Source organism: Bombina bombina, chromosome 4 (genome assembly GCF_027579735.1).
Source record: "Bombina bombina isolate aBomBom1 chromosome 4, aBomBom1.pri, whole genome shotgun sequence".
NCBI lineage: Eukaryota > Metazoa > Chordata > Amphibia > Anura > Bombinatoridae > Bombina > Bombina bombina.
In genome coordinates this window covers 19592828-19737006 of record NC_069502.1, presented here as the reverse complement: position 1 = coordinate 19737006, position 144179 = coordinate 19592828, and the positions used below count along the sequence as shown (strand labels likewise).

Below are 144179 nucleotides of genomic sequence, written 5' to 3'. Positions count from 1 at the left end.
TCCTGGTAGGAATGTATATTCCATACGTCACTAGCTCATGGACTCTTGCTAATATGAAAGAAATGAATTTATCAGGTAAGTTCTTACATAAATTATGTTTTTTTAATAATGCAAAACATTATCTGTTTTCTAAACTGTCCCTTTAACAAAATTACATATGCTAACATATAATATTTGCAGATTGTTGGTATATCTACATGTACTTGTTCAAACAATAAATATTGAAAACAGATTTATATTGACGTGTTAAATAAAGTCTATTTTCTTAAAGAGACATTATTGTGTTAATTTCTTTTTCGAAAGACATTTGTTTTAACAATGAATATGGTTTAAAGTCCTTTTAGGAGTGTGGGGGGGGGAATATGCTAACAATAATATATTTGGAGATTAACCAATGTGGAACTCATACATGATACAAAAATCAACATTTGCATTAAAGGGACAGTATACTATATTTTTAACAGAACTGCATGTAATAGACACTACTAGAAACAACAAGATTAACATATACTGATATCAATATTACAAAGCTTTAAACACTTTCTAAGAAAATCGGGTTAGCTCTATTGAAAATATAGATGAACCCCCATTACAACCGTAAAACAAGACAATACCCCATCATTAACATATGAAAAGACCCTTTACACAAACAGGAGAAAGCTGGAGATGGTACTCACATGAAACTTTGAGGCTTGGCGAGGAGTCTGAAAATTACTTACATTTTATTTGAACAGAAGCAAAATGAGACGTGTATTTGGTAAACAATGGACTATATAACTAGAGACCAAAAAAAAAATTTGGGTTTTTAATGTAAGTGTCTAATGAACCTTTAATAAAATATCATATCATATGCTAAAATATCATATCATATGCTAAATATAATATATATATTTAGCATATGATAAAGATAAATGCATATTGATTACTTTATTCTAACACAATAGCGCATATTTATGAATTAGATATCTTTAACATTAAACACAACAGTCATTTTTCATAAAAAGGAACATATTGTTGACAAACATATTAAACAACATGGACTATAGACATTTGCACTTGCCTCGAAATATCTTATGCATGAAAACATTTTGCTTTCGTTCGTTTATTCAACCAGACATCCAGCAAAAGAGAATGTGGTGGTCTTTATCAGCTATGGGTCAACAATGTAACATGATGCAAACAATCCATATTCGCCATGTTTTTAAACCTGTCTTCTCATTCACAAACGTGTTTAACGTGCACAAAAAAATATTGCGGGACTACGTAATACAATCAGACGTTTTTTTACCTTTGCATGTGACGTCTTAATTAACATGGCGCTTCCTTGATCACGTAAGAAAGCAAACCAAAAAAAGGCGCATCCTTGATCGCGTCAAAACGCCATCCAATAAAAGGTGCATCCTTGATCGCGTAAAAACGTCAGTCAATACAAGGAATCATTGGACAGCCTGGCAGGTGACGTCTTAAGCAACATGGCGCATCCGAGATCGCTGAAAAACCGCAGCCAATACAAGGACTCAGTTGACAGCTTGGCATATCAATAAGAAACGTATTTATATTTTAGTAACTAGTATGTGTCTAGATTGCTATCTAGGAATGTCACGAAATCATGAATCATCTTTTCGGACTTGACTGTCCCTTTAACTATAGCTATGGTGTATATCTTTAACATTTAAAAGATACACATGAGAAATACATATGCCATTGATGTTTTAAGATATGTTTAGATTGTTTTTGAATAACAATAATGACACATGTATTGATCAAACGTGTCATTTATTCAAGTTGAAATATGGTCAGCCTACCTATAGCCATATATGGGAGGAGAAGTAATTTGTTAAAATATTTATAAATAAATATTCCTCATCTAAAATATGCGCAATACACACAGAGATTGATTTGGTTACACTTTTACAATAAGATAGAATTGAAAAGGAAATACATGTGCTGTCAACATTACAATAAGATTGTTTATTAATAAGATTATATGTCCTTGTTCATGTAAAAAGGACAAAAACGCTTTAGAAATGGAAATCAATTCATTAACAATTGTGGTCATCATCACTTAAAGGGACATGAATTTTTTTTTAAAAAAAGAGGATACACAGAGAGAATACTATTTCAATAAAATGAACAGTTTACAGGGATTATCTCATTGTATCAATCCTCGGATCATTTGTTAAAGGTGCATCAATTCACGCAGAGTTTATAAATAAACACATGTATGTGACTTTTGCAATATACATATATATACAAAAATAACAATCTATATATACATATATAAAAGAATTACTATGCTAATCATAATCATGTAATGATAAAGCTTTAAAAAAAAATATATAAAGACAAATAATAAAATTAAATTGGAGATGTTAATCTTAAAGTCATTTACAATTGGATTACATATATGATTCAGGAAACACCATTATTTTTGCTAGGTCCCTTTAAGGATCAACCAGATAAACTAGAGATTTCAATCAATGACATGAATAAGGAGGACAAAGAATCGTGCAATGACATGTCTTTTATTATTATGTCAGAAAACATCAACAACGTTTATAAATAATCTGGTAAAGATCATGAAAATTGGAGCCATATGACAAGGTAACAGGGTGCATCACAGTCCATGAAGAGAGTTGCCAAGGGCCAGCATACCCCCATTGGAGACATATGACAAGGTAACAGAGTGCATCACAGTCCATGAAGAGAGTTGCCAAGAGCCAGCATAGCCCCATTGGAGACATATGACAAGGTAACAGAGTGCATCACAGTCCATGAAGAGAGTTGCCAAGGGCCAGCATAGCCCCATTGGAGACATATGACAAGGTAAAAGAGTGCAACAGGCACAACAATAAACAGAAAAAAAGGCCAAATGGCAACCATAAAAAAAACATCAACATGTGGACGGAGGATTCTTATCTGCGCCCTTGGAGCATCTCCAGATCCTCCACTTACTGGTCATCCCCTTCATCGTCCTGTGCATGTCCAGCTACAGATTCAAGCATTGAGTTCCAGCGCCTCATCTGATGTAGAGTCATATGCTGAACCTGTAGCTGGGCCTGCATGGTGTCGGCCATCCCTCTCAGGACAGCTGCGTTCCTCAACACGGCCTGCTCTATGCGTGCTAGACCTTCGAGCATGAGCCATGTTGAGTCACAGCCTAAAATAAAGAAAAAATCAAATATTAATGATAATTACACAACAGACAAAATAAAAAGCAAAGATACATTGTCATCATAAAGACAAATAATTCTTTAAATTAATTTGTTGACATTGATTATTTACACATGAAATATGTTATTCAGACAGACCTAAACCATTAAATGGACATTTTAATCCAACATGTTGTCCCCTTTAATTGTTTTTTGATGATCCACTTTTACAGCTTGAGTGTCTAAAATCTTGTTAAAGGATTTACATTGTACTTACATTAGCAATTTTAAGATTTTTGTTATACTGTGGTAGTAGGCACACCTATCCTTAAACATTTTGGCGTTGAGGACAAGCTGTGTAAACATAGCAACCAGAAGAAATTACATTCCCACTGGGTTATACAAGAGATAATGTATGAACATTTGTACATAAATGTTTGGATCCAAATAGTGGTGATTGGTATATGTAGTGATATCAAATTAAAGGGACAGTAAACCTAAATAATTTAGTTACTGATTCAGATAGAGCATGACATTAAAAAGAATGATTAATTTACTCGTATTCTTTAAATGTTTGAATTCTCAAGCTATATTTTAAATGCAAGAATGTAAGTTTATAGGGCAGGCCATTTTTGGTTATCAACTTTGGTTGTCCCTGCTGATTGATGGATACATTCATCCAACAATAAAGAAATGATGTACAGATTTTTCAGGAATAAAAAATAAAAAATAGGCATTTCTTTGTTTCAATAAAGATAGCAAGAGAATGAAGAATAATTGATAAGAGTAGTAAATTATAAATTTGATTAACATTGCATGCTCTATTTGAATCACAATAGAAACAATTTTCATTCAGTGTACCTTTAAGTATCTTATAATGTTGATTTTGAATGATACTTACAGTTGTGCCTGGGAAGGATAATCCGACACCCAGGACAATGAAGGTTGAGACAGGGGGAGGTATGGGATTGGGTTGGGGAGGGAAGGGATTGGGTTGGGGAGGGATGGGCTGCTGCTCTGGGATAGCCCGTACAGCTGGGGAGTGGTGAGTTGGGGGCTGGGCAGCTGGGGTAGCTGTACGGGCCAAAAGACGGGGAGAGCGGCGAAGGGGGATGAAGGGGTGTTTTTTGGGAGGGACAGGATAGGAAAAATGGGAAGGGCCGGGAGGGTCTGTGGAGGGGCAGGGGGCTGGGCAGGGGACTGGGCAGGGGACTGGGACTGGGCAGGGGAGGAACAATGATGACCAGAAGAGGAGGATCCATCTGAAATAAATATTATAAATAAATTAACATCTCATACATCATGAAATCCAATCAACGCATTTCAACTTGATTATGTTTGCAATATACTTAGAAGTGTGTTTTAATTTCTAAACAATGATAACATGAGGATATGGTATGCATATAGGCACTCAGATGAATATCAATGACTGTCTGTACAATTATAACATGATTATTGTGGTTTGGCCTAGAATATGCATGTGACATCATGATGGCATGAATTTCAAATCCAAAGATTTAAACAAATCCAAGCATATCTTCATGCTGCCTGATATATAAAGGGGGCAGTAGTGTATTTTAACAGACAAATAATATTCCTTTTTAAAGTGCAAAAGCTGTAGACTTTGAATGTCTTCAATAAAATGATTTCCAATAAAGCAACATGTTGGAAACATGTTAGATATATTTCACATACCATCAGACTTCAAGGGAGCCTCTTCCTCCTCCGTCCCACATGTTAAATCAATCTCTGTAAAACATAACATGTTGTGTAAACGTTAAGATCAGATATTATAACATATGTTACTGTTGCTCAAAGACACACATCAATGTTGCATTAAAGATATACACACCCAAAGTTATGATTTACATCATTTTGATGGAGCATACAAATGACATTAGATTTGTTATTCTCAATGAATCAGATTTTCAATTTATTGTTTGTATTAATTTTAGATTCCTAAAAGCATAGTACATTGAACATTTAAGATTTCTCATGTGTGTATCACTTGATGATTGTTGTCAAAAATGAACATTGAAACAAACATATGCTATACATCTTCTGAATAACAAAGGTGTAGACTAAGAAAGTTTTAATTATTAATCTTTCAATATTCAAATAAAATTAATATATAATCAGAGGAGTAAATTATATGTTTGTTTCAAATGTTATGCTTCATCAGAATCATGCTCATAATATTAATTAACAATACACCTTCAATGACATATAAATGAGTCAATGGACTTACCAGAAGCCCGCAAAGGCAGCTCTGTGTCGGTGCTGGATTCCTCTGGGCTCCCCACACCAACCCTCTCTATGAATGATATAGATATATATTAGTGAACACATTTGGGATAGCACTAAACCAAATCTGTATCAATTTCTCAGAATAATCAACTTGAAAATGTGAAGAATAGAGCAGTCATTATCAAAAAAATGCTTGATTGAATCAAGGGGATTCTGTTAAAAATGATGTATTGAACATATGTTTAATTTCTGACTATATTAGACATCAAAATCATCTCATACGATGCTATTGCATATCTAAATATACCCATTGATCAATGTTCTTAAAAGAATACACACAAACCACATTTTGAATAACAGCTGTTGACAAATATAAACAAAGACATGTGGCACATCGAGCCATTTGTGCAATGTACGGTAATCTTGTTTAGGACACAACACATATTAATCACAATACCAAACCAAATTGATTAGTACAAATATGTAATCATGGTGCTGTTAGAGTATGCTTATATCTATAAAGTAACTCCAACAGTGAATATGTGAATTATATATCAATATTGTCTAATCCAAAGAATGTAAGGATTAATGAATCTATTGTTTATTAAAGGGACACTGACATGATTTATTTCAATCAGTGATTTCAGTGTTCAAACTGTTCCAAATGATTTAACATTGACTCCTATTATAATTTTAATGTTGCTACATTTTAATCTTAAAGGCAGATAAGCAATATTGGATTCAATAAATATTGTTTGTTGAAGGTATCCACCAAAAATCAATAAAAACCCAGGTTTGTCAACCAAAATTGAGCTGCAGATAAACGTACATTCTTGATTTTAAAATACATTTAGCAATAGAATATTTCACATATGATTATAGTATTATATTTAAATGTTGATTAATATTGCATGCTCTCTCTGAATGACAACATTAATAATTTTAGCTCAGTGTCCCTTTAATATAAAAAGATATTGATTTGACAATGTTGGTGTTAATGAATTCTCTACTCCATATGTTGATGTAATGAATCGGATTGAGCATGCAATTCCAATCTAATATGTTATTTAAGGATATCCTAAGAATTATTTAATTTTCATCTATTAAAGGGACATGAAGCTCTAAATGTGTAATTGTATACTTTTTGAAACTATGTACTACTGTTATCTGAACACATGATTTTAACTTTGGACAAAATGCCAATTTATGCATAAAAAACAGCCGGATAATACCAGTAATGCATTGTTTAACCTAAACCAAAATCAATATGTTTTTAGAAGAACTAAAACAATAGACTGAACCAATGTAGCTCATAAAATGTTTAAACAAAACAATAAAATCACGTTTAAAAATCATTCAATGTAAAATTTAGTTGGCATGTCCCTTAAATGACATGATCAATTTCAAAAATGGAATCTATATTTTTAAAATCAAAACATATGCAAAAGTGTGTGAATTTTTTCAAAATGTATACAAATAAGATTAAGCAATACACAAGGGAAGAATATATATTGGACATTCAAAGAATCTTACATTTAAATTAAGACATCCAGAATAGATGGGATATCTTAAATTCGATAAAAATTCTGAGTAGTCTTACAATGTAATCCTATATTGTTTTTTTATTTGTAAATATTTTAATAATCCATTTTGCAGATACATATAAATATTGAACAATGTGGATTTAGTATGTAATGTTCTGTCCATGTGTCTAAGACAAATGTCAATTAAAATGAGACATACCATAGTGTGACAAGCCCTGGCTTGAGGATCCAGCACCAACATCAAGATCTGTAATATATTAAATGAGGATTGGATATCATTAATACAAATCATGCCATGTTTAAAATCTTTACATTATTCGCAAATCAATTAAAAACTATTAATCTTTTGGTAGTCCCATGAGTTAATTGTTTCCTCAATGAAAATCATGATAAATATATCCTGTACTCTTATTTTCAATCATGTGTGTTGTTTACTGTAGCTTTAATTATTTTTTGTGTTATTTCATTCTCATCAATTGATGGGCATATGTTATTATGTATTTGGATTCTGCTTTTTTTTTTTGATTATGTATAATATTGAAAATAAGAATACTGTATTCTTCACATATATAATAATTCACATTTCATTTTGACCAACATGTGTAAAGCGATGCCACTTACATCAAACCCATGTTCACGTGTATGCGCAATTCCATTTTCGCGATCATTGCGCAATGATTGCAAGCGGAATTACGCATCCGTCATTTGACCAACATGTATAAAGCAATGCCACTTACAGCAAACCCATGTTAAGGTGTATGCGCAATTCCATTTTCGCCATCATTGCGCAATGATTCCAAGCGGAATTACGCATCCGTCATTTGACCAACATGTATAAAGCAATGCCACTTACAGCAAACCCATGTTAAGGTGTATGCGCAATTCCATTTTCGCCATCATTGCGAAATGATTCCAAGCGGAATTACGCATCCGTCATTTGACCAACATGTATAAAGCAATGCCATTTACAGCAAACCCATGTTAACGTGTATGCGCAATTCCATTTTCGCCATCATTGCGCAATGATTCCAAGCGGAATTACGCATCCGTCATTTGACCAACATGTATAAAGCAATGCCACTTACAGCAAACCCATGTTAAGGTGTATGCGCAATTCCATTTTCGCCATCATTGCGCAATGATTCCAAGCGGAATTACGCATCCGTCATTTGACCAACATGTATAAAGCAATGCCACTTACAGCAAACCCATGTTAACGTGTATGCGCAATTCCATTTTCGCCATCATTGCGCAATAATTCCAAGCGGAATTACGTATCCGTCATTTGACCAACATGTATAAAGCAATGCCACTTACAGCAAACCCATGTTAAGGTGTATGCGCAATTCCATTTTTGCCATCATTGCGCAATGATTCCAAGCGGAATTACGCATCCGTCATTTGACCAACATGTATAAAGCAATGCCACTTACAGCAAACCCATGTTAACGTGTATGCACAATTCCATTTTCGCTCTGTGACGCATATTCTGTATAGCGCAAGAAACAGCATTCCTATTTCATGTGTCACTAATCTAAAATCATATATCTAAACATCATATGTAGTGTATGTTGTGAGATCTGTATATGTTTAGTATCTGACTATATACACATTTTTATAAAATCTAATCAAATATTAAGATATTATATGAAGTTGGATAGTTACCTGGTTCAGATTCTCTATCAGCTCCTCCCAGGCCACCGGACGGAGAAGCAGCTGCCCTGGCCCCCGGGTCAGGACTTTCTGATCCAGCAGCTGGGAGGGAAGAAGAGGAGGCCGAGGATGGCGAGGATCTGAATCTTTTGGGGACCCAGAGAGTGAGGAGCTCGCATAAAGTCACCTCATAAGGGAGTAGGTAGAGTTTCCGCTGGGCCTCTTTTTTGCCCCCTCTTTTACGGGCTTGTACCCACTACCTTATGAGGTTGACTTTTTTTGTCAATCGCAACCTCATATCTCCGAATCTCCTCATGATCTGATCCTGGCTCCTCTGGACGCCACACACCAATTGAACCGCATTGGTGATAGACTCCCAGAGGGCCTTCTTAACAATGCACATCTGTCGACCTCCTCTTGTTCCCAAACAGCTGGGGACAAAAGTCCTGGACGGCGTGGACCAGTGCATCGCTCTCCTGCTTAGTAAACCTGGGAGGTTTCATGCTTGCTGGGTTGTAGAATATATGTAGTGATAGAATATATACTGCCTGCAGGCATTAGAGAACTGACAAAGATGGCAACGTGTAATGGACTTTTATATGGTGAAGTAAACATGAGATGCACCATGGGACAAGTTATCTGTACATCTGATTGGATAAAAGTTTGAAATATTGTTAGAATGTCTGTGAGACTCAAGTTGTGTTTGTGTGATGAACTCTGATTGGCCGTTCCTTAATGTTTCCTATCTTAGCAACTTCCATACACATACCTCCTGGTGGTGCTGTTACTTCATTTTTCATGTAAAAAGTATTTGTAACTCATGGACCTGTCATGCGGATATGTGTGACGCAGATTTAATATCCGTGATCCGTTAAATATTAATGTTTAAATTCTCTTTAAAATCTAATACTGTCACATTATTAAATGTTGTAGACATTTTTTGGTTTCATAACGGTCTGTTTCTTTAATACAAATACACATTTAATATTGTATGTCTTTATTGTTCATAAAATCAATTTGTTGACTTATTGTGAAGTATTGACATTGCTCTATTAAATGTATTTATAATGCACATTGATTGTGTGCTATTGCGTGACATTAGACTCTAATGTTTAAAGATGCAAATCTGGTGTTTCAAGATCCGTTTCCCACACAACATTTCTGAATGTTCAAATTCAGGTTGTAATGTCAGTAACTTGGATAATCTGTTTATAGATGTTAAACTACAGGTTTGTTTGTTATTAGTAAATAAACCTTGAGCTTGTATTTGTCTGAACTGCTCATATATGTTATTGTGCAATGGCGTCTTTATTTTTAAATAGACATTACAAACAAACAATTGTATCAAATGATCTGTAGAGATAGAAATTTTTTTTGACCTTAAAATGTAACTCAATTTATCTTTGTATTTAGATATCCTCAACACCAGAAATTTAAATGCACATGGTTGAGCCAATCACATAAGGCATCTCTGTGCATCCACCAATCTTCATCTACTGAGCCTATCTCGATATGCTTTTCAAGCAAAGTATGTCAAGATAAGAAGAGAAGTAAATACACTCTTTAAATCTCTTAAAGGGACACTGTCCAAACAAATTTAGCGTTCGTGATTCAGATTGAGCATGACATGTTAAGCAACTTTATAATTTAATCCGATTCTCAAATGTTAAGAATTATCTTGTTATCTTTCTTTGCAAATCAATAATGATATTTTAGATTACAGACAATTTTGGCGAAAAACCTGGGTTGTCCTTGATGACTGTTGGATAAATTAATCCACCCAAAAAAAAAAGTTCTGTCCAGAGTACTGAAGCAAATAAATTATCAATTTAATGCCTTATTTTTAAAGTAATGATAGCAACATCACGAGGATCATTGATAATATGAGAAAATGTATAAAGTTGCTTAAAATAGAATACTCGTTCTGAATGTATAAATCATTATTTTTTTAACTGTCTCCCTTTAAGTATATTTTGAGTTCATGTCCCTTTAAGGAGACATTTCACAATAATGCTTGAAAAAACATAAACCTAGGCACCTTCCTTTGGCAAAATTAGTATAACATATGAGTAAAGCATATTTAGATTAACTTCTGGATTGTTTTACACACTGACTGAAATATATATTGTAATGGATGTATTTTGCAGTCTTCAGCTTAGAGGGACATTAAGCTATATGTTATTTATGCATTTAGGATAAGATTATAATATTTGAACAACTTAATATGTTTTGTTATTCAATCATTAGATTGTAATTATATATATTCTTGTATTAAATACATATCTACATAGGCTATTTTGATGCTGATTGTTTGTTGCACATAGATGCCTTATGTAATTGACTGAGATATGTGCATTGATGTATATTTTTCTAAGTATATTTAAAGACTGAATGTAATTCTATAGTACTTTCTAAATATGTTTAAATTCGTTTATGATTTTTTAAAATTCAATACACAATATACTTTGTGAATGTCCCTTTAAGGACCAAAACATTCGGAATGTTGATTTAACATTGTCGAAAGAAACTAAAGGGGAATGAAAATTATATATAGATATGTGATGTCTAACCCAAGAGGTAAGATTTTAAAAACTACATAATATTAATAACTATAGTTAAATGTCCCTTTAAATTACTCCACTAGAAAATAAAATCTATTAACATGGCATCCAATAACTAGCTTGTGCAAAATATGAAGTTAAATGACCTACCATTTTTAAATTTAAAATTTCTAAATTTAATAAAATAATGTTTTTAGATACCTAAGGAAGATACAAGATCTTATAAAAATAATTTTACATTCAACAACACTGTGACTTTAATGTAAGTGAACCACTTCCCCTTCTTAAAAGTGAAACAAAAAGATTTATGTCAAATTCTGACTACATATCCGAAATTATTTTAACATCTAAGAATTTCACAAGAAAAGCATCGATGGATCTCACTCCCCAATTAATTTAAAAAAGATAGTTTAATTCAATATTCTCTGAATCAGTGGATTTTCTAACATTAATGCCTTATTTGATCTTATGCATGTGCTTGTCAAATAGACAACTACCAGTCATGGGAGTCAAATTGTTTTTTTATTGACAGATTATATGGATATTTATTATAATCTGTTCAAAAGAGGGTATTTAAGAATAAAATGTTGATTATTACCATTTAAAAATAAAAAGTTTTTTTAACAAAAACAAATAAATATTCCTGGAAGTCATCAGATGACAATCTGAAATTAAAAAACAAAGTTTTACAAAGTTAATACACACGTTGTAAAATATTCATAAAATACATTTACAATCATCTTGTGTCTATGCTCTAACTTTGTAAATAATTTTATCAAGATATTTATGATTTAAATTTTTGGTTTAAAAACCAAACAAACCATACACCATTATATTGTGTAATAAAAATTAAATTGAAATATCAGAATTTCGAATTATACATAATAATGTATATCACATTTCAATAATAAATATATATGTATGCTGAACATAAATGTAATATTTCATGTCCATTCAAATACCTCTATATCAACTATAATATGTATTCCTTTTTCTGATTGTGATCCCTAAATATCTAATTATGAACTAAGTATGAGTAATGTATGTAAGCTACTAATATTCGACATTCTTGCTGTGATTCTTAACTAGCATGCATTGGTAAACCAACCTGGATAATGCATGGTCTTTGAAAGTCAATTCAGGGGTAAACAGTTGATCTTCAATAGGTGTCTTATTCATCAGTTCAAAAATTGAGGACTGTGAAATACCATCTAAAAATTAGAAAATAATCTAAGTGTCTGATTGTGATCCCTAAATATCTAATTATGAACTAAGTATGAGTAATGTATGTAAGCTACTAATATTCGAAATTCTTGCTGTGATTCTTAACTAGCATGCATTGGTAAACCAACCTGGATAATGCATGGTCTTTGAAAGTCAATTCAGGGGTAAACAATTGATCTTCAATAGGTGTCTTATTCATCAGTTCAAAAATTGAGGACTGTGAAATACCATCTAAAAATTAGAAAATAATCTAAGTGTCTGATTGTGATCCCTAAATATCTAATTATGAACTAAGTATGAGTAATGTATGTAAGCTACTAATATTCGACATTCTTGCTGTGATTCTTAACTAGCATGCATTGGTAAACCAACCTGGATAATGCATGGTCTTTGAAAGTCAATTCAGGGGTAAACAGTTGATCTTCAATAGGTGTCTTATTCATCAGTTCAAAAATAGAGGACTGTGAAATACCATCTAAAAATTAGAAAATAATCTAAGTGTCTCCAATAGGATGCCTCCACAGCCTTATTCTATCAAATAGTTTGCACTTACCATGTGAACATGTCTTTGTATGGTTTTCAAGGTCAGCAGATTTGAAAGATAATGCCAGACATGATCCCATTGGTATTCTTCAATTTCAATCTTGTCTTTTTCCATTGTCAGTCTGGGAATTCTTCACTGTCATTCTTCGAATTCTTCCCTTTCAGTCTTTACATGAAGTCATCTCCCTAATGGCATAAAATTGTTTTTTAAAATTACTACTACAAGTGTGTGAATCAGTTCTGTACCCCTCTCCCACCCCCCATTTCTGAATAAATTTCTGTCACTAGCTTACTAAGCGTGTGTAGCATCTTGTGTTATGTTCTATCAAGTGTGAAGATGAGTCATATTGAGCAGAACGAACCTCTAATGTGTGACATTGAACCATAGTCATGCTAGAGGATAGTTATGCTAGAGGATCCCTTTCTGAGTATTTAAATTGTAAGTAATGTGTAAACTAAATGCTAGTTTTGTAAAATGTATGCCATATGATGTATTTGTGTACAATTCATGCCAGCAACAGTCCATACATTTATACTTACCAGCTGATGTCCTCTTTAAAAAACAGGTGGCAAAGACTCGCTACAGGACCCAATGACCAGAGCATCACCTATATTAATAAATTAAACACATTTTTAGCATTTGATGAACAATCCTAACATGTTTGCACAATTCTCTACTTGTCATTTCCCTAGAGTTCACATCTATTGACAATACTCCAGTCTAACTTCTATTATTTACCGTCTAAAGTGGCGGTTGATGATGTCTGCTCTGACATTGAGCCCCTCGTCCCGGAATGGCCCCTCTAGAACAGGATCATCCTCCTCATCTCTGAGGAGGTTTCGGTGCACCTGGACGCCCTGCAGCATCCCATCCCGCTGTGCAATATTATGCAGGACACTACAGGCTATAACGATCTTAGCCACCTTCTTTGGGTTGTACTGGAGGGCTCCTCCCGACCTGTCAAGGCACCTGAACCTCATCTTCAGGAGCCCGAACATTCGTTCAACCACCGCCCTGGTTCTCTTATGAGCCCTATTGTAGCGCTCCTCAGACACATCAGTTGGGCTACGCAAGGGGGTAATAAGCCAAGGCCGGCTCATGTACCCAGAATCACCTATAAATGATGAACAGAACATAATTCAAACTGAATCCTCCAAATAGTATTTTGAGTCCAATAAAATATTTTGTACACGATAATCCATTTAAAAATGTTTTTTTTTTTTAAAGAATAATCTAGTTCAATATTATTCTCTATCTTCCCATTTCAGCTAAGACATGCTACATATGCGTATTTCTCCTAAACCAGACCTTGTGTAAAATGGCAACTAAATGGTTACATTGCATTCTCTATCTGAGCATTTAAGGTAAGACATGCTACATATCTGCATTGAACTAAAAGTAGACATTAGCGGAAAGAGACAATGACATGGTTAAATTGCATTAGCTAATATCTTCCCATTTCAGCTAAGACATGCTACATATGCGTATTTCTCCTAAACCAGACCTTGTGTAAAATGGCAACTAAATGGTTACATTGCATTCTCTATCTGAGCATTTAAGGTAAGACATGCTACATATCTGTATTGAACTAAAAGTAGACATTAGCTGAAAGAGACAATGACATGGTTAAATTGCATTAGCTAATATCTTCCCATTTCAGCTAAGACATGCTATATATGCGTATTTCTCTTAAACCAGACCTTGTGTAAAATGGCAACTAAATGGTTACATTGCATTCTCTATCTGAGCATTTAAGGTAAGACATGCTACATATCTGCATTGAACTAAAAGTAGACATTAGCGGAAAGAGACAATGACATGGTTAAATTGCATTAGCTAATATCTTCCCGTTTCAGCTAAGACATGCTACATATGCGTATTTCTCCTAAACTAGACCTTGTGTAAAATGGCAACTAAATGGTTACATTGCATTCTCTATCTGAGCATTTAAGGTAAGACATGCTACATATCTGCATTGAACTAAAACTAGACATTAGCGGAAAGAGACAATGACATGATTAAATTGCATTAGCTAATATCTTCCCATTTCAGCTAAGACATGCTACATATGCGTATTTCTCCTAAACCAGACCTTGTGTAAAATGGCAACTAAATGGTTACATTGCATTCTCTATCTGAGCATTTAAGGTAAGACATGCTACATATCTGCATTGAACTAAAAGTAGACATTAGCGGAAAGAGACAATGACATGGTTAAATTGCATTAGCTAATATCTTCCCATTTCAGCTAAGACATGCTACATATGCGTATTTCTCCTAAACCAGACCTTGTGTAAAATGGCAACTAAATGGTTACATTGCATTCTCTACCTGAGCATTTAAGGTAAGACATGCTACATATCTGCATTGAACTAAAACTAGACATTTGCGGAAATAAAAATAAATGGTTAAATTGCATCCTATAGCTGAACATTACGCTAACATTTTAAAACTACAGTGGCAATTGTCAAATTAATTAACCATTTTGTGCACAAATACTCACCAACGAGATAACCAGGGGGCATTTGTCTTTCCTCAAACGGTCTCCACAGGGACGACTGAGTGAGGATGCGGGCATCATGACAAGCTCCTCCAAAATTCGCACACACATGCATAATCCTCATCTGTGCGTCACAAACATACTGCACGTTGAGGCTATGAAAATGTTTGCGATTTCTGAAGGGCAAGTCATCAATTGGAGCACGCAGCGCAATGTGGGTACAATCAATGGCTCCCAAGACATTGGGCAATTGAGCAATATCAAAGAATTCCCGCTTCAGGCGCCTCCAATCACCATCATTCTGTGGGAATCCTATGTATTGCTTACTGATACGTACCATGGCGTCCCAGAGAATGTACCTTGAGACAGGCCATGCATGTACATCTCTCCTGATTGAAAACTCCCGGAGGCCAGGACGTATAGACAACTTAGCATCTTAGTCATGCCGGGGACAGCAGTCCTTATTGTTATACGTGGCTCCAAATGAGGTTTAAGAAGATCATAAAGGCCAATGAGCTGTTCGCGATTGAGCCGATACTTATCATAAACCTCGAAGTCGCTCATGTTTTCCAAGGTGGGTCTTACCCTGTAGACACGAGGACCTCTAACCAGACGACCCCTTCGTCTCAGTCTGAGCCGCCGAGGCTGCCTGATTCTATCAACCGCTAGTTCGCCAATAGCAGCACCAGCAGTGTCTACCATATCATCATCATCCTTATATATATAAGTGATTGCCGAGATGTCAATATTGTAGGCGTCCCATTCAAATCGCACTAATCCTGAAGAACTTCCGGCTGTCATCTGTAGTATTGTATATATAAGTGATTGCCGAGATGTCAATATTGTATGCGTCCCATTAAAATCGCACTAATACTGAAGAACTTCCGGCTGACATCTGTAGTATTGTATATATAAGTGATTGCCGAGATGTCAATATTGTAGGCGTCCCATTCAAATCGCACTAATACTGAAGAACTTCCGGCTGTCATCTGTAGTATTGTATAAATAAGTGATTGCCGAGATGTCAATATTGTATGCGTCCCATTAAAATCGCACTAATACTGAATAACTTCCGGCTGTCATCTGTAGTATTATATATATAAGTGATTGCCGAGATGTCAATATTGTATGCGTCCCATTAAAATCGCACTAATACTGAAGAACTTCCGGCTGTCATCTGTAGTATTATATATATAAGTGATTGCCGAGATGTCAATATTGTATGCGTCCCATTAAAATCGCACTAATACTGAATAACTTCCGGCTGTCATCTGTAGTATTATATATATAAGTGATTGCCAAGATGTCAATATTGTATGCGTCCCATTAAAATCGCCCTAATAATGATGTTCCAAACTGTCGTTTACGTATATGTTGTATTGTAGTATTGAGTGCTAAAGTTCTGAAAGGGGCGGTACAGTCGTAAAGCTGTAATGTATATGGTTGAATCTTCTAATGACGTTATCATATTATTAACCTGCCTATGTAGTCCTGAAATCCTTATTGTGTTGTTGTATTTGACTACATTGTTATTGTGTGCTATTTAAAATATAAATGTGTGCTTTGTGGTTGCGTGATGGGTGATGCGTGTTATGTACATGTACGTATATATTGTGATTGTGTCCCACATATGCTGACTTCTATATAGCGGTCTGTCATTGTTGTTCCTTCCCATAAAGTGACATCTGTAATCTGGTGTAATGATGTTCTTGTTGTACGTAATTCCTAATGGTTTATTGTGATGGAATCATGATGTTAAAAGTACATTGAAATCCATATGTTCTGTTTTGTGATTCCTAGAGAGAATGTAATGTGTTTTTCCCCCATCATATGAATGCACATGTATGAGTGAATGATAAAAGTAATGTATGTGCATCCATGAATGATCACGTGTTAAGCCTATGTAGATATGCAGTTGCTGCAAGCATATGAGTTGAATAAATGAAATGCAATAATAAAGGTAAACGAGAGGTGTTTCCCATTGTGTACTGTTTGTGACTCGTGAAATGTTTTTTTTTTTTTTTGTGTCTTTTTAAATGTGATGTAATTGTTGTAAATGTTTGTTACTAGTGATGGTGATTTGTAGTTGATGTAATGTAAAAGTATGAAACAATTTAATGTTGTTGTGAATTTGCCATAAGTAAACTCCATAAGTCCACCATAGGGAAATAGGCATTTCTTGATCTATTTGTCATAGCTGGGTCTAACGCAGAAAAGCATGTTTTTTTTCTGATTTCTAGCGCTGGTATTTGGAGTTTTTTTGTCTGCGCTTTTTGTGTGCGTTAGGGAAATCTGTCTGTCGCGTGCACGAGCGCGTCTTCCCCATAGAAGTCAATGGAGACTCAAAATTTGTGTGTAAATAAATTCCAAGACTGGTTTTCATCGTAAAGTGAGTCATGATCTTGTGTTAAAGCTAAATCGTGTTCATTTTGTAATAAAGAACTTGTTTGGGTATGTCATATGGTGTATATTGTTTGTATGCATCGATGAGTGTATGTTTGTGATAATCTTATTAGTTAGATGTAGCTATATGAGGGTCTTTTCCCGTGTGTCAATGTAAGTCAATGGCAAAATGGATTTGTGTTGTTTTTTTTCTAACACCCGAGATCTCGCAACTTTGATCCTTTGTATTTTGATGTAAAAAAAATAAAATAAATATAGTGTAGTGTTTGTATGAGTGTAAGTGTACTTTGTGTAATATTTGTTTTGTGATTCGTGGATGTTTTTTTTGTCGGTAGATGTTAACTCCTGGGTCTGAGCTGTCGGTAGAGATTTGTGCGTTCGGAGATTTTTGAGTGTCGGTAACTGAACTCTAAATACCAGCGGGCGGTAAAAACCAGCGTTATAAGCCCTATACGCTTGTTTTGACGGCTAACGCCAAACTCTAAATCTAGCCGTTAGGGTTTATTTTATAGGTAAGTATTTAGTTATTAAAGGGACACTCAGGTATTATTATATTTTCATTATTCAGATAGAGCAGCCATTTTAAACAACTTTCCAATTTACTTCCATTAACAAAATGTGCAGTCTTTTAATATTCACTACTGAGCATGTGCAAGAATAAGTGTTTATGCATTTGTGCAGTAATCTATTACTCATTTGAAGTTCAGACTAAGTGATATTACATTGTCTTGTTATCTTGCATTTGTTGATTATGCAAATCTACTGTGTTGACTGGTTCTTTAATAGTAAGTTTTATTTAGATTTATTTTAATTATATTTAGGTTAGGGGGGTTAGGGTTAGACTTAGGGCTAGGGGTTAATAACTTTAGTATAGTGGTGGTGACGTTGGGGGCGGCAGATTATGGGTTAATAAATGTAGGTATGTGGCGGCGGCGATGTTAGGGGCATCAGATTAGGGGTTAATAATATTTAACTAGTGTTTGCAATGTGAGAGTGTGGCGGTTTAGGGGTTAATATGTTTATTATAGTGGCAGCGATGTCCACAGTGGTAGATTAGGGGTTAATAAGTATAATGTAGGTGTCAGCGATGTCAGGGGTGGCAGATTAGGGGTTAATAAGTGTAAGATTAGGGGCTAGATTTATTAAAGCTGAGGCGTACAGGGGCGCATATACGTGCCCCTTTACGCCTCAGCTCGCCTGTGGCAGGGCGAAATTACCCACAGGTATTCGCCATTGCAAACGAGCACAATTTTGCGCTCGTGTGCAATCCCGCCTCCTGCCCACGCACAGCCAATCACGCGCGGGCAGGAGCTGTCAATCTGACTAAACCGAGGAGATTGAATTTCGCCACATTAGAGGTGGCGAAGAGGTTAGGGAAGCGGCGGTCTGGTGACCGCTGCTTGATAAATGACGGCGAGCAAGTTCTTGTGAGAACTTGCAGCTGTAGGGCTTTAATAAATCTAACCCTAGGGGTGTTTAGACTCAGGGTTCATGTTAGGGTGTTAGGTGTAAACATAAATTTTGTTTCCCCATAGGAATCAATGGGGCTGCGTTACGGAGCTTTACGCTGGTTTATTGCAGGTGTTAGACTTTTTTTCAGCTGGCTCTCCCCATTGATGTCTATGGGGAAATCGTGCACGAGCACGTACAACCAGCTCAATGCTGACTTAAGCAGCGCTGGTATTGGAGTGTGGTATGGAGCTCAATTTTGCTCTACGCTCACTTCTTGCCTTTTAACGCCGGGTTTATAAAAACCTGTAATACCAGCGCTGTAGGTAAGTGAGCGGTGACAATAACGTGCAAGTTTGCAACGCACCCCTCTTACCGCAAAATACGTAATCTGGCAGAATGTTTTCTTCCCATTGGCCGTAATGTTATTGAACAAAGTTCTTTCTGGAACATTCTGAAAAACTAAACGTTGCTATGTCTAAAATCCGCAGAAATTCTGAACCAAATTTTTTGAATAAAATGCATTTTTTGTCCATGTCTAATTAAAAGATCATTACACTGAGTCCAACCACAGTAGCCTGGTTACTACTCACTATGCTTTTGCTTTTACTCCTTTGTCTGTCTTTAGCACCCTCTCCTATTTAAATTCATTACAGACGCCAGATGATAAAGCTCTGCATCTTTACACTGGCTGCCACCATCTTGTAAAGAGCGTATTGCTACATCCTGTGACAGAAGCGTTTCACACATCAGTGACATGGCTGGCTTTTTTACAGCTGTACCTTGTGCTTTGGGTTGGTCCAATTATTAGAAAGCAGAAGAGTTAATTGTATGCAAATTAATATGACCCTGTGGAAGTCTCCCTATGGGTGATGGGGGAAACCAGACGTGGACTCCTTACCTAGTGTGCTTAGTGGAATGTGGCTGCACCTCACTGACGAGGCCCATAGGAAGCCGAAGCGATCATCTGGGGTTGTCCTTTTCCTTGTTCAGAGGAGAATTGCCTGGTATTTCAGGGCTGGACTTCCCTTAATTGGTGGGATCAGACTGATATACTTCAGGAAAGTTTTACTTTGTGAAAAGCACACTGGTCTAAAAGAGGCTGCTTCCGGGTGGTAAATCACAATAGAACTAGCCACTGAGCTGTTGTTCATTCCTGCTAGAGTGCTTCTCTCTTTGTATGCAAATTAATTGTATTTTACCCAGGTAAAAGTGACTTGCTTCAGTAGTTCTACCCATCGGTTCTTTTAATTGTAACTAGGTAGAGTTGATTTCTATGAATTTATTGGCTCAGGTTGCAAGTTGGAGTTAAAAGTGAGTAAGATGCATGTAGCCTTATTGTCCTCATTACTTTATGGCTAGAGGAACGGGAGAAAACAAAGGACGATCTGTTTTTGACGGAATCTATGACCACATTCTTGAATTAAGATGGAATTGTGCCAAGAGAGATTCAATATTCAAAATTTCATATTTTAACCAAAAAGTGCTTCATATTTTATCTACCAAACTATTGTTAAAGGGACAGTCTAGTCCAGAATAAACTTTCATGCTTCAGACAGGGCATGCCATTTTATCAACATTCCAATTTACTTTTATCACCAGTTTTGCTTTGTTCTCTTGGTATTCTTAGTTGAAAGCTAAACCATATGCTAATTTCTAAGACCTTGAAGGCCGCCTCTAAGCTAAATGCGTTTTGACAATTTTTCACCACTATAGGGCGTTAATTCATGTGAATCATATAGATAACACTGTGCTCACGCACGTGGAGTTACCTAGGAGCAAGAACTGATTGGCTAAAATGTCTGTCAAAAGAACTGAAATAAGGGGCAGTCTGCAGAGGCTTAGATACAAGGTAATCACAGAGGTAAAACGTGTATAATTATAACTTTGTTGATTATGCAAAACTAGGAAACTTTTAAAACAATACAAATTCTGGTGTAGACTGTCCCTTTAAATCAACACAAATGTTTCAGCTGTTTTTTTGTTTTTTTAATATTAACTGAATATTAAAGTGATTGTAAACTTGACACATCTGGAAAACAGTTTGTAATGAAGGGTTATAGATAACTAGGGTAATGTAATGAAGGGTTATAGATAACTAGGGTAATGTAATGAAGGGTTATAGATGACTAGGGTAATTTAATGAAGGGTTATAGATAACTAGGGTAATGTAATGAAGGGTTATATATAACTAGGGTAATGTAATGAAGGGTTATAGATAACTAGGGTAATGTAATTGTGACAGACCCTTCTGTCAGGACTGAAGGAGTTAATTGTGTTTAGCTAAGAAACTAATTTCTAAAGACAGAGTTGCTGGCTCCAGCTATAATCTAATTAGTGCTAAGCATTCTATTGTTTGATCACCTCCAGAGAGAAAACGCCTAAGTGATAAGAAGGGCCAAGAGTGTCTTGTGGTTGAAGTGTTTAAGTAATATAATTCTATTGTATCATGTCAAAGGGCTTGTTCCCTCCATGTAATGTACAACAGTCTTTCAACCCCCATCTGGGGGGGGGGGGGGGGGTGTCAAACCTGTATAAATACTAGGCATCTAGCCTTTAATAAAAGTCATTCTGTTTTAAACCTGAAACTGGCTGGGTTGTGAATTGCTGATTCCCTATGCAGGACGTTGTTCCCTGGTATTAACCCTTGGTACACTGTTGGTACCGTAACATTGGTGGCAGCGACGGAATGAACCTTATCGCCCAGAAGAGCAACTACACAAGCCAGTAACCTCAGGAAGAGGGGGATTATTACAATACTGACTAAGATGGAAAAGAGAAAAGTAAATTTTGCAGTTTTTAAAAACTTCCTGGAAACAGAAGGAGAGATTGATGGGTACCTTGCGGATTTTGAGAGGCAATGTGCACTACACAAGGTACCCGCAGAGGACTGGGTCACGATATTATCTGGAAAATTATCCGGCCGGGCCAGAGAGGCTTTTCGGGCCATTCCAGATGAGGAAGTCAGGGATTATAATACGGTAAAAGAGGCTCTGCTCTCCAGGTATGCGGTTACACCGGAGGCATACCGGAGGCGGTTCAGAGACACTGTTAAATTAGCTGGAGATTCCTACCTTGAGTGGGCATGTAAGGTGCACCGCACAGCAGCTCACTGGATAGCGGGGTGCCAAGCCATATCTGGGGAAGAGGTGCTGCAGCTATTCCTGTTGGAACATTGCTTCGACAAGTTACCCGCAGGAGTTCGAGAGTGGGTTCGGGACCGTAAACCCTCCACCCTGCAGGAAGCGGCTCGCTTGGCAGATGAGTATACGGATGCCCGCAAACTGGACACTGCTACCACTAAGCCCCCTGCTAGAGTGGAGTACAGACCCCCAGTCACCCCAGCAGCTGCCAGTTACCAAACCCCGGCGCACCGCTATACCACACGGCCTCCGGCCACGAACTACCCTCAGAGAGCCCTGTTCAATTTGCGGGGCTACTCACAACCGATTCGATGCTTTGGATGTAAGCAACTAGGGCACAAAAGACCAGAGTGTCCCCTAAACGCAGTGAACCAAGCGCAGTCCTGGAGAAGACCTGCCGGCGGAATCCCACGTAATCCTCAGCCTGCGGCCCGCTACGTAGAGGCGCAAGAATGCTGGAGCATCCTACATGAGGCAGACCTTGTGCAAGCTGCCCACCGGAATAACCGGCAACTGGTTAAAGTGAATGGGAAGAAGGTCAGTGGTCTACGGGATACTGGTGCTACCATGACCTTGCTTCAAAAGAACTTGGTGTCTGAGAAACAGTACACTGGAGACACTGTGGCTGTGAGGGTAGCAAGGGGCGATGTGTTCAGCCTACCTGTTGCCAGGGTACATTTGGATTGGGGAGTGGGCGCTAGACCTGTGAATGTGGGGGTCAAGAAGGACTTACCTGCTGATGTTCTTCTTGGAAATGACTTGGCTCCCCTTGTTTCTGCCTATGCTCCCATGGGTCCCGCTGATGTTAACCCTGTGACTACCCGTGCCCAGATCCGTGCAGCAGAGACTGACCCACCTGCTGCTAAGCCCCAGGACGCTGAGCTCAGTAAATCTCTATCCGCTATTGATATGTGGAGGTCCCGTTACAATGCGCTGATGAAGGAGAAGAGGAGCGCAGAGGAAAAAGCACGTTTAGAACGTGAATCTCTGCTAGACAAGCTGCACCGACAGACTGCAGAAAACACCAGCTTGAGAGTGGGACATGAAACCTTAAAGACAAACTTAGCGACACTTGAGGAGAAGCTGACGCTGGCTCATAGTGAGGTGCAGCAACTCAAGGGCACCCTATGTCAGTATGAAGGGATTGTGGATACCTATAAAGAGCAGGTACAGAAAACTCGTAAAGAAGCTGATGGGATTTTGAAGGACTGTTTAGCCCTAGTCTGGGCACTGAGGAAGTTGAACCCTTCTTTGTATGGACAGGAATTCTCTCTCATAACGGGAATACAGATGGATTGTCCTGGCAAACTGACATGCCTACCACCTCCTAGTCCGGTCATCCCCAGGTTGACCCGCCAAAGGGTCAAGCCGGGTCTGCCGGAGTGTTCCACAACGGGGGAGATATGTGACAGACCCTTCTGTCAGGACTGAAGGAGTTAATTGTGTTTAGCTAAGAAACTAATTTCTAAAGACAGAGTTGCTGGCTCCAGCTATAATCTAATTAGTGCTAAGCATTCTATTGTTTGATCACCTCCAGAGAGAAAACGCCTAAGTGATAAGAAGGGCCAAGAGTGTCTTGTGGTTGAAGTGTTTAAGTAATATAATTCTATTGTATCATGTCAAAGGGCTTGTTCCCTCCATGTAATGTACAACAGTCTTTCAACCCCCATCTGGGGGGGGGGGGGGGTGTCAAACCTGTATAAATACTAGGCATCTAGCCTTTAATAAAAGTCATTCTGTTTTAAACCTGAAACTGGCTGGGTTGTGAATTGCTGATTCCCTATGCAGGACGTTGTTCCCTGGTATTAACCCTTGGTACACTGTTGGTACCGTAACAGTAATGAAGGGTTATAGATAACCAGGGTAATGTAATGAAGGGTTATAGATAACTAGGTTAATGTAATGAAGGGTTATATATAACTAGGGTAATGTAATGAAGGGTTAAAGATAACTAGGGTAATGTAATGAAGGGTTATATATAACTAGGGTAATGTAATGAAGGGTTATAGATAACTAGGGTAATGTAATGAAGGGTTATATATAACTAGGGTAATGTAATGAAGGGTTATAGATAACTAGGGTAATGTAATGAAGGGCTATAGATAACTAGGGTAATGTAATGAAGGGTTAAAGATAACTAGGGTAATGTAATGAAGGGTTATAGATAACTAGGGTAATGTAATGAAGGGTTAAAGATAACTAGGGTAATGTAATGAAGGGTTATATATAACTAGGGTAATGTAATGAAGGGTTATAGATAACTAGGGTAATGTAATGAAGGGTTATATATAACTAGGGTAATATAATGAAGGGTTATAGATAACTAGGGTAATGTAATGAAGGGCTATAGATAACTAGGGTAATGTAATGAAGGGTTATAGATAACTAGGGTAATGTAATGAAGGGTTATATATAACTAGGGTAATATAATGAAGGGTTATATATAACTAGGGTAATATAATGAAGGGTTATAGATAACTAGGGTAATGTAATGAAGGGTTATAGATAACTAGGGTAATGTAATGAAGGGTTAAAAATAACTAGGGTAATGTAATGAAGGGTTATATATAACTAGGGTAATGTAATGAAGGGTTATAGATAACTAGGGTAATGTAATGAAGGGTTAAAGATAACTAGGGTAATGTAATGAAGGGCTATAGATAACTAGGGTAATGTAATGAAGGGTTATAGATAACTAGGGTAATGTAATGAAGGGCTATAGATAACTAGGGTAATTTAATGAAGGGCTATAGATAACTAGGATAATGTAATGAAGGGCTATAGATAACTAGGGTAATGTAATGAAGGGTTAAAAATAACTAGGGTAATGTAATGAAGGGTTATATATAACTAGGGTAATGTAATGAAGGGTTATAGATAACTAGGGTAATGTAATGAAGGGTTAAAAATAACTAGGGTAATGTAATGAAGGGTTATATATAACTAGGGTAATGTAATGAAGGGTTATAAATAACTAGGGTAATGTAATGAAGGGTTAAAGATAACTAGGGTAATGTAATGAAGGGCTATAGATAACTAGGGTAATGTAATGAAGGGTTATAGATAACTAGGGTAATGTAATGAAGGGCTATAGATAACTAGGGTAATGTAATGAAGGGTTATAGATAACTAGGGTAATGTAATGAAGGGCTATAGATAACTAGGGTAATTTAATGAAGGGCTATAGATAACTAGGATAATGTAATGAGGGGCTATAGATAACTAGGGTAATGTAATGAAGGGCTATAGATAATTAGGACTTTCATTCATCGGTTCTTGTTTTCTTCCTAATAGTCACCTAGATTACAAGATTTGCGCTATAGAGGGTGCGAAACGACTGCAACAAAAGTTATTATTTCACCCTCCATATCGCTGCCATTACAAGTTTATAAAAAGCCGCCTTGTGCGTGCGATATGGTGGCGATGAGCTCCATACCGCACAAAATCCAAGTGCTGTTTTGGCGTGCTTGTGCACACTTTCCCCATAGACATCAATGGGGAGAGAGAGTTAGAAAAAAAAACTAACACCTACGATTGCAGAATGAAAAGCTCCGTAATGCAGCCCCATTGATGTCTATGGGGACAAAAAGTTACGTTTAAACCTAACACCCTAAAATAAACCCCAAGTCTAAACACCCCTAATCTGCCACTCCCCCGACATCGCAGACACCTAAATAAAGTTATTAACTCCTAATCTGCCACTCCCTGACATCGCCGACACCTAAATAAAGTTATTAACCCCTAATCTGCCACTCCCTGACATCGCCGACACCTAAATAAAGTTATTAACTCCTAATCTGCCACTCCCTGACATCGCCGACACCTAAATAAAGTTATTAACTCCTAATCTGCCACTCCTGACATCGCTGCCACTATTAAAATTATTAACCCCTATTCACCCACACCCCGACATCGCCCACACTATAATAAAGATATTAACCCCTATTCCCCCGCACCCCAACATCGCCCACACTATAATAAAGATATTAACCCCTATTCTGCCGCTCTCTAACATTGCCGCCACTAAATAAAGTATTAAACCCTAAACCTCTGGCCTCCCACATCACTGCCACTAAATAAACCTATTAACCCCTAAACCAACAGCCCCCCACATCGCAAATAAATAAATTAAACTATTAACCCCTAAACCTACCAACCCCCTAAATTTAAATTACAATATCTTAAAATAAATAAAAACTTAACTTTAAACTATAAATTAAACTAACATTACTATTATACTAAAATTAAAATAACTATCAATTAAATAAATTAAATTATACATTAAAAAAACCTAACACTACTAAAAAAAATAAAATCTTCTATCTTCATCCCGGTGGCGCGGAGCAGGTCCTTCCTGAAGACATCCGGCGCGGAGCATCCTCGTTAATATGGTCACTGCCATATACTGAATCTTCAATGCAAAAAGTGTATGTAGTGAGACAGCAACCTCTTTGGTCTGCGCACGTAGGACAGGGACTCTGCAATAATCCCTAGAATCCACAACAATCAACAAATGTCCACAGCGCTTCTTAGATTTCCTCAAATTACTTTATTATTTCCACAGACATCCAAATAATAAGCGACGTTTCGGGTGACAACCCTTACTCATGCTTTACATATGTGCTTATTACCTTCAACCTTTTATACATTTTAAAACCATCACAATTCGCGCCAACCACCTTATTTTGCCGCTCTGCTGCCATCTTGTGGTAAAAAAATCATCATTACACCTTTATTATTGCAAAACACATAATAAAATTAAAACCATGTTGATTATTCACACAGTAATAATAAACATCCTACGTATGCCTATTTGTATCTAACCTTTTTCATTTCTTCACTGCTTTTTCTTATGTATTTATTTAAATATTCATCCAATATTAATAAATATTTATTTATTAATTAATTTTTAAAGGAAGACTGCCCAATCATATTCTCTGTTCATACCTTTTGGTACCAAACTCTCTAATTCCCTGATCCAGAACATTTCTTTTTGCTTTAACAATCTTTCTGTATTGCTACCGTTTGTCTGGGGGCCTACACTATCAATAATCTGCCATCTGAGTTGACTTATTTGATGTCCACAAAAGGACTGTCATTTTGTCCCTATACAGACACTAACTTTTTCGAATTAGAAAAGGACTTACAAAAATTTTACAGGAATTTGAAACTGAAACTATGGTTTAATCAAAAGGATGATATTAACACACAAGTTGGTAACGGAAGTCACACTAAGAACACGGGCTGGGCTTTAAAACAGTTTAACTTGAGAAATAAAAGCACATTTAACCCTGCTGTAATGAACCATAGTCTCAATACCTTTGTAGAATTGGTCAATAATGACATTAACACATTGAGAAAAAATGGCATGAGAAAACAAAATGTAACATACAATCTTAATAAAAAAGAGTATGAGGCCATTAAAACACTAAAAAACAAATCAGATAAATTCATAATAAAAAAAGCCGATAAGGGCGGAGCCACAGTGATCCTAAATTGGGATTACTATATCGAAGAACTATATGAACAACTGGGGGATAGTGAGACATATAGAAAAATAGGATTTAATCCTGTATCTAGGATACAAAAATAAATATCTAATATACTTGAGAAAGCACACAATGAGGGACTTATTGATAAGAAATTGAAAGATTTTTTATTTAATAAAGAACCAAGAAATCCGATCTTCTATACAGTCCCTAAAGTTCATAAAAATGTCACCAAGCCTTCAGGGAGGCCCATTGTGTCAAGTGTAGAATCAGCATTCTCTAATATATCTACATTCCTAGATAACATTTTACAAAATGAGGTAATACAGATACCATCATATATAAAGGACACAAGAGATTTTCTTGATAAAGTGGGTAATGTAGTGTTAGAATCAGACAAATTTATCCTCTTTACTATGGACGTAAAAAGTCTTTACACGGCCATAAAACATGAGACAGGGCTAGGTATAATTAGAAAAATACTCTCTTCCAACAAACAATATTCAAGAAAACAGGTAGATTTTGTTGAAAATCTGTTAAGGTTAATCCTCTATTGGAATCACTTTCTCTTTGAAGACAGTTGGTACATCCAAATTAAGGGAACAGCTATGGGGACCAATGTTGCCCCATCATATGCCAACTTATTCATGAGTGAAATAGAAGAAAAGATCATCTATGAGAACGATAAGTTCATTGAGTATGGAGCCACATGGTGGCGCTTCATAGATGATGTATTTGGCATATGGTGGGGCAGCATTGAGTCCCTGTTACAATTTACTAAAGATATTAACTCAGCAGTAAGAGGTCTAGAGTTCTCAGTAGAATACAGCGAGGAGTCTGTTACTTTTCTTGACACAAGAGTCATTAAAGAAGGTAATAAATTAATTTTTGACATACATAAAAAAAGTACTGACCGCAACACACTGCTGAGATATGACAGTTTCCACCCAAAGAGTCTAATAGAATCCCTTCCCAAAAGTCAATTGTTAAGGGTTGACAGAATAGTGAGTAAGGAAAATGTGAAAAAACATAGAATAGAGGAGATGAAAAATAAATTCAAGGAAAGGGGGTACCCAGAACCACCCATTAATAACCAAATTCAGGCTATACATGAAAGTAAGAAAGTATCTAAAGAAGGAAAACAGAATAGATTAGTGTTAGTGACACAGTACAACCCACTAAGTAACAAGATCAGTAATATAGTGAGGAAACATTGGCACATTCTAAAAGATTGTAACAAAGAGATTAATGAATTTAAAGAAGCACCCCTTATGGCGTACAAAAGAGTGAAGAATTTAGGGGATCATTTAATAAAAACTGATGTGGGATCTAAAAAGAAAGACAGAAAAACATTTCTAAGTAAGAAAAATTTGGGGTGCTTCCCATGCTTGGGATGCATGAGCTGCAGTTCCATGATAAAAGGCAATAGTTTTGTACATCCGAGAAAAGGTAAAAAGTATTTTATAAGAGATTACTATACATGTGAATCTACACATATAGTCTACTTAATAAAATGTCCATGTTCGCTTATTTATATAGGTGAATCTATACGCATGGCCCGAGATAGGATGTCACAGCATAGGTCTAATATTAGAAATACCAACATAGTAGCACCAGTATCACATCATTTTTTAAAATGTGGACATCAAATAAGTCAACTCAGATGGCAGATTATTGATAGTGTAGGCCCCCAGACAAACGGTAGCAATACAGAAAGATTGTTAAAGCAAAAAGAAATGTTCTGGATCAGGGAATTAGAGAGTTTGGTACCAAAAGGTATGAACAGAGAATATGATTGGGCAGTCTTCCTTTAAAAATTAATTAATAAATAAATATTTATTAATATTGGATGAATATTTAAATAAATACATAAGAAAAAGCAGTGAAGAAATGAAAAAGGTTAGATACAAATAGGCATACGTAGGATGTTTATTATTACTGTGTGAATAATCAACATGGTTTTAATTTTATTATGTGTTTTGCAATAATAAAGGTGTAATGATGATTTTTTACCACAAGAGGGCAGCAGAGCCGCAAAATAAGGTGGTTGGCGCGAATTGTGATGGTTTTAAAATGTATAAAAGGTTGAAGGTAATAAGCACATATGTAAAGCATGAGTAAGAGTTGTCACCCGAAACGTCGCTTATTATTTGGATGTCTGTGGAAATAATAAAGTAATTTGAGGAAATCTAAGAAGCGCTGTGAATCTTCAATGCAAGGGAGCCTTTTCAAAATGGTATCCCTTGCATTCCTATTAGCTGAATTGATTTTTGAAATTCAAATCAGCCAATAGGATGAGAGCTACTGAAATGCTATTGGCTGTTCAAACCAGCCAATATGAGAGCTACTGAAATTCTATTGGCTATTCAAATCAGCCAATAGAATTTCAGTAGCTCTCATCCTATTGGCTGATTTGAATAGCCAATAGGATTTTAGTAGATCTCATCCTATTGGCTGATTTGAATTTCAAAAATCAAATCAGCCAAAAGGGATGCAAGGGACGCCATTTTGAAAAGGCTCCCGTGCATTGAAGATTCAGTATATGGCAGTGACCGTATGAAGAGGATGTTTATCACCAGATGTCTTCAGGATGGAGTCACTCCGCGCCGCCTGGATGAAGATAGAAGACACCACAAGGATGGATGAAGACCTCGCCGCCTGGATGTCTGGACTTCAGAAACTGTAAGTGGATAATCGGGGGTTAGTGTTAGGTTTTTTTAAACTTTTTTGGGGTGGTTTTTTTTTTTAGATTAGGGTTTGGGCATTCTTAAAAGAGCTAAATGCCCTTTTCAGGGCAAGAAAAAGAGCTGAATGCCCATACAAATGCCCTTTTCAGGGCAATGGGTAGCTTAGGTTTTTGTTAGAGTAAGGTTTTTTATTTTAGGGGGTTGGTTGGGTGGTGGGTTTTACTGTTGAGGGGGTCTTTGTATTTTTTTTAAGGTAAAAGAGCTGATTTCTTTAGGGCAATGCTTACAAAAACATAATTTATGTAAGAATTTACCTGATAAATTAATTTATTTCATATTGGCAAGAGTCCATGAGCTAGTGACGTATGGGATATACATTCCTACCAGGAGGGGCAAAGTTTCCCAAACCTCAAAATGCCTATAAATACACCCCCCACCACACCCACAATTCAGTTTAATGAATAGCCAAGAAGTGGGTGATAAGAAAGGAGCGAAAGCATCAAGGAATTGGAATAATTGTGCTTTATACAAAAAAAATCATAACCACCATAAAAAAGGGTGGGCCTCATGGACTCTTGCCAATATGAAAGAAATGAATTTATCAGGTAAGTTCTTACATAAATTATGTTTTCTTTCATGTAATTAGCAAGAGTCCATGAGCTAGTGACGTATGGGATAGCAAATACCCAACATGTGGAACTCCACGCAAGAGTCACTAGAGAGGGAGGGATAAAAATAAAGACAGCCAATTCCGCTGAAAAATAAATCCACAACCCAAATCAAAAGTTTTAATCTTTATAATGAAAAAAACTGAAATTATAAGCAGAAGAATCAAACTGAAACAGCTGCCTGAAGTACTTTTCTACCAAAAACTGCTTCTGAAGAAGAGAAAACCTCAAAATGGTAGAATTTAGTAAAAGTATGCAAAGAAGACCAAGTTGCTGCTTTGCAAATCTGATCAACAGAAGCTTCATTCTTAAAAGCCCAGGAAGTAGAAACTGACCTATTAGAATGAGCCGTAATCCTCTGAGGCGGGGATTTACCCGACTCCAAATAAGCATGATGAATTAAAAGCTTTAACCAAGATGCCAAAGAAATGGCAGAAGCCTTCTGACCTTTCCTAGAAACAAAAAAAGAAAGCAAATAGACTAGAAGTCTTTCTGAAATCATTAGTAGCTTCAACATAATATTTCAAAGCTCTAACCACATCCAAAGAATGTAAAGATCTCTCCAGAGAATTCTTTGGATTAGGACACAATGAAGGGACAACAATTTCTCTACTAATGTTGTTGGAATTCACAACTTTAGGTAAAAATGTAAATGAAGTCCGCAAAACCGCCTTATCCTGATGAAAAATCAGAAAACGAGACTCACAAGAAAGAGCAGATAATTCAGAAACTCTTCTAGCAGAAGAAATGGCCAAAAGGAACAAAACTTTCCAAGAAAGTAATTTAATGTCCAGAGAATGCATAGGCTCAAACGGAGGAGCCTGTAAAGCCCTCAAAACCAAATTAAGACTCCAAGGAGGAGAGATTGGCTTAATGATAGGCTTGATACGAACCAAAGCCTGTACAAAACAATGAATATCAGGAAGATTAGCAATTTATCTGTGGAACAGAACAGAAAGAGCAGAGATTTGTCCTTTCAAGGAACTTGCAGACAAACCCTTATCCAAACCATCCTGAAGAAACTGTAAAATTCTGGGAATTCTAAAACCTAGCCTACAAAATTAAAACTAAATACCATCAGTTCCCTAAGGATTTGGCATTGACTGATGTTGAACACAACACAGCAGGAAAGGCAGAAACAGAATAGGCAGCAGCGTTACTGAAATAGGTCTATGATAATAGTTACACAAACCTCAAAAATATACTGCCAAAGGAGGACAAAGACGTGGCTAGAATCCCTTGGACACAGCAGCCAGCAGCTCCCTAAGGATTTGGAATTGACTGATGACCACCACAAAGCTGGAATAGCAGTAGCAGCAGATAGCAGCAGAGTTACTGAAGTAGGCCACTGGATTTTGGTGCACAAACCCCATAAATACACCTCCAAGGAAAGTGAGAAGTGAATTAAAAGTAGTATGGGTGAAAGGAAATCAAGTTCTCTCACATTCCTCACCTTCTCACGCACCTATTCCTTAAAAATGTTTACAGTGTACTTGGAGACTCAAGTCAGAGATCTGTTTACAAACTCTTTGTGAAAGTCCATTAACATGAGCAAGAGCAGTATCTCTCAGAAACCCAACTTAACCATAAGCGAGAGCTTTGAAAAGGATGCTTTGGTAAAGGAAGAGATGCACAATGGTGTAGAATGTGCATCAGTACTGAAGGGACCACAGTTTTGTCTGTTTCTTTTTCCTAACTTGTGTACTCCCCGTATTTGCAAAGCATCTTTATATGATTTTCAGGTGAGTCTCCAGCATAACGTTATCATGAACTCCTGTCTTTAGAACATAGGCCACCATTTATCAAAGTTTCAACACAGAAATCGCCAAAAGTTGGTGTCAAATTCTGCACATATTTTGCAATGCAAAGTCATGAAGCTGTCAGTTAATGAAAAATTCATGAAACAAGCTTAGTTTGAGAGTATTTTACACATAACTATTGGCAATCCGACAAATTTTGATGTTATCAATCTTTCAATTTTCTTATCCGTGGCGCAAACGCAGCAGCGGAGATTCCTTGAAATCTACGACCTAAAAGCTTGTGAAGACTACAGTATAGGAAACAATGCTGAGATACCTCCCCCAAAGTAAAGTGTAGCGTTAACTATCAAAGAATAGAATCACATCTTTATTGTCAGATCTACAGTAAAGTAGTCTTCAGCATTAATATTTTCATGTTTTTTTTTTTATTCATGGATAATTATGAGATGCACGACAAGGTGTCTGAAAAGAGACAATCAGAACAAGAAGATCTCTAAAATGAAAGTGTTTTATTAGTCATAAAAAATTTAAAAAAGGCATATATAGATAATTACCTTAAAACCATAATTTATGTAAGAACTTACCTGATAAATTAATTTCTTTCATATTGGCAAGAGTCCATGAGCTAGTGACTTATGGAATATACAATCCTACCAGGAAGGGCAAAGCTTCCCAAACCTCAAAATGCCTATAAATACACCCCTCACCACACCCACAATTCAGTTTAACGAATAGCCAAGCAGTGAGGTGATAAAGAAAGGAGTAGAAAGCATCAACAAAAGAAATTTGGAAATAATTGTGCTTTATACAAAAAATCATAACCACCATAAAAAGGGTGGGCCTCATGGACTCTTGCCAATATGAAAGAAATGAATTTATCAGGTAAATTCTTACATATATTATGTTTTCTTTCATGTAATTGGCAAGAGTCCATGAGCTAGTGATGTATGGGATAGCAAATACCCAAGATGTGGAACTCCACGCAAGAGTCACTAGAGAGGGAGGGATAAAAATAAAGACAGCCAATTCTGCTGAAAAATAAATCCACAACCCAAATCAAAAGTTTTAATCTTTATAATGAAAAAAACTGAAAATATAAGCAGAAGAATCAAACTGAAACAGCTGCCTGAAGTACTTTTCTAACAAAAACTGCTTCTGAAGAAGAGAAAACATCAAAATGGTAGAATTTAGTAAAAGTATGCAAAGAAGACCATGTTGCTGCTTTGCAAATCTAATCAACAGAAGCTTCATTCTTAAAAGCCCAGGAAGTAGAAACTGACCTAGTAGAATGAGCTGTAATCCTCTGAGGCAAGGATTTACCCGACTCCAAATAAGCATGATGAATTAAAAGCTTTAACCAAGCTGCCAAAGAAATGGCAGAAGCCTTCTGACCTTTCCTAGAACCAAAAAAGATAAGAAATGAAGTCAGCAAAACCGCCTTATCCTGATGAAAAATCAGAAAAGGAGACTCACAAGAAAGACTCACAAGAAAGAGCAGATAATTCGGAAACTCTTCTAGCAGAAGAAATGACCAAAAGGAACAATACTTTTCAAGAAAGTAATTTAATGTCCAGAGAATGCGTAGGCTCAAACTGAGGAGCCTGTAAAGCCCTCAAAACCAAATTAAGACTCCAAGGAGGAGAGATTGACTTAATGACAGGCTTGATACAAACCAAAGCCTGTACAAAACAATGAATATCAAGAAGATTAGCAATTTTTCTGTGGAACAGAACAGAAACAGCAGAGATTTGTCCTTTCAAGGAACTTGCAGACAAACCCTTATCTAAACCATCCTGAAGAAACTGTAAAATTCTAGGAATTCTAAAAGAATGCCAAGAGAATTTATGAGAAGAACACCATGTAAATGCAAGTCTTCCAAACGCTGTAATAAATCTTTCTAGATACAGATTTACGAGCCTGCAACATAGTATTAATCACTGAGTCAGAGAAACCTCTATGACTAAGCACTAAGCGTTCAATCTCCATACCTTCAAATTTAATGATTTGAGATCCTGATGGAAAAATGGGCCTTGAGATAGAAGGTCTAGCCTTAACGGAAGTAGCCAAGGTTGGCAACTGGACATCCGAACAAGATCTGCATACCAAAACCTGTGAGGCCATGCTGGAGCCACCAGCAGTACAAATGAATGCTCCATTATGATTTTGTAAATAACTCTTGGAAGAAGAACTAGAGGCAAAAAGATATAAGCAGGTTGAAAACCCCAAGGAAGTGTCAACGCCTGAGGATCCCTGGACCTGAACAGATACCTGGGAAGTTTCCTGTTTAGATGAGAAGCCATCAGATCTATTTCTGGAAGCCTCCACATCTGAACAATCTGAAAAAACACATCTGGATGAAGAGACCACTCTCCCAGATGTAAAGTCTGGCAGCTGAGATAATCCACTTCCCAATTGTCTATACCTGGGATATGGACCGCAGAAATTAGACAGGAGCTGGATTCTGCCCATGCAAGTATCCAAGATACTTCTTTCATAGCTTGAGGACTGTGAGTCCCACCTTGATGATTGACATATGCCATGGTTGTGACATTGTCTGTTTGAAAACAAATAAACGGTTCTTTCTTCAGAAGAGGCCAAAACTGAAGAGCTCTGAGAATCGCACTGAGTTCCAAAATATTGATTGGTAATCTCACCTCTTGAGACTTCCAAGCCCCCTGCGCTGTCAGAGATCCCCAGACAGCTCCCCAACCTGAAAGACTTGCATCTGTTGTGATCACAGTCCAAGCTGGACGAACAAAAGAAGCCCCTTGAACTAAACGATGGTGATCTAACCACCAAGTCAGAGATAGTCGAACATTGGGATTTAAGGATATTAATTGTGATATCTTTGTATAATCCCTGCACCATTGGCTCAGCATACAAAGCTGAAGAGGTCTCATGTGAAAACGAGCAAAGGGGATCGCGTCCGATGCTGCAGTCATGAGACCTAAAACCTCCATGCACATAGCTACTGAAGGGAATGATTGAAACTGAAGGTTTCGACAAGCTGAAATCAATTTCAGACGTCTTTTGTCTGTTAGAGACAAAGTCATGGATACTGAATCTATTTGGAATCCTAAAAATGTTACCCTTGTCTGAGGAATCAAGGAACTTTTTGGTAAATTGATCCTCCAACCATGTCTTTGAAGAAACAACACTATTGGATTTGTGTGAGATTCTGCAGAATGTAAAGACTGAGCAAGTACCAAGATATCATCCAAATAAGAAAACACTGCAATACCCCGCTCTCTGATTACAGAGAGTAGGGCACCAAGAACCTTTGAAAAGATCCTTGGAGCTGTTGTTAGGCCAAAAGGAAGAGCAACAAATTGGTAATGCTTGTCTAGAAAAGAGAATCTCAGGAACTGAGAGTGATCTGGATGAATCGGAATATGAAGATATGCATCCTGTAAGTCTATTGTGGACATATAATGCCTTTGCTGAACAAAAGGCAGAATAGTCCTTATAGTGACCATCTTGAATGTTGGTATTCTTACATAATGATTCAAATTTTTTTATCCAGAACTGGTCTGAAAGAATTATCTTTCTTTGGAACACTGAAAAGATTTGAATAAAACCCCAGACCTCATTCCTGAAAAGGAACTGGCACAATTACCCCCGATACCTCTAGGTCTGAAAAACACTTCAGGAAAGCCTGAGCCTCTACTGATTTCACTGGAATGCGTGAGAGAAAGAAAATTCTCACAGGCGGTCTTACTTTGAAACCTATTCTGTACCCTTGAGAAATAATGTTCTGAATCCAATGATTTTGGATTTAATTGATCCAAACATCCTTGTAAAATCTTAGTCTGCCCCCTACCAGATGCGCTGGAATGAGGGCCGCACCTTCATGTGAACTTGGGGGCTGATTTTGATTTTTTAAATGTCTTGGATTTATTCCAGATGGGAGAAGGCTTCCAATTGGAAACCGTTCCCTTAGGGGAAGGGTCAGATTTCTGTTCCTTATTTTGACGAAAGGAACGAAAACGGTTAGCAGCCCTAAATTTACCCTTAAATTTTTTATCCTGAGGCAAAAAAGCTCCCTTCCCCCCAGTGACAGTTGAAATAATAGAATCCAACTGAGAACCAAATAATTTATTACCTTGGAAAGAAAGAGATAGCAACGTTGATTTAGAAGTCATATCAGCATTCCAAGATATAAGCCATAAAGCTCTTCTAGCTAATATAGCTAAAGACATTCTAATGATATCAAAAATGGCATCACAAATGAAATTATTAGCATGTTGAATTAACTTAACAATGCTATACACATTATGATCTGGTACTTGTTGTGCTAATGTTTCTAACCAAAAGGTTGAAGCAGCAGCAACATCAGCCAAAGAAATAGCAGGCCTAAGAAGATGACCTGAACATAAATTAATCAGGAAGAATAGAGTTACAGTTCCACACTCCGTGTATAAAAACAAATTTTATTTGCACAATCTTTAAAAATAAACTTGAAAGATATTGTGACAGCCTGCCACATTCGTAGAGAGGAAGCGCAGCACACAGGCTTACGCGTTTCGGCAGTTTGCCGTAATCATAGCCTGATGTGTGTGTACTCTCCTTGCCTTTAAGAACACTTAAAACCATGCTGATAGGATAAGAAAGCGCTTGTCCCTCCCTCTAATTAGAAGCACCTAAGGAATACCTGAGATAGGGAATTAACTCTTTGTAGGATGCTGACTTATTCAAATGTGCCACACACAGTAATATTAACTCCTTATGTAAACAGAAGAATGTTTTCAATAAACTTCCCTTTATTGTTAGAATGTATTATATCAAGGGGTATCTTTATGTTTATCTCTTTTTACCTTCTTATCAATATCCCTGAGATTAGGGTTTGTCTAAAATGGAAACATGGGAGTTTATATTACTTTACTAGATAGAATTGTTGAGTTTGCAGAAGGGGTGATGATGATTTTAAAGCTGTAGGATTCTTCTATTCCCAATAATTGATTATGTCGTATCTGGAATTGAGACCCTCTGGAAATCTGGTTCTGAGTCTCAATATCCAGAATATTTCCCTTTTTGCCAAAAGTTTATCTAGATCACCTCCCCTTTTGGGAATTTTCACTTCCTTTATGGCACACCATTTTAGTGTAAAAATGTCAATATTATGGTTTTCAATAAAATGTCGCACCAGAGGTGTTTGTGATTTACCTCTCGTGATCGTAGATATATGCTCCCATATTCTTGTCTTAATGTCCCTTGAGGTGAGGCCTATGTATTGAACTCCACACATTTGACAGGTAAGCATGTATATCACACTACATGTCGTGCAGTTCATACATGTTTTAATCTGAAAGACCTCTGCTGTCACTTGGGACTTAAATGACTTAGTTTTGTCAAGGTATTCGCACGGCTTGCACTTTTTATGACCGCAGTTGTACATACCCCTGCTGGACATCCAAGTGCCCTGGGATTTGATCTCTGACTTTAGTACAGTGGGTGATAGCAGTGACACTAGAGTTGGACATTTCCTCGAACTACATCTCAGACCCTTCTTGACCACTTCGACGAGCTTATCATCTGCGGCCAGGATGGGAAAATGTTTCCGTACTATATTGGCAATTGGACTATAAGGGAGTGACATTTGTCACCAGTTACAGTGCACTGGTGACAAATGTCACTCCCTTATAATCCTCTTTTTGTTTTCTATTCCCCTCAAGGAAAGTCGCTCATTCTCTGGGTTCAACCTGCATATGGGCTTTTTTAATTATCTTGTTCGCATAAATCCTTTCTTTTAACCTCTGTTCTAAAGCAGCTGCCTCCTGATGGTAGTCTATTTCGCTTGAACAATTCCTCTTTAGGCGAATAAATTCACCCATGGCAACTGCTCCCACTGTATGTGTTGGATGGCAGCTTTTGCCATGTAATAATTTGTTACCACTGATTTTCTTATTATTACCACTGGTTTTCTAAATACTCTCGTAGTGACCCTACCTTCTCCAGTGCCTGTTAGTATTAGATCCAGATAGTTGATCACTGTGGGATTGTGTTCATAGGTAGAACTCATACCCACTTCATTTTTGTTCAAACTCTCCACAAATCCCACAATGTCTGATGGATCCCCTCTCCAGATAAACAGGAGATCGTCAATGTATCTTCCATAAATGACGATTCTATCCTTATAGATATTTCTATCTCCAAAGATGTGGAAAAATTCCCACCAACCTAAAAATAGGTTGGCGTAGGACGGTGCAAACTTAGCCCCCTTCGCAGTCCCACATCTTTGGAGATAGAAAAAACATCTTGAAACTGGAAGAAATTATGGGTCAACAAGTACCTGATCACCTTTATTACAAAGTCCTTAAATTCTCTCGAAAACTCAGAATGGTTTCTAAGAAAGAATTTGATAGCCTCTAGACCTTCCTCGTGAGGAATCGAGGAATATAGGGGCACAGCGTCCACCGTCAGCCAATGATAATCTAGATCCCAAACCTGGTTTTCCATCATATTAAGGACATGTTTAGTGCCCTTAATAAATGATGGTAGTGACTTTACAAATGGTTGAAGAATGGTATCCACCCACTGGCAATTGTGCTCTAAAAGAGACCCTATACCACTTACTATGGGGCGACCCTCTATATTACTCAGAGATTTATGGACCTTTGGTAGGTGATGGAACAGGGGTGTTCTGGGATTATCCACCATTAAAAACTCCATAGTTTTTGAGTCAATGCACCCTTGTTCCATCCCCTCATCCAACAGGTGGTGTAGTTCCCTCTTGAAGGGCTCTGTCGGGTCTCTCTGTAATGTGATGTAATTTTTTTCATTACCTAGTTGTCTCAATGCTTCCTCCACATAAACATCCCTATCCAAGACAACTACAGTCCCTCCCTTGTCCGCATTTTTAATGATGAGTTCAGTGTCTTCCTGCAATTGTTTTACAGCTATTTTGTCTTTTCCCTTCAAATTGTGTCTGGTCTGGACTGTGCTGTCTTTAAGGGCAATTAAATCTTTTTCAACTCTATTAAAGAAAGTTTCTTAAATAGTCCCCCTGCTCTGAATGGGATAAAATACAGACTTGGGTTTGAAACTTGTCCCTTTATTGATATGGCCATGTTCTGTGAATTCATCAAATTGTAAACTTTGTAATGTTACCTCATCACAGACCCCCTGGAAGGTTAATCTGATAGGTTCTGTCTCCAACTCTGTACTTATGTTTCCAGAGACCTCTGTGTCTTCCCCACCACTAAAGTGTTTTTTTAAAGTTATGTTTCTTACTAGTCTGTTAACATCAATGATGGTCTGGAAGACACTGAAGTCTGTGGTTGGCGAAAAGGATAGCCCATATTGTAACACATTGAATTGTTCTTTAGTTAGATGTTTCTTAGACAAATTGATCCCATTGCCTACTTGTATTTCATTTGTATTCTCTGCCCCCTCAATTGATATCTTTCCTGTGATGTGTTTGTATCTGGAACTGTCTTTAGTGCCGTGTCCAATGGAAAAACCTGCTCTATCTCAATAGCTTCTGACCTCTGTGTTTCTCTGTGGGAGTTTATCTATTCTCTCCCTGTTTTGTGGCAGATTTTTTCTGCTCCCTTTTCTCTTTAGGTCTTACTGTATGTGGAGAGTCTACCCTTGTGTTATCTGTTGTCTATTTCAGAATACCTGTGTATGCAACTGAAGATTCATCATTTTCTGATGATCTTTCATCTGAGGAGTACCCTCTCTCACTATCTGATACACTGTCGGAAAAGGAAATTGTCTTGGAGCTACTCTTACCTTTTTTCCCTTTGTTTTTATTTTTATTTTGTTTATTTGAGCTACCATGTCTGTTCTGAATACGTTGCTTCCTATTCCAAATGTACACTGTTTTATTCTCATAGTCAGATTTGTCTCTTAAATATTTGGTGTGTTTGTTTTCCATAACTACTTTTTTGTTATTTGCTAATGCTGTCAAATCTCAAGAAATCAATATCATCCCTTCTCTTATTCATTTCCAACTGTATGTCATCTATCTGTTTTCTAATATCAGTTAGCTGTTTTTGCTTATATTCCACCAACATCAGCATTAATCTTGATGAGCACTCTGAGAGCACCTTATTCCAAGATTCAATAAATTCAGAGTCATTAATGTCCACTTCAAAAGTTGGAAACTTAAAAATTCTGAGACCTCGGGGTATCATTTTCAACCTCATATATCTGTCGAATGTCCATAGGTCCCATTGCAATCTAGTTTCTTTTAACAATAATCTTTCCATGGCATCAAACAAGCTGCTAAGAGTTAGTATTCCCTTATCATTAGAAAAAATCATATCACAGTCTATTGTGTTGGTGAATAGAGTTACAGTTCCACACTCCGTGTATAAAAACAACTCATATCACAGTCTATTGTGTTGGTGTTCCTTGCTGCTAGTCGCATTAGAGCAAAAAACTGTTGCTGTTGGCTGCTGTCCATCACATCTGGATAAAGAGACCACTCTCCCAGATGTAAAGTCTGGCAGCTGAGATAATCCACTTCCCAATTGTCTATACCTGGGATATGGACCGCAGAATTTAGACAGGAGCTGGATTCTGCCCATGCAAGTATCCAAGATACTTCTTTCATAGCTTGAGGACTGTGAGTCCCACCTTGATGATTGACATATGCCATGGTTGTGACATTGTCTGTTTGAAAACAAATAAACGGTTCTTTCTTCAGAAGAGGCCAAAACTGAAGAGCTCTGAGAATCGCACTGAGTTCCAAAATATTGATTGGTAATCTCACCTCTTGAGACTTCCAAGCCCCCTGCGCTGTCAGAGATCCCCAGACAGCTCCCCAACCTGAAAGACTTGCATCTGTTGTGATCACAGTCCAAGCTGGACGAACAAAAGAAGCCCCTTGAACTAAACGATGGTGATCTAACCACCAAGTCAGAGATAGTCGAACATTGGGATTTAAGGATATTAATTGTGATATCTTTGTATAATCCCTGCACCATTGGCTCAGCATACAAAGCTGAAGAGGTCTCATGTAAAAACGAGCAAAGGGGATCGCGTCCGATGCTGCAGTCATGAGACCTAAAACCTCCATGCACATAGCTACTGAAGGGAATGATTGAAACTGAAGGTTTCGACAAGCTGAAATCAATTTCAGACGTCTTTTGTCTGTTAGAGACAAAGTCATGGATACTGAATCTATTTGGAATCCTAAAAATGTTACCCTTGTCTGAGGAATCAAGGAACTTTTTGGTAAATTGATCCTCCAACCATGTCTTTGAAGAAACAACACTATTGGATTTGTGTGAGATTCTGCAGAATGTAAAGACTGAGCAAGTACCAAGATATCATCCAAATAAGAAAACACTGCAATACCCCGCTCTCTGATTACAGAGAGTAGGGCACCAAGAACCTTTGAAAAGATCCTTGGAGCTGTTGTTAGGCCAAAAGGAAGAGCAACAAATTGGTAATGCTTGTCTAGAAAAGAGAATCTCAGGAACTGAGAGTGATCTGGATGAATTGGAATATGAAGATATGCATCCTGTAAGTCTATTGTGGACATATAATGCCTTTGCTGAACAAAAGGCAGAATAGTCCTTATAGTGACCATCTTGAATGTTGGTATTCTTACATAATGATTCAAATTTTTTTATCCAGAACTGGTCTGAAAGAATTATCTTTCTTTGGAACAATGAAAAGATTTGAATAAAACCTCAGACCTCATTCCTGAAAAGGAACTGGCACAATTACCCCCGATACCTCTAGGTCTGAAAAACACTTCAGGAAAGCCTGAGCCTCTACTGATTTCACTGGAATGCGTGAGAGAAAGAAAATTCTCACAGGCGGTCTTACTTTGAAACCTATTCTGTACCCTTGAGAAATAATGTTCTGAATCCAATGATTTTGGATTGAATTGATCCAAACGTCCTTGTAAAATCTTAGTCTGCCCCCTACCAGATGCGCTGGAATGAGGGCCGCACCTTCATGTGAACTTGGGGGCTGATTTTGATTTTTTAAATGGCTTGGATTTATTCCAGATGGGAGAAGGCTTCCAATTGGAAACCGTTCCCTTAGGGGAAGGGTCAGATTTCTGTTCCTTATTTTGACGAAAGGAACGAAAACGGTTAGCAGCCCTAAATTTACCCTTAAATTTTTTATCCTGAGGCAAAAAAGCTCCCTTTCCCCCCAGTGACAGTTGAAATAATAGAATCCAACTGAGAACCAAATAATTTATTACCTTGGAAAGAAAGAGATAGCAACGTTGATTTAGAAGTCTTATTCATTTCCAACTGTATGTCATCTATCTGTTTTCTAATATCAGTTAGCTGTTTTTGCTTATATTCCACCAACATCAGCATTAATCTTGATGAGCACTCTGAGAGCACCTTATTCCAAGATTCAATAAATTCAGAGTCATTAATGTCCACTTCAAAAGTTGGAAACTTAAAAATTCTGAGACCTCGGGGTATCATTTTCAACCTCATATATCTGTCGAATGTCCATAGGTCCCATTGCAATCTAGTTTCTTTTAACAATAATCTTTCCATGGCATCAAACAAGCTGCTAAGAGTTAGTATTCCCTTATCATTAGAAAAAATCATATCACAGTCTATTGTGTTGGTGAATAGAGTTACAGTTCCACACTCCGTGTATAAAAACAACTCATATCACAGTCTATTGTGTTGGTGTTCCTTGCTGCTAGTCGCATTAGAGCAAAAAACTGTTGCTGTTGGCTGCTGTCCATCACATCTGGATAAAGAGACCACTCTCCCAGATGTAAAGTCTGGCAGCTGAGATAATCCACTTCCCAATTGTCTATACCTGGGATATGGACCGCAGAATTTAGACAGGAGCTGGATTCTGCCCATGCAAGTATCCAAGATACTTCTTTCATAGCTTGAGGACTGTGAGTCCCACCTTGATGATTGACATATGCCATGGTTGTGACATTGTCTGTTTGAAAACAAATAAACGGTTCTTTCTTCAGAAGAGGCCAAAACTGAAGAGCTCTGAGAATCGCACTGAGTTCCAAAATATTGATTGGTAATCTCACCTCTTGAGACTTCCAAGCCCCCTGCGCTGTCAGAGATCCCCAGACAGCTCCCCAACCTGAAAGACTTGCATCTGTTGTGATCACAGTCCAAGCTGGACGAACAAAAGAAGCCCCTTGAACTAAACGATGGTGATCTAACCACCAAGTCAGAGATAGTCGAACATTGGGATTTAAGGATATTAATTGTGATATCTTTGTATAATCCCTGCACCATTGGCTCAGCATACAAAGCTGAAGAGGTCTCATGTAAAAACGAGCAAAGGGGATCGCGTCCGATGCTGCAGTCATGAGACCTAAAACCTCCATGCACATAGCTACTGAAGGGAATGATTGAAACTGAAGTTTTCGACAAGCTGAAATCAATTTCAGACGTCTTTTGTCTGTTAGAGACAAAGTCATGGATACTGAATCTATTTGGAATCCTAAAAATGTTACCCTTGTCTGAGGAATCAAGGAACTTTTTGGTAAATTGATCCTCCAACCATGTCTTTGAAGAAACAACACTATTGGATTTGTGTGAGATTCTGCAGAATGTAAAGACTGAGCAAGTACCAAGATATCATCCAAATAAGAAAACACTGCAATACCCCGCTCTCTGATTACAGAGAGTAGGGCACCAAGAACCTTTGAAAAGATCCTTGGAGCTGTTGTTAGGCCAAAAGGAAGAGCAACAAATTGGTAATGCTTGTCTAGAAAAGAGAATCTCAGGAACTGAGAGTGATCTGGATGAATCGGAATATGAAGATATGCATCCTGTAAGTCTATTGTGGACATATAATGCCTTTGCTGAACAAAAGGCAGAATAGTCCTTATAGTGACCATCTTGAATGTTGGTATTCTTACATAATGATTCAAATTTTTTTATCCAGAACTGGTCTGAAAGAATTATCTTTCTTTGGAACAATGAAAAGATTTGAATAAAACCTCAGACCTCATTCCTGAAAAGGAACTGGCACAATTACCCCCGATACCTCTAGGTCTGAAAAACACTTCAGGAAAGCCTGAGCCTCTACTGATTTCACTGGAATGCGTGAGAGAAAGAAAATTCTCACAGGCGGTCTTACTTTGAAACCTATTCTGTACCCTTGAGAAATAATGTTCTGAATCCAATGATTTTGGATTGAATTGATCCAAACGTCCTTGTAAAATCTTAGTCTGCCCCCTACCAGATGCGCTGGAATGAGGGCCGCACCTTCATGTGAACTTGGGGGCTGATTTTGATTTTTTAAATGGCTTGGATTTATTCCAGATGGGAGAAGGCTTCCAATTGGAAACCGTTCCCTTAGGGGAAGGGTCAGATTTCTGTTCCTTATTTTGACGAAAGGAACGAAAACGGTTAGCAGCCCTAAATTTACCCTTAAATTTTTTATCCTGAGGCAAAAAAGCTCCCTTTCCCCCCAGTGACAGTTGAAATAATAGAATCCAACTGAGAACCAAATAATTTATTACCTTGGAAAGAAAGAGATAGCAACGTTGATTTAGAAGTCTTATTCATTTCCAACTGTATGTCATCTATCTGTTTTCTAATATCAGTTAGCTGTTTTTGCTTATATTCCACCAACATCAGCATTAATCTTGATGAGCACTCTGAGAGCACCTTATTCCAAGATTCAATAAATTCAGAGTCATTAATGTCCACTTCAAAAGTTGGAAACTTAAAAATTCTGAGACCTCGGGGTATCATTTTCAACCTCATATATCTGTCGAATGTCCATAGGTCCCATTGCAATCTAGTTTCTTTTAACAATAATCTTTCCATGGCATCAAACAAGCTGCTAAGAGTTAGTATTCCCTTATCATTAGAAAAAATCATATCACAGTCTATTGTGTTGGTGAATAGAGTTACAGTTCCACACTCCGTGCATAAAAACAACTCATATCACAGTCTATTGTGTTGGTGTTCCTTGCTGCTAGTCGCATTAGAGCAAAAAACTGTTGCTGTTGGCTGCTGTCCATCTTTACTCTGTAAAAGAATCCTTCTTCTAAAACACTCTTTTATAGCTAATCACTGGTGCTTAACCGTGAGCACCTTAGTAAACTAATACACAGTCCAAAGAAAGTGTGATTAGCTATGGGGGACCCCTCTATTATTTAGACAATGTCCATTGGATGTGAAAATCAATTAATTAAGGTGTATTTTTTCTTTCTTATACACTTCTTTTTTTCTCTCATCTTTAAACACTTTCCCTCTTACACACTTTCACCAAAGCAGTATGGAGAGAGTCCGTCTTATACGTCAAATGGAGTTTTTGGCTTAAGTGGGATTAACTAATAGCTTTGTGTTCACATTCACTTTTTGGCTTAGTGACACGCTATTGTATACAATATAGAGATAATTCACTCACCCGCTCAGCCATACTTTCTCTGTCCTCTTCAATGATCCGTTTGGCTCTCGCCGTGTGTCGTTTCCGGTGCGGTGACGTCACCGCTGTGGGTGTGTGTCCTCACGTCAGCTGCTATTGGCTGAAAAGCCGGGTACTGTGTCTTTGGCCTTATCACCACCTTCACTTATGGAACTGGATTCGGATGCCGCTTACTCAGACCTCTGCTTACGGTCTCGGCTCCTGATTGTCCCAATCTGCTGTGGTTTGGCATCGAACACTCCCATCCGGCTGGCCTTCTTGATTTCCTGGTAAGATATAATCCACGTCCTAGGGAAAAGGTGAATGTAGATCTCCTATCACATCCAATGCGAGTAGAAGCAGGAGAAAACAATGGAGTGTGGTAACAAACAGCTTTAAGCCATCAGGAAGAAAAGAGTTACAGAGAGTAGAGAGGAAAGTGCAGCACACAGGCTTACACGTTTCGGCAGTTTGCCGTAATCATAGCCTGATGTGTGTGTACTCTCCTTGCCTTTAAGAACACTTAAAACCATGCTGATAGGATAAGAAAGCGCTTGTCCCTCCCTCTAATTAGAAGCACCTAAGGAATACCTGAGATAGGGAATTAACTCTTTGTAGGATGCTGACTTATTCAAATGTGCCACACACAGTAATATTAACTCCTTATGTAAACAGATGAATGTTTTCAATAAACTTCCCTTTATTGTTAGAATGTATTATATCAAGGGGTATATTTATGTTTATCTCTTTTTACCTTCTTATCAATATCCCTGAGATTAGGGTTTGTCTAAAATGGAAAAATGGGAGTTTATATTACTATACTAGATAGAATTGTTGAGTTTGCAGAAGGGGTGATGATGATTTTAAAGCTGTAGGAGGTTGGGTAAATCATGTATGCAATCAGCATAATAAATTCAAATGAATAGTTGCTAACCTACTGTATACAATATATAAACATATAAAACAACTCATTGTTACAAAATTCAGACATCCTATAAACATTGTGAATACTAAAGAAATTACGCCTGTTAAGGACTAGTTGGAAGGGATTCTTCTATTCCCAATAATTGATTATGTCGTATCTGGAATTGAGACCCTCTGGAAATCTGGTTCTGAGTCTCAATATCCAGAACATTTCCCTTTTTGCCAAAAGGGATCACCTCCCCTTTTGGGAATTTTCACATACTCTATGGCACACCATTTTAGTGTACAAATTTCACTATTATGGTTTTCAATAAAATGTCGCACCAGAGGTGTTTGTGATTTACCTCTCGTGATCGTAGATATATGCTCCAGTATTCTTGTCTTAATGTCCCTTGAGGTGAGGCCTATGTATTGAAGTCCACACATTTGACAGGTAAGCATATATATCACACTACATGTCGTGCAGTTCATACATGTTTTAATCTGAAAGACCTCTCCTGAACATAAATAAGCCTTCCTTAGAAAAGATTCAAGTTTCCTATCTAAAGGATCTTTAAAAGAAGTACTATCTGCTGTAGGAATTGTAGTACGTTTAGCAAGAGTAGAGATGGCCCCATCAACTTTGGGGATCTTTTCCCAAAACTCCAATCTATCAGTTGGCAAAGGATACAGTTTCTTAAACCTTGAAGAAGGAGTAAAAGAGGTACCCAGTCTATTCCATTCCCTAGAAATTACATCTGAAAAAGCATCAGGAACTGGTAAAACCTCTGGAATAACTACATGAGGTTTAAAATCCGAAATTAAACGTTTACTGGTTTTAATATCTAGAGGACTAGTCTCCTCCATATCTAATGCAATCAACACCTCTTTTAATAAGGAACGGAAATACTCCATTTTAAATAAATATGAGGATTTGTCAGTGTCAATATCTGAGGTAGAATCTTCTGAACCAGATAGATCGTCATCAGAGATAGATAAATCCGAATGCTGTTGGTCATTTAAAAATTCATCAAATTTATGAGAAGTTTTAAAAGACCTTTTACGTTTATTAGAAGGTGGTATGACAGACAAAGCCTTCTGAATGGTATTAGAAACAAATTATCTCACATTAACAGGAATATCCTGAACATTAGATGTTGAAGGAACAACAACAGGTAATGGATTATTACTTATGGAAATATTGTCTGCTTTTGAAAGTTTATCATGACAACTAACACAAACTACAGCCGGAGGAACAGTTACCACAAGTTTACAACAAATGCACTTAGCTTTGGTACAACCGACATCAGGCAGCAGGTTTCCAGTAGTAGATTCTGATACAGGATCAGCTTGAGACATCTTGCAATATGTAATAGAAAAAATAACATATAAAGCAAAATTATCAATTTCCCTATATGACAGTTTCATGAATGGGAAAAAATGCTAACAAAATAAGCCTCTGGAAACCAGAAGCAAAATGAAATAAGGACTTAAATAATGTCAAAAATCTGGTGTCAAGTATGACGCACAACTGACAAAATATTTTTTGGTGCCAAGAACATCTGCAACAAACACGAGCGTCATAGCTGACACAACTACGTGAAAACTCTCGGCGACAACTAAGATGCCGGAAATGACGAAATTGCATCAACAAACGTAATTCTCGCGCCAAAATAGTCTTGTGCCAAGAATGACGCAATAAATTGTAGCATTTTGCGCTCCCACAAGCCTAACAGCCCGCAATTTAGAAAAGAAAGTCAATTTGAAAAATTTTCAGGTAAGAAAAACTTTACTTTTTTTTAAATATATTTATAAATGCATTTCCCAAAAAATGAAACTGACAGTCTGTAAGAAGGAAATATACTGATTTACCTGAATCATGGCAAATATAAGTATAAAACATATATTTAGAACTTTACATATAAAGTGCCAAACCATAGCTGAGAGTGTCTAAATAAAGGAAAATCTACTTACCAAAAGACACCCATCCACATAGAGCAGATAGCCAAACCAGTACTGAAACAGTTATCAGTAGATGTAATGGAATATGAGAGTATATCGTCGATCTGAAAAGGGAGGTAGGAGATGAATCTCTACGACCGATAACAGAGAACCTATGAAATAGATCCCAGTTAGGATGACCATTGTATTCAATAGGTAATACTCCCTTCACATCCCTCTAACATTCACTGCACTCTGAGAGGAACCGGGCTTCAGCACGCTGAGAAGCGCATGTCAACGTAGAAATCTAGCACAAACTTATTTCACCACCTCCATAGGAGGCAAAGTTTGTAAAAACTGAATTGTGGGTGTGGTGGGGAGTGTATTTATAGGCATTTTGAGGTTTGGGAAACTCTGCCCCTCCTGGTAGGAATGTATATCCCATACGTCACTAGCTCATGGACTCTTGCCAATTACATGAAAGAAAGGCCTTTTTAAGGGCTGTTGGTAGTTTATTGTAGGCTAGGGTTTTTTTATTTTTGGGAGGGCTTTTGTATTTTTATAGGGTTATTAGATTAGGTGTAATTGTTTTTATTTTGGATAATTTCGTTTGTTATTTTTTGTAATTTAGTATTTTTTATTTTATGTAATTTAGTATTTTTTGTAATTGTAGATTTTAATTTTTTTAGTAGTGTTAGGTTTTTTTAATGTGTAATAAAATTTGTTTAATTGATAGTTATTTTAATTTTAGTATAATAGGTATAATAGTAATGTTAGTTTAATTTGTAGTTTCTTTTATTTCCCATGTAAGTTTTCATTTATTTTAAGATAGGGATCTTGTAATTTTAATTTTCAAATTTAGTGGGTTGTTAGGGGGTCGATCCGATAAACATCGTCGCCCGCAAAAGTCGGTGAAAGCCAATATTTGCGTGGGTTTGGTATCCTATATACGGCGTAACCTAGAAGTTACGCGCGTATATTTCTGCCGTCGCCCGTAGTTTTTTGGGCCATAGGCAGGTATACCAAACCCGCGCAATTTGGTATCCAATATACAGCGTAATCTTACTCCATTTTCACCTCGCCACAAAAAGCAGCCGTAAGAAGCCTTATGCTGACTATTGGAGCCCCGTAACTCCCTAAACTGGCTGCTAAAATAAACCTAACACCTAACGCATGCGCAATGTCTATCTCCCTGTCAACCGCGATCCCCTGCCGCAATCCCTAATAAAGTATTTAACCCCTAAACCGCCGCCATCTACATAAACTAACCCCCTACTGTGAGCCCCTAAAACCGCCACCATCTAACTGATCTATCCCCTAATGTGAACCCCTAAAACCGCCACCATCTAACTGATCTATCCCCTAATGTGAACCCCTTACACGGCCGCCATCTATATTAAAATTATTAACCCCTAATTTAATCTACCTACCCCGCCGCCAGCTATATTATCTATATTAACCCTAAGTATATTATAGTTAATATAGTTATTACATTATATATATTAACTATATTAACCCTAATTATATTAGGGTTAATATAGTTAATATAGTTACTATAGTATTTATATAAACTATATTAACTCTATCTAACCCTAACACCCCTAACTAAATTCTTATTAAATAAATCTAATTCATATTATAAACTAAAATATTCCTATTTAAATCTAAATACTTACCTATAAAATAAACCCTAAGATAGCTACAATGTAATTAATAATTACATTATAGCTATGTTAGGGTTTATATTTATTTTACAGGTAAATTGTTAATTATTTTAACTAGTTATAATAGCTATTAAATAGTTATGAACTATTTAATAGCTACCTAGTTAAAATAATTACCCAATTACTTGTAAAATAAATCCTAACCTAAGTTACAAATACACCTACACTATCAATAAATTAAATAAACTACAAATATCTATCTAAAAATACAATTAAATAAACTAAACTAAATTACAAAAAAAAACAAACACTAAATTACAAAAAATAAAAAAAAGATTACAAGATTTTTAAGCTAATTACACCTATTCTAAGCCCCCTAATAAAATAATAAAGCCCCCCAAAATAAAAAAATTCCCTACCCTATTCTAAATTAAAACAAGTTCAAAGCTCTTTTACCTTACCAGCCCTTAAAAGGGCCTTTTGTGGGGGCATGCCCCAAAGAAAACTGCTCTTTTGCCTGCAAAAAAACCCACAATACCACCCCCCAACATTACAACCCACCACCCACATACCCCTAATCTAACCCAAACCCCCCTTAAATAAACCTAACACTACCCCCCCCCCCCTGAAGATCTCCCTACCTTGTATTCACCCCGCCGGGCAGACTCCTCATCCGATCCGGGTGATGTGTTCCAGCAAGCGGCAGTGAAGTCTTCTTCCATCCGGGCGATGTCTTGAAGCAAGCGGCAGAGAGTCTTCTTCCATCGGCGACGTCTTCAAGCAAATCGGCATCTTCAATCTTCTTACTTCGCTCCTCCGCCGCGGAGCATCCTTCCGGCACGACGACTTCCCGACGAATGAGGTTCCTTTAAATGACGTCATCCAAGATGGCGTCCGTCGAATTCCGATTGGCTGATAGGATTCTATCAGCCAATCGGAATTAAGGTAGAAAAATCTGATTGGCTGATTGAATCAGCCAATCAGCTTTAAGTTCAATCTGATTGGCTGATTGGTTCAGCCAATCGGATTGAACTTGAATCTGATTGGCTGATTCAATCAGCCAATCAGATTTTTCTACCTTAATTCCGATTGGCTGATAGAATCCTATCGGCCAATCGGAATTCGACGGACGCCATCTTGGATGACGTCATTTAAAGGAACCTCATTCGTCGGGAAGTCGTCGTGCCGGAAGGATGCTCCGCGGCGGAGGAGCGAAGTAAGAAGATTGAAGATGCCGATTTGCATGAAGACGTCGCCGATGGAAGAAGACTCTCTGCCGCTTGCTTCAAGACATCGCCCGGATGGAAGAAGACTTCACTGCCGCTTGCTGGAACACATCACCCGGATCGGATGAGGAGTCTGCCCGGTGGGGTGAATACAAGGTAGGGAGATCTTCAGGGGGGGGGGGGTAGTGTTAGGTTTATTTAAGGGGGGTTTGGGTTAGATTAGGGGTATGTGGGTGGTGGGTTGTAATGTTGGGGGGTGGTATTGTGTTTTTTTTTTGCAGGCAAAAGAGCAGTTTTCTTTGGGGCATGCCCCCACAAAAGGCCCTTTTAAGGGCTGGTAAGGTAAAAGAGCTTTGAACTTGTTTTAATTTAGAATAGGGTAGGGAATTTTTTTATTTTGGGGGCTTTTATTATTTTATTAGGGGGCTTAGAATAGGTGTAATTAGCTTAAAAATCTTGTAATCTTTTTTTTATTTTTTGTAATTTAGTGTTTGTTTGTTTTTGTAATTTAGTTTATTTAATTGTATTTTTAGATAGATATTTGTAGTTTATTTAATTTATTGATAGTGTAGGTGTATTTGTAACTTAGGTTAGGATTTATTTTACAGGTAATTGGGTAATTATTTTAACTAGGTAGCTATTAAATAGTTCATAACTATTTAATAGCTATTATACCTAGTTAAAATAATTAACAATTTACCTGTAAAATAAATATAAACCCTAACATAGCTATAATGTAATTATTAATTACATTGTAGCTATCTTAGGCCTAGATTTAGAGTTCGGCGGTAGCCGTCAAAACCAGCGTTAGAGGCTCCTAACGCTGGTTTTGGCCGCCCGCTGGTATTTGGAGTCAGTGATTAAAGGGTCTAACGCTCACTTTACAGCCGCGACTTTTCCATACCGCAGATCCCCCTACGCCATTTGCGTAGCCTATCTTTTCAATGGGATCTTTCTAACGCCGGTATTTAGAGTCGTTTCTGCAGTGAGCGTTAGAGCTCTAACGACAAGATTCCAGCCGCCTGAAAATAGCAGGAGTTAAGAGCTTTCTGGCTAACGCCGGTTTATAAAGCTCTTAACTACTGTACCCTAAAGTACACTAACACCCATAAACTACCTATGTACCCCTAAACCGAGCTCCCCCCACATCGCCGCCACTCGATTAAAAATTTGAACCCCTAATCTGCCGACCGCCACCTACGTTATACTTATGTACCCCTAATCTGCTGCCCCTAACCCCGCCGACCCCTATATTACATTTATTAACCCCTAATCTGCCCCCCACAACATCGCCACCAGCTACTTACAATAATTAACCCCTAATCTTCCGACCGCAAAGCGCCGCCACCTACGTTATCCCTATGTACCCCTAATCTGCTGCCCCTAACACCGCCGACCCCTATATTATATTTATTAACCCCTAATCTGCCCCCCTCAACGTCGCCGACACCTACCTACACTTATTAACTCCTAATCTGCCGAGCGGACCTGAGCGCTACTATAATAAAGTTATTAGCCCCTAATCCGCCTCACTAACCCTATCATAAATAGTATTAACCCCCTAATCTGCCCTCCCTAACATCGCCGACACCTAACTTCAATTATTAACCCCTAATCTTCCGATCGGAGCTCACCGCTATTCTAATAAATGTATTAACCCCTAAAGCTAAGTCTAACCCTAACACTAACACCCCCCTAACTTAAATATAATTTTAATCTAACGAAATAAATTAACTCTTATTAAATAAATTAATCCTATTTAAAGCTAAATACTTACCTGTAAAATAAATCCTAATATAGCTACAATATAAATTATAATTATATTATAGCTATTTTAGGATTAATATTTATTTTACAGGCAACTTGGTATTTATTTTAACTAGGTACAATAGCTATTAAATAGTTAAGAACTATTTAATAGTTACCTAGTTAAAATAATAACAAATTTACCTGTAAAATAAATCCTAACCTAAGATATAATTAAACCTAACACTACCCTATCAATAAAATAATTAAATAAACTACCTACAATTACCTACAATTAACCTAACACTACACTATCAATAAATTAAATAAACACAATTGCTACAAATAAATACAATTAAATAAACTAGCTAAAGTACAAAAAATAAAAAAGAACTAAGTTACAGAAAATAAAAAAATATTTACAAACATAATAAAAATATTACAACAATTTTAAACTAATTACACCTACTCTAAGCCCCCTAATAAAATAACAAAGCCCCCCAAAATAATAAATTCCCTACCCTATTCTAAATTAAAAAAGTTACAAGCTCTTTTACCTTACCAGCCCTGAACAGGGCCCTTTGCGGGGCATGCCCCAAGAAGTTCAGCTCTTTTGCCTGTAAAAAAAAAACATACAATACCCCCCCCCCAACATTACAACCCACCACCCACATACCCCTAATCTAACCCAAACCCCCCTTAAATAAACCTAACACTAATCCCCTGAAGATCTTCCTACCTTGTCTTCACCATCCAGGTATCACCGATCCGTCCTGGCTCCAAGATCTTCATCCAACCCAAGCGGGGGTTGGCGATCCATAATCCGGTGCTGAAGAGGTCCAGAAGAGGCTCCAAAGTCTTCATCCTATCCGGCAAGAAGAGGACATCCGGACCGGCAAACATCTTCTCCAAGCCGCATCTTCGATCTTCTTCCATCCGGTGCGGAGCGGGTCCATCTTGAAGCAGGCGACGCGGATCCATCCTCTTCTTCCGATGTCTCCCGACTAATGACGGTTCCTTTAAGGGACGTCATCCAAGATGGCGTCCCTCGAATTCCGATTGGCTGATAGGATTCTATCAGCCAATCGGAATTAAGGTAGGAATTTTCTGATTGGCTGATGGAATCAGCCAATCAGAATCAAGTTCAATCCGATTGGCTGATCCAATCAGCCAATCAGATTGAGCTCGCATTCTATTGGCTGTTCCGATCAGCCAATAGAATGCGAGCTCAATCTGATTGGCTGATTGGATCAGCCAATCGGATTGAACTTGATTCTGATTGGCTGATTCCATCAGCCAATCAGAAAATTCCTACCTTAATTCCGATTGGCTGATAGAATCCTATCAGCCAATCGGAATTCGAGGGACGCCATCTTGGATGACGTCCCTTAAAGGAACCGTCATTAGTCGGGAGACATCGGAAGAAGAGGATGGATCCGCGTCGCCTGCTTCAAGATGGACCCGCTCCGCACCGGATGGAAGAAGATCGAAGATGCGGCTTGGAGAAGATGTTTGCCGGTCCGGATGTCCTCTTCTTGCCAGATAGGATGAAGACTTTGGAGCCTCTTCTGGACCTCTTCAGCACCGGATTATGGATCGCCAACCCCCGCTTGGGTTGGATGAAGATCTTGGAGCCAGGACGGATCGGTGATACCTGGATGGTGAAGACAAGGTAGGAAGATCTTCAGGGGATTAGTGTTAGGTTTATTTAAGGGGGGTTTGGGTTAGATTAGGGGTATGTGGGTGGTGGGTTGTAATGTTGGGGGGGGGGTATTGTATGTTTTTTTTTTACAGGCAAAAGAGCTGAACTTCTTGGGGCATGCCCCGCAAAGGGCCCTGTTCAGGGCTGGTAAGGTAAAAGAGCTTGTAACTTTTTTAATTTAGAATAGGGTAGGGAATTTATTATTTTGGGGGGCTTTGTTATTTTATTAGGGGGCTTAGAGTAGGTGTAATTAGTTTAAAATTGTTGTAATATTTTTCTTATGTTTGTAAATATTTTTTTATTTTCTGTAACTTAGTTCTTTTTTATTTTTTGTACTTTAGCTAGTTTATTTAATTGTATTTATTTGTAGCAATTGTGTTTATTTAATTTATTGATAGTGTAGTGTTAGGTTAATTGTAGGTAATTGTAGGTAGTTTATTTAATTATTTTATTGATAGGGTAGTGTTAGGTTTAATTATATCTTAGGTTAGGATTTATTTTACAGGTAAATTTGTTATTATTTTAACTAGGTAACTATTAAATAGTTCTTAACTATTTAATAGCTATTGTACCTAGTTAAAATAAATACCAAGTTGCCTGTAAAATAAATATTAATCCTAAAATAGCTATAATATAATTATAATTTATATTGTAGCTATATTAGGATTTATTTTACAGGTAAGTATTTAGCTTTAAATAGGATTAATTTATTTAATAAGAGTTAATTTATTTCGTTAGATTAAAATTATATTTAAGTTAGGGGGGTGTTAGTGTTAGGGTTAGACTTAGCTTTAGGGGTTAATCCATTTATTAGAATAGCGGTGAGCTCCGATCGGAAGATTAGGGGTTAATAATTGAAGGTAGGTGTCGGCGATGTTAGGGAGGGCAGATTAGGGGTTAATACTATTTATGATAGGGTTAGTGAGGCGGATTCGGGGTTAATAACTTTATTATAGTAGCGCTCAGGTCCGCTCGGCAGATTAGGGGTTAATAAGTGTAGGTAGGTGTCGGCGACGTTGTGGGGGGCAGATTAGGGGTTAATAAATATAACATAGGGGTCGGCGATGTTAGGGCAGCAGATTAGGGGTACATAGGGATAACGTAGGTTGCGGCGGTTTACGGAGCGGAAGATTAGGGGTTAAAAGTGTAATGCAGGGGTCAGCGATAGCGGGAGTGGCAGATTAGGGGTTAATAAGTGTAAGGTTAGGGGTGCTTAGACTCGGGGTACATGTTAGAGTGTTAGGTGCAGACGTAGGAAGTGTTTTCCCATAGGAAACAATGGGGCTGCGTTAGGAGCTGAACGCTGCTTTTTTGCAGGTGTTAGGTTTTTTTTCAGCTCAAACAGCCCCATTGTTTCCTATGGGGGAATCGTGCACGAGCACGTTTTTGATGCCGGCCGCGTCCGTAAGCAACTCTGGTATCGAGAGTTGCATTTGCGGTAAAAATGCCCTACGCTCCTTTTTTGGAGCCTAACGCAGCATTTGTTTTAACTCTCGATACCAGAGTTAAATTTATGGTGCGGCCAGAAAAAAGCCCGCGGAGCGTTAACAGCCCTTTTACCGCCGAACTCTAAATCTAGGCCTTAGGGTTTATTTTATAGGTAAGTATTTAGATTTAAATAGGAATATTTTAATTAATAATATTAATATTAGATTTATTTTAATAAGAGTTTAGTTAGGATGTTAGAGTTAGATAGGGTTATTATACTTAATATATATATAATATAATAACTATATTAACCATAATATAATTAGGGTTAATATAGTTAATATAGCTGGCGGCGGTGTAGGGGGATTAGATTAGGGGTTAATACATTTATTATAGGTGGCCGCGGTGTAGGGGGATGTAGATTGTAGGCAAAAGAGCAGTTTAAAATAAAAAATAAAATCAGAGGCGCCCTCTATATGGCTGTAAAAAAATGTGTCGAAGTGATGGGCACTGCAACTATGTGATGTCTGTGTATGATACAAAAATTCTGTGATTAGAGACAATGATAGGTTAATATGGGTCGTGACAATCTACATATATTGATATATACTGATAGACAATAAAAAAATGATAGATATGATCAGACCATCTCCTATTTTGTTATATCAAAGTTAGTCCACACTCAAAGAGATATTTCACAGATCTCCAGGCAGCAAACTCATTCCAGATCGATGTTGGCAGTCACAGGTTCTTTTGAAAAGAAGAAAAGAAGAGGCGCCAAATAGTGTGTATCTTTAGAGCTATAGATTGCCAAGCCCCCAAATGATTCTTACTTACAAGATGTCCAGCACTTGAGAAGTGCCACATGTGCCTTCTGAACTATTTGCAGCCGTCCAGCTAGCTGTGTTAGACCAGAATTGCTTCAGTGTTAAGCTGTGCGAGACAAAAATACAAAAGTGCCACAATAGTGTGTATCAGTGAGAACAGTATCAATAGCGCAAATGTTGAAATGTACTCACAAGATGTGGGGCACTTGATAAGTGCCACAAAGACCTCCTGGACACTTATCAGCTGTCCAGATCACTGTGTTCACCGGTATCCTCTAGGTCGTAGAGAAGGGTTCACACTGGCTCCAAGTAAGCACCATAAAAATCACTCTCAGATTCTTATGAAAATCAATGCATAAATGGCAGATGAATTGTATACCAAAAATGCCGTGCTACTAGTATAATATAAAAATGTTTATTAAAAACAATATAATATAACACAACGCGTTTCCCGGTTACTAAGACCGCTTCCTCAGGTGTATATTAAGATACAAAGTAGCACATTTTTATAGCCCATGTCGGCGTCTATCCCGACAAAGAGCGCATGCGTGAGCAACTTTTGGCCCGTATAACCAATCAGTATCCTTCGAAAAACCAGCTGAAAGTTGATAGGTTAATCTACTGGGGGCTTGGTTAGTCTCTCCTAAATTTTAGCCATCTAGCCGATGTTAAACTTCCATCGGATGTATAAACTGTTTTTAACCCAGGTGTAGGGTCTGTACATATACTATGCATGTGATTGCCTTTGGGGATACTAATTATGCATTACCCGGACTAAAATAACATGCAACCCAATTATCGATATGTTTTTCGATGTTGCTATGATAGGATATCGGATAGTTGTTCATACATTTACATCTGATAAATAAAATAAATAAAATAAAATAAAATAGATTCTCTATGTTCTAAATGACACATGTTTAAACAAATCTAAAACAAATCTAAATACAGACTATGATTGAATATCGATAAATACTATATGCAGTTCCATCTAACTAACAAAAATAAATTCTCAATGTCCTAGATAACATATGCATTAGAAATTCTAAATACATAAAATTATATTAAAATAGTTAAATATAAAAAATATATAAAATAGACAATAGGTATGACAGGTCTATTGTATTTGATACCAATAACTGTTTTTGTCGATGGAAGGTATCTAGCTGTCAAGTTGAGTGTGTTGTGTATTGTATTATTTTAATACTATCAGCTGACAGGTTAGTTAAAAGCGGCCATGTCTATATTTTCATTTAAGCCGTGTGGTACAAGAGTCTTAAGTTTCCAGATCCAAAATGTCTCTCTCTGTCTAAGGTGGATCAGCCTATTTCTACCCCATTTGGGAGCAATGTATTCCAAAGGATAGATACTAAAGATGTCTGTTTGTCTATCATGACAATTTACACTATGTCGTGGAACACTATAATTCATAATCCCTTTTTTTTATATTTCTGTTGTGCTCTCCCCATCTTTTCTTTAGGGGTCTTGAGGACCTCCCAATATATTGAATCCCACATTGACATTCAAGAAGATATACCACGTAACTGGAGTCACAAGTAAATCTGGAGTTAATCTCAAATTCTTCCTTTGTGGAAAAGGATTGAAATTTTACCCTGCTACCTGATGTATAACTGCAAAGGCCACAATTAGGTCGATTGCATTTGAAAAAGCCCCTTTTTCCAATAGGCCAGCTTTCCTTATTGGTCTTTATAATTTTCCCTTTAGTGTATTTATTCATTACCACCTTACTAGGGGCTAATTTATTTTTTAGAGTCGGAGCTCTCTTAAAAGTGCATATGGGGGCTTCATCCAGAATATTTTTAAGAATGCAATCATTGCGTAAAATATACCAATGTTTCCGTAAAATATGTTTAATTCTATTGTGGTTGCTGGTGAATTTAGTTATGAATCTCAAATTATTTGACTTGGAAACTACATTGCTATTTCCTTCATCTCCAATATTTTTATTTATAATTTTTTCATTCTTATTTTTAAAAAACTCCTCTCTGTCTTTGGTTCTAGCTTTTCTATACCCTTCTTCTACTATATCCGTGGGGTAACCTTTTTCTGAAAATCTCGACCTTAGGATATCAGCCTGATCATCAAAAGTGTTTAATGATGTACAGTTCCTTCGTACCCTAGAGAATTGGTTGTAGGGTATATTTTTAACCCATGCTTTGTAATGATTGCTTTTATAATTTAAATAACTATTAGTGTCCACAGATTTAAAAAATGTTTTTGTGGTCACTCGTCCACTATTATCCCAGCTTAAAACTAGATCCAGAAATTCTATGGTATTTCTATTAATATTAGATGTAAACTTTAGACCCATATTATTATTGTTTAAAGATGAAATAAATTCCTTTGCGGTTTCCTCTGTACCATTCCATATTAATAGCAGATCATCAATCTTTAGTATCTATCCTTTGGAATACATTGCTCCCAAATGGGGTAGAAATAGGCTGATCCACCTTAGACAGAGAGAGACATTTTGGATCTGGAAACTTAAGACTCTTGTACCACACGGCTTAAATGAAAATATAGACATGGCCGCTTTTAACTAACCTGTCAGCTGATAGTATTAAAATAATACAATACACAACACACTCAACTTGACAGCTAGATACCTTCCATCGACAAAAACAGTTATTGGTATCAAATACAATAGACCTGTCATACCTATTGTCTATTTTATATATTTTTTATATTTAACTATTTTAATATAATTTTATGTATTTAGAATTTCTAATGCATATGTTACCTAGGACATTGAGAATTTATTTTTGTTAGTTAGATGGAACTGCATATAGTATTTATCGATATTCAATCATAGCCTGTATTTAGATTTGTTTTAGATTTGTTTAAACATGTGTCATTTAGAACATAGAGAATCTATTTTATTTTATTTTATTTATTTTATTTATCAGATGTAAATGTATGAACAACTATCCGATATCCTATCATAGCAACATCGAAAAACATATCGATAATTGGGTTGCATGTTATTTTAGTCTGGGTAATGCATAATTAGTATCCCCAAAGGCAATCACATGCATAGTATATGTACAGACCCTACACCTGGGTTAAAAACAGTTTATACATCCGATGGAAGTTTAACATCGGCTAGATGGCTAAAATTTAGGAGAGACTAACCAAGCCCCCAGTAGATTAACCTATCAACTTTCAGCTGGTTTTTCGAAGGATACTGATTGGTTATACGGGCCAAAAGTTGCTCACGCATGCGCTCTTTGTCGGGATAGACGCCGACATGGGCTATAAAAATGTGCTACTTTGTATCTTAATATACACCTGAGGAAGCGGTCTTAGTAACTGGGAAACGCGTTGTGTTATATTATATTGTTTTTAATAAACATTTTTATATTATACTAGTAGCACGGCATTTTTGGTATACAATTCATCTGCCATTTATGCATTGATTTTCATAAGAATCTGAGAGTGATTTTTATGGTGCTTACTTGGAGCCAGTGTGAACCCTTCTCTACGACCTAGAGGATACCGGTGAACACAGTGATCTGGACAGCTGATAAGTGTCCAGGAGGTCTTTGTGGCACTTATCAAGTGCCCCACATCTTGTGAGTACATTTCAACATTTGCGCTATTGATACTGTTCTCACTGATACACATTATTGTGGCACTTTTGTATTTTTGTCTCGCACAGCTTAACACTGAAGCAATTCTGGTCTAACACAGCTAGCTGGACGGCTGCAAATAGTTCAGAAGGCCCATGTGGCACTTCTCAAGTGCTGGACATCTTGTAAGTAAGAATCATTTGGGGGCTTGGCAATCTATAGCTCTAAAGATACACACTATTTGGCGCCTCTTCTTTTCTTCTTTTCAAAAGAGCAGTTTACTTTGTGACAAAGCCCCGACAAAAGCCCTTTTAAGGGCTGGCAAAAGAGCTGTTACTTTGGGGCAATGCCACGCAAAAAGCCCTTTTCAGGGCTATTTGTAGGGTTAGACTTAGGTTTAGTGGTAGGGATAGTTTAGTATTTTAGGGGTTAAATAATTTAATATAGATGGCGGCGGGGTAGGGGGATTAGATTAGGGGTTAATAATTTTAAAATAGCGGCGGGGTAGGGGCTCACTTTAGGGGGTAGGTAAGGTAGATGGCGGCGGTGTTAGGGGCTCACTTTAGGGGGTTATAGATTTAATATAGCTGGCGGCGGTTTAGGGGTTAATAACTTTATTAGGTAGCGGCGGGCTCCGGGAGCGGCGGTTTAGGGGTTAATACATATTTTATTGTTAGGATAGTGAGGGGGGATAGCGGATAGAGGGTTAGACGTGTCGGGCTATGTTAGGGAGGCGTGTTAGACTTGTCGGGCTATGTTAGGGAGGCGTGTTAGACAGTGCGGGTGATTTAGACTTTAGTCAGGTTTTGTAGGCGCCAGCAGTTTCTAACATGCTGCAAGTCACTGGCGACGCCAGAAATTTGTACTTGCGCAGATTTCTGGACATCGCTGGTTTGTCAGACTTACGGCACGTTAGCATCTGATGGTGCCGTATATGGGATAGCTCGAGTTGCGAGCTGAAACTGCGGGCGACGCGGGTTCCTTCGCTTGCGCCGCAAACTACGATCTATATCGGATCGCGCCCTAGGTTTTGGGGCTGTTAATAGTTTAATTTAGTTTTTTGCGATGTGGGGGTGCTGTCGGTTTAGGGGTTAATAGGTTTATTTAGTGGCAGTGATGTGGGAAGCCAGAGGTTTAGGGATTAATAACTTTATTTAGTGGTGGCGATGTCGGGGTGTGGAGGAATAGTGGTTAATAACTTTATTATTATAGTGGTAACGATGTCGGGGAGCGGCGGAATAGGGGTTAATAACTTTATTATAGTGTGGGCGATGTCGGGGAGTGGCAGAATAGAGGTTAATAACTTTATTATAGTGGTGACGATGTCGGGGAGCGGTGGAATAGCAGTTAATAAATTTTATTAGTGGTGGTGATTTCGGGAGCGGCAGATTAGGGGTTAATAATTTTATTATAGTGTTTGTGATGCATGAGGGCCTCGGTTTAGGGGTTAATATGTAGTTTATGGGTGTTAGTGTACTTTTTAACACTTTAGTTATGAGTCTTGTGTAACACTTTTGTGACGTGAAACTTATAACTACTGCTTAAGATTGCGGAACGGATTGTGCCGGTATAGACTGTAAAGCAAGCTTTTTAGCCTCACCGCAAAACTTGTAATGGCAGTGCTATGGAAGTCCAACGCATAAAAGTCATTTGTTTGAGTGCGGGACTGACGTTGCGTTACAGGCTAAAATGTGTGGGGTATAGCTATACCGACAAGACTCGTAACGGCTGCGTTCCATTTTTTACACTGAAATAGCCATTTTTTCAGCGTTATAACCCGAACGCAAAACTTATAATCTAGGTGACTATTATTACCGCTTTTACGTGTAAATCCTAGTGTCTGGTAATCCGCCTGGCTCCATATCGGCTTTTTAAAAAAATTATTATTACGTTTTTGGTGAAAAACAGGCCGTTATGCACCATTAAGTGTAGCTAATATGCCCCCCAATCAATAGCGCATGCGCTAGTTAGTACCCAGCTTGGCGGAGTGGGAGCACTCTCTTTGTCACAGAAAGTGGAAACTGGGGGGGGGGGAGGAAGTAACGATACATTTTGAGATATAAAATATACGTTTAAAAAAGTTGGGAACACTTTTTTTAAATGAAGCAACTTTAATATACATTCTAAATGTAACATAATGAGCTATTACAGAAAGGTTTACAGTCTATTTTACTCAAACAATTCTGTCACGTAGATGAAAAAGAAGATGGTAAACACGTTAAATGTATTATTTGCATGAGATTGGTTAAATATACACTGTTTAAATGTGATGTGAAATTAACAGGAAAGATATGTTTGTGCACAATTAAACGGACAGCACACTGTAAAATTGTTTTCTTTTGTTGTTTTTTTAATATTATTTTATTGAGGAATGACAAACAAACACATAGCATACTGACAAGGAATACATGTTCATATTGTTACAGAAATCAGGCAAAACCCTAGTTGTTTACAGAGTAAGAGCAATTGTACTAAATGCTGTCTGTCTATGTTGTCTTGACTCCTCATTTTTATAGACAAATAATAGCTTAAGTTGATAGCAATTTATCTATCTATCCATCTATCTATCTATCTATCTATCTATCTATTGGGTACTTATAGAGCACAAACTAATCACCCGTGAGGTAACTGACCTTGAGGGGCGTCAGATGTAGGAAAAAACATATATACATAATAGCTGCTTTTTGAACCCAAGTGGACCTAAATCATAGAACAAAGGGAAAAAAAGAATTGGGACCCCATCATTAGGCCCCAGTATCTAAATGTAGTAGCAAGACACTATTTAGTATTCAGCGGGTGAGCACAGAGTATAATATAGTGCTGCATTGTAAATAATAACCACATGGGCTTTAATATATATTAGAGGTATATTGGATTAGTAAAGGGAATGGCTTAACTCCCATTTATACAGGTGTGATGTCAAACTAGAGCAAACTTCTTTGGAACCCTCTTAGATAAAATGGAGATCATTACTTAATCACAAATACGGGGTCCATATGTAAAGTTGTGCCATTATACATTTAGGTAACTAGCTAGAAAATATAATGTGATTTAATGAAATCCTTTAGTGGTCCCTACGGAGGGTCTGATTTTGCACAGCGCTTAGCTGAGAAAGGAATATATGTGTGAGATATACGTTTTAAAAGCACAAAGCCAGCAAACAAAAAATAACAAGCACCATCAGCCTTCTACCTCGGTACCACACAAAAGCACAACATAAATGTAACCACATTAGATATTTCCTGCTTGAGAGGAGAGTGTTCCTTCTGTCTAGTTGCAACTCGGCCCTAGCCCTGTGTCCCCCAACGACCAGCCGCATCGCCAAGGGAACCAGGGTATAGCTTCTCCAACCCCAAGACACAATTGGCGCTAGCTATTAATATTGAGTGGCTCTCTGACATCTTCTCTACTATGACTGGTGTTTCACTATTATCACGTAGCCCTTCAAGCACTGCTTGTGCCTCTGATTCAGCAGCAGAGCACTTATCTTCTTCTGCGGCATGTGGTCTGGAGTGTACTTGTGCTAGTTTACGATCCCTTTCCTCTTCAGGGTTACAGTTTCGCTTCTCTATCAGGACCCTCATGTGTGAGTTAAAGTGATCCTCCTTCTTGCTGGTCACCATTTGCAGTAAGACATTAGCAGAAGCCTCCATTATGTAATATTTTCATGCTTCGTTGGTATCTGTGCAATCACGTTGCTCACTTTAGGCTTTCAGGGGTTTAGCCAGTATTATTTATGATTTCCAGCAAACTTTATCCAGCTTCCTTGCTAACTGGTGAGAGGGTGTTAGATGTATGATGAAAGGCCGCCGCCAGCAAGCTTGATCGGTCAGAATTGAATCTTCTGAGTGCATTAGTGCAACTATAGTGGTGTCACCATGTTCTGGCCACACTTTGTAATAGATATTCTCAGCTTATGTGTAATATAATATGTTATGCGTGAGATAGTCATCATATTAATTCTCCATTCGGCAGAGCTTTTTAGTTTTGCGTCTTAGCATGGACGCGGCTTGGACACGCACCCCCTTAATGTATTTTGGATGACTTGTTATAGAATGTATGAGAAATGCATTCTCATGTTTATTGCTGGTTTTGTGCTTTTAAACTACAGCCTATTACAATGGGTTGAGCTTGCAGGTAATATCAGATCTCATGTTATCACTTTGTGTACACACACTTGCTTCCTTATCTTATATCTGATTGTAAATCAAAGCCAAATAGTAAACAATGAAAGATTATCATTTTATTAGTTATCTCTTCTACACCCCACTGGGAGTGCAATTTCTTCTGCTGGCTGTGTTTACATAGTCTGTCAATAGCATTGACTTAAAGGCACATATCACTCCAAAATGTTCTCCCCTTTAAATTGTTCCCAATGATGCATTTCACCTGCTGGAGTGTTTTAAATTGTTTACAAGTAGTTCCTTTACCCCTATTTTGGCATTTGAAATAGCTGATTTAGCCTGTGGTATACTGAAAGTTTCTATACTGGAGTATATTTTATTGAATAGCCTAAGTAAACACAGCCAGCATAATAAGTTACACTCTCAGTGGGATGCAGGATAGTTAAGTAATAAAATTATATTTTTCCATTGTTCTCTCCATGTATTGCGCTTTGGTTTTCTAGACAAATATAAGATAAGGAAGCAAGTCTGTGTACACAAAGTGATAACATAATGAGATCTAATATTACCTGAAGTTCAACCCATTGCAACAGGCTGTGGTTTAAAAGCACAAAGCAATTGTAAGAAATGACTCTTAAATAACCAAAGGATCTTATGTTAAAAGCTGTTCAGGTCGCAAAATTAATATATACATATATCAATAATGGGCCCTGTGCAAACGAATTTCATATACCGTACTGTATATCTATTAAACCCTCCAGAAACAGACAACCATACTACCTTCAACTATTTAAACCATCACACATTTATTAAAGAACAGATAAATAACAAGATTACATGTGATTGTCTACAAGGTTAAACACATAAAAACAATTTAACAGAGAAATAATACATAAAATGAATATTACCCCGTTTGTTTCTTGTGGGAGTCCTGGTTACAGCTTGTATCGTTGGTGTTTCCCTTCCAAAGATGAACTCTAGCTTATTTTCCTTTCTCCTAATTCTTATACCCTTTAAGAATGCTGACCATATACTTTTGGCTCTGTTCCAAATAAGGTGCTCTACACTATTGTAAGCTCTTGCTACCCACAGCAATCTTCTCTACCCATATATGATCTTAACTCTTGGTATACGTAAACTGGCTACCTCAGCATTACTTCATGCCTGATGTTTAAAAGGACATATTAACCTCTTTATAACTGTAATAATACCATCTCTCTATAACTACAGTAATACTACATTTATACACATTAAAATCTTACAGTCCACCCCTTTGCTAGGCCTTATAGTGTAACGGTAAGGTTTAGCACATTACTCTATAAACTATTCTCTTTATACAAAATTAACATAAACAAAATAATTATACATTTAACAACAATTAACATTTTTAAAGTAAAATCGTACAATCGGATGTTGTAACGTTCTTTTGTACCCAAAATAATGTCATTGTCCTTGACTTCTATATTTTGCAAAAACAAACTTAAAAATAGATGTTTCTTTGCCACATTTAACCCATTCTGTATAACTTTGTAACATTAGACTGGATCCTTTGCCCAATGCTATGTTAATACATTCAGGATCATAATGTTTATTTTGATGTTGTTGATCATCTTCCAAAGCTAGTTCAGTTACATTGATTTGATACCACAATCACGATTTCCATCTTGAAGTTGTCTGAGTCAAACCCAAAATACCCATGTAGTCCTCTGAAAATGCAAAAGAATTTCGTCCAGCAAAACCCTCCATAATCGGTCATAACAACACTAGGACACAGATTTTCCCAACTTAAAGATAGGTTGTCATCTTTTTGGTATTTCTTCAGATTCTTTCTAAGAAAAATCAAATGCAGTATCTGTTAATTCATATATTTTTAAAATTGTTTAATATAATATCATTTAAAAAAGTTTTTTTGTTTTCTTATTCATTATTTCAAAGAAATAAAACAATAAGATTATCTTTATCCAAAATACAAAAAGAACAAGCCATTTTAGGAACAAATGAGCGACTTTTTTAGACATAAAATCTCATTATCATTACTAAAACTATTACATTATATTTCAAAAAGGTCTAACATTTTGTCAAAATATGTTTTTATTTGAGCTTTACTCCTTACAATATTTTGAGCTACCAACATATTTACATTGTCAATATGCTGTGATACTCATTTTCCTCATAAATAGAAAGAAAAGTATCAGGTAAGCATAATTTATGTTTTTATCCAAGTTTTTATTATTGCCCCTTGTAAAAATTTGATGTAGCAATTGAAAGTAAAGTCCTTCCAAATGTTTTATTCAATCTACAAGTTATTACTTGATATGGCGTGACACCTGTAGTAGAATGTAGGATAGATCTTATGGTCATTGAACATAAAGGTAACATTTTTTTTCATGTTGAAAGTTTAATACTACAAATTTTAGTTTATAATTGTTTATAGTATTTATTACCCCTTTCTACAGCTCCTGATGATTACAGTCTATAAGCAATATATAATTTATGCTTAATTCCCAATGATTAATTCATTTCCTTGAAATATTTTTCCACTAAATGCAGGCTCATTATTACTTTCTACTACAAATGGCATTCCCATGTAGAGAAAAGCTCAAATAAATAACCTATGCAACTATAAAAACGACTTGATTTGTTTTTGGAAAAACCTCAATCCATTTTGTGAATACATCTATTACCACTAAACTATACATGTATTCTTCTGGTATTCTAGGTAAAAACCAACAAAACAAAATAATATCTATTTATATTTGTAACCAAGGTTTGTCATGGGGAAAAGTAAAAACCTTAATAATTATTAATTCATATTGACTGAAGAATTAAACTGCAGACAAGGCAAATTTCTAGAACATATTGGAAAAAAACCAAAAAATATTATCTTTCATTGGTGGCCACCATTACAAATTTTTCTGTATTTTTGTCACAAGTTCTATCTGCAGAATAATGTCCGCCTATAGGAAGCAAATTATATTTTTGAAAATTAATCTACACATTCTTAAAGGGAAAATAAACTTTCATGTTTAAAATAGGGCATGTAATTTTAAACAGCTTTCCAATTCACTTGTATCACCAATTTTGCTTTGTTCTCTTGGTATTCTTAGTTGAAAGCTAAACCTAAGAGGTTTATATGCAAATTTCTTAGACCTTGAAGACCACCTGTAATCTAAATGCATTTTTATATTTTTCACCACTAGACGGCATTAGTTCACGTGTTTCATATAGATAATATTGAGCTCATGCACATGAATTTACCATGGAGACAGCTCTGATTGTCTAAACTGCAAGTCTATCAAAAAAACTGAAATAAGGGGGCAGTCTTCTGAGGCTTAAATACAAATTAATTACAGAGGTAAACTTGTATAATTAAAACTGTTGGTTATGCAAAACTGGAAAATTGGTAATTAAGAGATTATCTATCTTTTAAAACAACAAAATTCTGGTGTTCACTGTCCCTTTAAGGAATGCAACAACTAGAAATACAAACAACATATTTTACTTATTTAAACACATTAAAGTTCCATTTTCTTCAGATTTTATAAATTTGTCATTTGCCCATGATACTGGCAGTGATAAAGGTTTCCCTGCTAAATGCCTTTATTTTAACATTACATAAGAAATATAAGAATTCTGCAATGACACCAAATTTGCTTTATTTTTATTTTATCTTTTTCATTTTATTTTTCTAATGTAATTGCAGAAATCTCAGGTTCCTCATGGAACTCCCATAATTTTACTTGTTTTGCAGCCTTTTTAGCACAAGCATCAACTCAATTATTTTGTTCATTATGTTCATCACTTTTAGCCCAGCATTTTACTTTAATTATTGCATATGGCAATTTACATTTATTTAGCAAATATGAAATATACTTCAACAGATTTGTATGTACCAATGGTCTTTCATTATATGACTTAAAACCATTATATACATACAAAGGAAGCATTGTCAGTGTATTAACCACATATGCACTATTATTATAAATGTCAATAGCCATATCTGCTTAGTGTTCCAATGTACAACAAACATTAGCCAATTTAGCATATTGAGAATAATGTAACTCACATAAATGCATATCTATTTTATCAGGTAAAATTATTGAAAAACCTGTATATCTTTTACCATCCTTATGATAAAAAGAACCATCACAGTAAAAATCTGTACTTTGCACCAAAATATATAAACTTGAATTGAGAGGAAAAAGAGAACACAAAAAAGTGACTATGTCGTTCACCTTCATATAGCAAACATGCCGGCAACAAAGTTGTTTCCTTTATTATAATGTCTATATTTCTTTTCATTAGCATCAGCACCCACTTTTAAAATCTTGCAGTTGAAATTATACTGTTTCCTAGTTTCACCAATTAAGTTCAAAGGAAAATGTGAACTTTGCAATAACACTTTTTGAAATCATGTTATGTAAAATGTTCTTATGTCCAGAATACTGACAACAACTGTTCCTCACACAGGAATACTTTTCTTCAGTTATTTTCAAAAGGTCGTGATGCATAGGTCACTGGTCTCAGTTTTCCAAACTTCTCTTGACACAGCACTGCAGATAAAGTCTTTTTTTTTTTTTTTAAAGTAGCAACTTCCAATTGAAACACTTTTCTGGGGTCTGTGGAAGCAACACCATCGTATTGATTACATCCTTTTTTAAGTTCTCAAACGTTTTCTTTCTTTAGCAAGTCATACAAGGGTCCAGCCAAATCTTTAAATTTTGGAATAAAGTCTCTTTGGTATTGGAACAATCCCAAAATGATCTTAAAACAGTCTTTGACACAGGTATATTTAGTCTTTTTATGACATCCACTTTTGTTGATCTGGAATCTTCCTTTCAGATGATATTGTCACTCCTGTAAAGTTCACTGTTGTCTGTAAAAATTGGCATTTCTTTATATTCACTTTTAGTCCAGCATTTGCCAATAATTTCAACAATTCTGTAAACAATTTAAAATGTTCTGTTTCTGTAGTACATACCAAATCATCAACATATTGCATAAGTGCTAATAGTCTTGACAATCTTGATAGAATAGCAGCCATCTTTTTATGGAAAATTGTTGCTGAATTGTTCAGTACCACAGGAAGACATAAACATAATGTGATCTTATAGACAAAGAGAAACGCAACCTCTAGTAGATAAAAGTAAACTTCTTTATTCGTAACAAGTAAAATTCCAGCAGCTGGAAAACATGAGACAAGGTGCAGTGTCTGACTAGTTTCGGCTTGTGGCCGTAATCGTAAACCAGGTTTACGATTACGGCCACAAGCCAAAACTAGTCAGACCCTGCACCTTGTCTCATGTTTTCCAGCTGCTCTAATTTTACCTGTTACGAATAAACAAGTTTACTTTTATCTACTAGAGGTTGCTTTTCTCTTTGTCTATTGCCTCACTTGGGATTACAAGGAATCCCTCCTGCAATCTCTATTAGAGACAGTACCCGAACTTGGTTTTCAATTGGCCTGCATTGACACAGCTGAATTCTGGAAGTTCCGTTATCACGAATAGCGATTGGAGGATTCACACACACCCCCCCTCTACTCTACGCTGATGTCAGACCCCGGCGTGTTTGGGAGAAATGTTTGGAGCGGCAGCAGCAATGGCGGACACACGCTGAAGATAGGAGCTGCGCCTTCTAGGATTCCCACAACTACACACCGGATGAGTGGCTGTTCTCCAGCGTCAGACACCGGCAGAAGGGTGAGTGATACGGTACACCCTATTCCGCATTAGTGGATGCCTTTGGTCTGGTTTACTGTGTTGGTGTGTAGTGCTCCACATCACATTGAGAGATTTACTCCGCTACATATAGACTGTTCATGTGCATGCAAGAGCTATATTTGTAAAGTGTTAACCAAGTTAAGATATCGTGTGTGACCACATTTGACAGCTTGGGAAGTTCTCTGTTATTATAATGTGATCTTCTTTCCACTTGAAGACAAACTTGTACTGTGCCTTTGGGTGCAGAGATACAAACCAATAACTGTTTGCTATATCAAGGCTTGAATAAAACTTTGTATTTGGAGGGATAAAGGAAAAAGTAGGAACCTCTCTGACATTTTGATGCCTAGGCAGATGTCACTGGATGTAATTTACCTTAATCAATTGTTAAACGCCCATTTCCATCAGGTTTCTGTACAAACTAAATAGTAAAATTAGTAACAGATTTACATTTTCTCAATACAGTAGACCTTGTTCACATAAATAATATATTGTTTGCTGTACGTATGGCTCACTTTCCCTAGCAATATAATAATAATAATAATAATAATAATAATAATATGGATATTACTTTTATAGCTAACTGTACATTTCCTGTTCTAAACTCTTCCCCTTGCAATTTCCCAAATCATATTTATATTCAGCAAATGCATGTGCAAACTGCTGCAAAATATTTGTAACCCTAGCATGTTTATGTACAAGTAAACTTAACTTGTCAGATTTCTTTAGACTATAAACATAATGTGAAACAGAAATAACACAATGTTTATCATCTGTATTAAACTATATTTCACCATTAGCATAATAAAGTAAAACATTATATTTTGTGAGAAATTTATATCCCAAAATTGACATTTCATCAGACAAATTCACTAAATATTATTCTAATTCAAAATACCATTATCAATTAAATTCATATCATTTTTAGCTTTATAACATCTTTATATGAACCTTGAAAAACTTGCAACACAATTTGTTTTCCCCCCTACGAACAATGGATTAGATTGAGGTTTTGTGAGGTATAAATAATGAATATAGGTACACCAGTATTTATTAAAAATACATTCTATCATGAGCCCCCATTCACGACTCCTTTAAAAACTGGGCAACTATATACATTACGTCTGAACCTCACTCCAGACAAGATTTGGAGGCAATTGTCCCTTTTTACCCATTTTCAGAACTGGTAATTTTATTTGTAATTTGAATCAATTTAACTCTTTCCAGTTCCTTTTTAGATTTTTGTAACTAGTTTCAAATTGTTCAGCAGATGTTGCTACAACAATATTGTATCTTTGTACAAATTTAGCATTAATATGTCTCCATTTTTTACAAAGATAATACTTAATTGTTTTTACAAATCTTTTCTTGTTATTCATGGTATTACTACATTGTCTATTATCAGGGAATGGCTTTCCAACTGCAGACATTCTCTGTTTTATTCCTTTGTTAGTTTCATTACACAACTCTGTTCTTTTTAGACCTTCAATTATTTTGTTAAAAGTGTTGCTTGAAAACACAGTCAAACCAACCAATTTTCTAATTTCTGGATTACTGCAGTTTATCTCATGCTTATATATTTCATTGTTATGATCTGCCTCAGTATTTTCAGGCAAAGTTAGTTTATAAATTTCAAACAGTCTATCAGCAAATCCTTGCACTGATTCATTCTTTCTCTGCTTGCAATTTCCATATGATGAATGAGCATCCATTTCATCAATTCCTAATGTTTTTAGTAACTCATGCACTAACTGTTGTTTAACTCTTGGTCTAAGAAAAACATCTGAAGACATGCTTGCTTTTAATGCATCATCCATACTTGTTACACTTATATCAAATATATCATTTGTTTGCAACTCTTTGTGTATTCTTTCAAACTGTGATAACCTAATCATAACATCTAAGAGATCATCGCTTAATTTAAACTGTCCTAGTTCCTTACTTAATGTAGCAATTTCTGTGCTAGACAAAGGCTGGTTAATTTTAGTACGTGAAATGATCTCTCCCTCTTCATCCAACTGTTCTTTCACTAGAATTGGTGCCATCTTTACATTCTCCACATTCTTTTTGTCACTCACATCTTCAACACACTCTGACTCTACAAAATTAACTGGTATTTTGTATGCAGCGAATAATGCATTGCTTTGACCCAGTTTTGTTTGTAAATCATTAATAATTTCATGACATTTAGAATGATCCTCAGGTACACACACTTGCCCTGAATGTTTTAAAACTTGTATTGCTCCATAAGCATCAAGTAACATTTGTTGTAAAGACCCAATCTCTGCACTCAATTCTCTATTTGTCAACAAAGCTTCTCTAGTTTCCTGACTAAAAGCTGAAGTATTTGCTAGAGTTAAAGATTCATTCCGACATTTCACCTCAGTTAACTGTCTTTGTAAATCCTGCAATTCTCCAGTTACTTTAGAATCATTTTCTGCTATTTTGTATGCACCAAACATTAATGCTTTCTTTCCCTCAGACTTGGAAAATATCTTATTGTCAATAGATTTATTAACATACTCTTGTACATTAGACCATGGATTAAAAACTCCTTCACTATAGTTTAAAATTTCATTCTGTTTTATATCTAAAGCGATTTTTCCCAAAAACAGCTCCATAACCTTTTAACCTTGTGAATGTTACAAACAACTACTCATCTAAAGTATGCTAGCTAATTCCTCAGCACAAGTAATCTATCTCTCTTTAAAAAAAACTAAAAAATAAAAATAATCTGTTGTGAACACGAATCTTAACAATTCTCCTACCTGCTCCCACCAAAATGTAAGAAATTACTCTTAAATAACCAAAGGATCTTATGTTAAAAGCTGTTCACGTCGCAAAATTAATATATACATATATCAATAATGGGCCCTGTGCAAACAAATTTCATATACCGTACTGTATATCTATTAAACCCTCCAGAAACAGACAACCATACTACCTTCAACTATTTAAACCATTACACATTTATTAAAGAATAGATAAATAACAAGATTACATGTTATTGTTTACAAGGTTAAACACATAAAAACAATTTAACAGAGAAATAATACATAAAATGAATATTACCCCATTTGTTTCTTGTGGGAGTCCTGGTTACAGCTTGTATCGTTGGTGTTTCCCTTCCAAAGATGAATTCTAGCTTATTCTCCTTTCTCCTAATTCTTATACCCTTTAAGAATGCTGACCATATACTTTTGGCTCTGTTCCAAATAAGGTGCTCTACACTATTATAAGCTCTTGCTACCCACAGCAATCTTCTCTACCCATATATGATCTTAACTCTTGGTATACGTAAACTGGCTACCTCAGCATTACTTCATGCCTGATGTTTAAAAGGACATATTAACCTCTTTATAACTGTAATAATACCATCTCTCTATAACTACAGTAATACTACATTTATACACATTAAAATCTTACACAAATTACTTCATATACACAAATAAAGCTGAAAATGCAATTTTTCAAATGTTTTATACCTGCAGCTGGTATAACAAGTCATTGAAAATACATTCATATAAAAACAATTTTACAGTGTACTGTCCCTTTAAGTCCAGAAACTTTCAGTATAGGTGGGGACACCACAGGCTAAATCAGCTATTTCAAATGCCAAAATAAGGGTAATGGAGCTTCTTGTAAACCATTTAATACACTCCAGCAGTTAAAATGAATAATTGGGAACAAATTAAAGGAAATAATTAAAATTGGGTAAACTGTCCCTTTAAGTAGAGGGACTTTACTGGTATATGGCTGTTAGGAACAATTCTGACAGAAAAAAAAATGGGTTTATTGAGCACGATGGTACAGAGAAAATAAGAGTAGAGTATTATTTATCTCATTACCAGTTTGCTTTTTTTCCCATCTTTATACTGACCCTCACATTTAGATCAGGTCTCATCAGTATAATATAACATTTGGGCATAAAGATACAACACAGGAGTCCAGCACCAGATGCCAGGATAGCGAATATCTCTACAGCCACCATGTATTTGCCTTTGGTGCTGAGGTAGGCTGGGATAAATGTGACCCAAACACAGCAGAAGACCAGCATGCTGAAGGTAATGTACTGAGCTTCATTGTAAGTGTCCGGCAGTTTTCTGGCTAAAAATGCTGCAATAAAACTAAATAAAGCCAACAGCCCCATGTAACCAATACTAAAGTAGAATGCCGTTATAGACCCTTCATTACATTGTAGTATTGTCTTGGCAATCTCTACCTGGGTATTCAATTCTGGAAATGGAGCAGAGTATATGACCCATACAACACATATGAAAACCTCCCCAAAGGAGCAGATAAGTATCAGGGAGCTTGAGATATTCTTACCAAACCCCCTCCTCATTCTACCATCAGGTTTTGTTGCCCTAAAGGCAAAGACAACAATGACTGTTTTTGCCAACACACAAGACACAGCAACAGTGAAAATATTTCCGAAAGCTGCTTGTCGAAGAAGACAGGAAATCTTTGTGGGACGTCCAATGAATAGGAAGGAGCAGAGAAATGACATCATGAGGGTGGTGAGGAGCACATAGCTGAGATTCTGGTTGTTGGCTCTTACGACTGGAGTTTCCTTGTGTCTAATAAATATCACAAATACGGTTACAGTCACAGCGGTGAGTGAAATAGCAAATGCAGCACACACCGTACCAAGGGGATAATGATACGAGAGGAACTCTATGATCCTTGGGACACATTTATCTCTTCTAGGGTTAGACCACTGGTCATCAGGGCATCTGATGCAACTCTCCATATCTGCAGAAATAAAACATCTTATAAAACACGGTATTACATAAAAATCTCCACAAATGCGTGTTAAATACCCTGATTTAATTTAATCTGCAACGTGTTTTTTTTTTCGTTCACCCAATTTTTTTAAATCATATCAACCACAAAACAACCTACATCCCTGATTATTTCTGGAGAATAATCTTATATCTGTATTCTATCAATATGAGTGCTATAATAACATTAAACATATTATATTTCCTTATTAAGATAGAGCATGCAGTTTTAAGCAACTTTCTAATTTACTCATATTAATTTTTCTTCATTCTCTTGCTATCTTTATTTGAATAGCAAGAATGTAAGTTTAGAAGCTGGACCATTTTTGGTTCACAACCTGGGTTGTGCTTGCTGATTGGTGATTAAATTCTGTCCAATGTTCTGAACCAAAAATTGGCTGGCTCCTTAGCTTTCATGCCTTCTTTTTCAAATAACGGCTAGATTACGAGTTTTGCGGTATGAGTGAAAAAGCAGCGTTAAGGCTCTTTTTCACCACCACTGGTATTACAAGTCTTGCAGGTTTAGCTGTCCTGCACACTTTTTTGGCCATAACGCAACATAACTACCATAGCTTCAATCCTATTGGCTGTTCCATTCAGCCAATAGAATGCAAGCTCAATCCTATTGGCTGATTGCATCAGCCAATAGGATTTTTTACCCTTTAATTCTGATTGGCTGATAGAATTCTATCAGCCAATCAGAATTCAAGGGACGCCATCTTGGATGAAGTCCCTTAAAGGAATCTTAATTCTGGAAGAGCCGTCGATTGAAGAGAATGCTCCGCGCCGGATGTCTTGAAGATGGAGCCGCTCCGCGCCGGATGGATGAAGATAGAAGATGCCATCGGGATGAAGACTTCTGCCAGCTTGGATAAAGACTTCTGCCGGCTTCAATGAGGACTTCTGCCGCTTCGTTGAGGATGGATGTTGACTCTTCAGAAACTGTAAGTGGATCTTCGGGGGTTAGTGTTAGATTTTTTTTTTTAAGAGTTTATTGGGTGGGTTTTATTTTTAGATTAGGGTTTGGGCTGAAAAAGAGCTAAATACCCTTTTAAATGCCCTTTTCAGGGCAATGGGGAGCTTAGTTTTTTTAGATAGGATTTTATTTGTGGGGTTTGGTTGTGTGGTTGGTGGGTTTTACTGTTGGGGGGTTGTTTGTATTTTTATTTACAGGTAAAAGAGCTGATTTCTTTGGGGCAATGCCCCACAAAAGGCCCTTTTAAGGGCTATTGACAGTTTAGTTTATGTTTAGTTTATGCTAGGGTTTTTTTTATTTTGGTGGGCTTTTTTATTTTGATAGGGCTATTAGATTAGATGTAATTAGTTTAAATATTTGATAATTTCTTTTTTATTTTGTGTAAATTAGTGTTTTGTTTTTTGTAATTTAGTTAAATAAATTACATTAATTAAATACAATTAATTGTAGTGTAAGGTTTGGTGTTAGTGTAAGACAGGCTAGGTTTTATTTTACAGGTAAATTTGTATTTATTTTAGCTAGGTAGTTAGTAACTAGTTAATAACTATTTACTAACTATTCTACCTAGTTAAAATAAATAAAACTTACCTGTGAAATAAAAATAAAACCTAAGCTAGCTACAATGTAACTGTGATATTGTAGCTAGCTTAGTGTCACGATACAACATATTTTTTAGACTAGAACTATTCAGTGAGTGAATAAATGTGAGTTTGTAGCTACTCGATACAGGTGAACTCTGCTCACTATTGAATTGGTTAATGAGCAAGTGCCTGAAATGTAGCAGTGATACTGAATAGAAAGAAACAAAGTTTCACTTTGAAAACTACTCCCTGACAATCACAAGTCAGAGTTAGTTCATTTCAGTCTGAGAAGCAGGGTTACAATAAAGTTATAGTTGATAATCAAGTGATAGCTGAAATAACTTTGGTAGCAAAGTAACGGTTTAGAGCAGATAGGGTTAAACACATTGATTTGCGAGGTACAGTATATATAGTTCAGTACATTATTAGATGTTTCAAGCCGTAATATCTGAAAGGTTTGACAAGGCAGTTTGTTATACAAAGTACTTGCGGTAAGACCAGAGAGCCATATGTGATGATCTGATGAAGCACTGACAGTGTCTGTGGGAGACTGAACAGCGTGCAGGGGAACTGACTTGAGCTGGAGGTGCACTGACAGTGTCTGTGAGAGACTGAACAGCATGCAGGGGAAATGACTTGAGCTGGAGGTGCACTGACAGTGTCTGTGAGAGACTGAACAGCATGCGGGGGAAATGACTTGAGCTGGGTGCACTGACAGTGTCTGTGAGAGACTGAACAGCATGCAGGGGAAATGACTTGAGCTGGAGGTGCACTGACAGTGTCTGTGGGAGACTGAACAGCATGCAGGGGAAATGACTTGAGCTGGAGGTGCACTGACAGTGTCTGTGAGAGACTGAACAGCATGCAGGGGAAATGACTTGAGCTGGAGGTGCACTGACAGTGTCTGTGGGAGACTGAACAGCGTGCAGGGGAAATGACTTGAGCTGGAGGTGCACTGACAGTGTCTGTGGGAGACTAAACAGCATGCAGGGGAAATGACTTGAGCTGGAGGTGCACTAACAGTATCTGTGGGAGACTGAACAGCATGCAGGGGAAATGACTTGAGCTGGAGGTGCACTGACAGTGTCTGTGGGAGACTGAACAGCATGCAGGGGAAATGACTTGAGCTGGAGGTGCACTGACAGTGTCTGTGGGAGATTGAACAGCATGCAGGGGAAATTACTTGAGCTGGAGGTGCACAGTGTCTGTGGGAGACTGAACAGTGTGCAGGGGAAATGACTTGAGCTGGAGGTGCACTGACAGTGTCTGTGGGAGACTGAACAGCATGCAGGGGAAATGACTTGAGCTGGAGGTGCACTGACATTGTCTGTGAGAGACTGAACAGCATGCAGGGGAAATTACTTGAGCTGGAGGTGCACTGACAGTGTCTGTGGGAGACTGAACAGCGTACAGGGGAAATGACTTGAGCTGGAGGTGCACTGACAGTGTCTGTGGGAGACTGAACAGCATGCAGGGGAAATGACTTGAGCTGGAGGTGCACTGACAGTGTCTGTGGGAGACTGAACAGCGTGCAGGGGAAATGACTTGAGCTGGAGGTGCACTGACAGTGTCTGAGGGAGACTAAACAGCATGCAGGGGAAATGACTTGAGCTGGAGGTGCACTGACAGTGTCTGTGGGAGACTGAACAGCGTGCAGGGGAAATGACTTGAGCTGGAGGTGCACTGACAGTGTCTGAGGGAGACTAAACAGCATGCAGGGGAAATGACTTGAGCTGGAGGTGCACTGACAGTGTCTGTGGGAGACTGAACAGCATGCAGGGGAAATGACTTGAGCTGGAGGTGCACTGACAGTGTCTGTGGGAGACTGAACAGCATGCAGGGGAAATTACTTGAGCTGGAGGTGCACAGTGTCTGTGGGAGACTGAACAGTGTGCAGGGGAAATGACTTGAGCTGGAGGTGCACTGGCAGTGTCTGTGGGAGACTGAACAGCATGCAGGGGAAATGACTTGAGCTGGAGGTGCACTGACAGTGTCTGTGGGAGACTTAACAGCGTGCAGGGGACTCAATAACCAAGCAATTTGATTAGCAGGAAGTGGGAATTTAAAGGGAGAGAGGAGAATGGGAGGTATTTAGGATTGTATAGGTATGTTACACTTAGGGTTTATTTTACAGGTAAGTATTTAGTTTTAAATAGGTATTATTTAGTTAATGATAGTGTCAAGAATATCTCAGGATTCAGCTGCTAAGGGGTTAATTCTGTCTAGTTTGTGAACTAAAAACAGTTATTTGCTTTTCAAGAAGAATTGTGTCCTGTGCTTGTTTGTGTTTTCTTTGAAGTGCCAGGAGCCTCATAAATAGCTTCTAAGGCTCACTCCACCAAATGTTATTTTGTATGCATTGAGTCATAAAGCCACTCAAGCTTTTAGTTCCAGAGATACACAGGATAGAGTTTTATCGATCAGACTGTCAGCAGCAGGGCATGATGCACAACAGGGCCTCAGTCACAGAAACTGATAAGGTCACTAAAAGGACATTGGTATAATATATATATGTGCTTTAAACTGTTATGCCATTAAATGAAGGTAAATATGACAACCTATGTCATATCTGATATCAAACTGATTCTACCAATGAAACTAAGAGATTCCCAATATGTATATATGGAAATAGAGTTACCTAGCAGAAATTACAGGGAGTGCAGAATTATTAGGCAAATGAGTATTTTGACCACATCATCTTCTTTATGCATGTTGTCTTACTCCAAGCTGTATAGGCTCGAAAGCCTACTACCAATTAAGCATATTAGGTGATGTGCATCTCTGTAATGAGAAGGGGTGTGGTCTAATGACATCAACACCCTATATCAGGTGTGCATAATTATTAGGCAACTTCCTTTCCTTTGGCAAAATGGGTCAAAAGAAGGACTTGACAGGCTCAGAAAAGTCAAAAATAGTGAGATATCTTGCAGAGGGATGCAGCACTCTTAAAATTGCAAAGCTTCTGAAGCGTGATCATCGAACAATCAAGCGTTTCATTCAAAATAGTCAACAGGGTCGCAAGAAGCGTGTGGAAAAACCAAGGCGCAAAGTAACTGCCCATGAACTGAGAAAAGTCAAGCATGCAGCTGCCAAGATGCCACTTGCCACCAGTTTGGCCATATTTCAGAGCTGCAACATCACTGGAGTGCCCAAAAGCACAAGGTGTGCAATACTCAGAGACATGGCCAAGGTAAGAAAGGCTGAAAGACGACCACCACTGAACAAGACACACAAGCTGAAACGTCAAGACTGGGCCAAGAAATATCTCAAGACTGATTTTTCTAAGGTTTTATGGACTGATGAAATGAGAGTGAGTCTTGATGGGCCAGATGGATGGGCCCGTGGCTGGATTGGTAAAGGGCAGAGAGCTCCAGTCCGACTCAGATGCCAGCAAGGTGGAGGTGGAGTACTGGTTTGGGCTGGTATCATCAAAGATGAGCTTGTGGGGCCTTTTCGGGTTGAGGATGGAGTCAAGCTCAACTCCCAGTCCTACTGCCAGTTTCTGGAAGACACCTTCTTCAAGCAGTGGTACAGGAAGAAGTCTGCATCCTTCAAGAAAAAACATAATTTATGTAAGAACTTACCTGATAAATTCATTTCTTTCATATTAGCAAGAGTCCATGAGCTAGTGACGTATGGGATATACATTCCTACCAGGAGGGGCAAAGTTTCCCAAACCTCAAAATGCCTATAAATACACCCCTCACCACACCCACAAATCAGTTTAACGCATAGCCAAGAAGTGGGGTGATAAGAAAAAAGCGCGAAAGCATAAAAAATAAGGAATTGGAATAATTGTGCTTTATACAAAAAAATCATAACCACCACAAAAAAGGGTGGGCCTCATGGACTCTTGCTAATATGAAAGAAATGAATTTATCAGGTAAGTTCTTACATAAATTATGTTTTCTTTCATGTAATTAGCAAGAGTCCATGAGCTAGTGACGTATGGGATAATGAATACCCAAGATGTGGATATTCCACGCAAGAGTCACTAGAGAGGGAGGGATAAAATAAAGACAGCCAATTCCGCTGAAAATAATCCACACCCAAAATAAAGTTTAAATCTTATAATGAAAAAAACTGAAATTATAAGCAGAAGAATCAAACTGAAACGGCTGCCTGAAGTACTTTTCTACCAAAAACTGCTTCAGAAGAAGAAAACACATCAAAATGGTAGAATTTAGTAAAAGTATGCAAAGATGACCAAGTTGCTGCTTTGCAAATCTGATCAACTGAAGCTTCATTCCTAAACGCCCAGGAAGTAGAAACTGACCTAGTAGAATGAGCTGTAATCCTTTGAGGCGGAGTTTTACCCGACTCGACATAAGCATGATGAATTAAAGATTTCAACCAAGACGCCAAAGAAATGGCAGAGGCCTTCTGACCTCTCCTAGAACCGGAAAAGATAACAAATAGACTAGAAGTCTTTCGGAAATTCTTAGTAGCTTCAACATAATATTTCAAAGCTCTAACTACATCCAAAGAATGCAATGAGCTCTCCTTAGAATTTTTAGGATTAGGACACAATGAAGGAACCACAATTTCTCTACTAATGTTGTTAGAATTCACAACCTTAGGTAAAAATTTAAAAGAAGTTCGCAACACCGCCTTATCCTGATGAAAAATCAGAAAAGGAGACTCACAAGAAAGAGCAGATAATTCAGAAACTCTTCTAGCAGAAGAGATGGCCAAAAGAAACAAAATTTCCAAGAAAGTAATTTAATGTCCAGTGAATGCATAGGTTCAAACGGAGGAGCTTGAAGAGCCCCCAGAACCAAATTCAAACTCCAAGGAGGAGAAATTGACTTAATAACAGGTTTTATATGAACCAAAGCTTGTACAAAACAATGAATATCAGGAAGATTAGCAATCTTTCTGTGAAAAAGAACAGAAATAGCAGAGATTTGTCCTTTCAAGGAACTTGCAGACAAACCTTTATCCAAACCATCCTGAAGAAATTGTAAAATTCTCGGAATTCTAAAAGAATGCCAGGAAAAATGATGAGAAAGACACCAAGAAATGTAAATCTTCCAGACTCGATAATATATCTTCCTAGATACAGATTTACGAGCCTGCAACATAGTATTAATCACAGAGTCAGAGAAACCTCTTTGACTGAGAATCAAGCGTTCAATCTCCATACCTTCAAATTTAAGGATTTGAGATCCTGATGGAAAAAAGGACCTTGTGACAGAAGGTCTGGTCTTAACGGAAGAGTCCACGGCTGGCAAGTGGCCATCCAGACAAGATCCGCATACCAAAACCTGTGAGGCCATGCTGGAGCCACCAGCAGAACAAACAAACATTCCTTCAGAATCTTGGAAATCACTCTTGGAAGAAGAACTAGAGGCGGAAAGATATAGGCAGGATGATACTTCCAAGGAAGTGACAATGCATCCACTGCTTCCGCCTGAGGATCCCTGGATCTGGACACATACCTGGGAAGCTTCTTGTTTAGATGAGAAGCCATCAGATCTATTTCTGGAAGTCCCCACATTTGAACAATCTGAAGAAATACCTCTGGGTGAAGAGACCATTCGCCCGGATGTAATGTTTGGCGACTGAGATAATCCGCTTCCCAATTGTCTATACCTGGGATATGAACCGCAGAAATTAGACAGGAGCTGGATTCCGCCCATACCAGTATTCGTGATACTTCTTTCATAGCCAGAGGACTGTGAGTCCCTCCTTGATGATTGATATATGCCACAGTTGTGACATTGTCTGTCTGAAAACAAATGAATGATTCTCTCTTTAGAAGAGGCCATGACTGAAGAGCTCTGAAAATTGCACGGAGTTCCAAAATATTGATTGGTAATCTCACCTCCTGAGATTCCCAAACCCCTTGTGCTGTCAGAGACCCCCAAACAGCTCCCCAACCTGTCAGACTTGCATCTGTTGAAATCACAGTCCAGGTTGGAAGAACAAAAGAAGCCCCCTGAACTAAACGATGGTGATCTGTCCACCACGTCAGAGAGTGTCGTACAATCGGTTTTAAAGATATCAGTTGATATATCTTTGTGTAATCCCTGCACCACTGGTTCAGCATACAAAGCTGAAGAGTTCGCATGTGAAAACGAGCAAAGGGAATGATTGAGACTGAAGGTTTCGACAAGCTGAAACCAATTTCAGACGTCTCTTGTCTGTCAGAGACAGAGTCATGGACACTGAATATATCTGGAAACCTAAAAAGGTTACCCTTGTCTGAGGAATCAATGAACTTTTTGGTAAATTGATCCTCCAACCATGATCTCGAAGAAACAATACAAGTCGATTCGTATGAGATTCTGCTAAATGTGAAGACTGAGCAAGTACCAAGATATCGTCCAAATAAGGAAATACCACAATACCCTGTTCTCTGATTACAGACAGAAGGGCACTGAGAACCTTTGTAAAAATCCTTGGAGCTGTTGCTAGGCCAAACGGCAGAGCCACAAACTGGTAATGCTTGTCTAGGAACGAGAATCTCAGAAACTGATAGTGATCTGGATGAATCGGAATATGCAGATATGCATCCTGTAAATCTATTGTGGACATATAATGCCCTTGCTGAACAAAAGGCAGGATAGTCCTTATAGTTACCATTTTGAATGTTGGTATCCTTACATAACGATTCAATATTTTTAAATCCAGAACTGGTATGAAGGAATTCTCCTTCTTTGGTACAATGAAGAGATTTGAGTAAAACCCCAGCCCCTGTTCCAGAACTGGAACTGGTAAAATTACTCCAGACAACTCTAGATCTGAAACACATTTCAGAAATGCTTGAGCCTTCGCTGGATTTACTGGGACACGGGAAAGAAAAAATCTTCTTGCAGGAGGCCTTATCTTGAAGCCAATTCTGTACCCTTCTGAAACAATGTTCTGAATCCAAAGATTGTGAATTGAATTGATCCAAATTTCTTTGAAAAATTGTAATCTGCCCCCTACCAGCTGGGCTGGAACGAGGGCCGTACCTTCATGTGGACTTGGGAGCTGGCTTTGGTTTTCTAAAAGGCTTGGATTTATTCCAGACTGGAGATGGTTTCCAAACTGATACCGCTCCTGTGGGTGAAGGATCAGGCTTTTGTTCCTTATTGTGACGAAAGGAACGAAAACGATTATTAGACCTAAATTTACCTTTAGATTTTTTATCCTGCGGTAAAAAAGTTCCTTTCCCTCCAGTAACAGTTGAGATAATAGAATCCAACTGTGAACCAAATAATTTATTACCCTGGAAATAAAGGGAAAGCAAAGTTGACTTAGAAGACATATCAGCATTCCAAGTTTTAAGCCATAAAGCTCTTCTAGCTAAAATAGCTAGAGACATATACCTGACATCAACCCTAATGATATCAAAAGATGGCATCACAAATAAAATTATTAGCATGTTGAAGAAGATTAACAATGCTATGAGAATTATGATCTGTAACTTGTTGCGCTAAAGCTTCTAACCAAAAAGTTGAAGCTGCAGCAACATCCGCTAAAGATATAGCCGGTCTAAGAAGATTACCTGAACATAAGTAAGCTTTTCTTAGAAAGGATTCAATTTTCCTATCTAAAGGATCCTTAAAGGAAGTACTATCTGCCGTAGGAATAGTAGTACGTTTAGCAAGAGTAGAGATAGCCCCATCAACCTTAGGGATTTTTGTCCCAAAACTCTAATCTGTCAGATGGCACAGGATATAATTGCTTAAAACGTTTAGAAGGAGTAAATGAATTACCCAAATTATTCCATTCCCTGGAGATTACTTCAGAAATAGCATTAGGGACAGGAAAAACTTCTGGAATAACTACAGGAGATTTAAAAACCTTATTTAAACGTTTAGATTTAGTATCAAGAGGTCCAGAATCCTCTATTTCTAATGCAATTAAAACTTCTTTAAGTAAAGAACGAATAAATTCCATTTTGAACAAATATGAAGATTTATCAGCATCAACCTCTGAAACAGAATCCTCTGAACCAGAGGAATCAATATCAGAATCAGAATGATGATGTTCATTTAAAAATTCATCTGAAAAATGAGAAGTTTTAAAAGACCTTTTACGTTTACTAGAAGGAGGAATAACAGACATAGCCTTCTTAATGGATTTAGAAACAAAATCTCTTATGTTAACAGGAACACTCTGAGTATTAGATGTTGATGGAACAGCAACAGTTAATGTAACATTACTAAAGGAAATATTATCTGCATTAACAAGTTTGTCATGACATTCATTACAAACAACAGCTGGAGGAACAGATACCACAAGTTTACAGCAAATACACTTAACTTTGGTAGATCCAGCATCAGGCAGTGATTTTCCAGAAGTATCTTCTGACTCAGGTTCAATCTGGGACATCATGCAATAGGTAATAGAAAAAACAACATATAAAGCAAAATTGATCAAATTCCTTAAATGACAGTTTCAGGAATGGGAAAAAATGCCAGTGAACAAGCTTCTAGCAACCAGAAGCAATAAACAATGAGACTTAAATAATGTGGAGACAATAGTGACGCCCATATTTTTTAGCGCCAAAAAAGACACCCACATTATTTGGCGCCTAAATGCTTTTGGCGCCAAAAATGACACCACATCCGGTAACGCCGACACTTTTGGCGCAAAAAATCGTAAAAAATGACGCAACTTCCGGTGACACGTATGATGCCGGAAACACATAAAAAAAAATTTGCGCCAAAAAAGTCCGCGCCAAGAATGACGCAATAAAATGAAGCATTTTCAGCCCCCGCGAGCCTAACAGCCCACAGGGAAAAAAAGTCAAATTTTAAGGTAAGAAAAAAATTTACTTATTCATATGCATTATCCCAAATATGAAACTGACTGTCTGAAATAAGGAACGTTGAACATCCTGAATCAAGGCAAATAAATGTTTAAACACATATATTTAGAACTTTATATAAAAGTGCCCAACCATAGCTTAGAGTGTCACAAAAATAAGACTTACTTACCCCAGGACACTGATCTACATGTAGTAGAAAGCCAAACCAGTACTGAAACGAGAATCAGTAGAGGTAATGGTATATATATAAGAGTATATCGTCGATCTGAAAAGGGAGGTAAGAGATGAATCTCTACGACCGATAACAGAGAACCTATGAAATAGACCCCGTAGAAGGAGATCATTGAATTCAAACAGGCAATACTCTCTTCACATCCCTCTGACATTCACTGCACGCTGAGAGGAAAACCGGGCTCCAACCTGCTGCGGAGCGCATATCAACGTAGAATCTAGCACAAACTTACTTCACCACCTCCATAGGAGGCAAAGTTTGTAAAACTGATTTGTGGGTGTGGTGAGGGGTGTATTTATAGGCATTTTGAGGTTTGGGAAACTTTGCCCCTCCTGGTAGGAATGTATATCCCATACGTCACTAGCTCATGGACTCTTGCTAATTACATGAAAGAAACATGATTTTCATGCAGGACAATGCTCCATCACACGCGTCCAAGTACTCCACAGCGTGGCCGGCAAGAAAGGGTATAAAAGAAGAAAATTTAATAACATGGCCTCCTTGTTCACCTGATCTGAACCCCATTGAGAACCTGTGGTCCATCATCAAATGTGAGATTTACAAGGAGGGAAAACAGTACACCTCTCTGAACAGTGTCTGGGAGGCTGTGGTTGCTGCTGCTGCACGCAATGTTGATGGTGAACAGATCAAAACACTGACAGAATCCATGGATGGCAGGCTTTTGAGTGTCCTTGCAAAGAAAGGGAGCTATATTAGTCACTGATTTGTTCTTGTTTTGTTTTTGAATGTCAGAAATGTATATTTGTGAATGTTGAGATGTTATATTGGTTTCACTTTTAAAAATAAATAATTGAAATGGGTATATATTTGTTTTTTGTTAAGTTGCCTAATAATTATGCACAGTAATAGTCACCTGCACACACAGATATCCCCCTAAAATAGCTATAACTAAAAACAATCTAAAAACTACTTCCAAAACTATTCAGCTTTGATATTAATGAGTTTTTTGGGTTCATTGAGAACATGGTTGTTGTTCAATAATAAAATTAATCCTCAAAAATACAACTTGCCTAATAATTCTGCACTCCCTGTATAATGGGTTCTATAATGTCAGGCAAAATCTTAGTTTATTGAAGGTCATAAAGGACAGGGGGTTCCTTAGCCTGCCTAGGAGGGTGTGGTCAGGCAACTTGATCTCTGGAAAATATGTATAAAGTTTGATGCTTCAACATGTAAAATTCTCATTCTTACAAGGGGAGCTGTTCTACATAGTAAGGAGCCATTGATTTCTGCCATTCCCCTGGGGCAGATCTTGAGACTAGGAAAGTATTCAATCTGTTTTTCTCCTCTTTTTATTTTAACCTGTTTGTGTGTGTAATTTTATTTGTAACAACTTTTTATTACTAATGCATTGTGCATACTAAATAATTCCTTTATTGTTTGACCTTTGTCTAATAATTGAATCACGTTACTGAAAGAGACTGGAATATTAGAACTGTATAATTTAGGTTATTTTCTGCTAAATTGTAGTCAGAGAATTAATGTGTAAGTCTGTGTTTTTTCTTGGGATTTTCCCTTTAATAAATTTTAAGCAGTGGCAGTATTGGAGCTATATGGTTGTTAGTTTAGTGTGGGTGGCATTAAAGGGAGTTTTAAGCATTTATTTTACGTCTAGTACAGACTAGGGAGTGTTGTTAACCCTTGCACCCACTGAACTACATCACAAGCTGGCCTGGTGTGGCTAGATTGGGACCTATTGGTGACAGTAAAAGGGGGCTGATAACCCTTTCTGTGCCAAATAAGTGACTGACGCAAGGTTGGATAACCTTGGTTCGTCACAGATAGTAATTTTTATTTAGATTTATTTTAATTATATTAAAGTTAGGGGTCTTAGGGTTAGGTTTAGGGGTTAATAAATTTACTATAGTGGCGGCGACGTTGGGGGTGGCTGATTAGGGGTTAATAAGTGTAGGTAGGTAGCAACGGCATTGGGGGCTGCAGATTAGAGGTTAATAAGTGTAGGAAGGTGGTGTCGACATTGGGGACGGCAGATTAGGGTTTAATAAGTGTAGGTAGGTAGCAATGACATTGGGGCGGCATATTAGAGGTTAATAACTGTAGGTAGGTGGCAGTGACATTGGAGCGGCAGATTAGGGGTTAATAAATGTAATAGGTGTCGGGGGCGGCAGATTAGAGGTTAATAAGTGTTATGTAGGTGGTGGCGATGTCGGGGGCGGTGGTTTAGGGGTTAATAAGTGTAGGTAGGTGGCGGGGTGGCTGATTAGGGGTTAATAAGTGTAATGTAGGTGTTGGCGATGTCGGGGGGTCAGATTAGGGGTGTTTAGACTTGAGGTTTATGTTAGGGTGTTAGGTGTAAACATAACTTTTTTTTCCCCATAGGAATCAATGGGGCTGCGTTACAGAGCTTTACGCTCCTTTATTGCAGGTGTTAGGCTTTTTTTTAGCCGACTCTCCCCATTGATGTCTATGGGGAAATCATGTACGAGCACGTAAAACCAGCTCAAAGCAGCGCTGGTATCGGAGTGCGGTATGGAGCTCAATTTTGCTCTACGCTCACATATTGCCTGCTAACGCAGGGTTTTTGAAAACCTGTAATAGCAGCGCTATAGGGAGGTGAGTGGTGACAATAAGTTAGTATCTAGCCGCCCCCACAAGAGCTGCTGGTGCAACGCCGCCCCTGCAGACTCGCGGCCAGCCAGCAGGGAGGTGTCAATTAACCCGATTGTACTCGATCGGGTTGAATTCTGGCGATGTCTGTCCGCCTGCTCAGAGCAGGCGGGCAGGTTATGGAGCAGAGGTCTTTAGACCACTTCTTCATAACTACTGTTTCTGGCGAGCCAAACACGGGGCATCAATCTCCATTCGGAGCTTGATAGATATGCTCCTTTGTGTTGCTCTGTATTTTTTTTTCCTTGAGGTTCTGTTGGTAATGTCTGCATTGTTTTTGTCTCTGATTTATACTATTGATGAGAAATTAGAGAACTAAAAAAAGGTTTGGAACAAGGAGGCACTACCTGCTCAGAACAAATTATTTCGAGAACTACAATTAGGGACAAGACCTGTTTACAATATCTAGATTACAAGTGGAGCGATACATTTTTTTGCTCTAACTTTGCTCAAGGTAAATCAGTAGCACTCCTACGTTTCATCTGGTAAGTTGAAAGTAAAAAGATAGCATGCGAGCGGAACATCTGGAGGTTGGATTTTGCACCCATGCTAACTTTCTTTCCTCATAGACTTCTATGGGGAGCACTAAAAAAGCCTTCTCTCTTTTCTCTCAAGCACTAAAAACGGAAGGTGCACTAGGTCAACAGCGCTAAAGCTGAAGGTGGCATCAACTTGTAATATAAGCAATGTTTAATGCAGTTGTGATCTACATTGAAAGTAAAGGCCACACTAAAGGGATGTCAGCCGCGCTAAACCTTCCATGGTAAATCTGTTTTATAATAGACTTTTAATATGAATTTGCACTCTAATTTTAGTGTGATCCAGCGATATAGCTATCACTCACTACACTACCATTAACACTCCACTTGTAATCTGCGCCATTGTGTTTAACCGTTTCTTGTAATGCACATGATTATATGTTTGTCAATTTGTATTTTATTTTTTAATTTTCTACATTTTGTTTGATGCTATTTTCATGTGTAGACATCATACGCTGCATATGACCTACCAGTTACGTTAGTGATCTCGCCTTCTGCACATGGGACACAGTCATAGCAGCACTTGGGTCGTCCTTCCTGTGGGACCCGTCTGTATCCCGGGAGGCAGCTCTCAGAGCAGACAGAACGAGGGATCTGGGAACAACAGGGGCAGAGTGTAAAATGTCAGCTGGTAATGCTGACTTTTTCAAACAAGCACAAATACATACTTAATGCGCATACAAGCACAAATACATACTTAATGCGCATACAAGCACAAATATATACTTAATGCGCATACAAGCACAAATACACACTCAATGCGCATACAAGCACAAATACATACTCAAAGCGCATACAAGCACAAATACATACTTAATGCGCATACAAGCACAAATACATACTTAATGCGCATACAAGCACAAATACATACTCAATGCGCATACAAGCACAAATACATACTTAATGCGCATACAAGCACAAATACACACTCAATGCGCATACAAGCACAAATACATACTCAATGCGCATACAAGCACAAATACATACTTAATGCGCATACAAGCACAAATACATACTTAATGCGCATACAAGCACAAATACATACTTAATGCGCATACAAGCACAAATACATACTCAATGTGCATACAAGCACAAATATATACTCAATGCGCATACAAGCACAAATAAACACTTAGGCCTAGATTTAGAGTTCGGCGGTAGCCGTCAAAACCAGCGTTAGAGGCTCCTAACGCTGGTTTTGGGCGCCCGCTGGTATTTGGAGTCAGTGATTAAAGGGTCTAACGCTCACTTTACAGCCGCGACTTTTCCATACCGCAGATCCCCCTACGCCATTTGCGTAGCCTATCTTTTCAATGGGATCTTTCTAACGCCGGTATTTAGAGTCGTTTCTGCAGTGAGCGTTAGAGCTCTAACGACAAGATTCCAGCCGCCTGAAAATAGCAGGAGTTAAGAGCTTTCTGGCTAACGCCGGTTTATAAAGCTCTTAACTACTGTACCCTAAAGTACACTAACACCCATAAACTACCTATGTACCCCTAAACCGAGCTCCCCCCACATCGCCGCCACTCGATTAAAATTTTTAACCCCTAATCTGCCGACCGCCACCTACGTTATACTTATGTACCCCTAATCTGCTGCCCCTAACCCCGCCGACCCCTATATTATATTTCTTAACCCCTAACTTGCCCCCCACAACGTCGCCGCAAGCTACTTAAAATAATTAACCCCTAATCTTCCGACCGCAAATCGCCGCCACCTACGTTATCCCTATGTACCCCTAATCTGCTACCCCTAACACCGCCGACCCCTATATTATATTTATTAACCCCTAATCTGCCCCCCTCAACGTCGCCGACACCTGCCTACACTTATTAACCCCTAATCTGCCGAGCGGACCTGAGCGCTACTATAATAAAGTTATTAACCCCTAATCCGCCTCACTAACCCTATCATAAATAGTATTAACCCCTAATCTGCCCTCCCTAACATCGCCGACACCTAACTTCAATTATTAACCCCTAATCTGCCGACCGGAGCTCACCGCTATTCTAATAAATGTGTTAACCCCTAAAGCTAAGTCTAACCCTAACACTAACACCCCCCTAAGTTAAATATAATTTTTATCTAACGAAATAAATTAACTCTTATTAAATAAATGATTCCTATTTAAAGCTAAATACTTACCTGTAAAATACATCCTAATATAGCTACAATATAAATTATAATTATATTATAGCTATTTTAGGATTAATATTTATTTTACAGGTAACTTTGTAATTATTTTAACCAGGTTCAATAGCTATTAAATAGTTAAGAACTATTTAATAGTTACCTAGTTAAAATAATAACAAAATTACCTGTAAAATAAGTCCTAACCTAAGATATAATTAAACCTAACACTACCCTATCAATAAAATAATTAAATAAACTACCTACAATTACCTACAATTAACCTAACACTACACTATCAATAAATTAATTAAACACAATTCCTACAAATAAATACAATTAAATAAACTAGCTAAAGTACAAAAAATAAAAAAGATCTAAGTTACAGAAAATAAAAAAATATTTACAAACATAATAAAAATATTACAACAATTTTAAACTAATTACACCTACTCTAAGCCCCCTAAAAAAATAACAAAGCCCCCCAAAATAAAAAATTCCCTACCCTATTCTAAATTAAAAAAGTTACAAGCTCTTTTACCTTACCAGCCCTGAACAGGGCCCTTTGCGGGGCATGCCCCAAGAATTTCAGCTCTTTTGCCTGTAAAAAAAAACATACAATACCCCCCCCCCAACATTACAACCCACCACCCACATACCCCTAATCTAACCCAAACCCCCCTTAAATAAACCTAACACTAAGCCCCTGAAGATCTTCCTACCTTGTCTTCACCATACCAGGTTCACCGATCCGTCCTGAAGAGCTCCTCCGATGTCCTGATCCAAGCCCAAGCGGGGGCTGAAGAGGTCCATGATCCGGTCAAAGTCTTCATCCAAGCGGGGCAGAAGAGGATCTTCCATCCGATTGAAGTCATCATCCAGGCGGCATCTTCGATCTTCTTCCATCCGGAGCGAAGAGGCAGGATCCTGAAGACATCCAGCGCGGAACATCCATCCGGACCGACGACTGAACGACGAATGACTGTTCCTTTAAGGGACGTCATCCAAGATGGCGTCCCTCGAATTCCGATTGGCTGATAGGATTCTATCAGCCAATCGGAATTAAGGTATGAATTTTCTGATTGGCTGATGGAATCAGCCAATCAGAATCAAGTTCAATCCGATTGGCCGATCCAATCAGCCAATCAGATTGAGCACGCATTCTATTGGCTGATCGGAACAGCCAATAGAATGCGAGCTCAATCTGATTGGCTGATTGGATCAGCCAATCGGATTGAACTTGATTCTGATTGGCTGATTCCATCAGCCAATCAGAAAATTCATACCTTAATTCCGATTGGCTGATAGAATCCTATCAGCCAATCGGAATTCGAGGGACGCCATCTTGGATGACGTCCCTTAAAGGAACAGTCATTCGTCGTTCAGTCGTCGGTCCGGATGGATGTTCCGCGCTGGATGTCTTCAGGATCCTGCCTCTTCGCTCCGGATGGAAGAAGATCGAAGATGCCGCCTGGATGATGACTTCAATCGGATGGAAGATCCTCTTCTGCCCCGCTTGGATGAAGACTTTGACCGGATCATGGACCTCTTCAGCCCCCGCTTGGGCTTGGATCAGGACATCGGAGGAGCTCTTCAGGACGGATCGGTGAACCTGGTATGGTGAAGACACGGTAGGAAGATCTTCAGGGGCTTAGTGTTAGGTTTATTTAAGGGGGGTTTGGGTTAGATTAGGGGTATGTGGGTGGTGGGTTGTAATGTTGGGGGGGGGGTATTGTATGTTTTTTTTTACAGGCAAAAGAGCTGAAATTCTTGGGGCATGCCCCGCAAAGGGCCCTGTTCAGGGCTGGTAAGGTAAAAGAGCTTGTAACTTTTTTAATTTAGAATAGGGTAGGGAATTTTTTATTTTGGGGGGCTTTGTTATTTTTTTAGGGGGCTTAGAGTAGGTGTAATTAGTTTAAAATTGTTGTAATATTTTTATTATGTTTGTAAATATTTTTTTATTTTCTGTAACTTAGATCTTTTTTATTTTTTGTACTTTAGCTAGTTTATTTAATTGTATTTATTTGTAGGAATTGTGTTTAATTAATTTATTGATAGTGTAGTGTTAGGTTAATTGTAGGTAATTGTAGGTAGTTTATTTAATTATTTTATTGATAGGGTAGTGTTAGGTTTAATTATATCTTAGGTTAGGACTTATTTTACAGGTAATTTTGTTATTATTTTAACTAGGTAACTATTAAATAGTTCTTAACTATTTAATAGCTATTGAACCTGGTTAAAATAATTACAAAGTTACCTGTAAAATAAATATTAATCCTAAAATAGCTATAATATAATTATAATTTATATTGTAGCTATATTAGGATGTATTTTACAGGTAAGTATTTAGCTTTAAATAGGAATCATTTATTTAATAAGAGTTAATTTATTTTGTTAGATAAAAATTATATTTAACTTAGGGGGGTGTTAGTGTTAGGGTTAGACTTAGCTTTAGGGGTTAATACATTTATTAGAATAGCGGTGAGCTCCGGTCGGCAGATTAGGGGTTAATAATTGAAGTTAGGTGTCGGCGATGTTAGGGAGGGCAGATTAGGGGTTAATACTATTTATGATAGGGTTAGTGAGGCGCATTAGGGGTTAATAACTTTATTATAGTAGCGCTCAGGTCCGCTCGGCAGATTAGGGGTTAATAAGTGTAGGCAGGTGTCGGCGATGTTGAGGGGGGCAGATTAGGGGTTAATAAATAGAATATAGGGGTCGGCGATGTTAGGGCAGCAGATTAGGGGTACATAGGGATAACGTAGGTTGCGGCGGTTTACGGAGCGGCAGATTAGGGGTTAAAAAAAATATGCAGGGGTCAGCGATAGCGGGGGCGGCAGATTAGGGGTTAATAAGTGTAAGGTTAGGGATGTTTAGACTCGGGGTACATGTTAGAGTGTTAGGTGCAGACGTAGGAAGTGTTTCCCCATAGGAAACAATGGGGCTGCGTTAGGAGCTGAACGCTGCTTTTTTGCAGGTGTTAGGTTTTTTTTCAGCTCAAACAGCCCCATTGTTTCCTATGGGAGAATCGTGCACGAGCACGTTTTTGAGGCCGGCCGCGTCCGTAAGCAACTCTGGTATCGAGAGTTGCATTTGCGGTAAAAATGCCCTACGCTCCTTTTTTGGAGCCTAACGCAGCATTTGTTTTAACTCTCGATACCAGAGTTAAATTTATGGTGCGGCCAGAAAAAAGCCCGCGGAGCGTTAACAGCCCTTTTACCGCCGAACTCTAAATCTAGGCCTTAATGCGCATACAAGCACAAATACATACTCAATGTGCATACAAGCACAAATACATACTCAATGCGCATACAAGCACAAATACATACTTAATGCGCATACAAGCACAAATACACACAATGGGGGGTAGTTATCAAGCCGTCTACTTTTCTGGCTTCGCCGGCCCAATACGCCCGCCTAAGCTCGCCTACCTTCGCCGCCGCGGACCTGAAAAAGGACCTGAAAAAATACGCCTAAGTTATCAAATAAAGCTGTCAAAAAGCCGCGGGGCGATGAGCAGCGGACTGTGACAGTTATCACTCATCCGATCTCGCTGCCCTTCGGCTTTTTCCCAGCTTTATTGCTAGCCTGTCACTAAGCACTCACACTAAACTACACTGTTCTACCCCCTATACCGGCGCCCCCGGAGCCTCCCGCAACTCAATAAAGTTACAAACCCCTAAACCGCCGCTCCTAGACCCCGCCGCAACTCTTATAAATGTATTAACCCCTAAACCGCCGCTCCTAGACCCTGCCGCAACTCTTATAAATGTATTAACCCCTAAACCGCCGCTCCTAGACCCTGCCGCAACTCTTATAAAGGTATTAACCCTTAAACCGCCGCTCCCGGACACCGCTGCCACCTACAGTATACCTAGTAACCCCTATCCTGCCCCCCCTATACCGTCGCCCTCTATAATAAATTATTAACCCCTATCCTGCTGATCCCGCACCTCTCCGCAACTAAATAAATAGTTTAACCCCTAAACCGCCGCTCCATGAACCCGCCGCAACCTATATTAAACGTATTAACCCCTATCCTGCCCCCCCTAAACCGTCGCCACTTATAATAAATTTATTAACCCCTAATCTGCGCCCCCTACACCGTCGCCACCTATAATAAATTTATTAACCCCTATCCTGCCCCCCACTACGCCGCCGCCACTGTAATAAAATTATTAACCCCTAAACCTAAGTCTAAGCCTAACCCTAACGCCCCCCTAACTTAAATATTAATTAAATAAATCTAAATAAATTAACTCTTATTAAGTAAATGAATCCTATTTAAAACTAAATACTTACCTTTAAAATAAACCCTAATATAGCTACAATATAAATAATAATTATATTCTAGCTATTTTAGGATTTTTTTAAATTTTACAGGCAACTTTCAATTTATTTTAACCAGGTACAATAGCTATTAAATAGTTATTAAATATTTAATAGCTTACCTAGCTAAAATAAAGAGAAATGTACCTGTGAAATAAATCCTAACCTAAGTTACAATTACACCTAACACTACACTATACTTTAATAAATTATTCCTATTTAAAAATAAATACTTACCTGTAAAATAAACACTAAGATAGCTACAATATAATTAATAATTATATTATAGCTATCTTAGGATTTATATTTATTTTACAGGTAACTTTGTATTCATTTTAGCTAGTTAGAATAGTTATTAAATAGTTATTAACTATTTAATAACTACATAGCTAAAAGAAATACAAAATTACCTGTAAAATAAATCCTAACTTAAGTTACAATTAAACCTAATACTACACTATCATTAAATTAATTAAATAAATTAACTACAAATAACTACAATTAAATACAATTACATAAACTAACTAAAGTACAAAAAATAAAAAAAGCTAAGTTACAAAAAATAAAAAAATAAGTTACAAACATGTTACAAATATTACAACAATTTTAAGCTACTTACACCTAATCTAAGCCCCCTAATAAAATAACAAACCCCCCCAAAATAAAAAAATGCCCTACCCTATTCTAAATTAAATAAATTTCAAAGCTCTTTTACCTTACCAGCCCTTAAAAGGGCCATTTGTGGGGGCATGCCCCAAAGAAAACAGCTCTTTTGCCTGTAAAAGAAAAATACAACCCCCCCCAACATTAAAACCCACCACCCACATACCCCTAATCTAACCCAAACCCCCCTTACAAAAACCTAACACTAATCCCCTGAAGATCATCCTACCTTGAGTCGTCTTCACTCAGCCGAGCCACCGATGGAACTGAAGAGGACATCCGGAGCGGAAGAAGTTAATCCTCCAAGCGGCGCTGAAGAAATCTTCCATCCGATGAAGTCATCATCCAGGCGGGGCTGAAGAAAAGTCTTCGATCCGGCCGATGTCATCTTCAAAGAGGCGCTGAAGAGGTCTTCTATCCGGGCGAAGTCATCTTCCAAGCCGGGTCTTGAATCTTCCTTCCGCCGACGCGGAACCACCTTCTTCACCGACGGACTACGACGAATGACGGCTCCTTTAAGGGACGTCATCCAAGATGGCGTCCCCTCAATTCCGATTGGCTGATAGGATTCTATCAGCCAATCAGAATTAAGGTAGGAAAATCTGATTGGCTGATGGAATCAGCCAATCAGATTCAAGTTCAATCCGATTGGCTGATCCAATCAGCCAATCAGATTGAGCTCGCATTCTATTGGCTGATCGGAATAGATTAATCTGCCCCCCACAACGTCGCCTCCACCTACCTACAATAATTAACCCCTAATCTGCCGACCGGATCTCATCGCTACTATAATAAATGTATTAACCCTTAAAGCTAAGTCTAACTCTAACCCTAACACCCGCCTAAGTTAAATATAATTTAAATCTAACAAAATAAATTAACTATTAATAAATAAATTATTCCTATTTAAAGCTAAATATTTACCTGTAAAATAAACCCTAATATAGCTACAATATAAATTATAATTATATTGTAGCTATTTTAGGATTAATATTTATTTTACAGGCAACTTTGTAATTATATTAACCAGGTACAATAGCTATTAAATAGTTAATAACTATGTAATAGTTACCTAGTTAAAATAATTACAAAATTACCTGTAAAATAAATCCTAACCTAAGTTACAATTAAACCTAACACTACACTATCAATAAATTAATTAAATAAACTACCTACAATTATCTACAGTTAAACCTAACACTACACTATCAATAAATTAATTAAATACAATACCTACAAATAAATACAATTAAATAAACTAACTAAAGTACAAAAAATAAAAAAGAACTAAGTTACAAAAAATAAAAAAATATTTACAAACATTAGAAAAATATTACAACAATTTTAAACTAATTACACCTACTCTAAGCCCCCTAATAAAATAACAAAGCCCCCCCAAAAAAAAAAATGCCCTACCCTATTCTAAATTAAAAAAGTTTAAAGCTCTTTTAACTTATCAACCAGGAAAAGGGCCCTTTGCGGGGCATGCCCCAAAGAATTCAGCTCTTTTGCCTGTAAAAAAAACATACAATACCCCCCCCCCCAACATTACAACCCACCACCCACATACCCCTAATCTAACCCAAACCCCCCTTAAATAAACCTAACACTAAGCCCCTGAAGATCTCCCTACCTTGTCTTCACCTCACCGGGTTCAGCGATCAGTCCAGAAGAGGGTCTGAAGTCTTGATCCAAGAATCGGCTGAAGAACTCCATCATCAGGCTGAAGTTGGAAGTCCATCATCGGGATGAAGTCTTCTATCAAGCCGCTTCTTCAATCTTCTTTCTTCCGGAGCGGAGCCATCTTCTTCCCAGCCGACGCGGATCCAACCTCTTCAACCGACGCCTACTCACCGAATGACAGTTCCTTTAAATGACGTCATCCAAGATGGTGTCCCTCGAATTCCGATTGGCTGATAGGATCAGCCAATCGGAATTAAGGTAGGAATATTCTGATTGGCTGATGGAATCAGCCAATCAGATTCAATTTCAATCTGATTGGCTGATCCAATCAGCCAATCAGATTGAGCTCACATTCTATTGGCTGATCGGAACAGCCAATAGAATGCGAGCTCAATCTGATTGGCTGATTGGATCAGCCAATCAGATTGAACTTGAATCTGATTGGCTGATTCCATCGGAGCTAATCCTGGCTTTTTTCTGGCCGCACCATAAAAATAACTCTGGTATTGAGAGTCCACAGAAAGGCTGCGTTAGGCTCCAAAAAAGGAGCGTAGAGCATATTTAACGCCACTGCAACTCTCGATACCAGAGTTGCTTACGGACGCGGCCAGCCTCAAAAACGTGCTCGTGCACGATTCTTCCATACGAAACAATGGGGCTGTTTGAGCTGAAAAAAAACCTAACACCTGCAAAAAAGCTGCATTCAGCTCCTAACGCAGTCCCATTGTTTCCTATGGGGAAACACTTCCTACGTCTGCACCTAACACTCTAACATGTACCCCAAGTCTAAACACCCCTAACCTTACACTTATTAACCCCTAATCAGCCGCCCCCGCTATCGCTGACCCCTCCATATTATTATTAACCCCTAATCTGCCGCTCCGTAAACCGCCGCTACTTACATTATCCCTATGTACCCCTAATCTGCTGCCCCTAACACCGCCGACACCTATATTATATTTATTAACCCCTAATCTGCCCCCCACAACGTCGCCTCCACCTGCCTACACTTATTAACCCCTAATCTGCCGACCGGACCTGAGCGCTACTATAATAAAGTTATTAACCCCTAATCCGCCTCACTAACCCTATAATAAATAGTATTAACTCCTAATCTTCCCTCCCTAACATCGCCGACACCTAACTTCAATTATTAACCCCTAATCTGCCGACTGGAGCTAACCGCTATTCTAATAAATGTATTAACCCCTAAAGCTAAGTCTAACCCTAACACTAACACCCCCCTAAATTAAATATAATTTACATCTAACGAAATTAATTATCTCTTATTAAATAAATTATTCCTATTTAAAGCTAAATACTTACCTGTAAAATAAATCCTAATATAGCTACACTATAAATTATAATTATATTATAGCTATTTTAGGATTAATATTTATTTTACAGGTAACTTTGTATTTATTTTAACCAGGTACAATAGCTATTAAATAGTTAATAACTATTTAATAGCTAAAATAGTTAAAATAATTACAAAATTACCTGTAAAATAAATCCTAACCTAAGTTACAATTAAACCTAGCACTACACTATCAATACATTAATTAAATAAATAAAATATCTACAATTACCTACAATTAAACCTAACACTATACTATCAATACATTAATTAAATACAATATCTACAAATAACTACAATGAAATAAACTAACTAAAGTACAAAAAATAAAAAAGAACTAAGTTACAAAAAATAAAAAAATATTTACAAACATAAGGAAAATATTACAACAATTTTAAACTAATTACACCTACTCTAAGCCCCCTAATAAAATAACAAAGCCCCCCAAAATAAAAAATGCCCTACCCTATTCTAAATTACTAAAGTTCAAAGCTCTTTTACCTTACCAGCCCTGAACAGGGCCCTTTGCGGGGCATGCCCCAAAGAATTCAGCTCTTTCGCCTGTAAAAAAAAACATACAATACCCCCCCCCAACATTACAACCCACCACCCACATACCCCTAATCTAACCCAAACCCCCCTTAAATAAGGACCCGCGTAGCTAACGCTGGCTTTTTTCTGGCCGCACCATAAAAATAACTCTGGTATTGAGAGTCCACAGAAAGGCTGCGTTAGGCTCCAAAAAAGGAGCATAGAGCATATTTAATGCAACTGCAACTCTCGATACCAGAGTTGCTTACGGACGCGGCCAGCCTCAAAAACGTGCTCGTGCACGATTCCCCCATAGGAAACAATGGGGCTATTTGAGCTGAAAAAAAACCTAACACCTGCAAAAAAGCCGCGTTCAGCTCCTAACGCAGCCCCATTGTTTGCTATGGGGAAACACTTCCTACGTCTGCACCTAACACTCTAACATGTACCCCGAGTCTAAACACCCCTAACCTTACACTTATTAACCCCTATTCTGCCACCCCCGCTATCGCTGACCCCTGTATATTATTTTTAACCCCTAATCTGCCGCTCCGTAAACCTCCGCTACTTACATTATCCCTATGTACCCCTAATCTGCTGCCCCTAACACCGCCGACACCTATATTATATTTATTAACCCCTAATCTGCCCCCCACAACGTCGCCTCCACCTGCCTACACTTATTAACCCCTAATCTGCCGACCGGACCTGAGCGCTACTATAATAAAGTTATTAACCCCTAATCCGCCTCACTAACCCTATAATAAATAGTATTAACCCCTAATCTGCCCTCCCTAACATCGCCAACACCTATCTTCAATTATTAACCCCTAATCTGCCGACTGGAGCTCACCGCTATTCTAATAAATGTATTAACCCCTAAAGCTAAGTCTAACCCTAACACTAACACCCCCCCTAAGTTAAATATAATTTACATCTAACGAAATTAATTATCTCTTATTAAATAAATTATTCATATTTAAAGCTAAATACTTACCTGTAAAATAAATCCTAATATAGCTACAATATAAATTATAATTATATTATAGCTATTTTAGGATTAATATTTATTTTACAGGTAACTTAGTAATTATTTTAACCAGGTACAATAGCTATTAAATAGTTAATAACTATTTAATAGTTACCTAGTTAAAATAATAACAAAATTACCTGTAAAATAAATCCTAACCTAAGTTACAATTAAACCTAACACTACACTATCATTAAATTAATTAAATAAAATATCTACAATTACCTACAATTAAACCTAACACTACACTATAAATACATTAATTAAATACAATATCTACAAATAACTACAATTAAATAAACTAACTAAAGTACAAAAAATAAAAAAGAACTAAGTTACAAAAAATAAAAAAATATTTACAAACATAAGGAAAATCTTACAACAATTTTAAACTAATTACACCTACGCTAAGCCTCCTAATAAAATAACAAAGCCCCCCAAAATAAAAAATGCCCTACCCTATTCTAAATTACTAAAGTTCAAAGCTCTTTTACCTTACCAGCCCTGAACAGGGCCCTTTGCGGGGCATGCCCCAAGAAGTTCAGCTCTTTTGCCTGTGAAAAAAAACATACAATACCCCCCCCAACATTACAACCCACCACCCACATACCCCTAATCTAACCCAAACCCCCCTTAAATAAACCTAACAGTAAGCCCCTGAAGATCATCCTACCTTGTCTTCACAATACCAGGTTCACCGATCCGTCCTGGCTCCAAGATCTTCATCCAACCCAAGCGGGGGCTGGCGATCCATCATCCGGCGGCTGAAGAGGTCCAGAAGAGGCTCCAAAGTCTTCATCCTATCCGGGAAGAAGAGTAGATCCGGACCGGCAACCATCATCTTCCAAGCGGCATCTTCTATCTTCATCCGATGAGGACCGGCTCCATCCTGAAGACCTCCACCGCGGACCCATCTTTATTTAATTAATGTATTGATAGTGTAGTGTTAGGTTTAATTGTAGGTAATTGTAGATATTTTATTTAATTAATTTAATGATAGTGTAGTGTTAGGTTTAATTGTAACTTAGGTTAGGATTTATTTTACAGGTAATTTTGTAATTATTTTAACTATTTTAGCTATTAAATAGTTATTAACTATTTAATAGCTATTGTACCTGGTTAAAATAAATACAAAGTTACCTGTAAAATAAATATTAATCCTAAAATAGCTATAATATAATTATATTTTATAGTGTAGCTATATTAGGATTTATTTTACAGGTAAGTATTTAGCTTTACATAGGAATAATTTATTTAATAAGAGATAATTAATTTCGTTAGATGTAAATTATATTTAACTTAGGGGGGTGTTAGTGTTAGGGTTAGACTTAGCTTTAGGGGTTAATACATTTATTAGAATAGCGGTGAGCTCCAGTCGGCAGATTAGGGGTTAATAATTGAAGTTAGGTGTCGGCGATGTTAGTGAGGGAAGATTAGGGGTTAATACTATTTATTATAGGGTTAGTGAGGCGGATTAGGGGTTAATAACTTTATTATAGTAGCGCTCAGGTCCGGTCAGCAGATTAGGGGTTAATAAGTGTAGGCAGGTGGAGGCGACGTTGTGGGGGGCAGATTAGGGGTTAATAAATATAATATAGGTGTCGGCGGTGTTAGGGGCAGCAGATTAGGGGTACATAGGGATAATGTAAGTAGCGGCGGTTTACGGAGCGGCAGATTAGGGGCTAATAATAATATGCAGGGGTCAGCGATAGCGGGGGCGGCAGATTAGGGGTTAATAAGTGTAAGGTTAGGGGTGTTTAGACTCGGGGTACATGTTAGAGTGTTAGGTGCAGACGTAGGAAGTGTTTCCCCATAGGAAACAATGGGGCTGCGTTAGGAGCTGAACGCGGCTTTTTTGCAGGTGTTAGGTTTTTTTTCAGCTCAAACAGCCCCATTGTTTCCTATGGGAGAATCGTGCACGAGCACGTTTTTGAGGCTGGCCGCGTCCGTAAGCAACTCTGGTATCGAGAGTTGCAGTGGCGTTAAATATGCTCTACGCTCCTTTTTTGGAGCCTAACGCAGCCTTTCTGTGGACTCTCAATACCAGAGTTATTTTTATGGTGCGGCCAGAAAAAAGCCAGCGTTAGCTACGCGGGTCCTTACCGACAAAACTCTAAATCTAGCCGTTAATGCGCATACAAGCACAAATACATACTTAATGCGCATACAAGCACAAATACATACTTAATGCGCATACAAGCACAAATACAATCTTAATGCACATACCAGCACAAATACACACTTAATGCGCATACAAGCACAAATACATACTTAATGCACATACCAGCACAAATACATACTTAATGCACATACCAGCACAAATACATACTTAATGCGCATACAAGCACAAATACACACTTAATGCGCATACAAACACAAATACATACTCAATGCGCATACAAGCACAAATACATACTTAATGCGCATACAAGCACAAATACACACTCAATGCGCATACAAGCACAAATACATACTTAATGCGCATACAAGCACAAATACATACTCAATGCGCATACAAGCACAAATACATACTTAATGCGCATACAAGCACAAATACACACTCAATGCGCATACAAGCACAAATAGATACTCAATGCGCATACAAGCACAAATACACACTCAATGCGCATACAATCACAAATACACACTCAATGCGCATACATGCACAAATACACACATAATGCGCATACAAGCACAAATACATACTCAATGCACATACAAGCACAAATACACACTCAATGCGCATACAAGCACAAATACACACTCAATGCGCATACAAGCACAAATACATACTCAATGCGCATACAAGCACAAATACACACTCAATGCGCATACAAGCACAAATAGATTCTCAATGCGCATACAAGCACAAATACATGCTCAATGAGCATACAAGCACAAATACACGCTCAATGCGCATACAAAAAGCACAAATACACGCTCAATGCGCATACAAAAAGCACAAATACACGCTCAATGCGCATACAAAATGCTCAAATACACGCTCAATGCGCATACAAGCACAAATAAACGCTCAATGCGCATACAAGCACAAATACACACTCAATGCGCATACAAGCACAAATACACACTCAATGGGCATAGAAGCACAAATACACACTCAATGCGCATACAAGCACAAATACACACTCAATGCGCATACAAGCACAAATACACACTCAATGCGCATACAAGCACAAATACACACTCAATGCGCATACAAGCACAAATACACACTCAATGGGCATACAAGCACAAATACATACTTAATGCGCATACAGGCACAAATACACACTCAATGCGCATACAAACACAAATACACACTCAATGCGCATACAAGCACAAATACATACTTAATGCGCATACAAGCACAAATACACACTCAATGCGCATACAAGCACAAATACACACTCAATGCGCATACAAGCACAAATATATACTTAATGCGCATACAAGCACAAATACATACTCAATGCGCATACAAGAACAAATACACGCTCAATGCGCATACAAGCACAAATACATACTTAATGCACATACAAGCACAAATACACACTTAATGCGCATACAAGCACAAATACATACTTAATGCGCATACAAGCACAAATACATACTTAATGCGCATACAAGCACAAATACACACTTAATGCGCATACAAGCACAAATACATACTTAGTGCGCATACAAGCACATATACACACTTAATGTGCATACAAGCACAAATACATACTTAATGCGCATACAAGCACAAATACACACTAAATGCGCATACAAGCACAAATACACGCTCAATGCGCATACAAAAAGCACAAATACATGCTCAATGCGCATACAAAATGCACAAATACACGCTCAATGCACATACAAGCACAAACACACGCTCAACAGGGGCGAAACTACAGGGGGTGCAGAGGTCGCAGGTGCGACTGGGCCCCTGAGGGTGGGGGCCCAGCTTTAAAAAATATATATATATATTTTTTTTTTAATAATTTTTTTTTTCCATAAAAAACGTTAACCTAATGTGACATGACTACAGGGGTTAGTGTTTCTGTTATACCCATTGGTGTTTATGTGTGTGTGTGTATGGTGTGTGTGTGTGTATGTATGTGACTGTGTGTGTATTTATGCATGTATGTGTGTTTATGTGTGTGTGTATGGTGTGTGACTGTGTGTGTATTTATGTATGTATGTGTGTTTATGTGTGTGTATGGTGTGTGTGTGTGTATGTATGTATGTATGTGACTGTGTGTGTATTTATGCATGTATGTGTGTTTATGTGTGTGTATGGTGTGTGTGTGTATGTGTGTGACTGTGTGTGTATTTATGCATGTATGTGTGTTTATATGTGTGTGTATGGTGTGTGTGTGTGTGTGTGTGTGTGTATGTGTGTGTATGTGTGTATGTGTGTGTGTGTATGTATGTATGTATGTGACTGTGTGTGTATTTATGCATGTATGTGTGTTTGTGTATGTTTGTGGAACCAGCAAATTACAGACCTTGTTACTACAGCATGGGGGGGGGGGGGTAAACAGTGTCACTATACAGTATCACTATATACGGTATGGGGGGATGGACCATGTCACTAACTACTGTGGTCACTTTATAAAGTACTGGGCGGGTAGGGTCAGGCCAGCCCTCTCACCGGCAGATTACAGACTGTGTCACTAACTCACTATATACAGTACTGGGGGGTTAAATAGTGTCACTATATACAGTAATAGGGGGTAAGACCATCTCACAGACTGTGGGCACAGGGTACCTCCTTTTGCAGACATGTAATCTGATTCACATTTTTTTTTCTGTGTTAAATGTAAAAAAAATGTATTAAATTCATCTTTTTTTGGAGGGGGGGGGGCAGATTCTTGCACCTGGGCCCTGTGGTTTCTAGTTACGCCTCTGACACTCAATGCGCATACAAGCACAAATACACACTCAATGCGCATACAAGCACAAATACACACTCAATGCGCATACAAGCACAAATACACACTCAATGCGCATACAAGCACAAATACACACTCAATGCGCATACAAGCACACATATACTTTTTTGGGGTATCCCTTTAAAAGCCCATGAATGCCAATCCCAAACATGAAACTAAAGTACACAAGAAAAAGCATGGGACTTGCAGTAAGTGGTTCCGTACAGTCATGTATCTCATGACTTCCTGTTAAAACAAAACATTTGAATAATTTAAAAAAGATTTACATGTCCTAGAACATGTGATATCAAATCAGTATCAGGGCACTGTTTGCTGCTTTTTTATCTTCATAGAAAAGTAGCAGAATCTTAATTCATCATCACAGGTGAAATGTGCTCAGAGACAAGCTGTCTATCAATGTCAGGAAGATGGGAGTTGAGGATGTTACATATTTTGTACTCCTCATTGTTGCCAACTGGAATTTGAAGAGAGGGATCTGTAGTGTAACAATTGCACACTAGCAGCTTAAGGAGCGATACATTGAAAACGGAGATACACATGCTAGCAGGGAGATCAAGGGTGTAGGCAACCAGTTTAACCTTATGGAAAATATGAAAAGGCCCCATGTAGGTTACAGGAAGACAATCACTCTCTCTCCCTGACCTAGTAGGAAGGAGCGTGAAGATGCCTTCGATCCGCCTGAAGCTTTTGGCAATGCATAGAGGCATGAAAGGAATTCTGAATCTGTATCCATGTGAAGTGGAGCACCCGAAGATGATCATCCAAAGCCGGAATGTTCTGAGGCATAAATGAATTGGGTAACACAGATGGCTGAAACCCACAAATGGCCATGAATGGGGGGACATTTGGGAGGACGAGTTGTTTGCATTGTTCCTAGCAAACTCTACCCAGGGTAGCAGATCAGCCCAATTTTCATGGTGGTCTGAAACATAGCAGCGGAGGGGCCTGGTTGGACCACTCAGCGGCACAATTAGACTGTAGATGGTAGGCAAAGGAGAAGGCGAGAACTGAGTGCAAATGGCCTGCCAGAACCTAGAGACAAACTTGCTACCCCATTCCAAAACTATCTCCTTAGGAATATTGTGGGCAACTTTTTTAATGGTATGCAATGGGATATTTTGGAAAAACAGTTGACAACCATGAGGATAATGGTATAATGATAAAGTCCATGGCTAGGTGTCCCATAAGGGTGTTCCCACATTAGGAACAGGTTGAAGTAGGTCCACAGGAAGGTGCAGAGGGGAATTGCTTTGGGCACAAATTAACAGGCAGCCACATAAGCAGTGACATCAGTATGGAAATGGCACAAGTCATATGATTTTTACCAGGGTGAGCAGCAATTTTGGAGTTATAGTAGGTTTGCAATAGTATAATGCTCAAATTATCAGGAGGAGCCATAGGTTGAGTGCACAGAATCTGGTCTCCCAAGGGAGAGGTTAAATTAGGGTGGATAGTAGCCAGGATATAATCTGGAGGAATAACCAGAATAGGCACGGAGTCTTCCATGGACAACTCAGAAAATTGATGAGACAATGCATTAGCCTACAAATTTTATGAGCCGGGCAAATACGAGACTAAATAATTGAATCATGAAAGAAACAGGAGCCCATCATGTTAAGTTCTTATGATGAATAATAACAAGAACGGTAGTATCTTCAAGCAAATGTCTTGAATTATAACCAATAATTCTCTATCTCCAATCTCAAAATTGAATTCTGCTGGAGATAGCTTTATGGAATAGATCATGCAAGGGTGTAGGGATCCATCTGGCATAGGATGTTAAGACAAGAGGGTGCCTACTCTTGTCTCAGATGCTTCAACCTCAAGGATAAAAGGTAAGGCAGGGTTGGGGTGAGACAGTATCAGAGCGGTAGCAAAAGCAGACTTAAGAGCTTCGAAAGCCTTAATAGCAGCGGAAGACCAATGGTGTAGATCACTGTCTTTCTTAATCAGGTCAGTGATAGGTTTTACTGGAGAGGAACATTTTCTGATACATTTTCGATAATAGTTGGCAAAACCAAGGAAATAATGGATGGAGCAGAGGCTAGCAGGATGAGTCCATTGTAAAACAGCTGACACCTGCGTAACCATGAAAAACCCCTCAGAGGAGAAAACATAGCACAAAAAGGTAACCTGGGATTGGTGGAAAATACAGAAAACCCCATTCTCATGTTAACATTGGAGAATGCTTCTGATGTCCAGAAGGTTAAAATTAAAGGAGAAGGAGAGTAATAAAATATTATCTAAATAGAGTACCACACATTGTTGTAACATGTTGCAGAGGACATTATTGATGAACTCCCTAAAGACAGCGGGTGCATTGCACGATCCAAAGGGCATTACCAGATACTTGCAATGACTGCTCCTGGTGTTAAATGCTGTCTTCCACTCGTGGCCCTACTTGATCGTCATGAGATTATATGCACCCCTTAGATCAAGCTTGGAAACGACAGTAGCTCCCATGAGGCTGTTTAAATAATAGATTATTAAAATTAACAATAAACAAAATGAAAAACAACAATAGGTATATCCAGAATGTAGTCAGTACTAAGCCAGGGGTCAGATGCCAAAGCAGGTAGTCAACTGGGTCAGGGAACACAGCAGAAACAACAGATACATTAGCTGGAGTCAGGAACAAGGCCAGCCAAAGCCAGGGTCAACACAGACAATGAGAACAATAAACAGAAGTGCACTTGGTAAATCTGGACTCACGCAAAGGTGGAGACAGAGTGGACAGGGCGATGGTTATACAGTAAACAGGCGTTACATCATCCCTGTGAGACAGGAAGTTGACAGTAGTTGCAGAGTGCTGATGTTCACAAGTTTGCCCATAAGAGGTTGTGTGGGAGGAACACACAGTGTCAGAAACACTGCAAGAGAAGCCAGAAACAGGCCTGCACTTCAAGAAACAAGGAAGAGTGGGTAACTCTGACAATAAATGATTTAAATTAGGGTTTTTTTGTGCTTAAACCGTGCAAGTTTAATACATTTTTTTTTATTGAGATATTTAAAGATAACACAATAATAAGAGTCCAGTTACAAGTAAGAAAAGTAATAAAAACAATATGAACATAGCATATGGTGAACTTTCAGGTTTAAGTAGGGATTGAGAAGGCTGGCTAGGTTATACTATAGTAAGGCTCCTATGTACATCCTGAGTGACTAGCTTTTGGATCACTTTCGATAAAATAGTATGTATGAGTATAGGATTGTACCTTCATGTAGCTATGTTAATCTCATGATATGTAACGATCCAGCGTAATTATGGCTAAAAAGGCAGCTCACTACAACACACCTAAGTACGTCTGAGACAAGTTCACTTTTCTGGCTGCAATCTATCTATATAAAGCAGAAATAATAGTGCAACCGGACATATTATGATATCTCTTTTCGTTATATATGATAATAATGATAATGTGGTAACTACTGAGCTGGTCACTTTTGGACCTACTAGCTCACGAGACTCATAACTAATGGTAGTTACAGATGGACCACTCTTGGGCCTCATGAAGTGATTTGTACATTGAGCATATAATAATATTTATGTTGTGAGTTTAGGAAAGGGTAAATCAGCAGAACAAGAGCTGCTCTAAAATTGGAAAGGGGGAGGTCGGGGGGGGGGGCGTGTCTGAGAGAAACAGAGATACAGTAGTGTCACAGTTATGAAGTTTGCCATGGGACAAATATAATTTTATATGGGAGAGCAGTGACTCAGCAGGGGTTTCAGGCAACATATTGGGTACAGATCTAGTTACTCAAAGAATGGAATGATAATAGCTTAGTAGTTCAGTAAGGGACAGGTGTATTGGAATCACCCCAATTTTTGCCTTTGTGCTAGGTATTTGATAAGGCATTAGTAAATTAATGTAGTTAGTGGTCTGTAGATATGTATAGCACTTGTCTTATAGAAATCTCTACCATAATAACTGAAAGTTAATGCCATGATAATAGTAGAGCCCCTGTATGAAGAACGTTTCTGGTACAATGTGAAAGGACCATATAATGGCTGCCAACTATGAGATACTCAACAAGTGAGCCCATGTAGTGAGAGCATGTCTACAGGCCAGTGAGCATAGTGATACGAATGCAGGGAATACTAGAGATATCAAACATTTCAGATACATCCATTTCTTTCATGTAATTGGCAAGAGTCCATGAGCTAGTGACATATGGGATATACAATCCTACCAGGAGGGGCAAAGTTTCCCAAAATGCCTATAAATACACCCCTCACCACACCCACAATTCAGTTTTTACAAACTTTGCCTCCTATGGAGGTGGTGAAGTTTGTGCTAAGATTTCTACATTGATATGCGCTTCTCAGCATTGTTGAAGCCCGATTACTCTCAGAGTACAGTGAATGTCAGAGGGACGTGAAGGGAGTATCACTTATTGAATACTATGATATCCCTAACGGGGGTCTATTTCATAGGTTCTCTGTTATCGGTCGTAGAGATTCATCTCCTACCTCCCTTTTCAGATCGATGATATACTCTCAATTTACCATTACCTCTACTGATAACTGTTTTAGTACTGGTTTGGCTATCTGCTATACGTGGATGGGTGTCTTTTGGTAAGTATGTTTTTTATTTCTTAAGACACCTCAGCTATGGTTTGGCACTTTATGCATTTATATAAAGTTCTAAATATATGTATTGTACTAATATTTGCCATGAGTCAGGTTCATTAATTTCCTTCTGCAGACTGTCAGTTTCATATTTGGCACTATTAGGCCCGCGGGTGTGTCAAATGCTAAACTTTATTGCGTCATTCTCGGCGCGAAAATATTTTTGGTGCGAAAAAATACGTCTATGACGCAACTTTGTCATTTCCGGCGTCCGACACTGAGACCTTTCACACGGTTGCGTCATTAGTGATGCGAATGTGTCATTTGCGGTTATTTTTGGCGCCAAAAAAGTTTAAGTTACTTTGTGCATCATACTTGGCGCCAAACTTTTTAATTTTTTCAGTACCCCATTGATGTTTGCCTCTTGCCTTTTTCTCTATCAGAGGGCAATGCTATTTGCATTTTTTCCCATTCCTGAAACTGTTATATAAGGAAATAGATAATTTTGCTTTATATGTTGTTTTTTCTCTTACATTGTGCAAGATGTCTCAATATGATCCTGCCTCAGAAGTTTCTGCTGGAACATTGCTGCCTGACATCGGTTCTACCAAAGCTAAGTGCATTTGTTGTAAAAGTGTAGAAATTATTTTGCTGAATGTCATTTGTAATAGTTGTTATGATAAACTTTTACATGCAGATAGTGTTTCTATCAGTAATAGTACATTGCCAGTTGCAGTTCCTTCAACTTCTAATGTACATGATATACCTGTAAATTTTAAAGAATTTGTTTCTGATTCTATTCTGAAGGCTTTGTCTGCATTTCCACCTTCTAATAAACGTAAAAGGTCTTTTAAAACTTCTCATTTAGCTGATGAAATTTCAAATGACCAACAACATAATAATTTATCCTCTTCTGATGAGGATCTATCTGATACAGAAGATCCTACCTCAGACATTGATACTGACAAATCTACTTATTTATTTAAAATAGAGTATATGCGTTCTTTATTAAAAGAAGTGTTAATTACTTTGTATATTGAGGTAACCAGTCCTATTGACTTTCAGTCTAATAAACGTTTAAATTCTGTTTTTAAACCTCCTGTGGTTTCTCCAGGGGTTTTTCCTATTCCTGAGGCTATTTCTGATATGATTTCTAAGGAATGGAATAAGCCAGGTACTTCTTTTATTCCTTCATCAAGGTTTAAAAAATTGTATCCTTTACCAGCAAAATCCATAGAGTTTTGGGAAAAAATCCCCAAAGTTGATGGGGCTATTTCTACTCTTGCTAAACGTACCACTATTCCTATGGAAGATAGTACTTCCTTTAAGGATCCTTTAGATAGGAAGCTTGAATCTTATCTAAGGAAGGCCTTTTTATATTCAGGTCATCTTCTCAGACCTGCAATTTCTTTGGCTGATGTTGCGGCTGCATCAACTTTCTGGTTGGAGAATTTAGCGCAACAGGAATTGGATTCTGACTTATCTAGCATTATTTGCTTACTGCAATATGCTAATCATTTTATTTGTGATGCCATTTTTGATATTATCAAAATTGATGTTAGATCCATGTCTTTAGCTATATTAGCTAGAAGAGCTTTGTGGCTTAAATCTTGGAATGCTGATATGACATCTAAATCTAGATTACTATCTCTTTCTTTTCAAGGTAATAATTTATTTGGTTCTCAGTTATTTTAACTGTCACTGGGGGAAAGGGCGTTTTTCTGCCTCAAGATAAAAAACCTATGGGTAAATCTAAGGCTTCTAACCGTTTTCGTTCCTTTGGTCAGAATAAGGAACAAAAACTCAATCCTCCCCACAAGGAATCTACTTCCAATTGGAAGCCTTCCTCAAATTGGAATAAATCCAAGACATTTAGGAAACCAAAGTCAGCCCCTAAGTCCGCATGAAGGTGCTGCACTCATTCCAGCTCAGCTGGTAGGGGGCAGATTAAGGTTTTTCAAGGATATTTGGATAAAATCTGTCCAAAATCAATGGATTCAGAGCATTGTCTCTCAAGGTTATCGAATAGGATTCAGAGTAAGACCTCCTGTGAAAAGATTTGTTCTCTCACGTATCCCAGCAAATCCAGTAAAAGCTCAGGCTTTCCTGAAGTGTGTTTCAGACCTGAAGTCTTCAGGGGTAATCATGCCAGTTCCTCTTCAGGAACAAGGTTTGGGGTTTTATTCAAATCTATTCATTGTCCCAAAGAATGAAAATTTATTCAGACCAGTTCTGGATCTGAAAATTTTGAATCGTTATGTAAGCGTACCAACTTTCCAGATGGTGACTATAAGGACTATTCTGCCTTTTGTTCAGCATGAACATTATATGTCCACAATAGACTTGAAGGATGCATACCTTCATATTCCGATTCATCCAGAACATTATCAGTTTCTTTTCTAAACAAGCATTACCAATTTGTTGCTCTTCCATTTGGCCTAGCAACAGCTCCAAAAATCTTTTCAAAGGTTCTGGGTGCCCTGCCCTACTCTCTGTAATCAGAGAACAGGGTATTGCGGTGTTTCCTTATTTGGATGATATCTTGGTACTAGTTCAGTCTTTACGTACTGCAGAATCTCACACGAATCAGCTAGTGTTGTTTCTTCGGAAACATGGTTGGAGGATCAATTTACCAAAAAGTTTATTGACTCCTCAGACATGGGTCACCTTTTTAGGCTTCCAGATAGATTCAGTGTCCATGACAAGAGACGTTTAAAATGGGTTGCAGCCTGCCGGCACCTTCAGTCTCAGTCATTCCCTTCAGTGGCTATGTGCATGGAAGTTTTAGGTCTCATGACTGCAGCATCGGACGTGATCCCCTTTGCTCATTTTCACATGAGACCTCTACAGCTTTGTATGCTGAATCAATGGTGCAGGAATTATACAAAGATATCACAATTAATATCCTTAAATCCCAATGTACCACACTCTCTGACATGGTGGATAGATCACCATTGTTTAGTTCAAGGGGCTTCTTTTGTTTGGCCAACCTAGACTGTGATCACAACAGATGCGAGTCTTTCAGGTTGGGGAACTGTTTTGGGATCTCTGACGGCACAAGGGGTTTGGAAATTTCAAGAGGCGAGATTACCAATAAATATTTTAGAACTCTGTGCAATTCTTAGAGCTCTTCAGTTTTGGCCTCTGTTGAAGAGAGAACCGTTCATTTGTTTTCAGACAGACAATATCACAACAGTGGCATCATCAGGGTGGGACTCACAGTCCCCAAGCTATGAAAGAAGTATCTCGGATACTTGTTTGGGCGGAATACAGCTCTTGACTAATCTCTGTGGTGCATATCCCAGGCGTAGACAATTGGGAGGCGGATTATCTCAGCCGCCAGACTTTATATCCAGGGGAGTGGTCTCTCCATCCAGATGTGTTTTCTCAGATTGTTCAGATGTGGGGTCTTCCAGAGATAGATCTCATGGCCTCTCATCTTAAAAAGAAACTTCCCAGATACCTGTCCAGATCCAGGGATGTTCAGGCGGAAGCAGTGGATGCGCTGACACTTCCTTGGTGTTATCATCCTGCTTACATTTTCCCGCCTCTAGTTCTCCTTCCAAGAGTAATCTCTAAAATCATCATGGAACAATCATTTGTGTTGCTGGTGGCTCCAGGATGGCCACACAGGTTTTGGTATGCGGATCTGGTTTGGAAGTCCAGTTGCCAACCTTGGCCACTTCCGTTACGGCCAGACCTACTATCTCAAGGTCCGTTTTTCCATCAGGATCTGAAATCATTAAATTTGAAGGTATGGAAATTGAACGCTTAGTACTAAGTCATAGAGGTTTCTCTGACTCTGTGATTAATACTATGTTACAAGCTCGTAAATCTGTCTCTAGAAAGATTTATTATAGAGTTTGGAAGACTTACATTTCATGGTGTTCTTCTCATAATTTCTCCTGGCATTCTTTTAGAATTCCTAGAATTTTACAGTTTCTTCAGGATGGTTTCGATAAGGGATTGTCTGCAAGTTCCTTGAAAGGACCAATCTCCGCTCTTTCTGTTTTATTTTACAGAAAGATTGCTATACTTCCTGATATACACTGTTTTGCACAGGCTTTAGTTCATATTAAGCCTGTCATTAAATCAATATCTCCTCCTTGGAGTCTTAATTTGGTTCTGAAGGCTTTACAGGCTCCTCCATTTGAACCTATGCATTCTTTGGACATTAAACTACTTTCTTGGAAAGTGTTTTTCCTTTTGGCCATCTCTTCTGCTAGAAGACTTTCTGAGTTATCTGCTCTTTCTTGTGAGTCTTCTTTTCTGATTTTTCATCAGGATAAGGCAGTTTTGCGGACTTCTTTTCAATTTTTACCTAAGTTTGTGAATTCTAACAACATTAGTCGAGAAATTGTTGTCCCTTCCTTGTGTCCTAATCCTAAGAATTCTTTGGAAAGATCCTTACAGTCTTTGGATGTGGTAAGAGCTTTGAAATATTATGTGGAAGCTACTAAAGATTTCAGGAAGACTTCCAGTCTATTTGTTTTATTTTCTGGTACTAGGAAAGGTCAGAAGGCTTCAGCTATTTCCATGGCTTCTTGGTTGAAACTTTTGATTCATCAAGCTTATTTGGAGTCGGGTCAGGCCCCGCCTCAGAGAATTACAGCTCATTCTACTAGATCAGTCTCCCCTTTGTGGGCTTTTAAGAATGAAGCTTCAGTTGATCAGATTTACAAAGCGGCAAATTGGTCCTCTTTGCATACATTTACTAAATTCTACCATTTGGGGGCGCGATCCGATATACGGCGCAGGTTTCGGCGCAAGCGTGGAAACCTGCGCTGCCCGTAGTTTCAGCTGGCAACTCGAGCTATCTCATATACGGCGTAAGTCCAAATTTCTGGAGTCGCCAGTGACTTACGGCACTTTAGAAACTGCCGCCGCCTAAAAAAAAAATGACTAAAATATTAAATCTCCCATAACTGTCTAACATGCCTCCCAAACATAGCCCGACACGTATACCCCTCTATCCGCAATCCCCCCTCTCACTCCTAACAATAAATATATTAACCCCTAAACCGCCGCAAGCTACATTATATATATTACCCCCTAATGTGATCCCCCTATACCGTCGCCACCTATTTTAACTATGTTAACCCCTAATGTTAGCCCCCTACCCCACTGCCACCTACATTATATGTACTACCCCCTAATCTGACCCCCTTACACCGCCGCCACCTCTATTAAATATATTAACCCCTAATCCCCCTACACCGCCACCACCTACATTAAATGTCTAACCCCCTAATATGATCCCCCTACACCGCCGGCACCTATATTAAAATTATTAGCCCCTAATGTGAGCCCCCTACCCCGCCACCACCTATTTTAACTACATTACCCCCTAATCTAATCCCCTTACCCCGCCACTTATATTAAAATGATTAATCCCTAATCTAATCCCTCTACCCCGCTGCTACCTATTTTAAAATGATTAACCCCTTATCTAATCCCCCTTCTGCGCTGCCACCTATTTTAAAATGATTAACCCCTAATCTAATCCCCCTACCAGTGTTAATTTCGTCGACTAAAACTAGACTAAAATGACTATAAAACTAAAGAAATTCCGATGACTAAAATACGACTAAAACTAAAATGGCATTTTAGTCAAAAGACTATGACTAAAACTAAATCAAAATTTGCTGACAAATATAATCAATCCATATCCAATTACTGGAATTTATTAAATTTTAAGATAAAGACATGTTATATACCACAACAGTTAAATCTGTTAAATCTGTATTGCATGTTCAAAACTTAATACCATTAATAAAAAGAGGTTAATAAACCTTTATTCAAGGAGTATATAATGAGTTTGGAAGTTCTAGAGCAGCGCTAATATTGTTGCCGAACCTTTTTCGAATCTGTGATCAATTGATTCTTCCTATAGAAATAAGCATAACCCACGGATATGGGTTTAAGTTATGCTGTGTCTCTGCTAGCTGCAGAAACTTTTTGTTGTGTTGAGTTACTTGATACTTGTTTTAATTATTAACAGAGAACTGTTATAGTTTTTATATTGGATAATATGTTCAATACAGTTTACAGGTTTTTTTTTTTATATTTTAAAGTTGCACTTCTGTTTGTTTATGAAACTTGGTTTTATTTAATTGTAAGTTTAATAAAGATGTTACATATCACAACGGCTAAATCTGTGTCTGTATTGCATGTTTAAACCTTAATACCATAAATATTAACAGGTGTTATGTTTACTCCTGGAGTATATAATCAGTTTGCAAATGATACAGAAATGCTTAAATAATGCATTACACTTTAGCTAAACCCCTTAGATTTTAGTTGACTAAAATCTACTGGAGATTCAGTCGACTAAAACTAAAACAATTCAGATGACTAAAATACGACTAAAACTAAAATGGCATTTTAGTCAAAAGACTAAAACTAAGACTAAATTGAAATTTGCCGTCAAAATGAACACTGCCCCCTACACCGCCGCCACCTATTTTAAAATGATTAACCCCTAATCTAATCCCCCTACACTGCCGCCACCTATAATAAATGTATTACCCCCTAAAATACTAAAATGTTCCTACCCTAAACTAAATTACAAATAGCCCTGAAAAGGGCCTTTTGCGGGAAATTGCCCCAAAGTAACCAGCTCTATTGCCAGCCCTTAAAAGGGCCTTTTGCGGGGCATTGCCCCAAAGTAACCAGCTCTATTACCAGCCCTTAAAAGGGCCCTTTGCGGGGCATTGTCCCAAAGTAATCAGCTCTTTTACCTGTATTCTGACCCCCCTACACCACCGCCACCTATATTAAATATATTAACCCCTAATCTAATCCCCCTACACCGCCGCCACCTATATTAAATATATTAACCCCTAATCTGACCCCCCTACACCGCCGCCACCTATATTAACCCTAATTATAATAGGGTTAATAAAGTTAATATAGCTATTATATTATATATATTATTAATATATTTAATAATTAGTATAGTTATTATATTATATATATTAACTATATTAACCCTATCTAACCCTAACACCCCTAACTTAATTATTATTGCAATAAATCTAAATAATATTAATCTTATTAACTAAAATATTCCTAATCAAATCAGCCAATAGAATTAAAGCAGTTCTCATCCGATTGGCTGATTTGAATTTGAAGGCTCAAATCAGCCAATAGGAATTCAAGGGATGCCATTTTTAATCGCGTACCTTGAATTCTGATTCAGTGTACGGCGGCGATCGTATGAAGAGGATCCTCCACGCTCCATGGCTCTGTTCTTCAGTTCCAGCGTCGCCGATCTTCAGTTCCTGCATCGCCGGTCTTCAGTTCCAGGGAGGACGTTCTTCAGCTCCGCGTTCATCGATCTTCAACTCCTCCGCTCCGCGCCGGCTGGTTCCTGGAACAAAAAGAGGTCGCCGCCTGGAAAAAGACTTCTCCGCGGGTCTTCAGGACAGGTAAGGAGCACTTGGGGGTTAGACTTAGGTTTTTTTAAGGGGGGATAGGGTGGGTTTTAGAGTAGGGGGTGTGGGTGGTGGGTTGTAATGGGGGGGTTGCTCTTTTTTTCACAGGTAAAAGAGCTAATTACTTTGGGGCAATGCCCCACAAAAGCCTTTTTTAAGGGCTGGTAATAGAGCTGATTACTTTTTGCAATTTAGTTTAGGGTAGGGACATTTTTTTATTTTGGGGGGCTTTGTTATTTTATTAGGGGGCTTAGATTAGGTGTAATTAGCTTAAAATTCTTTTATTTTTTGTAATTTATTGTAGTTTATTTAATTTATTGATAGTGTAGGTGTATTTGTAACTTAGGTTAGGATTTATTTTACAGGTACATTGGTAATTATTTTAACTAGGTAGCTATTAAATAGTTATTAACTATTTAATAGCTATTGTACCTAGTTAAAATAAATACCAAGTTACCTGTAAAATAAATATAAACCCTAAAATAGCTACAATGTAATTATTAATTATATTGTAGCTATCTTAGGGTTTATTTTATAGGTAAGTATTTAGTTTTAAATAGGAATATTTTAGTTAATAAGATTAATATTATTTAGATTTATTGCAATAATAATTAAGTTAGGGGTGTTAGGGTTAGATAGGGTTAATATATATAATATAATAACTATATTAATTATTAACTATAGCCTAGATTTAGAGTTTTGTCGGTAAAAACCCGCATAGCTAACGCTGCTTTTTTTTCCCAACGTACGCTTAAGACAACGCTGGTATTAAGAGTTGTCTGAGGGGCTGCGTTAGGCTCAAAAAAGGGTGCGTTGAGCCTAATTTAGCTCCACTCCAACCCTCAATACCAATCGTATTGAGCTTGCATTCTATTGGCTAATCGGAACAGCCAATAGAATGCAAGCTCAATCTGATTGGCTGATTGGATCAGCCAATCGGATTGAACTTCAATCTGATTGGCTGATTGAATCAGCCAATCAGATTTTTCCTACCTTAATTCCGATTGGCTGATAAAATCCTATCAGCCAATCGGAATTCGAGGGATGCCATCTTGAATGCCCCGCAAAAAAGCCCTTTTAAGGGCTGGTAATAGAGCTGATTACTTTTGTAATTTAGAATAGGGTAGGGAATTTTTTATTTTGGGGGGCTTTTTTATTTTATTAGGGGGCTTAGATTAGGTGTAATTAGATTAAACTTCTTGTAATATTTTTTTATTTTTTGTAATTTAGTGTTTTTTTTGTATTATAGATTAGTTTATTTAATTGTATTTTAGTTTAGCTAATTGTAGGTAATTTATTTAATTAATTTAATGATAGTGTAGTGTTAGGTTTAATTGTAACTTAGGTTGGGATTTATTTTACATGTAATTTTTTAATTAATTTAACTAGGTAGCTATTAAATAGTTATTAACTATTTAATAGCTATTGTACCTAGTTAAAATAAATACAAAATTGCCTGTAAAATAAATATAAATCCTAAAATAGATACAATGTAATTATTAGTTATATTGTAGCTATATTAGGGTTTATTTTATAGGTAAGTATTTAGTTTTAAATAAGATTCATTTATTTAATTTTAGGAATATTATTTCGTTTAATTTAAATTATATTTATGTTAGGGGGGGTGTTAGGGTTAGAGTTAGGTTTAGGGGTTAATAACTTTATTATAGTAGCGGCGATGGTGTGGGCGGGAGATTAGGGGTTAATAATTATAGGTAGGTGTCGGCGATGTTAGGGAGGGCAGATTAGGGGTTAATACTATTTATTATAGTGTTTGCGAGGCGGGAGTACAGCGGTTTAGGGGTTAATACATTTATTATAGTGGCAGCGAGGTCCGGTCGGCAGATTAGGGGTTAATAAGTGTAGTTAGGTAGCGGTGACGTTGGGGGGGGGGGCAGATTAGGGGTAAATAAATATAATATAGGGGTCGGCAATGTTAGGGGCAGCAGATTAGGGGTTCATAGGGATAATGTAGGTGGCGGCGGTGTCCGGTCGGCAGATTAGGGGTTACATTTTTTTTTTATAGTGGCGGCGAGTTGGGGGGGCCTCAGTTTAGGGGTACATAGGTAGTTTATGGGTGTTAGTGTACTTTGTAGCACAGTAGTTAAGAGCTTCATATTCACGCGTTAGCCCATAAAGCTCTTAACTACTGACTTTTTTTTCGGTAGGAGTCTTGTCGGTAGAGGGTCTACTGCTCACTTCTCCCAAGACTCCAAATACCGGCGTTAGGCAGATCCCATTGAAAAGATAGGATACGCAATTGGCGTCAGGGGATCTGCGGTAGCCTGGAGTCGCGGTAGGAAAGTGAGCGTTAGACCCTTTCTTGCCTGACTCTAAATACCAGCGGGCGGTAAAAAGCAGCGTTAGGACCCCTTAACGCTGCTTTTGACGGCTAACGCTAAACTCTAAATCTAGGTGTATATTAATAATATATATAATATAATAACTATATTAACCCTAATATAATTAGGGTTAATATAGTTAATATAGGTGGCAGCGGTGTAGGGGGGTCAGATTAGGGGTTAATATATTTAATATAGGTGGCGGCGGTGTAGAGGGATTAGATTAGGGGTTAATATATTTAATATAGGTGGCGGCGGTGTAGGGGGGTCAGATTACAGGTAAAAGAGCTGGTTACTTTGAGGCAATGCCCCACAAAAGGCCTTTTTAAGGGCTGGTAATAGAGCTGGTTACTTTGGGGCAATTTCCCGCAAAAGGCCCTTTTCAGGGCTATTTGTAATTTAGTTTAGGGTAGGGACATTTTAGTATTTTAAGGGGCAATACATTTATTATAGGTGGTGGCGGTGTAGGAGATTAGATTAGGGGTTTATCATTTTAAAATAGGTGGCGGCGGGGTAGGGGGGTTAGATTAGGGGTTAATCATTTTAATATAGGTGGCGGCAGGGTAGGGGGATTAGATTAGGGGTAATGTAGTTAAGATCGGTGGCGGCGGGGTAGGGGGCTCACATTAGGGGGTAATAATCTTAATAGAGGTGGTGGCGGTGTAGGGGGATTACATTAGAGGTTAATAATTTTAATGCAGGTGGCGGCTGTGTAGGGGATCACATTAGGGGGTTAGACATTTAATGTAGGTGGCGGCGGGGTCTGGGAGCGGCGGTTTAGGGGTTAAACACTTTATTAGGGATTGCGACGGGGGATTGCGGTTGACAGGTAGATAGACATTGCGCATGCGTTAGGTATTAGGTTTTATTTTACAGGCAGTCTAGGGAGTTACGGGTCTCCAATACTCAGCGTAAGGCTTACTACGCTTGCAATGGCGAGGTGAAAATGGAGTAAGATTTCTCCATTTTCGCCACGTAAGTCCTTACGCTGTATATTGGATACCAAACTGCGTGGGTTTGGTATACCTGTCTATGGGTCAAAAAACTACGGCCAAAGGCAGAAATATACGAGCGTAACTTCTAGGTTACGCCGTATATAGGATACCAAACCAGCGCAAAATTTGGCGTTGCCGGCATATCGGATCGGCCCCTGATGTATTTGCTTCTTCGGAAGCAGTTTTTGGAAGAAAAGTTCTTCAGGCAGCTGTTTCAGTTTGTTTCTTCTGCTTTTGATTTAAGTTTTTTCTTTCAAAAATGAAAATAATCTTATTTTTTTGGGTTGTGGATTAATTTTTTCAGCGGAATATGGCTGTTTTTATTTTTATCCCTCCCTCTTTAGTGATTCTTGAGTGGAGATCCTCATCTTGGGTATCTGCTATCCCATACGTCACTAGCTCATGAACTCTTGCCAATTACATGAAAGAAAACATAATTTATGTAAGAACTTACCTGATAAATTCATTTCTTTCATATTGGCAAGAGTCCATGAGACCCACCCTTTTTATGGTGGTTATGTTTTTTGTATAAAGCACAATTATTTCCAAATTTCCTTTGTTGATGCTTTCTACTCCTTTCTTTATCACCCCACTTCTTGGCTATTCGTTAAACTGAATTGTGGGTGTGGTGAGGGGTGTATTTATAGGCATTTTGAGGTTTGGGAAACTTTGCCCCTTCTGGTAGGATTGTATATCCCATATGTCACTAGCTCATGGACTCTTGCCAATATGAAAGAAATGAATTTATCAGGTAAGTTCTTACATAAATTATGTTTTTCTGTGAGTGGCTGTACCATCATAGCATTACACCACATAGGCAATCAAGTTAACAGACAAATATACAGTGTGACTGGGTTGCAATTATCATTTGTATGAGTAGTTAAACATATACGTATGGTATGCTGCATTAAGAGTTGTGTGCTTAAGAACAAAAACTCTGGTATCTGAGACTATACTAAGCAATATAAGCAATGAGCTAAGTAATGTGGTATCAGATTATGAACACAGGCATAATGTCAAGACTATAACACTATATATATAGCATGCCTCTTTACTTCATATCTTAAGATGAGCAACAGAGGTTTATCTAACACGTTAATGCTTATAATAACACATTCACTTCCAAGTGAGAAAGAGCTTGCTACCCCCCATTTATATACTCCTGGGAATCAATGTAAGTATAATGAGAGCATGTAATCGTTCCTCTGTTGTCAATGTGAAACAGAGAAAAAGAGTATTAGCAATTAACAGCTCAAGGTCCTCCAGACATCAGGCTTGGTGCCGTTATTAGTGGAATTTGAAACCTATATTGCGAGAGATATTAGATAGGGAAATAAACTTAAGTGGGTGAGGTGAAGGGAGTGTTATTAATAATAAATTTCAAAAATATAGCTTAGCGCTAAATGCTGACAGATCACAGTACCGTTCATGATACTAGTACTTATGTGCTATGTCTTTTAGCTTACTCCAACTTTCGCACTGATAACGAGATAAGCATATTCCCCTGAGTAAAGAACAAGATCATTAAGTGTCTCGAGAGTATCAGAAAACATCTTCATGTGGAGAGACACTTCTAAGGAGAACTTACTACATACTGTGATATCGGTCATGGCATGTCCTGGATAATATGAACCGTAGACCGCCTTACCAATCCCAGTCTGTATGATACTCATTTCATTATATCTCCAGTCCAGGGAGTACTCCAGTTCGCAGGCCAGGAAGATGCCAAAGCACTTGATTTCATGATTGTACCTTCTATTATCTGCACTGGGTGATTGGCGATGCTGGGTATGCGTTATGAAGGCCATTGTAATGTAATTTATCCACTATCCATTCTGATGGCTTGTAGATACAGAAGTGTCTACTCTCAGTGAGAACCATGATGTCGGCTGGAGGTGAGGGCTGGTCGGTGTCGCTGCTCATATTCATTAAATTTGGTATGCTCAACTGAATGGTTCAAGGAGAGATGAAAGACCTGGTATGCAGATGCTAAGAACAGCCCATCTGGGAGAGCGAGTTCTTGTCTTGCAGCTTCTGACTCAATGGTAAATAATTAGCCACCATGGGTATAACACAGCTAGGTGCTAAAAAGTGCCTCCGCTTCTTCAGCTAGGATCCTGAGATGGTCCTTGATATCAAGATATATATTGGTAGTTATATTTCACTGTAGGTCCCCATGCTGGTGTCGTGGGTGTTGTCGCTCTGCTGAGAGTCGTTTGTTGCTATTTCAAATCGGCTGCTGAGCTAGAGTAGTCTAATTGTAAGACTATCATTTTAGATGCAGGCAAGCTGCTATTCATTCACAGCTCATCATTGTTTTTATGCAGTCAGAACGGTGTGGAGGTCCAAGACTCATTTGGTAAGAAGCTGCCGTACCAGCATTGCCAAGTATGTCTAGCATAAAAGCTCACTGCCTCCTCATAGTTAGTGGTTTATAGTTGCTAGCGAGTGCTGTTAATGACCACTCTCTCCTGAGTGAGTACCTTGGTGAAGCTAAAAAGATGGCTGCCATCATGGGCCCTGGGAAACAACACATCAAGATCTCGTCGAGTAGTTTTACATAGATATGTTCCACAATCTTCAGGCTGCTCCAGCAAGAGCTATGGGCTATCAGGCACTCTGTAATGATCGATTCCACTGAGCTGAACAGTCAAATATATCATTTTTAGCAATAGGTAGCCGGAGCTATGGTATCGTGCGACCGTTAAGGCTCAGGGCTGGCTCTGCCTCTTATTTTTTATTTTAATATAGCATTTCAGAAACTCATAGATTTAGGCTCCTATTTATAAAGCCTTTAGCTAAATTACTTCCTGCAATGGAACAGATCTGCCTCAGCACAAGTATACTGAGTAGCCTATTAGAACCTAAGGTTATCAAAAAATGTGTCTTGTGTCAAGTAAAATTCAAGGTAAAGGAATTATTACTCTTATGGCCTGATTGACATGAACGTCTATATTTTACATGGGTTTAACCCCATCAGTGCCAACCTAGCTGAAATATGACATAAGCAACAAAAGTACACAAGACAAAGGTGTAGGTCCTTGCAGGAAGAGGCTCTAGACAGTCATTTATATCATCACACAGTGTAATGATTTGAAAAAAGTTTAAAATGTCTGATCCTTGCAATATTTTCTTTGGGGTTTGACAGATTATTAACTTTGCATTGTTATCTGTGGGTATACTCTGATTTTAGAGGACATCCATACAGTTGAAGGTTTTATGAATGTGGATCTAAGGCTCAAATTTTCATTAACAAAGAGACAAAACCAGGGTGCTCTTTGCTTATCAGTGAGAACTTTTACCATTAATTTTCCTTAGTTCCTTAAGTGTTGTACAATAAATAAAAATATCCATAGCCATTTAATCTATGAACAATTATCTATTGAATTTATTTGTTCATTTAATGATGCTGCAAATATTATGTAATATCTATATGTTCCAAAAACCTGTGCAAACTTTGGGTGCCACCAGATGGCGCTGTCATTAATGAAGAGCTTTTTAGTGCCAAAAGATTGGTAATAAAGTCCAACGGAAACTTGTCGTACTCTTTTATCTGGCATTACAATAATGTTTCTAATTTCAAATAGAGCTGATAGGCTTTCCTTGTTGTCAAAGGTGATATATTCTCCTCCTGGGGTTGTAAAATTCACTGTCCTCAAATAACTATTTATCTGAAAAAGTAAATTAAAGTTGTGTTATTTATTCTTACTTACAGTAATTAAAAATTGCAGTATAAGGGCTTACTACAAAAATGTTCTTAACAATGAAATATCTTCAATTAATTAGCAAGTGCAAAGTGTAATCATTTTTTTGTAAAATATTAAGTAAAACGATGGATTAGCAGACGTGATGAATGAATGTGGGATAATTTATGATAATTAATTGATCATTATTATTATTTTTCCTCCCCATACCATAACGCATTGGATGCGCATGATGACCCATCTGTTTTTTGGTGCCCTTTATCATACTGTGGGTTTAAAAGAGGTCCTAACACCTCTAAATGAGAACTACAGTGGAACAAATGCCCCCTCTTTTGAAAAAGCAGAAGCCCTCTTTCAAGGTAGGGATCACATGCACAGGTGGCTACCAGCTATATAGTTAAAGCATTTGTTCTAATACAATAAACCAATACATTATACAAACCTCCCACGGCTGCCACGTGTCTTTCTGTGAGGTGGAGTCCCTGATCATTTGTTTTTTATGTAAAAACAGGTTCTGTAGAGCGTGAGCCACAGCATAGACCACTGTATAAATACTGAACGTATGATGGAAACTGTTTACATCATATATAGAGGGGTCTAGTAAACGTAAAATATCCGTTCTATTGTATGCACACATGCCTGTATCTTTCTCAAAATTGCAATCCACATAATCTTCAACAATTTCTCTCACAAATACATTGTCTGGATATTTTTTTGGACTGGCGTTTAGAAGGAAATTCTTTAGTCCAGGAATCTCTCCTTTATGTAAATGGAATATCAAAGATCCATTAAAAAAGATGGAGCTGTAAAATTCAAAAGAAGCCTGAATTGCAGCCGGTATAATCCAGACTTTTTCTATATTCCTTAAAAAAGAATTAATTACTTTAAGGACAAATAAGTTCCCATAAAATATGACAACTTGACTTCTAAATTTGTATATTTTATGTAAAGATAGAACATTGACTTTATGCATAGATTTTGATTCATCTATAGAGACAGAAAACTCAACACATATCCCATTTCTAATAAGTAAAGCTTCAAGCTCCATGCTGGCTCGCTGACTACTGTCATCTGATGAAGACACAAAGCCAACATAGCTCCAGCCAAAATGCTTTAATAACTCAATGATGGCTTCATACTGATGTCTCTCACTAGGGACTGAGCAGTGAAAGGACGGAAACTGAAGCTTGTTGTCAAAGACGGGGTCCATGGCCCCATAGCTGACCTGCAGAGAACAAGAACAGTCAGTTACATGATAACATTTAGTGATTTCAGCTGCAGTAATGTTGCCCTTCAGTGACCTTATATCTGGGCAATGTATAGTTTTCTATGTTTTATGGATGTTTACATTCACCGTGCTTCAGCTCTTAATGATCACTGTGGCTTATCTAGGCTGGTGGCATGGTATTTTCAGTGTGAATATTTTTGTGCTCAGTTCTTGTTTTAATTATATAAAATAAAAATAAGAAAAGTACAAAATAATTAACAAATAAGACGTTTAAACCGTGTAACTATGATCCTCAGAATGTTCATTTAACAATGAAATGAAGGATTTACATAATTTATTAACTTACAACGATATGCAATTATTTATTGGTTGTGTTACACACTCATAGTTTAGTGAATAAATGCTGCATTCAAACAATTTACACAGCTGTCATTAAATGCTAAATAAAATAACCAACAAATTGTATAAGTGATACCTTTATTGGCTAGCAAAAAATGAATATACTTAGTGTACAGAGAAGGAAAATAAAATACTGAGAAATACACAAATACATGAAAGTGTCTGCCCTGATTTAACATGGGTGTGTAAAATCCCTTGGATTGAAAATGATATATGAATAGCATAGGGGCAGGTTCTTTTGTAGTTGGAATAGGTGCCCGAGTCCCATGGTTGTGTGAAGTTTGCTTTAGGTAGATCCTTTTTATATTGAGAGCAATTAAGACAGACTACAGGTCTGGATATGTTAGTATACAGTTGTTTCAAATAGGCACCCATGAACTCCTGGCTTATATTTAACCCAGAGTTCAGAGCTGCCGTTAATTTTAATCTAATTGGTTGCAATTAGTTCTTTTTTTCTTTTCTCTAGAGGAAAGGAAAATTCATGTAGCTGTGCTTTTTTAAAACACCGAAATACACATTTTTTTATTTCATGTATAAGGTCAGTTTTTCAGGACTGAGGCTATTCTAATAGACTGTAATGAATTTGTAAATGCTAAGAATCCCCTGAGCTGCCAGACAATGTTTTACCAGGAATTGTGATGGATTGGAATAGAGACAAAGGAAACACGGAAGAATCTTAAATCACAATTATATTTTATATAAGACGTATATAACTAATTATTTTTATTAAGATTAAATTAACACACAAAATCACATTTTACGCTTGTCGGGTTAGCGTTACTGAAAACCTCGCTGAAAAAGTAGTGAGTTAAAATTTGCATCAAACATAACATAAAAACGTTTAAAATTACACTCATATAAACACTATCTGATAAAAAATTATTATAAGGGTTCAAAGGTATATGACCATGTATTTTACTGGAAATATATATATATATATATATGTATGTATATATGTTTGTGTGTGTAAATAATTATTCTATAATAATATTTAATTATGTTTTACTGTGTATTTATTGTAAATATTTCACATGTTCTTCGCATAGAGGAAGATGTTATTTTTTATTGTAAATACATTGTGACGGATCGCCTGGTACCCCGATTGGCTACCTCCACCAAAAGATGCCGCCTCCAAATCCCTCCAGCAATCAGAAAGCTTACACCAGCCCAAACAAGAGATGGGACTCAGGTTGAAGTAAAACTAAAAGAATAACTGGTTATTAAAATCAGAAACACACACTTTATTCCCCCTCCAGGAGGACTGTCCCCTCCTGGGAATATTAGCCAAGATAAGATGTACAACCAGTAGAAACATATGACACGTCAGACATTGAACATTAATCTAATTATCAGCTAGGCACATAGGCAAGTCTTATCAGTGTCATGCCGCACTGCTCCAGCCGTTGCTAGGGGCACGACATCTTCTTCCTTGCTCCTTGCCTAGGGCTGTGTCACTCCCTGATGCCGGTCTCACGCTGTGGCGCCAATCCTACACTATTTAAATCTGTTCAGTATGATCTATCACTGCCCAAGTATAGGTGATACTTTGTGTGCTCCTGCGTGTGATAGATCGTACTATAATTGCTGGATTACTTAATGCTGCTGAAACTCTGCCTGTCTGACTATTTTGCCTCTTAACCCTATAATTGCTGGATTGATTTTTGCTGCTGAACTGCTTTACTGTTGCCAAATCCTGCCTGTCTGACCATTCTACTGGTTTGCCGTTGTCTCTGGGGACTGTCCTGCCTGTGGTGAGTGCCGCCTACCTCATCTTACTTACTTTCTCTGCTCTGGGATATTCCCTATCTTTCCGGCTCGATACCGGGATAACAAGACTACTGGCCGAGTTCGCTCTGAGGAATATCCCATGAGCATCAGATTATACTTGGGCCATGCAGCCAGATGAGGTGGCATGAGCTGTTTATCTTCAGGGACAGATGTTGGGAGCCCATACCACACAGTTGCAGAATATGGATTCCAAGCTAGAGGCTATTACTGCTCAACTCTCCTTACTAGTAGCAGCTAGGGATGCTGCTCCTATTGTTATGCCACCAGCCCCTACTCCTAGTACTGTGACTTCTTCTTCAGCTTTTGGTATTATACCCCATATACCATTGCCTGACAAGTATGAAGGTACTACTGATTTCAGGGGTTTTCTAAACCAATATAGGTTGTACTTCCGTAATGATCCTCACACCTTTCAGTCTCATCAATCAAGGGTCACCTTTATCATTTCCTTGCTGAAGGACAAGGCCCTAGCCTGGGTCTCTACCCTTTTGGAACAGAACGCTACACTCTTGCATGATGCTGATGAGTTCATTTCTGCCTTATATTCTGTGTTTGGGGCTTCTGGCCGTACCTCTGCTGCAGAATATTCTCTCCTGAACTGTGGAACTATTTGCCATTGAGTTTCGCACCTTGGCACTTGAAACCACTTGGGATGGCAGTGCTCTCAAGGCAGCCTTTAGACGGGGTCTGCATGAATGCATCAACGATTATCTCACTTATCATGATATCCCTTCTTCTTTGGATGATTTTATAATGCTGTGTATCAGTCTGGACTATCGCTTTCAGGAGAGACAAGCCAAGAGAGACCGAACAATGAGGGTCCTTCCCTCTTGTCCTCCTGATCGCCCAGTATCGGCAGCATCAGCTACCTCATTAACAGCTCCAGTCACCTCAGTGGAGGAACCTATGGATCTCTCCTCCTTCAAACCTTCAGAGTCTGAAAGATAGGGGAGAAGGAGACTGAGACTATGCTTTTATTGTGGGTCTAACTCCCACCAACTAAAGGACTGTGACATTCGGCCCGGGAAAAGCCAATGCTTAGGGGATAATGCAGGGGTACCTCTAAGCATGATCTCTACTAAATCCCCTCACTTCTCTCGGATCCTGGTACTTGTTACCCTAACCTTCATTCAGAATACTGTCCACACTCAAGACTTCATCGATTTAGGGGCAGCTGGGAACTTCCTGGATCACCGCTTCATGATTCAAGCTGGCTTACCTCTTTTGCAGAAAAGACTTTGTCTCAAGATAACTACCCTGGATGGCACCCCTCTTGGTTCAAGCTTGATCCATTTTGAGTCAACACTGTAGCGGGTCTTGGTACCCCAGACTGGGTATACCCGCTAAAGTCAGCTTCCTCCCACCAAACGCCAACCCATGAACCTCCACTCTGGAGTTAGAATAATGGCCGATGCAAGTTGTTATAGCTACCCCCAAGAACATTAGCCAAGAACATTAGCCAAGACTGAATGCTTGAGGGTCAAATGTATACATTTCAAACAAAGGGGGGTAGTTACCACATAATCAATAGGAACAAATATTATATTAGACAAACATCAGACAATGGTTAGTTAAACAAGATTCTAATCACATCCTGACTTACAAAAGGACAATGGATGACTCACACAATCACAGAAGGGCACGTCACACCTAGACTAGATATACAGACACATAACAGCAGGAGGTCTCAGCATTAGATTGTCAGCATTAGATTGTCTGTGCTGTGTGTAATCTCCTGCTCTGTGTCTCGCACCTAGACTAGATATACAGACACATAACAGCAGGAGGTCTCAGCATTAGAGCAGGAGGTTGCAATAAGCTCAAACATTCTGAATCTAGGGGTGTGTGGTGGTTGGAGCAGGCAATACTGAATTGGGCTGTCACCTTATACTCCAATAAAACACAGGAATCCCAACTCTGTACCAGTTCCCTCCAGTCCTCAGAGTCTCTTGGAATTCATGGAAACTGTGTAAACCTGAATCCAGGGTAAAAGTACTCCAAATTTACCCTGGGCACCCACCTCCCAAATTATAGAATCCCCTCAAGTTCCTGGGTCCATAGTCTGTGGGGAGGAGGCTGGCCTGCAGTCTTCTCCAAGTACAAGCTTCCATTACAAGCACCCCTGACCCTGACTGTGGGAATCCTTCACACCAAACAGCTACAGTTTGAGGTTATTCATTCCCCAGCACAGCCTGTCATCCTTGGTCTTCCTTGGCTTTGGGTACACAATCCACATTTCGACTGGGCTGAGGGACAACTAGCTTCCTGGGGTACCTCCTGTTTCCACTCCTGCCTTGTTACAGTCACTCCTCTGCCCCGTATTCCCATAGCCAGTATACAGATTCCTTTAAACCTTCATTCAGAATACGCAGACTTTGTGGATGTGTTTGAGAAAAAAGCAGCTGACGTGCTGCCACCCCACCATCCTTATGACTGCAAGATCGACCTCTTCCCAGAGCTCAACTTCCTAAAGGGAGGACTTATCCACTCTCCAAAGCAGAAACCAAATCCATGGAGGAGTACATCCAAGAGAACCTAGCTAAAGGTTTCATTCGCCCTTCCTCCTCTCCTGCTGGGGCAGGCTTCTTTTTTGCCAGTAAGAAGGATGGCGGCTCCGACCCTGCATCGACTACAGGACCTTGAACAACATAACCATCAAGAATCGCTACCCCATACCATAAATAACTGAACTGTATGACTAACTCTAGGATGCTCACTTTTTCACCAAATTGGACTTACGTGGGGCATACAATCTGATTCTTATCTCTCCCGGCCATGAATGGAAGACCGCCTTCAACACAAGATCTGGGCATTACGAATACCTTGTAATGCCCTTCAGGCTGTGTAACGCCCCTGCAGTCTTCCAGGCATTCGTCAATGATGTCTTCTGTGACCTCCTCAACTGCACTGTCATCGTCTATCTGGATGACATCCTTGTTTTCTCTTCCAGTTTGGAGAATTATCATAGACACGTAAGACAGGTGCTTCTACATCTCAGAAACAATTCTCTGGTAGCCAAATTAGAAAAATGTTAGTTTGATCAAATACAGATCCAATTCCTTGGCTATGTCATCTCGAAGGAGGATTTTGCCATGGATCCTGTTAAACTCAACGCAGTTCTGGAATGGCCTCAACCTACCTCTCTAAAAGGATTACAGAGGTTCTTGGGGTTCTCCAATTATTACCGCAAGTTTATCAAGAACTTTTCTGAAACAATCGTTCCTCTCACTGAAAACGGAAAAAAGACTGTAAACATTGGCCTCCCGAAGCCATACGTGCTTTCTCTAGTCTGAAAGAGGCTTTCTGTTCAACTCCTGTGCTCCACCATCCTGACCCTAACCTACAGTTCACTTTAGAAGTTGATGCCTCTGAGATAGGGGCTGGAGCAGTTCTTACCCAAAGGGATCCTTTGACTTCTAAGTCACACCCTGTAGCATTTTTCTCTAAACGCTTTGCTCCTGCTGCGAAGAACTACGATGTGGGTAATCATGACCTCTTAGCCATTAAGATGGCTTTAACCGAATGGCGTCACTGGTTAGATGGTACCACCAATCCCATTCAGATTCTCACTGACCACAAGAATCTGACTTACCTAGAGACTGCTCTTGAACTCAATCCTCGACAGGCCAGATGGGCCTTGTTCTTTTCCCATTTTAACTTTGTGGTCTCTTATCTTCCTGGGACTAAGAACAAGAAGGCGGATGCTCTTTCCCGTCAGTTCCCTTACTCAAGTGATTCTTCTTAAACTCCTATTGAACACATAATACCCCCTCCTGTGTGTTTGCTCACTTAAACACCACCCTTCTGCAAAGATTGCAACGTGCCCAGTCTAGTAAACCTCCTGGAGCTCCCGTGACCTCCAATATCCTCTTTGTACCTCTGAACCTAAGCATCCCTGTGCTAGCCTGGGCCCATGATAGCAAACTTTCAGGACACCCTGGTTCAACTAGGACTTTAAAGCGCCTTTCCCAACATGTATGGTGGCCTACTATGAAGTCTGACGCTCAGGACTATGTGAAGGCCTGCACTACTTGTGCTACCAATAAGACACCCCAATCTTTGCCTCGTGGCTTGCTCCAACCATTGTCCATTCCCAATCAACCATGGACACACATAACAATGGACTTCATTGTGGACCTTCCTTCTTTTGACCACCATATGGTTTTATGGGTTGTGGTGGACCGCTTTTCCAGGGACTGGCTCATTTTGTACCCCTAACAAAACTGTCTTCTGCCCAGGAATTGTCTTCTCTCTTTCTCTTTCATGTGGTCTCTTTCATGGCTTTCCTGTTAATATTGTTTCCGACAGAGGTCCACAGTTCATCTTGGCCTTTTGGAGAGCCTTTTGTAAGTTGATTGGAACCACTGTTTCTTTGTCTTCTGGCTACCATCCTCAGACCAATGGCCTAACTAAGAGCAAACCAGGATCTTGAAACCTACCTTAGAACCTTTGTCAATGCTCGCCATACCAACTGGTCTGAGTTGTTACCCCTAGCTGTGCTGGCAAGAAACACTCATTGGCACTCTTCTCTTCGATGTTCTCCTTTTCAAGCCGCAACAGAATATCAACCTCAAGTCTTCCCTCTTTCTGCTAAGTCTACTGAAGTTCCTGCTGCAGACTGATACGTCACTAGACTCATCACTCATTGGCAACGTATTCGCTCTCAGTTACATACAGCTGTCTCTAGATATAAGAAGTTTGCTGATTGTCATAGAGCTTCTGTATGTGCCATCACCGTGGGTGAACGTGTGTGGATTTCTACTCGACACATTCCTCTACGTCAACTCTGTCATAAATTGGGGCCTAGATTTATCGGCCCTTACAAGGTCCTCAAAAGACTGTCTCCTGTTTCCTTCAAAGTGGCCTTGCCCAAAACACTACACATACACCCAGTCTGCCACATCTCTCTACTCAAACCTTACATCAAGAACAGATATACCCAACTCCAAGCTCCTCATCCTCTACCCCTGGTCCAGAATATGAAGTAGCTAAGATCCTGGACTCCAGATACAGATGCAGACAACTGCAGTATCTGATAAATTGGAAGGGTTACTCGGTGGCATATCGTTCCTGGGTTTCAGCCCATGATCTACATGCCCCATCCTTGGTCTCAAGATTCCATGCTGCTCATCCTGAAGCCGGCTCTGGTTCCTGGAGGGAACACTTGAGTGGAGGGCTATGTCATGCAGCACCACTCCAGCTGTTGCTAGGGGCGTGGCGTCTTCTTCTTTGCTTGTTGCCTAGGGCTGTGTCGGCTCTGGAGGCATGCGGCGCTGACATCATCGCCGCACTCTCCCTGATGCTGGTCTCACGCTGTGGCACCAATCCTACACTATTTAAATCTGTTCAGTATGATCTATCACTGCCCAAGTATAGGTGATACTTTGTTTGCTCCTGGGTGTGATAGATCATACTATAATTGCTGGATTACTTATTGCTGCTGAAACTCTGCCTGACTACTCTGCCTCTTAACCCTATAATTGCTGGATTGACTTTTGCTGCTGAACTCTGCCTGTCTGACTACTCTGCCTCTTAACCCTTTAATTGCTGGACTGCTTTACTGTTGCCGAATCCTGCCTGCCTGACCATTCTAGTGGTGTGTCCTTGGACTGCCTTACTGTTGCCAAATCCTGCCTGTCTGACCATTCTAGTGGTGTCAGGCATTACAATCAGTAGTTACAAGAATCCCCACATTGCCTCCCTTGTCTACCTGCTGGGAAACATGTGCACAGTAAGTCCTTATTATCCTGGGCATGCCTAACAAGATGCCCAGAACAGTCCCACAGCCCTGGCTACATAAAGTACATTACACTAGTAATTTCTAAAGGGCCCACTGCAGATCCAGCCCGGATCTGGGTTATAAAGTGGCACATCCTTGGTGGACATAACACTTAATAGAACACTTAATAGTCAATAATATAAAGATAGTGGTGGCCGGGCCGTGATGGCAAAAATATACCCAGAAGGAGTTCCATAATTCCAGTTGGAAAGGGTGCATCTGCCTGGCCTGTCCAGCACATTGTTCCCCCAGACGCATCACTGTTCTGGGTACTGCCGGGCTGCATCTTCCCGGTAGTCACTCACGGCCAGTAAGAGGGTCTCCAGTCCAGGCTCCCTTCCGTGCCCTGACTGACCAAATAGGGTAAAATCCCTTTTCTCTTCCATGGGCCATAATCAGTGGGCAGGAGGCTAGCCCACGGCCCCCTCCAGAGGCCCCAGTGATGGTAGGTTCCATCACATTCCTTCCACCTCCAAAAGGAGACTAACCAGGTCCCAGACCTTCTATTGGCCGGGACCTGTGTTATTCCGCAGAAACCCCCACAACACACTTCCATTGGAGAGTCGGTCTCTGCTGTTGGGGAGCTGAGCTGACTGCCCAGTTTCCTAGAAACATACGCTGCCGTTGGGAAGCTGAGCTGACCGCCCAGTCTCCCAATTGCTGTATGCATCATGAGAGCTCTTCTTCTGTAGCTGTGGATAGAGGGCGGCAGAGCACACTGTCACTCTGCCCTATTGCCGACACTTCAGCCAGGACTGTCGGCTGGTACTTCCTGATAGTCCCAGGCAAAGGGAGCCTCACTTGGCTGCTGAGCAGAGTCTTGCAGCCATCAGTAGGTGATCTCCAGATCCCATTCCTGAATTGCCAGAGCCTCCAAATCTTCCTGAGCCAAGCACACTTCTGAGATGCCCATGTAATCCATGATTTCCTCCCACCACTGCTCTTGGTCTAGCGCTTCTTGCCAGAGTTGCCGGTGGATGGATTCATAGCACTCCAGCAAGACCTGCTCTGGCACTGGTCCCATGCGTTGTGCCTGCATCTCTCTCAACCTCCTTCCAAATTCCTCTTTCATGGCTGCTGATGTCTGTCTCCTGCTCCTCTCCTGCTAGCCAGACCTCAGATCCTGGTGGTGGTTTGGATGTCCCATACTGCAAGAAGCATACCACTGCTGCCACCAATTGTGACAGACCGCCTGGTACCCCAACTGGGTACCTCCGCCAAAAGATGCCTCCTGCCCTCCAAACCCCTCCAGCAAAAGCTGACACCAGCCCTTTACCCCAAACAAGAGACAAACAAAATCAAATAGAACAACTGTTTATTAAAACTAGAAACACACCCTTTGTCCCCCCTCCAGGAGGACTTTCCCCTCCTGGGAATATTAACATAGATAAGATAAGATGTACAACCAGTAGAAACATATGACACTTCAGACTTTGAACATTAATCTAATTATCTGATTGGAACATAGACAAGTCTTATCAGTAGTTACAGTAATCCCCCACCCTGCCTCCCTTGTCTACATGCTGTGAAACATGTGCACAGTAAGTCCTGAGTAGCCTGGGTGTGACCACCAAGATACCCAGAAACCATTCCATAGCCCCAGATACATAACACTGGTAATTTCTAAGTGTCCTACTGCAGATCCAGCCTTAATATGGGTTATAAAGTGGCACATCCTTGGTGGAAATAACACTTAAAAGTCAATAATATAAAGATAGTAGTGGCGGGAAGGAGTTCCATAAGGAGTTCCATAACCCCAGTTGGGAAGGGTGCATCTGTCTGGTCTGTCCAGCACAATGTTCCCTCAGATGCACCACTGTTCTGGGTACTGCCCGGCCGCATTTCCCCGGTTGCCACCAGTAAGAGGGTCTCCACTCCCAGCTCTCTTCTGTGCCCTGACCAGGCAAATAGGGTAATATCACTATTCTCTTCCAGGGGCCATAATTAATGTGCAGGTGGCTAGCCCAAAGCACCCTCCAGAGCCCCAGTGATGGTAGGTTCCATTGCATAAATATTTCTATATATATATCTTTATATGAGTGTAAAGAAGAAAATCACCAGAGCTAAATCTAAGAAGATTGTATTAATGTGTACTAGGTTTGTACAATCTAGTGATCTCTTTAAAGGCTAATAGTGCATATGAATATGTGTTAGGGACTAATTGTATCACCTCCAAAGTCATTTGAAAGTATAGTTATTATCATATGAATATAAAAATAAATATAAATATGAATATAAGCCTAAAGTTCTGTAAAGGTCACATTTAGGGTTTATAGTATCAGTGCAATTGTCCCTGCTAATTTGTCACAAAATAAGGACCATATAGAAAGAGAGAGTAGCGTGCAGCCCCTATATTGATACAGAGTACCCCTGTCTCTGAGAAAAAGTAAATGCAGAAAGAGAAATTTCAATAAAAGTGCAGGGGCGCTCAGCTAGTAATAATGTTCTTATTCAATAGTTATAAACATGATTGTAGTCCACAATAAATGTAGATAAGTTCCTTAAACCCAAACGGTTGATTCTTCGATACAGTGATATATAGTAAGTAATTACTGCTTACCAACTATTACCCCAATCATATGAGGTAAGGTATTCGCTCAGCTGATGGTAGAGTGAAGTAGGTTCTCTGTGCCTCTCAGGGTAGATATCCAAGTGATCCCTTTGGCCAAAATCTATCAGAGGCACCATTTTAGAACAGGTACCGGTCCCTAAGAGAGGGGGTGATAGATTCCAAAAGCTTAGACAACGTGAAACCTATGGGATTCACTATATGGGCACTATGAGCCCCGAGGGTCTAAATGTAGATATTGACTTAGCAGCCTTTTTATAGTTTACAAATTTGTGCTTCCTCAATAATAAAGAAGTATATATATATACCACGGATTAATATAATTTGAAATCCATTTGCAAATTAGGACACTTCAAAAGCATAATATACACATTATTTCAGCAATTCCTTCTATATGATCATAGTATCAAAATGTGAGGTTGTGATACCCCCATCCCCACAGGAGTACTCCACGCAAAAAATGCAAGAAATACTATTTTGTCACGTAAACATTTTTTATACATATATTTTTTATTCATTATATACATCTTTTTTATTTATGCAATATAGTTTCTTAATTGATGGATTAATTTCATAATCAGTATATTGAGAAATGCGTGTATTTTTAAATATATGACACTAGTATTTCCTCCGTTTTTACATTGCAGCAAATACTCTTTTTCCCTTATCTGTCTAAATCTAAATAGCATTCACATTCCTCTGATGTTATATTTCAGCAAATACATTCTCTCTCATCTATCTAAATCCAAAAAAAAACACATAGTAAACTTGTAGCTGTTCTTGTAATTCAGCATGTAACACGCAAGTTATACCAAGCTTTTATATAAGCTTGTACAATGAGCTCGTAAGGAGGGCACTAGGACCGCTTTTTAATATTAGTCTATTGTGTGCAACAGTTCCCTTAGCAACCAAGTCTATCGTAAGCCTCAGGACATTTGCAACATCAGTGGCGTCATACGTCATACGCCAAGCCGTAACGTGTAGGCCAAGGAAGAAAAAAATAACGCCCACTTATTGCCTTTAAAAACGAGCATACCGAATCCTGTCCAAACACTTCTCCTCTGACGAAGAAGTCGCATATGACTTCAAAACGTGTAAGGAACTTCTAAGTGGGCGGACAGGGCCTAACACTATGGCTATCTATTGCTAAACATTTTTAACAATTGTTTTATTTGTTCATATATTGCAAAAGAATCTTCTTCTTTATTTACTGGTCTCACACACCGCTTTCCAGTCACATAGTGGTGCAGGTGATACTATTCGAGACTATATGCTATACTAAGGTAACGGTCAGACTGGTTCTGACCACTAAGGGATGGTATTATTATTGTCTTTATTTCTTCTTGACATATACAAGCCGCATTGGGACCTTGGAACAAAGCATAATTGTGTCTCTTTTTCATGCCTAAATCTTACCTCATAACTGATTGAGGTTTTACATTGTCAGCATATTTTATTACAAAATAAATATTTGTCTTTTGTACATACAGTATTATGCCATGTGCTTCTTTTTTCTCCTCCCTGTATAAAATCTGGATGACCTCCTGAGGGGACAGAGATTCTCACCACCATTGTAGATAAATCCTGAAGACCTCCAGAGGGGACAGAGATTCTTACCACCATTGGAGATATATATACACAAAATAAAGCCTTCCTCATCTCTTCTAATTCCAACTGAGAGAGTCCAGGATTTCCATTATCCCACCTAACAGCATCCTAAGAAGGAGACCTCTAGGCCAAAGGGATCACTTGGATATCTACCCTGAGAGGCACAGAAAACCTATTTCATTCTACCATCAGCTGAGCGAATAACTTACCCCAAATGATTGGGGTAATAGTTGGTAAGCAGTAATTACTTACTATATATCACTGTATCGAAGAATCAACCATTTGGGTTTAAGGAACTTATCTACATTTATTGTGGACTACAATCATGTTTATAACTATTGAATAAGAACATTATTACTAGCTGAGCGCCCCTGCACTTTTATTGAAATTTCTCTTTCTGCATTTAATGTATCTTTATACACCTGTATCTATTTTCCTATGAATATATATGTTTAAATATGTATTTTACATTAACATTATCATATATATATATATATATATATAAATATATTTTTAATAATAATTGTTTTTTTTCTATGTGAAGAACATAGGAATGTAAAAAAAGCACATGGCACTTTGTGTTCGCGCTTTAGGTCTAACACGGTGTTGGGTTAGCACACATAAAAACTTACGTCCAGATTACGAGTTTTTCGCTATGAGCTGTGCGGTGCTTACATGCAGTTTTTTCTCACTGCTCACTTACCTACAGCACTGGTATTATGGGTTTTTACAAACTCGGCGTTAAAAGTCAAGAAGTGAGTGTAGAGCAAAATTTTGCTCCATACCGCACTCCAATACCAGCGCTGCTTATGTCAGCAGTGAGCTGGTCCTACGTGCTCGTGCACGATTTCCCCATAGACATCAATGGGGAGAGCCGGCTGAGAAAAAGTCTAACACCTGCAAAAAAGCAGCGTAAAACTCAGTAAAGCAGCCCCATTGATTCCTATGGGGAAACACATTTTATGTTTACACCTAACACCCTAACATGAACCCCGAGTCTAAACACCCCTAATCTTACACTTATTAACCCCTAATCTGCCGCCTGACACCCCGACACCTACATTATTCTTATTAACCCCTAATCTGCTGCCCCCAACATCGTCAACACCTGCATTATATTTATTAACCCCTAATCTCCTGCCCCCAATGTTGCCGCAACCTACCTACACTTATTAACCCCTAATCAAATATAAGTCTAACCCTAACACCCCCTAACTTAAATATAATTTAAATAAATCTAAAAAATTCTAACACTAACCCCCGAAGATTCACTTACCGGGAGAAGTCTTCGTCCAAGCTGCAAGATGTCCTCAACGAAGGCGGCAGTAGTGGTCCTCCAGATGGACAGAAGTGGTCCTCCAGATGGGCAGAAGTCTTCATCCAGACGGCATCTTCTATCTTCATCCTCAAGCACGGAGCGGCTCCATCTTCAAGTCATCCGGCGCGGAGCATCCTCTTCAAACAATGTTTTCTTCGGAATGAATATCTTTTTAAGTGATGTCATCCAAGATGGTGTCCCTTAGATTCCGATTAGCTGATAGAATTCTATCAGCCATTCGGAATTAAGGTAGAAAAAATCCTATTGGCTGATGCAATCAGCCAATAGGATTGAGCTGGCATTCTATTGGCTGTTCCAATCAGCCTATAGAATGCAAGCTTGATCCTATTGGCTGATTGGATCAGCCAATAGGATTGAAGTTCAATCTTATTGGCTGATTGCATCAGCTAATAGGATTTTTTCTACCTTAATTCTGATTGGCTGATAGAATTCTATCAGCCAATCAGAATCTAAGGGACACCATCTTGGATGACGTCACTTAAAGAGATATTCATTCTGAAGAAGACGTCGTTTGAAGAGGATGCTCTACGCTGGATGTCTTGAAGATGGAGCCGCTCCGCGTCGAAAGGATGAAGATAGAAGATGCAGTCTGGATGAAGACTTCTGCCCGTTTGGAGTTCCACTTCTGCCGGCTTTGTTGAGGACATCTTGCCGCTTGGATGAACACTTCTCCCAGTAAGTTAATCTTTGGGGGTTAGTGTTAGTATTTTATAAGGGTGTATTGGGTGTGTTTATTTTTTAGGTTAGGGCCTTGGGCAGCAATAGAGCTAAATGCCCTTTTAAGGGCAATGCCCATCCAAATGCCCTTTTCAGGGCAATGGGGAGCTTAGTTTTTTTCAGTTAGGCTTTTATTTGGGGGGCTGGTTGTGTTTGTGGGGGGTTTTACTGTTGGGTGGGTGTTTGTATTTCTTTGGGGCAATGCCCCGCAAAAGGCCCTTGGCTATTGGTAGTTTAGTTTAGGCTAGGTTTTTTTTTTATTTTGGGGGGGGCTTTTTTTATTTTGATAGCGCGATTAGATTAGGTGTAATTAGTTTAAAGATCTGTAATTTGTTTTTTATTTTCTGTAATTTAATGTTTTTTTGTGATTTAGCTAATTTAATTTATTTAATTGCATTTAATGTAGGGAATTTATTTAATTATAGTGTAAGGTTAGGTGTTATTGTAACATAGGTTAGGTTTTATTTTACAGGTAAATTTGTATTTATTTTAGCTAGGTAGTTAGTAAATAGTTAATAACTATTTAGTAACTATTCTACCTAGTTAAAATAAATGCAAACTTGCCTGTAAAATAAAAATAAACCCTAAGCTAGATACAATCTAACTATTAGTTATATTGTGTTAGTGTTTATTTTATAGGTAAGTATTTACTTTTAAATAGGAATAATTTAGTTAATGATAGTAATTTTATTTAGATTTATTTAAATTATATTTAAGTTATGGGGTGTTAGGGTTAGGGTTAGACTTAGGTTTAAAGAGTTAATAAATTTAAAATAGTTGGGGAGACAGATTAGGGGTTAATAAATGTAGGTAGTGGCAGCGACGTTGGGGACGGCAGATTAGGGGTTAATAAATGTAGGTAGGTAGCGGCGATGTTGGGGGCATCTTATTAAGGGTTAATAAATATAATGTAGGTGGCAGCGATGTCCGGAGCAGAAGATTAGGGGTTAATAAGTATAATGTAGGTGGCGGCGATGTTAGGGGCGGCAGATTAGGGGTTAATAATATTTAACTAGTGTTTGCGAGGCAGGAGTGCGGCGGTTTAGGGTTTAATATGTTTACTATAGTGGCGGCGATGTCCGGAGCAGCAGTTTAGGGGTTAAAAATGTTATTTTAGTTTTTGTGATGCAGGAGGGCCTCGGATTAGGTGTTAATAGGTAGTTTATGGGTGTTAGTGTACTTTTTAGCACTTTAGTTATGAGTTTTATGCTACAGCGTTGTAGTGTAAAACTCATAACTACTGACTTTAGAATGCGTTACGGATCTTGTCTATAGAGGCTGTACCGCTTACTTTTTGGTGTCCCAGGACAAACTCGTAATATCGGCGCTATGGAAGTCCCATAGAAAAAAGGGTTTACGAAGTTTACGTAAGTCGGTTTGTGGTAAATCCCACAAAGTGTGCGGTACACCTATACCTGCAAGGCTCGTAATAGAGTTGCATTTGTCGTGTTGTGATGTTTTAGTTAGCTACCGCTTCCTCAGCTGTATCGGGAAATTTTCTACAGGCGAAGACTTTTCCTCCATTATTATTTCCTTCCAATCGCAATCTTTATTTGGATGTATTGTAAGGATCTTTACTGGTCTTCTGTAGTTGTGTGCTATCGTCGGTAGAGTGTTCTCTATGTGGTCTAGTGGAAGTGATCTTTGATAGATTTTGAGAAGCAAGTTCTCTAATTTAGCAAAATGCCGATCCAGTTCCTGTTTCAGGCTTGTCTCCCATGCGGTCACCATTTTGAGATGATCTTGTAGACGGTGGCTTGAAGATAAATGTTCGTACTGCTATAAGGTTATTAGCTGTATATTGCTTGTTCTGTTTATTGTTGCTTTGAAGGTCAGTAAGGCAGATACATTCTGCCAGCACTGATAACCTGGTGGATCCGGGGAGGGGGGGGGTCGTTACCTATGAGTAGGCCACCGCCTTAGATCTTAATCTTCCAAACTGTGGCTCTGTTTTCATAAAAACAGCAGTCGAAGGTTTAAATATAGTCACCGTTTGCTTGGTAACTAATGTTTGTTGGGTTGTATATATAATTTAGCTGTTAGGTGCTCTAAGATTGGCAGATTGAAGAGGATTCCTTCAGAGCTTGCAGTAGATGCGTTCTGTCAGGTACGCGATTTGGACACGCCCCAGTCTTTGTGTTTTTATATGTACATCTAATATGTATGTATTTCATTATGCTTATACGTTAAATCTTTTTCTATTTTAAGTAGACATTTAAAGGGTCATATATTTTTTTGACTTACAGTATTGTTTCTATTATTTGTTTTTATTTTATTTTTTTGAGTAGACCCTTATCCCGTGCATTTGTGATTAACTTGTAACATTTGTACATGTTTAATTTTAGAGTGCTAGTATACATATTTAGACGTGTATACAGTATGTACGTATCGCTATGTTAAAGCCCTTTGCAGCCTGAAACCTCATATCTTTGAGCTCTTATAACTTATTTATGCAATATTTTTTTTAATAATTTTTATTAGATAGTGTTATAATGATTGTAACTGTATAAATATAATTTTGATATGTTTTGTGTCGCTTTTTAGTTGAGCGTAACAGTTAACCAGAGCTCTGAAGTTGCGTTATCCTGATGTGCGTTAAATTAAATTGTGCTCGAGCGAACGTGCAAAGAGCTGTGATAAACCGCTTATCGCTTGCATGCAATTGTTAACGTAAAACTCGTAATCTATCCCTACGTGAGCTCTATTACCCAAATTACAGTAAGTGATCTCTGTTTCCTACATATTTATATGAACAACATGGAATGAAAACCTGCATATTATATTCTTTTTCCTCTTCCTGTTGTAAATATCGGTTGAATGAATATTTGTTAAAAATGAGTAAATGTACTAATATTTTAAAGAATTGAATGTCATTACTAACGAAATTCGGTTATGACATAAAAAAAATTCAGATTGAACAATTTGTCTGAAACATGCAGATGTGTACTTAAGAATTGTTTATGAAGTGAGACAAAAAAAATCTTACTTGTGGTAATCTATAGAGCCCGGTGATCTGTGCTATAGAAATGGAGGAAGATGTTAATATGTGTCCGATGACTGCAACCAAACTACTGCGTTCATGACATCCAAAGTTTGGAACAAGTTTTCCTATTCCTGATAAAATATTTAAAGTACTCTCTACAGCAACATTTTCTAATACACACGAGTCATAGATCATATATCCCAGGGTAACATTAGGTAGAATATCTGTCCTGTTGTTAATCTCCTCTATAGCAAACATAAAAGCCAAGAGATGCCGGAAATGATGAATGGACAAACTGCAAATAGACAAC

General features: G+C 38.3%; 1 protein-coding gene across 1 annotated transcript; it reads right to left on the bottom strand.

Annotated features, from left to right (window-relative positions):
- Positions 1–75068: 75068 nt before the first annotated feature.
- Positions 75069–135323, bottom strand: LOC128656802 (vomeronasal type-2 receptor 26-like). Its single transcript, XM_053710961.1, has 5 exons — positions 135204–135323; positions 125902–126684; positions 90220–90343; positions 89558–89560; positions 75069–75979 (listed from the first exon to the last, which is right to left on the bottom strand). Exons 1-5 carry the CDS (start codon positions 135321–135323, stop codon positions 75069–75071), a joined length of 1941 nt encoding a protein of 646 aa, XP_053566936.1.
- Between the last annotated feature and the right edge of the window lie 8856 nt (positions 135324–144179).

Bases quoted from the DNA above. Each gene is read 5' to 3' on its own strand.
- LOC128656802 (XM_053710961.1), bottom strand. From the start codon at position 135,323: ATGCATACAGCAATTGGGAGACTGGGCGGTCAGCTCAGCTTCCCAACG. The intron at 126,685-135,203 runs GTGTGTTGTGGG...TGTTCTCTGCAG, and splicing joins AGACCGACTCTCCAATGGAA to GTCAGCTATGGGGCCATGGA. The intron at 90,344-125,901 runs GTTTGTATAATG...TGTTGTTCCCAG, and splicing joins ACACGTGGCAGCCGTGGGAG to ATCCCTCGTTCTGTCTGCTC.